The 127,238-nt window shown below is 40.3% G+C and overlaps 3 protein-coding genes and 2 long non-coding RNA genes across 12 annotated transcripts; 4 read left to right on the plus strand and 1 right to left on the minus strand.

Moving 5' to 3' along the window:
* Positions 1-27,475: 27,475 nt before the first annotated feature.
* On the plus strand, positions 27,476-28,127 carry LOC130087912 (uncharacterized). The gene is made up of 3 exons (XR_008807413.1): positions 27,476-27,582; positions 27,715-27,834; positions 27,925-28,127. It is a non-coding gene; the product is annotated as an uncharacterized LOC130087912 (long non-coding RNA).
* A 2,610-nt stretch (positions 28,128-30,737) lies between these two features.
* LOC130087911 (uncharacterized) lies at positions 30,738-31,279 on the plus strand. Its single transcript, XR_008807412.1, has 3 exons — positions 30,738-30,897; positions 30,991-31,096; positions 31,209-31,279. It is a non-coding gene; the product is annotated as an uncharacterized LOC130087911 (long non-coding RNA).
* Positions 31,280-49,072: 17,793 nt separating this feature from the next.
* Positions 49,073-84,874, minus strand: LOC130087909 (RNA cytosine-C(5)-methyltransferase NSUN2-like). The gene is made up of 19 exons (XM_056254451.1): positions 84,646-84,874; positions 84,245-84,402; positions 78,201-78,305; positions 77,995-78,100; positions 76,392-76,463; positions 76,176-76,260; positions 75,878-76,070; positions 74,466-74,540; positions 73,713-73,843; positions 70,632-70,705; positions 69,390-69,520; positions 69,061-69,157; positions 68,624-68,832; positions 61,345-61,437; positions 60,731-60,866; positions 59,795-59,875; positions 59,037-59,175; positions 53,708-53,747; positions 49,073-49,800 (listed from the first exon to the last, which is right to left on the minus strand). Exons 1-19 carry the CDS (start codon positions 84,727-84,729, stop codon positions 49,464-49,466), a joined length of 2,346 nt encoding a protein of 781 aa, XP_056110426.1. The 5' UTR covers positions 84,730-84,874; the 3' UTR covers positions 49,073-49,463.
* A 493-nt stretch (positions 84,875-85,367) lies between these two features.
* On the plus strand, positions 85,368-90,980 carry srd5a1 (steroid-5-alpha-reductase, alpha polypeptide 1 (3-oxo-5 alpha-steroid delta 4-dehydrogenase alpha 1)). The gene is made up of 5 exons (XM_056254241.1): positions 85,368-85,728; positions 85,824-85,990; positions 88,377-88,478; positions 89,542-89,692; positions 90,698-90,980. Exons 1-5 carry the CDS (start codon positions 85,418-85,420, stop codon positions 90,762-90,764), a joined length of 798 nt encoding a protein of 265 aa, XP_056110216.1. The 5' UTR covers positions 85,368-85,417; the 3' UTR covers positions 90,765-90,980.
* A 3,708-nt stretch (positions 90,981-94,688) lies between these two features.
* tent4a (terminal nucleotidyltransferase 4A) lies at positions 94,689-118,363 on the plus strand. Of its 8 annotated transcripts, none has more exons than XM_056254453.1 (14): positions 94,691-95,762; positions 100,606-100,729; positions 100,862-100,908; positions 101,726-101,846; positions 101,989-102,096; positions 107,074-107,202; positions 107,454-107,667; positions 110,152-110,278; positions 110,369-110,475; positions 112,994-113,175; positions 114,854-115,000; positions 115,096-115,251; positions 115,900-116,062; positions 116,103-118,363. In XM_056254453.1, the coding sequence occupies exons 1-13, from the start codon at positions 95,074-95,076 to the stop codon at positions 116,047-116,049; spliced, it is 2,301 nt and encodes a 766-aa protein (XP_056110428.1). In that variant the 5' UTR covers positions 94,691-95,073; the 3' UTR covers positions 116,050-116,062; positions 116,103-118,363. The 8 variants fall into 8 exon arrangements, with proteins under 8 accessions (XP_056110432.1, XP_056110433.1, XP_056110434.1 ...); XM_056254454.1 differs by having other exon boundaries at positions 115,903-116,062; XM_056254455.1 differs by having other exon boundaries at positions 115,096-115,149.
* Positions 118,364-127,238: the final 8,875 nt, after the last annotated feature.

Consider the following 127,238-nt stretch of genomic DNA (forward strand, 5'->3'; position numbering starts at 1 on the left):
ACCGTATAAGCAAGTTTAACATCGTTAGAATTAAAATCTGACAAAAATAGATTCTGTAATTTGTATGTTAAATAATCTGCTAAAGTTATTGTTTTTTAGCAATGATGCAACATTTATTATTTATAAATGATTAGCTCGATATAGAGCTAGGGTAGGTAGATATCAATTCATTTATATATCAATGGATGGGTCTATAATGTATTTTGACAGGTTTCTGTTCTATCTGGCTTAAACTTAGCTAACCACGTGTAGGTTTAGCTTCCCCTATCTTCTCTACTCAATTTAAAATTTTAATTTTAATTTTCTTTTGTTTCCTGTCTTTAGCTTGGCCTCTTCTGGTAAGACTCTGTTTACTCCTTGCATTAAAACATACTCCACATGGTTTATAGAGCAATATTACAGTAGATAATGGAAATATGTTAAAAAAAAATGTACAGTCTATGGTGTGAACACACAAAAGACACATTTATAATAGGTATGTAAATCTCTCTCTCTCTCTCTCTCTCTCTCTCTCTCTCTCTCTCTCTCTCTCTCTCTCTCTCTCTCTCTCTAAGTAAAGAGTTAAACTGCACACTCACTCAAATAGGTTAAAACACATTAAAAACTTTCCCCATATGGTTTGAATGTAGATTCTGGTTTGAGTTGTTTCTTATAAATGAGATGATCTAATTATCTCATTTATATCTTAATATACATTTTTTCTTAAAATAGCTTACTGATCTGGACTCAAATGTAGGGTATGTGCACTTAATGTGGGTTTTTATCATACTCTGTCTTTACCAAGGTCTCTTTAACTTGGATCTCATAAAGGTGTGTTTGCTTTAGCTACTTAAAGAAATACACACACACACACACACACACACACACGCACGCACGCACGCACGCACGCACGCACGCACGCACACACACACACAGGGACAAGGTCAAATTCACCATGGATGTCCTTTTTAACTTTTTTAATGTTTCATTTTTAAATGTTTCATCAGTGAGCAGGAGCAGTTAAAGAAAAAAAAAACAGTTAAAGAAGAGTGGCAAACCATAGGGGAGTCATCATAATTCATAAATAGTGTTAATAAATATTTTTTTGTGAACAACAATATTGTCTATATCTTCTAAATGGCCCATGGAATTTTAGAAAAGGGATAAATTGTGTTTGTCTTCATAAAATGCTGTGTAGGACACTGTTTTGTAGCTGTATGATGACCAATAGAATAGTACAGCAGATATTTCATCGAGGATCCATATGATTACACGGTACTGCATGTCTAATGGGCTAAATATAGTTAATATCTAAATGTGACTTTATATAAATTCACAAAAACATATTTCACTCAGTCTCCTGTATATAAAAACCTACGGTGAATTGGCCTATAACTGCAGTAGTAGGTCATAGCATCACCATAGTTGATCCAACTATGTGTATTTTTAATTTTTCAATTCACAAAAACAAATAGTCTTCTGTAGGTTGAGTGAAGAGAGTGAAGCCCAACTGAATATCTACAGAAAATTTAATCCGTGGAGATCTACACTGTAACGTTTATATTTAAATTAACAAAAAACACAAAATTGTCAAGTCTATGGACGGGTTATTAATGTGTAAGCGTCGATTTAATTATGTTATTTCGCAGTATATCCCTCTACTGGACGCATCAGGAACAACAGGGTCCTAAAACTGCCGGGGCGTAAAACTGCCAGGGGCGTATATTTGCCGGCTCCAGGTCTGCAGCCTCCCCATATAGTCCATCTCTGAACTGCTGAGGTTTTTGTCTGTTTCTATTTCTTCTGCCCATGTTGCAGACGCATACAACTCTGGATATAAACCTGCGTTGCGTGTTGATTGAGTGTCTTAATAATGTCTAAGTAACTGTACTCCTCAGCTCCTGCTGAACTCAACGCAGTCCAAACAAGCGCACATTCAACTGAAAGACCCCTTCTTTGGTGTCCGCAATATTGCCCGACTGAATGACTCCTTCTTTTGGCGAATTTAAATTTAAATACAATAGTATTTATTCTAAACCTTGGACATTCAATCCAAATAAACTTATTGCCAGATAAAAATAACACACAAATCTATGATGTCAAAATAAAAAATATATATAAATAAAAATATGCGTAATTAAAACGACTCGGTTACTAGCGTAACCTCGGTTCCCTGAGAGGAGGGAACGAGTATTGCGTAAGCTTACGCTATGGGAAAACGTCTCCGGTTACTTTCGTAACCTCGGTTCCCTGAAAGGCAGGGAACGAGACATTTACGTCGATGACGTAGTATGGGAACTCCTCCCCTTCTTCACTTCTGCTGAAATCTTATGGGCTAACGCCAGCTGGAGACAGCTGGCCAATTGACGCAAAATATGCAAATACTGACACGCCTGCTGGCAGTATAAAATGCATACGCACGTCAATTGCATCTTAATACGACTGAACGCTCGAATGAACAAGCGACACGGCGTTCGACGTAAATGTCTCGTTCCCTGCCTTTCAGGGAACCGAGGTTACGAAAGTAACCGGAGACGTTCCCTTTCAAGGCGGTCACTTCGACATTTACGTCGATGACGTAGTATGGGAACTGTGTCAAATCCCGCCGTGGAGCAGAGAACCCACCCACTCGAGAATGACAGAACCCTCATCCAATAGCTGCGCTACTAGAAATAAGAGCTCCTGATAGGGCGAAGCGAGCCAATAGCGCGCTGTCTAAACCTCATCAAAATTTGCATATCCCAAGCAAATGAATAGAGGGAAGTCTTGCACTGAATCATTCAGGGCAGAACAACACAGAGTAATAGCAAGTATAATACAAGTCAGCAGCAAAGCGGCGACAGTTGCATAAGCACAACACATAAATCAAGCATTCATGCACAACCTGAAGGCTCAGCTCACCGAAGGCACTTGAGACGCAACAGAAGGTACATCCAACTTATAAAATCTGGCGAACGTATTCTGAGAAGACCAGCCAGCAGCAAGACACAAGTCCCTTATAGACATACCTCTGGACCAGGCCCACGAAGAGGCGACCGCCCTCGTCGAATGAGCCTTAATGTTGAGGGGACAGACCACCCCCTGGCAATCATAAGCCAAGGCAATAGCATCCACAATCCAGTGAGCAAGCCTCTGTTTCGAAACTCCACGTCCCTTGTTGCAACCGCCAAAGCATACAAATAGCTGATCCGATTGACGAAAAGCGGCTGAGCGAGTCATATACATCCGTAAAGCCCTGACTGGGCAAACAGCGCTCTGAGCATCGATATCACGCGAGACTGATAACTCAGAAGACAATGCAGGCAGTAAAACAACCTGCGCTTTGAACGGAGTATTGAGTGACTTCGGAACGTACCCCTGTCTTGGCCGAAGAGTGACATTACAGTCTCCTGGTCCAAAACGAATGCAGTCCTCGTGAACCGAGAAAGCTTGCAGGTCCCCCACACGTTTCGCTGAAGCAAGAGCGAAAAGCAAAGCAGTTTTCAGGGAAAGCTCCTTGACCGCAATCGAAGCCAGTGGCTCAAATGGTGGAAGAGACAGAGCCCTCAACACTAGGGCTAAATCCCACGGCGGCACAGAAGGCGGCCGTGACGGACATAATCTCCTAGCTCCCCTGAGAAAACTGATCACCGATGCATGTTTACCGATCGACTGTCCTTCGATCGGGAGGCGAAATGCAGAAATAGCAGCCACATACACCTTCAGAGTGGACGGTAAACACCCATTATCCATCCTGTACTGAAGGAAGCGTAGAATATCCGACACGGCGCAATTACCCGGGTCAATACTGATATCCTGGCACCATTTAGAGAAAACTTCCCATTTCAATCTGTATAAACGCCTAGTGGATGGGGCGCGCGCCTCAGCGATAGTGCTCATCGCTCGAGAGTGCAGAGCGTCCCGCTCATTCAGAGTCCCCGCAGCGGCCATACATGAAGGTTCAACAGCCCGGGGTTGGGGTGCCATACCGTGCCATTCGCCTGCGATAACAGGTCTCTCCTGAGCGGAATTTCCCACGGGGAGTCCACCAGTAATTCCATCATGTCCGCGAACCAGGGCTGATTCGGCCAGTTCGGGGCTACGAGAATCACAGATGCTTTCTCCTCCCTGATTTTGCATAACACTGTGGGCAGAATCTTCACCGGAGGAAAGGCGTAAAGTCTGGCTCTCGGCCAGCGCGAAGTCAAGGCGTCGTTCGTCCGTCCCAAGGGGGAACGAGACAGCGAGAAGAACGCCTGGCAGTGCGCGTTCTCGCTCGAGGCGAACAGATCGACCTCCGCCCTCCCGAACCGATCCCAGATCATCTGCACCGATCCCGGGTGAAGCCTCCACTCTCCATGAGGAATCCCATTCCTCAGGAGCATATCCGCCCCGCGATTCAAAACACCGGGAATATGCGCCGCTCTCACGGATAGAAAGTGCCGGTCTGCCCACAGCAGGAGACTCGCCGCCTGCTCGAATAGGAGTCTGGAGCGCACGCCTCCCTGGCGATTTATGTATGAGACCACCGACGTGTTGTCGGTCCGAATCAGTACATGCTGACGCTCTAACTGTGACCGGAAGGCTTCGAGGGCTAAGGAAACCGCCATCAATTCCAAGCGGTTTATATGCCACGTTCGCTGCGACTCCGTCCATAAGCCTGAGGCAGTCGCGCCCATGCACACTGCTCCCCAGCCTGAGGTTGATGCATCCGTCAAGACTGCGGTGCGATGCGCCACGGTGCCCATCGGAACCCCTGAACTGAATAACGCTGGGTTTTTCCACGGTACCAAAGTGCGAATGCAGCTGCGGGTGACCGTGATGCGCCTGAGTCCGAACGACCACGCCCCCCGAGGGACTCGGAGCTTCAACCAGATTTGAAGAGGGCGCATATGCAACAGCCCCAGATGACACACTGGGGAGGCTGCCGCCAACAGACCTAACAGCCTCTGAAATTCCTTTAGTGGCACAGACCTGCCCGGTCTGAAACGGTCCAGAGACAAAGTCAGAGACCTTATGCGCTCTTGAGAGAGATGGGCTCGCATCGTTATAGAGTTCAAGCACACTCCCAGAAATGTTGTGGTCTGACTCGGTGTGAACACGCTTTTCTGTTCGTTTACACGCATCCCCAGCGAGTCCAGGTGACGAAGTAGTATTTCCACATGACCGATTAGCACCTCTCGCGAGTGGGCTAGAATCAACCAATCGTCCAGATAATTTAGGATGCGCATTCCGCTCGACCTGAGGGGAGAAAGCGCCGCGTCCACACACTTCGAAAAGGTGCGGGGAGCCAGAGCCAGTCCGAACGGGAGTACTGAGTACTGATAAGCTGTGCCCTCGAACGCGAACCTCAGAAAGCGCCTGTGACGCGCTGCTATCTGGATATGAAAGTACGCGTCCTTTAAATCCACTGAAGCGAACCAATCCCCGGGACGAACTTGCGCCAGAATCTGCTTCAAAGTTGTCATTTTGAACGCGCGCTTGTGAAGTGCTCGGTTTATGGGTCTCAGGTCCAGGATCGGACGGAGACCCCCCCCCTCTCTTGGGTACCACAAAGTAGCGGCTGTAGAAACCGCTCTCCCTCTCGATCGGGGGAACCGGTTCTATCGCTCCTTTCTCGAGCAGACTGAGAACTTCCTGTCTCAGAACGGGAACGTTTTGGGGCAAAGTTAATGACGGGATCACCCCGTTGAAACGGGGTGGTCTGCGTCTGAACTGAAGCGAATACCCGTGACGAATTAAGCCCAACACCCACGGTGAAATGCCTGGAATTGATTCCCACGCACCTAGAAAATGACTCAGAGTGCGAGCTCGAACTGCGGTCATAGCCGCCCCCAGTGCAGTGTTTAGACTGGAGCCGCACTCCCGCGAGGCTGATAGCCCTGGTGGGAGTGCGGCTCGCAGTGGGCTGAGTGTAGTGCTGGCGATCTCGTGCCCAAGAGATGCCATTATAGTCATAGAGTGTGACCCTGCGCTGTCTCGTGAAAGGGCGGGTGACACAATGTGAGGTGTAAGAGGAAGAAAAAGCTCTTTTTGTGAAGGGATACATGCTTTTATTAATTTTTTGTTTGAACAAACAACATTCACACATATGCCGTCGTCGCTCGACTGAACATGAGGGACACGATGCATAAGAACACGGCGCTTGGAGTCCGGTCCTCCTTCGCGCTCTCTCTTCCTCTTGGCCGCTCCGTCAGGAAGAAGGCTTTGACGCGGAGGGGGGCGCGCTGACCTTCCCTCGGCGCGGGCTCCTTCTCTGGCCCTGGCTCTTTCTCCCGGGTCCCTGCCACTGTCTGCCCCGGGAAGCGCGAGCATCCGGCTCGGTGCGCGGCGCAGCCGATTGTCTCACCGAGCTCTGGGGCTGGCCCCGGCTAGCCGATGACGAGCGCGAACGCTGACGAGCTGGGGGCGCTCGACGCGGGATCACGTGGCTCATAGCTTTAGCGCGTTTCTGGGTCTCCGAGAAACGCTCCGTGACAGCCTCCACCGCGTTCCCAAAGAGACCGGCTGGGGTGATGGGAGCATTAAGCAGGGTTTTCCGGTCGGAATCCTTGACATCAGAGAGTGTCAGCCACAGGTGCCTGTGGAGGACGACCAGAAACCCCATGGAGCGACCGATGGCTTGCGCTGAGCGTTTAGTGGCCATCAGTGCAAGGGCCGTAGCTGAGCGGAGATCCCGGATGACGTCAGCGTCAACAGAGGCAACGCCATCCAGGGACTTAAGCAACTTCGCCTGGAACACCTGTAGAATGGCCATGGCGTGGAGAGCTGATACTGCCTCTCCCGCCGCTCCGTACGCCTTATCCGCTTGGTGGGCCGTGAACCTGCAGGGCTTGGACGGCAGGCTGCGGTCCGCGCCCAGTGCAGACGTCGATGGGCACAGGTGAGTGGCGACGGTCTCCTCGACGGGGGCATGCGCACGTAACCGTGGGCTACCGCCTCGTCTACATGTGCGAACAAGGACTGAGTGGCAGAGTGGGTGCGCGCCGACTGGGGCGCAGCCCACGCCTTAACCACGTGTTCGTGGACGTCCGGGAAAAACGGGGTTCCCCTCTTCGACGCGGCCTGGCGGCGGCTCGACTGAAGGAACCACGTGTCCAACTTGCTCTTAGCTGGCTCATCCGGTGCGTCCCACGAAAGGTCCAACTCGGCGACGGCCTTAGTAAGGACCCTAAAGAGCTCCTCCTGGAGGTCAGGGCTCCCTTGCTCGGGAGGTGCGGCCTGCTGGGATCCCCAGTCCTTCTCCGACGCTGAGAGTGACATGGCGTCCTCTTCCTTGCTAGCTCCAAAGGAGATGAAATCCGCGACGTCGCGGGGTGGGCGGAAGCTAGCGTCCGAGAAGCTGACGGCGTCGAGCTCCCTTTCCCTGGGGGTGGGTGGGCCCACCAGCGGCTCGCTGGCGGCAGTGGGCCCAATCCCTGCAGCTGCTCGAGCCGTTTCTCTCCTGGCCTTAAGGGCGCGCACTGGCATGTCCGCGCAGTGGGCGCACACGAGGTCGTCCGACAGGGCCGTCTCGGCGTGGGCCAGGCCCATGCAGGCAACGCAGAACAAATGGGTGTCGGGCGCCACGATAGGCCCCGAGCACAAGTTACAGATGGATGCCATTGGATGCCAAAGACAGTGAGGTATCTTCAGATGCACCTTCAACGATGGCGAGATTTGTAGAATATCTTCCAATTCGAAGCACACGTCGATTTGAGCGTGAAGAAAAGGATTCTGATGCAATTGACGTGCGTATGCATTTTATACTGCCAGCAGGCGTGTCAGTATTTGCATATTTTGCGTCAATTGGCCAGCTGTCTCCAGCTGGCGTTAGCCCATAAGATTTCAGCAGAAGTGAAGAAGGGGAGGAGTTCCCATACTACGTCATCGACGTAAATGTCGAAGTGACCGCCTTGAAAGGGAACTCCTTTTCTCGAGAAATATTGAAGTCTTTATGTAAAACGCATTGCAGCTGCACAGCATACAGCAATGAGCGAGGCAGCTCGGTCATTGGCTGTGCTGCGGCAACTGCACGAACCAATGACGGGGCAACTCTGAACCCGCTTTCAATGAGCGTGCTTCGCGCCCACGCGCGTCAGAGCCCGCCAAGATGGGCGTGGCCAAGGGCTATATATTGGGCGCCCCGTCGTCTGAGTTCTTTAGGTTCAATCGACTGAAGCAAACTGACCAAGCACAAGCACGGCAGATTACGCAATACTCGTTCCCTCCTCTCAGGACCGAGTAACCGAGTCGTTCCCTTTCGAGAGGTTCCTCCTATTGCGTAAGCTTACGCTATGGGAACGCCATGTAAAACGCCGTGCGTGCTGACTTCGCTCTATTAAGCCGGAGGCAGGTGCCTGAGCCTTTGAGCGAAGTAATTATCCAACGAGCCAGCCGAAGGCGGGCTTTATAAAAGGACAACGTGGAACGGCCCGATGGGCGTCCAGAGACACACACAAGCACATTTTTATGTACTGTCATGTATAAAAAATCCTCCACATCAGTTTCAAAGATGTGATTCTATGAGGGAGGAGACAATGCTCAGCATGTACACACCCCAGCCTATGCATATGTGGCACAATAGATATATAGATAACAGACAGTTAGCAGACTACGCCACGATGGGACTTGCACCCAAAGAATTAGCCATTTTGTTTATTCTAACAAGGCACTCAAGTGATTGATTAGCCAGAGACTGTGGTCCAGTACAAAAATACTTTTATTGCTTTCTTTTTAAAAATCAACAGCACGCACAATTATGAGCTCCACAATAAAAACACTGGGATTCCCCAACACACACAAGGGAAGGTTTCACAGCAAACAAAAGGAAAAACACTACATCAAGCAATAAGACACACACCAACTTCACTCCTACACACACACACACACACACAAAGTCGTGCTGAAGCTCGCCAGTGGGAGACTAGTAACTCCAGCAATGAGCATCCATGGGAAACACCCCAATCAAACGTGTCGGGTTCACACCTACCTCAAGGAAATTAACCACACTGGTGAACACACAACCACTGCATACATCAAGGGACCCACCACCGCATGGGCACTGTTCCCACTGGCCGCTCTCAGCACCTAGACAAAAGGAAGACACGAGAGTTACACAATTGCATACACACAGATCACAATGAACGGGTCCAGTAGACCACCCAGAGGGATTACACAAACCTACAATATGAATAAATACTAACCCTCACATAAACAAACATATGACAATAAACCATACCAACTAATAAATGAAGGGAAACATGCCACACTGAGGATCAGCAACTTCCACGGTCTCCCGTCAGTGTGGACAACTCAAGAAAACAAAAACAGAATCAAATAAAAACAATCATAACAAATGGGCTGTCCAATCCCCTTGGACATCAGCAGAGGGGGAAAGGCCTCCAGACAACAGCGTAACTAAAATAAACACACAAACAACTTTAACCTATAAAAAGAACAAAACAAACAAAAAGAAGTGATGCCAATACATCAAACACGTTCTACAACATTACTCAGACATTCACAACAAAGGGAGAGTTGAGAAATCCAACTGAGGCAAGCAACGGTGGAACAGGTCAGCCCTTCCCTAAGTTGGACTAGCCCCGGGTCCCACTCATCGATCTCGTGGGACGGAGCAGCCGAAAACGACGAAGAAAGCCCGTAGGCAACACATCAGGAAATAGGTTTAAGCAAAGCAGCAGATGTTCATAGTCGATGTAGCCAACTTGCGGCCGCACCCCCGGTTAAATAGCACTCCCTAGAATGCACAGGATGTCAATTTACAAATAGTTCCCACATTAACCATTCAACTTTTACTCCGTATAGCAACATACCTATGATTTTCACAGGCCCTTAGCTCTGATTGCAGGGCACACACTCAGCTGGTGAAAGGGCTGCTGTCGCACCGGGGATTCTATAGCACAAAACATTCCCCATAAGCCCAAGCTATAAAGTTAACGAGAGAAAAGAGAAACGAAGCCAACCATACTTGCAGCGCTACGGTAGACCGATAACCAGGCAGACATCAGGTCGCTGGGCAGGTAAACAAGACAAGTTGCATACCGGTGACACCATTTGTCAAAATAAAAGTCCCGGTTTATAAAAGGGGTGTAGCCCTCACGATTGGCTCAAAGTTAACTGCCCAGGACCACTCACAGCTGCAGCAAATTAAGCATCACTTAGGGAGGTATGAGCCAGACAACTGCATCCTGCTACAATCTGCCCCGGTTTTTTTTTTTTCGGCGTCCCGACGATAACCCCAAGACACTCACCTTCACGGTAGAGCAAACACAGAGGGACCCTTGGTACAAGTCCTCTTGCCATGACAGCTACACAAGAAACACTAGAGACACTGGTTACAAGTGCTCTGCCATGACGGCTACACAATGAGAAACACGAGATACTTGGTACAAGTCCTCTGGCCATGACGGCTACACAAAAAAACACGAGAGACACCCGTTACAAGTGCTCTGCCATGACGGCTACACAATGAGAAACACGAGATACTTGGTACAAGTCCTCTGGCCATGACGGCTACACAAAAAAAACACGAGAGACACCTGTTACAAGTGCTCTGCCATGACGGCTACACAATGAGAAACACGAGATGCTTGGTACAAGTCCTCTGGCCATGACGGCTACACAAAAAAAACACGAGAGACACCTGTTACAAGTGCTCTGCCATGACGGCTACACAATGAGGAACACGAGATACTTGGTACAAGTCCTCTGGCCATGACGGCTACACAAAAAAACACGAGACACCTGTTACAAGTGCTCTGCCATGACGGCTATACAATGAGAAAACACAAAAAACACTAGAGACACTTGGTACAAGTGCTCTGCCATGACGGCTACACAAAAAAAACACGAGACACTTGGTACAAGTGCTCTAGCCATGACGGCTATACAACAAGAAACATGAAAGCAGGGCCAGGAGCCAGGGCAGGGACATGCCTGGGGTCTGACGTAGGCACTCATCATCAGCTACCAGCTGAGCTATCAAGTCCATCAACCCCTGTAACTCATTCCCTTGGCCACCCCCGGTTCCATATTTTGGCAATGCAATTGGTAAAAAAAAACAATCCCCACCTTACCTGCCCCGTTACTGGTCCACCAAAGAACAGCTGCTGCTTTGCTTATAATAAAAAAAAAAAAAAAAAAAAAAAAAAAAAAACAGAATTGGAACACGTCTCTGGCTTTACCAATCGACCCTGCCGACTATACGCCAAATGTGGCACAATGGATATATAGATAACAGACAGTTAGCAGACTACGCCACGATGGGCCTTGCACCCAAAGAATTAGCCATTTTGTTTATTCTAACAAGGCACTCAAGTTCGTGATTGATTAGCCAGAGACTGTGGTCCAGTACAAAAATACTTTTATTGCTTTCTTTTTAAAAATCAACAGCACGCACAATTATGAGCTCCACAATAAAAACACTGGGATTCCCCAACACACACAAGGGAAGGTTTCACAGCAAACAAAAGGAAAAACACTACATCAAGCAATAAGACACACACCAACTTCACTCCTACACACACACACACACACACACAAAAAGTCGTGCTGAAGCTCGCCAGTGAGAGACTAGTAACTCCAGCAATGAGCATCCATGGGAAACACCCCAATCAAACGTGTCGGGTTCACACCCACCTCAAGGAAATTAACCACACTGGTGAACACACAACCACTGCATACATCAAGGGACCCACCACCGCATGGGCACTGTTCCCACTGGCCGCTCTCAGCACCTAGACAAAAGGAAGACACGAGAGTTACACAATTGCATACACACAGATCACAATGAACGGGTCCAGTAGACCACCCAGAGGGATTACACAAACCTACAATATGAATAAATACTAACCCTCACATAAACAAACATACGACAATAAACCATACCAACTAATAAATGAAGGGAAACATGCCACACTGAGGATCAGCAACTTCCACGGTCTCCCGTCAGTGTGGACAACTCAAGAAAACAAAAACAGAATCAAACAAAAACAATCATAACAAATGGGCTGTCCAATCCCCTTGGACATCAGCAGAGGGGGAAAGGCCTCCAGACAACAGCGTAACTAAAATAAACACACAAACAACTTTAACCTATAAAAACAACAAAACAAACAAAAAGAAGTGATGCCAATACATCAAACACGTTCTACAACATTACTCAGACATTCACAACAAAGGGAGAGTTGAGAAATCCAACTGAGGCAAGCAACGGTGGAACAGGTCAGCCACTCGCTAAGTTGGACTAGCCCCGGGTCCCACTCATCGATCTCGTGGGACGGAGCAGCCGAAAACGACGAAGAAAGCCCGTAGGCAACACATCAGGAAATAGGTTTAAGCAAAGCAGCAGATGTTCATAGTCGATGTAGCCAACTTGCGGCCGCACCCCCGGTTAAATAGCACTCCCTAGAATGCACAGGATGTCAATTTACAAATAGTTCCCACATTAACCATTCAACTTTTACTCCGTATAGCAACATACCTATGATTTTCACAGGCCCTTAGCTCTGATTGCAGGGCACACACTCAGCTGGTGAAAGGGCTGCTGTCGCACCGGGGATTCTATAGCACAAAACATTCCCCATAAGCCCAAGCTATAAAGTTAACGAGAGAAAAGAGAAACGAAGCCAACCATACTTGCAGCGCTACGGTAGACGGATAACCAGGCAGACATCAGGTCGCTGGGCAGGTAAACAAGACAAGTCGCATACCGGTGACACCATTTGTCAAAATAAAAGTCCCGGTTTATAAAAGGGGTGTAGCCCTCACGATTGGCTCAAAGTTAACTGCCCAGGACCACTCACAGCTGCAGCAAATTAAGCATCACTTAGGGAGGTATGAGCCAGACAACTGCATCCTGCCACACATAGTTAGACCGACAGTATGTTAGAGTGCAATGAGGGGACCTGTAGGTTATAAAACCTGATAAATGTGGACGGTGAGGCCCAGCCTGCAGCCGCACAAATATCTTGAATGGGTATCCCACTCGACCACGCCCACGAGGAGGCCATGCCTCTCGTAGAGTGAACTCTGATGCCCAAGGGGCACTGAAGGCCCTTGGCTTCATAAGCCAGCGCTATAGCATCAACTATCCAGCGCGATATTCTTTGCTTTGAAACAGCCAGACCTTTAGTGCGGCCGCCAAAGAATACGAACAATTGCTCTGTCTGTCTGAACAGGGCAGAACGTTCCAAATATACTCTGAGCAGAGTAAATAAGCGTCGCTTTCGTCTGCTGGAGACGATAGCGCGGCCAAAGATATCACCTGTGCTCTGAAAGGAGTAGAGAGCACCTTAGGAATATACCCGTGTTTTGGCCTGAGGACAACCCTGCTGTCGTTAGGTCCAAACTCCAGGCAGGCAGCGCTTGATGACAGCGCGTGCAGGTCGCCCACTCTCTTGACCGAGGCGAGAGCCAGCAAGAGAGCAGTTTTGAGCGAGAGCTGTTTAAGGTGCACAGTTCGGAGGGGTTCGAACGGGGCACGCTTGAGTGCGTCCAGGACCGTGGCCAGGTCCCAAATCGGCACCGAGGGGGGGCGTGGGGGATTTATCCTCCTGGCGCCCCTCAGGAAACGAACAACTAGGTAGTTTTTCCCCAGTGTGCGTCCTTCTACAGGGTCGTGTGATGCCGCTATGGCAGCCACATATACTTTGAGCGTGGAGGGGGTGTGGCCTGCCTCCAACAGCTCTTGTAAGAAAACGAGCACACTCGGTACTTCGCATGTCTCAGGATTCAGGTTCCTGGATTTACACCAGTCACTGAACACCTTCCATTTCTGGGCATATAAGTGCCTCGTAGATGGTTCTCAACACTCCACTGGGGAGGTTCCCGGGAACCCGTTGAGGGGCCACGCATGGAGGGCCCACAGATCGGGGCGGGGATGGAGGATCATCCCGTTGGCCTGCCTGAGGAGGTCTAGCCTCAGTGAAATCGGCCATGGGGCAGATTGCATCATCTGCATCAGTTCTGGAAACCACGTCTGGTTCTTCCAGAGTGGGGCTACCAGGAGCACTGCACATTTCTCCTCCCTGATCCGACTGATGACCTGAGGTAGCATCGCGACCGGAGGGAAGGCATACAGCGGGCGGCTCGGCCAGATTTGGGCGAGCGCGTCTGTGCTCTTTGAAAAGAAGAGAGGGCAGTGCGCATTTTCCTTGGAGGCAAAGAGGTCGACCTTTGCTCTGCCAAAGGTTTGCCATAACCACTGAATCGTCAGGGGGTGGAGAGACCATTCTCCTGGGAGAACTTTGTCCCTGGACAGCATGTCCGCTCCCTGGTTCAGAACACCTGGCACATGCGCTGCTCTCAGCGAGCGCAGGTTGCGCTGGGACCATAGGAGGAGCTCCCTGGCCATCGAGTGCAGGGAGCTCGATCTGAGTCCACTATGACGATTTATATGCGAGACCACCGTCATGTTGTCTGTTCGGACTAGGACGTGCTCGTCCTTCAGGTACGGGAGCAGGGCTCTGAGAGCCAAAGCGACCGCTTTCAATTCCAGACAGTTTATATGTAGGCGCTTCTCCGGGTTTGACCACAAGCCGGAGACAGGCCTGCCCTCGTAAAGGGCCCCCCAGCCTATTTTGGAGGCATCTGTCGTGATCATTTTTCTCCTTGTGTTCACGCCCAAACTCACGCCGGACTGATACCAGTCGACAGCTTTCCAGGGCGTCAGGGCTTTTATGCAGCCGTGATTCGCTCTGATTAAAAAGTGGCCCGAGCGCCACGCGTGAGTGGGGACACGGCTTTTGAGCCAGCGTTGGAGAGGACGCATGTGCAACAATCCTAGCTGGAGTACAGCTGATGCCGAGGCCATGAGACCGAGCATCCTTTGAAATCGCTTGACGGGGGCGCGCCCCCCCCGCTCTGAACGATGTTGCAAGGCGCCGGATAGTGAGCGCGCGCTCTGACGAGAGGCGCGCCGTCATCTGCACTGAGTCTAGCACTATTCCCAGAAAAGAAATATTCTGGCTGGGGGATAGCATGCTCTTTGCAAAATTGATTCTTAGACCCAGGCAATCTAGATGACTGATAATCCAAGACCTGTGTGTCACTAACTGGCTCTCTGATTGTGCTAGGATTAGCCAATCGTCGAGATAATTCAGTATTCGCACTCCCCGCTGCCTCAGGGGGGAAAGTGCTGCATTCATACATTTCGTAAATGTACGGGGTGCCAGTGACAGGCCGAACGGTATTACTGTGTACTGGTATGACTGTCCCTCGAAAGCGAATCTCAGAAAAGGCCTGTGATGAGGCGCTATCGGAATGTGAAAGTAAGCGTCTTTCAGATCCACTGATAGAAACCAATCCACTGGGCGAACTTGCGCGAGGATATGCTTGGTTGTTAACATTCTGAACGAGCGAATCATTAAAGCTTTGATCAGATGTCTGAGATCTAGAATGGGGCGGAGACCGCCATCCTTTTTCGGGACGAGAAAATAGCGGCTGTAAAAACCTGCCTCGCTCATAGAGGGAGGGACTGTCTCTATAGCGCCTTTTTCTATCAGTTTGAGCATCTCGGTGCGTAGAACATGTGCAACATCTTTTCTCACTTTCGTTTCGACCACTGCTTTGAAGCGGGGTGGTCTGCGAGCGAATTAAAGCGAGTAACCGTGTTTTATTATGTTCAAAACCCATTTCGGCATGTCGGGGATATTTTCCCAAGCTTTTGCTCGCACAGATATGGGCTGAATGCTGGCTGGGGGCGTGTCGCAGTGACGTATGGCTCCCGCCAGCGAATCGCCCTGTGCTAATACCGAGCTTACAGCTCTCAGCGGCGCGGGCGCGCGCTGAGCAGCTTTGTTGAATGCCGAGTGCAGGGGTGCGTGTGAGATTACAGGCACGCTCGCCGTAATGCTCACAGAGTGAGATGGGGAAATGTTTAACACTGTATGGGCAGTGCTTATGGGTGGGGGTGCATAGACTGTGGTAGGCACGCGCGCCACTTTCATAAAACTTCCCGCTCGTGGCGGGAGGTTTTTGGTCATATAAACAGTGTTTGTGAGTTGGGGTGCGTGCATAACAGCGGGCACACGCGCTACTCTTATAAAACTTCCCGCTTTTACTGGGGAAGTGTTTATAACTGTGGGAACAGTGCTTATGTGTAGTGGTGCATACGTGACAGTTGGCACACAATCTACATTTATGGGACGTCCAGCTTGAGCTGGGAAAACATTTGGCACTGCGTTGACAGTTTTGATATGTGGGAATGCGCACTTTGGTGTGGACACGTGACCCTTTAATGACACAGGCAGAATTTCCTCCCTGTAGCTAGGAGGACTTACGAGGCTCTGGATTCAGCACAATCTTGGGCCGAGGTCCCCGTCGCTCGGGCGGTTGCTTCCTGTTGGCAGAGCGCGAGCGGCGTCGAAAATCCGTTTCAGGTCTGGGCTGAGAGACGGGAGGCGCCGTCTAAGCTCGCTGCTGCTGAGGCGGCCTTTGGCGGCTCTGCGATGAGCTAGATCGCTTGGGCAGGAAGTGACGCATAGCCTGCGAGTCCTTACGGGCTTCGGTGAAGCGCTCGGCGAACTCCTTCACCGCTGGTCCAAACAGGCCGCTTTGGGAGATAGGCGCGTCGAGAAATGACGCCTTATCTGCATCCTTCATCTCTGTTAGCGTCAGTCACAGATGGCGCTCAAGGACAGTCAGGTTAGCCATAGCACGGCCGATGGATTGGGCGGTGGCTTTTGTAGCTCACAGCGCTATGTCAGTGGCGCTGCGCAGGTCCTTGAATGCCTCAGGATCGGGTCCAGACTCGTCCATACTGCGGAGAAGTTTAGCTTGAAACACCTGGAGGACAGCCATAGAGTGAAGCGCTGATGCAGCTTGGCCGGCGGCGGCGTATGCGCGACCGGCGAGAGCTGAAGTAGACCGGCAAGGCTTCGAGGGATGAGAAGCTTTAGCTTTCCATCCAGCGTTGGAGGGTGGACACAGATGATTGGCCACAGCCTCCTCGAGGGACGGAGTCCCCTCATAGCCTCTTTCTTTCGCGCCGTCCACAGAGGAGAGCGACAAAGAAAAAGAAGGCTTCAGGCGAGCGGAGTGCGGGGCTTTCCACGACTTCGTGAGTTCGTCGTGAACTTCCGGGAAGAAGGGGGAGGGCCTTTGTCGAGGGGCCTGTCGGCACCCCTGCAGGAACCACTCGTCCAGTCGGCTGCGGGCGGGTTCTTCCGGGGAAGACCAATCGAGCCAGAGGTCTTCCACGGCCTTAGACAGGATGCGGACGATCTCCGAGTCCATGCTGGAGCCCGCGCTCGTGCCCGCTAATGTCGATGGCGCGGGGTCGAACGACGAACCCGGCCAGTCGTCGGATGCAGCATCACAGGAAAAACTGTCATCCTTGTCATCGTCATCCCCTGACGCGCCAAACGAGACGAGCCCCATCGCTGGAGGGGTGCTGGTCCGCCTGTGTGAACTGGACTGGCGGCGGGGAGTCTTCGGGTGGTGGTGAAGCACGCGGGGATTGGCCCGGCGTGACATCACTGCAAACCGCGTGCTCCGGCGGCCTCTGTGAGCGGCGCTTTTTCTTGCGCGGCTCGACCAGAGGAGATGGCAGCACGGAAGAGGTGGGCTCTTTCGCGGTGAAAACGGCGAAGCGAGCGCGCAGCTCGGTGAGGCCCAGGGCGTCACACTCGGGACATCCGCCTCGAGTAAGGGCAGCCTCTGCGTGGTCCGGTCCCAAGCAGCGGGCACAACTGATGTGACGATCCCCGTCCTGAAGAGGGGATTAACGCCTTGTTAATTTGCTCTTTTAGAAAAGTGTCGCGGGGGCGAACACTGATAGCTTTTGACAGAATATAGGATGATGCGCGCCAGATGGCTTAGCAGAAAGGTGATCGAAGTCGGCTGAAGGCGCCGGCGTCCTCGAAGCAGTCCTGCTGTAGGCTTGTCTGCGGCGGCGGCGAAAAGACTCCAACAAATCCGGAGGATCCAGCGAAGAAAAGGTTCTTTGCTGAAGGAGATTAAATCTAAAGAACTCAGACGACGGGGCGCCCAATATATAGCCCTTGGCCATGCCCATCTTGGCGGGCTCTGACGCGCGTGGGCGCGAAGCACGCTCATTGGAAGCGGGTTCAGAGTCGCCCCGTCATAGGTTCGTGCAGTTGCCGCAGCACAGCCAATGACCGAGCTGCCTCGCTCATTGCTGTATGCTGTGCAGCTGTAATGCATTTTACATAAAGAGTTCAATATTTCTCGAGAAAAGGAGTTTTCCCATAGCGTAAGCTATTACGCAATAGGAGGAACCTCTCGAAAGGGAACAGACACTCCTCTTTTTTTTTATCCTTCTGTGTTTATTATATTGAATAAACATAACTATATATAAAATTACATCTAAACGTATTAAAGTTTCGTTTCAAAGACGAGAGGACAGTACATTTTGAAGACTCTGCCATAATCCCGTTTTCCTCGGTTTTCCTCCGCTTTAAATCTCCCCAACCGGAAACGCACGAGCATCCTTGCGTCAAACGCGGAAGTTATGCGTGCATATAGCCCATTATATAGAGAGCCTAAGTCCCGCCCCTCCGCTTCCGGCTCATGGGACCTTGTTTCGGAAAAAATATGTATGGTAGTCAATGGCGAGAGACAACTTATCTATTTATTCCGTCTGAACTGTGCCCTGAATTACACATATGATGTTTGTCAATTTAAAAGATAATTATGAAAGTCAAGAAAGTCGCAGTTTGTCATAAAACAGAAGAGTAACATTTAGTTTTATGTGAAAATCGCTCAATGAACTACATCTCCCGGGAAGCGAAACAACGAGCGAGATCCATTGCTCGTGTGTGTGCAGTCTTGTTCAAAACACTCAGGCATGACGGCGTAACGTTACGATTATAACGTAAGAATATAGAAAAAATGACAGACGTTAGCTTCAGTAAAGTTAGCTTCATTCATTGAGAGAAAATGTGCGCCTTTTGGGTTTGTAGTCTTTGTAATTACGTATTTTCAAAGTCTTATACCTCAACAGTTTTACATCAAACTGCGACTTTCTTGACTTTAAAATGTATCTTTTAAATTGACAAACATCATATGTGTAATTCAGGGCACAATTCAAACGAGATCAAAATATTTGTTGTCTCTCGCCATTGACTACCATACAATATTTTTCCGAAATAAGGTCCCATGGCGGTCGACCGGAAGGGGAGGGACTTAGGCTCTCTATTATTTATCAAGGGGAGAAGGGTCTGGCGGAACTTCCGGCAAGATGGTGGACCGGACAGGCTGCACATTGTAAGCTCCTGTTCAATTGCCCCGAAATTTACCTGAAAACCGTTGTTTTAACCGTCGAACAAATTTAAAATAGTAAAGCGGACTAAAAAGTACATACACTGTTGTGTGATATATGCTGAGCCCTCAACTAACTTTTGACCGAACATGCTGAGCGGGAAAGCGGGTGCTAGCTTAACTGCTGCTTCGAACCTAACAAACATAAGTGACCACGACTACACGCCGATGGAAACCTCGATTAACAACGCTGGTAAGAGGAAAAATCCCCCTGTTTCCCCAACGAAAGTCGCGACACCTCCTGCAAAGTTAAAAATGCCCCAAGAGACGAAAGAAATACCACTTACAACCCTGACTCAAGCTATAGAAAAGCTAACCACCAAAATTGATAACTTCGGTGAGCAGCTAAGAGAGAACTCTATCATGGTGGCCAACATTTCCAAACTTGTGGAGATGAACGCCGCTGACATCAAAGATTGCAAAGAGAAAATACAAGCGGTGGAAAAAGAAATGCCCCGTATCATTAAAGAAAACGAGGAGCTAAAGGAAAGAGTGACAGAGTTAGAGAGATACAAGAGGCGTTGGAACCTCAAAATACATGGCCTAAAAGAAAAGGACGATGAGCGCTCCCGAGACGTTGTCATCAGTATTCTGTCCGAAATCGCTCCGCAGTGGGCCTCATCGATGGAAACAGTGGTCGATACTGTTCACCGCCTCGGAAGACGAGAAGGAGGTAGACCCCGACAGATCATCATCCAGTTCGCCATGAGACATCACCGTGATGCCATCTGGAAATTGTCCAAAAACTCCAAGGTCTGCAAAAATATCGGAATCCACTTCAAACAGGACTTTTGTAAAGCTGATAGAGAAGCACGCGCTGCTGCATGGCCGAAGATGGAGCAAGCCAGAGCGGCAGGGAAGAACTTCTACTACAGAGGACATGTGGGCTACATCAACGGTAACAGGGTTACTCTAGACTAGATAAAATTTAAATTTAAACATGTCGCCCTCTTCATGCTCTCAATTCATTGAGAGCCTCATTCCAGGAGGGGTCTATTAATGTTTACAACTCAGACATTTTGAAGATTGTTCAGTTTACTTAAAGGCGCACATATTGCTGTGCAGTTTAAAATAGAAGAAAACAAACTTAATTCACCTTCATATGTTCCTAAAGAGAAAGGGGAAAGTATTTTAAGTTGTGTTTACATTAGACAGTTGAAACCCTCCTCTCAAATGAAGGCATGCACTTTAAAGTAAACTTTTTTTATGACAGTTTATTGTAACTTGCTAATTTAATTTGAGGCGGTTAAAGTTAGGCTGTTATAGGTATATTTTGATACACTTTACAATTTAAGAATAAGAAGGTTTCAATGTGTCGACACTGGTTAAGTACAGGTATTTACAGGTGTTCATAGTATTTATTGTTTGTTGACAGGGGCTTCATATAACGTTCTGTTAAGAACTCTCATTCCTACGTACCTAATCTTTTATCTTTTATTTATTTTTGTCTTACATTTTTTACTCTATTTTCTCTATGTCTTTTCTAAAATCCACGTTATCCTTTGTATCTCTTAATGCTAGGGGGTTACGAGATTCTATAAAAAGAAAATCAATTTTCTTGTTTTGTAAAAACGAAAAAGCACAGTGCTATCTTCTTCAAGAAACTCACTCTAATAACACAGATGAGAAGTTCTGGTCAAATCAATGGGGAGACAAAATTGTCTTTAGCCATGGCACAAATAGGTCAGCAGGTGTCGCCATACTGTTAAATAATTTTCCTTGGAAGGTGGTAACTACCAAGAAGGATTCTTATGGTCACTGGTTAATTTGTGTCTTTGAAGTCGATAATCACTTCCTGATATTGGGAAATATATATGGATATAATAACAATAACCAAAACAACAATGTACTTTCTGAGATAACCGCTGCTGTTAAAGAACTAAGCCAAAGATATCAAACTGAAAATTTCATGTTTGGAGGAGATTTTAATATGGTGATGAGTGGCTTGACAGAAATCCTTCAAGATATCAAGGGCACCAATACAACCCTATTTTATTTGAGTTTTGTAATTTGTTTCAACTAAGAGATGTATGGCGCACACTTAACCCTGATAGTCAAACCTTTACTTGGTTCAAACCGGATGGTTCGATTAAATCTAGATTAGATTTCTGGCTTCTGTCAGATACTGGATCTAACTTAGAGACCAATTCCACTATTTCAACTGCACCTTTAACAGATCACTCCTTGATTAAACTTATTCTTACTCCTACAAATGCACGTCAAAGAAATAAAGGGTATTGGAAGTTCAATTCGAGCCTTCTTAAATGTGAACCTTTCTGTCAAGAAATTATTTCAGTAATCAGTAATATTAACGAAGACTGTAACTTAACAAATTATAGGGAGAAATGGGAATTCTTAAAATACAAGGCACGTCAAATCTCCATATCACACAGCAAAAAATTAACCAGAGCTAGTAAAAAAAGGGAAATGGAAATTGTAAAGGAGATCAACAAAATTTGTAACAAACCTTTATTAACTGTAGGTGACAAACAGAAGCTAATCCTTCTGCAGTCTTCACTGGACAGCATTTACATTAATAAGGCAAAAGGAGCATATATCAGGTCAAGAGCGAAGTGGATAGAGGAGGGTGAAAGGAGCTTAGCCTATTTCTGTAGATTGGAGAGAAAGAGGCAAGAATGGAATAGTATAAAAACTCTGGTAATTGATAACCAAGAATGTACAGAAAATGCCTTGAAATGTTTATCCTTAGACAAGTCTCCAGGTTCAGATGGTCTAACAAGTAACTTCTATAGACACTTCTGGGATCATCTTAAAGACCTTTGTTTCAACATGTTAAAAGAAATTTCCGAAACTTTAACTCTACCAACTACAATGAAGCAAGGAATCATCACTCTCATACCCAAACCTGGTAAAGACCCCAAGCTAATTGACAATCTTAGGCCCATAACCTTACTTAACAATGACTATAAAATCTTAACTCATATCTACGCAAATAGATTAAAAACTGGTATCACTCAAATCATTTCAGACACACAATCGGGATTCATAAAAGGACGATCAATTCATAATAACATAAGACTTGTGCTTGACTTACTTGATTATAGTAATTTAATTGAAGACAATGGTTTTATCCTTTTTCTTGACTTTTTCAAAGCCTTTGATACGATTGAACACCAATTTATGTTTCGTACCCTAGAACATTTTGGTTTTGGTGCAAACTTTCAAAATATAGTGAAATTACTGTACAAAGACACTAACAGCACTGTGTTGTTACCACAAGGTGTATCTCCAAGGTTTTCTATTGACAAAGGCATTAAACAAGGCTGCCCCATCTCCCCTTTGCTCTTCATCGCTGCAGCAGAAATGCTCTCCATTCTGATTAAGCACTCAGATTTCGAAAAATTAATCAACTAACCATCAGCCAACTGGCTGATGACACGACTATATTTATGAAAGACAGTAATCAAATTCCTAAGGTTCTTCACATAGTTGATTTCTTCTCAAAAGCATCTGGCTTAAAATTAAACCTTAATAAATGTGAGGTTTTGCCGATTCACGATTCCACCCTTACATCAGTTCATAATATCCCGGTTAAATCAGCTGTTAAATACCTAGGGATACACATTACTAAGGAGAAGAACTCGCTTGATAATCTTAATATTTGGAATAATCTGGATAAATGCAAATCATACTTAAATTCCTGGTCTCAAAGAGATATCTCTATAGGCAGAATTTTTCTCACAAAAATGGAATGCATTTCCCGATTCATCTACCCAGCCTACTCCTTATCGCTTCCTAAAAATGCAATAAAAGCCATAGACCAAGCTATATTCAATTATATCTGGAATAAGAAAACCCACTATATTAAGAAAGGTACTTTATAAAGAATATGAAGAAGGTGGACTTAAGACTTTTGACATTGAGTGCATTAACGGTACTATTAAAATAAACTGGTTAAGGTCTTTTTTATTTCACGGAAAACAATTTTGGTTTCATATTCCCAGTAAAATTTTTATGAAGGTAGGAGGAATTGATTTCCTTCTTCGATGTGACTTTGATCTAAAAAAGCTCCCTATCAAGTTATCCTCGTTTCATCAACAAGTTTTACTGTACTGGAGAATGATATACAAACACAACTTTACTCCTCACAACACCCCTATATGGAATTGCAGATAGGTGTTGCTTAAAAATAAATCCATATTCTTCCCTCTTTGGCTAGAAAAAGGAATATGGTCTGTGATGGACTTTTTGGACAGTACAGGCAACATTCTCTCTTTTGAGGACTTTGCTTCCAAATTTAATCTCTTCGACAGAGACCAGTATGCCAAGGTTGTCAAGGCGATTCCTCAAACTTTAATTGCATCTGTATATAATTTATGTCAAAATACCATGAAACCTAATCTCCCTTTGCTTTTGGTGAATGATCACAATTTCACAAACATAAAATTACCAAACCTCATTAAAAGGCAAACTTTCATTAAAGAATTATATCCGCCTTCTTTCCACAGAAATTCCTTTTTTTTAATCTTCTCTAAAAAAGAGGCTGAGACTCTCTGTTCTAAATTTATTAAATTTCCCATTGCACCAAAAGCGAAGGAGGTTCATTTTAAGGTTCTAAATGGTATATACCCATCAGCGGAATTTTTGAGACGTCGCTTTGGTTTGGATCACAATAATTGCACATTCTGTGATGATCATATTGAAACCACTGAGCATTTATTTTATGATTGTATTTTTGTTAATGCTTTCTGGGAAGATATGCATTATTGGTTGTTCCCTAAAGTTTTAAATTTCTCTAGTCTAACAAAGGAAAGTGTTATGTTTGGTACAATTTTGAAAGACCCCCTACATGACCTGGTTATAAATTCAATTATTATTCTTGGGAAGTTTTTTATACATAAAAACAAATTCTTGAAATCCAGGCCAAATTTCTACATTTTTCATAAGGAGCTGTGTCTTTACTTCTCTTCTCTTAGACATATTAAGAAGAAGAATGCTATTAAGTTCTCTAAGTTAGTTGATGACCTTAAAGGGGTCATATAATGGTACATGCACTTTTTCAAGTTGATTGTACTGAAATGTGTGTTGGCAGTGCCTGTACACAAACATCATATAATGATAAAAATCCATCCAGTGGTTTTGTTTTAATCTCCTTATATGTTTTCCCCTGCCTCAAATCGAGCCGTTCGTTTTTGTGACGTCAATAAAACGGACGCCCCTCCCACGATTGTTGATTGACGGGAGCGTTTCAACACAGACCCGCCCTCGCACATGAGGTAGCTGTCAATCATAGTCTGCGCGGCACGGACCGGACCGGCGCGGTCATTGTTGATGTGCCGGAGCACTGTCTATGAGCAGAATGGCGTCTAAGCGATTGTGGTGTTCTGTTCTTGGGTGTAATAACGAACACAGTCATTTTAAGGTTCCTGAATCCGAACCGCTGAAGACGCAGTGGCTGTGTTTGTTTTCGAAGGGAATATTCCACACGAGCAACGTCACTGCTTTCATGTTTGCGCGAATCATTTCACACACCAGACTGCTTTATAAACGAGGGTCAGTATAAAGCTGGATTTGCTAAGAAGCTTTGCTAAAAAGGATCGGTACCAGATATTCGTGTTCCTGCTGAACCTCCAGAAGAACGGAAGTGAGTGAAACGTTTTATTAAACTTTATATTAATATATTAATCTTTGCAAATCGCTAGCTGCACGCTTCACAATGAATGCGTCTAAGGTTTACACTCAGTCAGGGTACATTACGGCATGTTTTCTATGTATGACGTTCTCAATATAATTCATAATTCCACGTTTATACTGAACAACGCGTTATGGTTATTGTGTTATTGTGTTACAAACGGTGTATGCACAGAACAGAGGGGCGGAGTGAGCGCAGCTCATGATCATTTAAAGGCATATGCACTGAAACGGCGTGCTGAAAACAGAGCTGTTTTTGACCAGGTAAAATAAGTGTTTTCTTACAATACTAATGAGAATTTTTAATTAAAGTATATTACAAACTTTTAATTTAGACCCTAAAGAATCATATTAGCTTGTACAAAAATGGCATTATATGACCCCTTTAACAGAAAACCCCTAGCGATTGGAGCTCCACTCTCAAACAGGAAATACGTCACTTCGCGGGGGCGGGGCGGGGCGGAGTAAATTCGCGGGGTTTTTACATTCCATACTTCGCTGTGGGGATTGGGGAAACATCAGCGATTTTCTCCCCTTCTATTCAGGTATTAATTCTAATGATTGTTTTTAAATATAATGTTTGTAGAGTGTGCAGATGTGAGTATTATATTGATTGCTTGTTAATTTAAATGTTTGACATTTTTTTAGTTAAGAGATGCACGAACGCAAATCTCCATTTTGAGCATTATTTAATGGCCCGAGACCACATAGATAACATTTTAGTGTTGGTGTGTGTTTGTATTTATTGTTTAATTCTGTTTATTGGTAATTGTTTGATTGTATTGAGAAGTTTAAATGTGAAGAGAATTTAACGTTATGCATTTTCAGTTAAAACGTTTTTTTTTCTCCCACAGGTACTTCCCCAACTGTTTTCATTCTCGTTTTCTCACTCACTTTCAGAGCTAGGCGACTTTCATTAGCTTGAAGGATGCAGCAACCTTTACATTTTGAAGGTATGTTGCCACCCTAAAAGTCGAAGGCTTTTTACACGTTTCTATTTGTCCTATTTTTTTTTTTTTTTCATTATTTTGTTGTTTTACCTTTTTGTTTCACGCCGCCTTCACACTGGCAGTTGAAATCAGCTCCGTAATACGCAATACGCCCCCAACGGACGTCGTACTACACAGTGAAAAGCGTCGGAAGCGGGTAGAACAAAAATGGCGGAGAGATTAGAAAGTTTGATTCTGTCAGTTCTGCATGATCTCTCTGATGAGGGTTATATAGATATTAATAGGAAGGCTGCTGCGTGAGGAAAGTTGCTCAGGACGTTGACATGTCAGGTCGGCTAAAAAATGTGATATAGTGGTATAATTTATACCACTATGTCATATTTAGTTCGATGTCTGCCTACAATTTAATTGTATTAACTGCAATAACGTTAGCAAATCATGAAAATAAAAAATTACATGACAACTTAACTTTTAATAAAATAAATAATGATTTTATAATGATAAGAATTCAGGTTTGTTTATCAGTATCATAGCAACGCTAACTTCCGCTGGAATTGTCGGATAGGAACCGTCCGTAGCTTTTGTTGGGGAATTTCATTTGTCTCATACATGTCTCATACATGGGTCTGAATATAAAATGCTGTAATGCTAGAGAAAACCAGGTCTGAATGCTGTAATGCCAAGCAGAAAAACTAGGTCCTAGGGCACATGAGGACATGGACAAGAGAGTGGAAAAATACCCAAAAGACTTGTAGCACAGATGCAGGTGTTGGGAAGCACTGGAAGAGAAAGATATTGTATACAATGTAACAATGTGCCACCAATAAGAAAAAGGCATTGATGCGGTTAAACTTTCTGTCAAAATGATGGATGATGACCTTTGATCTGTTCCGCCCCTTGCGGTTAAACTTTCTGTCAAAATGATGGTGACGGTTAGTTTAATCGTTTGAAGTTGGGTTTTGATCAAGAAAAAGGGGAGTGTGAAGTTAGTTTGATAAGACAAAGGGGAGTTTTACAGTTAGTTCAATCGTTTGAAATTAATTTGATCAAGACAAAGGGGAGTATGACAGTTAGTTTGATCGTTTTTAGTTAGTTTGGCGACAGACCAAGGAGGAGTAAGTAGAATAAGATAACTGTATGAGCGCTATTCGGACACCTGATAAGAAAAGGGTATAAGACCTGAGCGCTGGCCCTTGTGGAGTCAGATGTCCAGCTGGCTTCTCACTTTGTTGAACTGCTCAATAAAGTTATTCTTCTGAGACCTGAAACTTCGACTCTGAAAGATTTCTTCTGAGACCTGAACCAGACTTTGAAGAATTGAACCAAAGATCGAGAATTTGCCACAACACTTTTCGCAAGAGTTCAATTTTTGTAACGCATCCGGATGACCAACGGACACGATTTTCTTCGCACCGCACTCGGTCGGACCCGTTTCGGACCCATTCGCATGCGGTCTGCGAATCTCCATAGGAAATGAATGACTTCCGGTCGTTTCGGAGCCGTATCGGAGATGATTTCAACTGCCAGTGTGAAGGCGGCGTCAGGGCAAATTTTAAATAGATGCAGATTACCATGCCGTACTGTGGGGCATTAGAGTAACTGTTTCATTTTTCTTGTAGATGTTGGCCCTTCGCACCATTGTGGGCAGCATTGTGCAAAACTTACTGCCATCAGTAACCTCAGGCCCTGTAGAACAATGTGGTCAGCTGGAGGAGATCATCCCCTCCAGGAACAGCTGGTACATAAATGCCTAGCTTATTTGACAGAATTTAATTTCTTCTTCTTTCATTGAAGTAATTAAAGGATTTTGTTGATATTATTATTATTATTATTATTATTTAATGCTACTTTTAATTTGTCTTTCTTGTAGGTCAGCTATGTTCTGGATGAGGGTAGGCCTGCCAATGAGATTATGATTAAGGATGGCCCTACATGTTTGACCAGAGAGAACCTGTTATCTTTAGGTCTAAACAGGGAAATGGACTCAATGGTGGGTGAAAGACTTTGTTGGAATGTTAAAGTACTCTATTTTTTAATTGTAAATACAGTTAAAAAAAAAAACATTAAATCATGTGAACAGGTGGGAAATACTTGTCTGAGGCTTGTTAAGGAGATGGTTGAGTTACAGGTATGTATACACATGTATTAACGTATATTTTAGAGGGACCTATGTGAGCTCTGTGCAGTACAACAAAGTCAGCTGTCTTTCTTTAGGGGAAAAAGGTCTTTATTATGGACCTCCACATCCCCCCAACATGGCTCCCACCCTTGAGTTGTGACCCTCTAGGCAGTCTTCATGTAAGTACCTACCCATTTGTACAGCCAACTCTCTACGCACACCTTGGCAATAGAATCGCCATTGGCTAGTATTTTTCATTTTTGAATAGTCGCCCAGAGTGATATTTACTTGCATATGCGAGTGATTTGCTCGCATTGTAGAGGGTTGACAGCAATAATTAAACTGATTTGAATTAACAGCATATCATGCTTTCTTTTAAGGTCGACTCCGCCGAGAAAGATGCACTTATATTCCCGCTGTGGACACAAGGCCATTTTTTGCTATGTGTAAGTAATGCATGCTTTCAAAATAAGTTTCTCAAGCTATACTGTTGATGTGGAAAAGAAGCATCTGAAGATTCATTTTTACAAAGCTTATTGGAATATTACACATGAAAGGTTAATTAATTGCCAAGACTATTCTCAGGTGATGATGCCAGGCAAAAGAGGAATACTGTTCCTTGATTCGCTGTTTGCACAGTGGGAACAAGGCTTTGGAAACAAGGCCTACAGAGATATATTGAGGTTACACAATAATATATTTCGGCAGTCACGTTCCCCTGACTTGCCCACATTAACACTAGAAGTGACAGAATTCCATAACTACTAAACCTGCCACAAGCGGTCATTTTTACCATTTCTTGTATTAGTATATCTTTTAAAAACAACACCAAACTGTACATTTAATAACTAAAAGTATCTTAATTATAAAACATTTTATTTTAATATAATAAAGAAAATAGGCTAATAGAAAATAATTTGCGGGAAATGTAACAAATGAATACCGCGAAATTCAGTGTGGTCAATATGACCGTCTATGGCCGAAATAGGTATATGTTCTTTCTTTTTTTTTGCCTTATGTGTAATTTATATGAAAAACATTTCCTAAAAGTGTCTGTATATTCATTTAAAAAGTCAGCAGATAGTTGACTTTCAAAGTTAGATCTTAGATCTTTGAAGATCAAAATTATTGCAGATATAAAATTCAAAACGGTCAAAATGACTGTCATGGCACTTCTAGTGTTATTGCAATTACTTTTGGCAGTCGTGTTCTTCTGACTTGCCCACGTTTATATACATCTACTCTCGGCAGTCGCGTTCCTTTGACTTGTCAAGGCTGCTTGGATAAACTTCATAGTTAAAGTACCTCACGTTCAGAGGATGTAAGCATTGTTGGCATTTCATGTTCAACCAATTTCTGAATTGTATTCTGCATTTTTGAAACGGTTTGTGTTCCCCAGCTGAATTGTAAGTATCCTTCGTAACACTGTCTTGATTTTTATCAGGGCTGTTGCACAAAAGCTCAAGCCTGGGCCATGGGAAGAACAGTCAGGCCTGGATGTTGAGGTAATAATCATTTGCAATGAAAATGCACAAGAACATTGTATAAGGTTGATAGTCATTGTAAATTCTTCATAATGGGTGTTCTTTCGGGGATAGAATGGGGATAGAAAAGACCCCCTTCTCAAATAACCATATAGTATCTTATTGTCCGAATTCCAAATTCCTCCAGGAGGCGGGACAAACATTTTGAGTTTAAAATCTTAGACTCGAACACAGAATCCTGCTCTTGTGATCCGCTCTCTTGTGATGCTCTTGCCCTCTGCTCTCTTGTGATGCTCTCTTTCGGCAGAACAAGCCAGGTGGAGCCGACGATGGTTATAGTAACCATGTAGACGCAGAGACAAATGACCCAAATCAAGATATGGGTTAAAACAGATTTAATTCAAGCCATCTCGTCACACTTTTCTTTCTTTTCTTAGTTTGTTTCTTTTCCGTTAAAAGTCTCGGTTCTAAGTTAAGTTTTGCTGCAAACTTTCGTTTAAAACGTTTCGACTGCAACACGCTTCCATCTTCAAAGACTTTCATCCATCCGCCAACACACCACGTGACTGGCTGCCCAAGATCTATCAAGCACGAGGAGACCGCCAGCCAAACCACGGACCCGGGAACCCCCTTCACCACAAAAGGGAACCCCAAAGCAAGGACAAGCAAGTACCTCCAGACTTTTAGCTGAAACTGCAGGTGCATTTTAATATCAAATTGAATGACCAGCCTAAGAAACGATACAAGGGTGAAATTAATTATTGATGGTTCGTTCAGGTCATGTCTTTTAAGTGCATATAGAAACTTGGGATCTCACCATCTAACTCCTAAAACTCATTCTTCCTCACTCTCTGTCTTTCTTCAACTTGTATGAATGCGTGTGCGTGTGTTTGTGTTATATTAGTTTTATGTGTGTTAGTCATAGGCTTATAATCAATAAAGTATTATTTGTATTTGAAAAGAGAAGCATTACTTGTGTTATGTGCTTACAGATTTATTGTCTTGAACTTCGATCTAAGTTACCTATGCTTTGACCCTTGATTTATTTCTTAATTTAGCTGTAAGCTGGGAATTAGTCTTTCTTGGCCAAGAAGATATTATATTTCCTAGAATTAATAATTGTTTATGCTTTCCGTTCATTGGATGAACTGATAAACTGGTCATACTATTGATTTTGCTACAGTAAATTCTGAAAATAATTCAATTATTAATTATTGATCATAATCCGTTATGAATAATAATTAATTATATTTATACGTGCGTATAATCGCTACATAACTGTGGAGGCAGCCTTTGATTTCACCACCGTAAGTGCAGTCTTGGTGTTGACAAAGATGTTTAATGTTAATTGTGGTGAATCACATTACAACTGTTCTTATCTTCAGTCTGACATGCCATATCTGAGGAGTTGGTGGTGCAAGGTTTTGCTCGAGAACCTTGAGATTGAGGGGTATGGTTTGTGAAATGAAAAGTAGTACATTAATAGATAGTACTGTCAAAGTGGGAAAGCATGATGAACATATTTGGTCAATGTCAATTACAGACATGGTCGAAGATTTGCGCATTTTACACAGGAAGGCAGGAAGATGGGGGATGGAAGTCTGCCGCCTGTTTTTCGTGTCCTTAGGAAAAGGAGATACAGCACTTTGGTAATATTTCAGTAAAAAGTATTGAAAGTAGCATGTATTATGTAATATGCATAATACATGCTTTTTCTTAAACTGTGTTTTTCTTTGTTTTCCTTTTTTTTTTTTTTTAAAGGTACCTATGATCCCAGCAAAGATGTTAAGGGTTTCACAGGATGGGGCTGTGTCCACTGACATTTTGCAGTTATGTGTTCATAATCACTTTAATGTTGATGAAATGGCTTGCAATGACTCTATATTAAATATTGTTTCATATCTACAGTTGCCCGATGACATTCTCCAGAGGATCCTTGTCTTTGTCGTTCTACAAGACGGCTGCTCTGCAATCCCGAGGCTGGCTCTGACATGCCAGAGATTAAACAACATTGTCAGCCAGGAGTATTTTCAGCAGGAGGCACACTTCAGCTGGCTTGATAGTGAGTTCAATAAGTGTGGTTGCCCCATCGTGTTTTTTTTGTGGGTTTAACAATTAGGCTAGATTAATATCACCCTCTTCCATTTCCCTAACATGAAACTTTTGGCAGTTAAAGATTTGTTCATTTATTGTCTGAATTGTGACTTTCATTGTGTTTTGAAATTGAACAGGTGTAGTGAATTGGAAAAGACTTTCAGAGAGACACCGTCAAATGTACAGAAAGCCGTACACCATCTCTATGTGCAGGGGCCTACAATGCAGCCAGCTTTACAAAGACTGTGGGGCTGGCTACCAGGGAAATGGACAACGGGGAGTGCTTTTGGGGTTTTACTCCTCAGATGACAACCCTGGCTACTGTAGCTGGGATTGCTTTTTGGATGATGGAGGTCTTGAACAGTGAAGTGTGTGTGCGCGCAGTGTGTCTTTGATGTAACAATTTTATGTAATTCAAGTGTGTTGTCAATATATATATTTTTTTTTAAACAATTCAATTAACTGGAAATTATTCTTCATTATTTTACTGTGGTTGATTTGCACGTTATTTTGCTTTAAATACAAAATTCTAAATAATTATTTTTTTCATATTTGTATTTTTTTTTTCACAGTATGGTCCCTTGCAGTTATTGTGTTGTAAAAATTTAAGATTATTTTTATTTTTATTTTTTTTACATAAAAACAATTAACCTAAATTGTGGAAATTATTCTTCATTATTTTACATTGGTTGATTTGTACATGTTATTTAGCTTTAAATAGAAAATTCTGAAATAAATTTTACTATAATATTATATTTAAAAGTCATAAACCGTAAAAGTTTAGTATACTGCTTTGATATTGTGTGTGAAGATTAGGTGAGGTCACGTATATATGCGCTCGGTTAAATAAATATATATATGCGCTCGGTCGCAGTCATAGACAGTATAAGGTCGCAGTAGAGGTGACGTATATGCGCTCGGTCGCAGTGGAGGTGACGTATATGTCACGGGAACTTGTACAGACCCCCCTGTTTATATACCACCTCAAGGAATTTACCCAGGGACACCACAGACGGACAACAAGGTAAGTAACAAAAGTTCAATTTTATTGAATTAAAATCCTATTTACTAAAACACTTAGTGGAGGAATTCCAACTAGATTCCCCTCTGTGAAGCAAGGGTGGGGAGGACTTGATGCCACAGTCGCGACCCAACGGGTAACGAAGCAGGGAAGTCGGTGCAATCGTTCGTCTTCCGTGAGGACTGGTAAGTAGCCTTTTAGGCGACGGTAAGGAGGGGAAGAGGTGTCCCACAATGGGTCTTCCTCGGAGCAGGCGATGGTACGGAGTGGGACGGTTAGTGCTACGAGGTCTCCGCAATTCCTTCCTAGAGGCGGTCGATGATGGGTATGGTGGTTCCTCTGCCGACCAGCCAGTGGTCAATACCTGCAGCGACGACAGCACGGGATTCTCACAGCGGCTCCTCCTCAGAACAGACAGCGACAGACTGTGGTAAGGACTTTCATACAGCAGCTTAACGTCAGAGCAGGCTGGGGAACAGACAGCAGACAATGGAACAGACTGTGGTAAGACACTTCCGTACAGCAGCTTAACTTCAGAGCAGGCGATGGAGCGGACAGTAGGTACGATAGAGGAACAGATAGTAGTAAAAGATCTTCACCCAGCGGCTCCTCCTCAGAACGGACAGCGACAGACTGTGGTAAGGACTTTCATACAGCAGCTTAACGTCAGAGCAGGCTGGAGAACAGACAGCAGATAATGGAACAGACTGTGGTAAGACACTTTTGTACAGCAGCTTAACTTCGGAGCAAGCGATGGAACGGACAGTAGATACGATCGAGGAACAGATAATGGTGAAAGATCTTCACCCAGAAACTTCTCTTCGGGACAAACAGCAACACACTGTGGTAAGGGCTTTCCTACAGCAGTTTAACGTCAGAGCAGGCTGGGGAACAGACAGCAGATAATGGAACAGACTGTGGTAAGACACTTTTGTACAGCAGCTTAACTTCGGAGCAGGCGATGGAACGGACAGTAGATACGATCGAGGAACAGATAATGGTAAAAGATCTTCACCCAGAAACTTCTCTTCGGGACAAACAGCAACACACTGTGGTAAGGGCTTTCCTACAGCAGTTTAACGTCAGAGCAGGCTGGGGAACAGACAGCAGATAACAGAACAGACGTTGGTCGGGGATCCTCACCCAGCCGCTTCTTCGGAGCAGACAGCGACAGACGCTGGAACAGACTGTGGTAAGACACTTTCATGCAGCAGCTTGACTTCAGAACAGGCAGTGGAGCAGACAGCAGACAGGATGGAGAAACAGATAATGGTAAACAAATCTTCACCCAGCAGCTTCTCTTCGGAACAGCCACAACTGTGGTGAGGTCTTTCATACAGCAGCTTGACTTCAGAACAGGCAGTGGAGCAGACAGCAGACAGGATGGAGAAACAGATAATGGTAAACAAATCTTCACCCAGCAGCTTCTCTTCGGAACAGCCACAACTGTGGTGAGGTCTTTCATACAGCAGTTTAACGTCAGAGCAGGCAGTGGAGCAGACAGCAGGAGAAACAGATAATGGTAAACAAATCTTCACCCAGCAGCTTCTCTTTGGAACAGCCACAACTGTGGTGAGGTCTTTCATACAGCAGTTTAACGTCAGAACAGGCTGGGGAACAGACAGCAGACAGGATGGAGAAACAGATACTGGTAAACAAATCTTCACCCAGCAGCTTCTCTTCGGAACAACAGCAACAAACTGTGGTGAGGTCTTTCATACAGCAGTTTAACGTCAGAACAGGCTGGGGAACAGACAGCAGATAACGGAACAGACGTTGGTCGGGGACCCTCACCCAGCCGCTTCTCTTCGGAGCAGACAACAACAGACGCCAGCGGCTTCTCTTCGGAACAAAAAGCAACAACTGGGATGGGGTCTTTCATACAGCAGCTTAACTTCAGAGCAGGCAGTGGAACAGACAGCAGATGAGATAGAGAATCAGATAATGGTAAACAAACCTTCACCCCGCAGCTTCTCTTCGGAACACACAGCAACAAACTGTAGTTCGGTCTTTCATACAGCAGCTTAACTTCAGAGCAGGCGATGGAGCAGACAGCAGATAGGATAGAGAAACAAATAATGGTGAACAAATCTTCATCCAGCAGCTTCTCTTCGGAACAGACAGCAACAGTCGATGGCAATAGATCCTTACAGTAGTTCCTACACAACACAAGCTGAATCAACAATGGTTAGATGGGTTCTCCAGCTACAACCTCGCAGACCTGCCCACTGGGGCTAACGGGTGAAAGCAGAATTATACACCCACACTTGTGCATGCAATAAGTCACTTCAAAGAGTCACACGTGTTCACTTCACACTAAGCACTGCAGTACACATCAACTCACAGTGAATAAGGCTCCCACTCGCGGTCCCGGCCGGCGTCCTCTCCCATTGATGGATCTAATATACGGCACGGTGAAGATTACGATGCTGCTTGGACGATGTGGATGCTCAGCCACTCTTTAATCCTTGTCACTCTTACGTTATGAATCCATTCTTCCTGTCTCCCGAAACGCCGAACATAAAGGGGTGCCTTCCCACGTTAATCCTTCCCGTTCTGTTCCTCCTCTCCTTCACGCCAGAATGGCCTTTTTATAATCCCTGTAAGGGATTCGTGTCCCAATCGCTGTTAGCTTTCCTCCTCTCGCACAGCTGACGCTCGTCAGTTCGGCTACCGAAGTCCGCGGCCTTCGAAGGATGCAGCCTTCACATTGGGACACAGCAGAACGCTTGAAGTGTGGACGTGACGTCATATCCGAGGTTCGAGTCGGTTCCTGGTGTGTCTGATTATTGTTGCTATGACTACTGAGGTCAGGCACACCTGAATTAATCAGTTGGTGCGTCCCAATTCGCATACTATCCGTCCTAAATAGTATTTGAAAATAGAATTAGTACGTCCCAAATCGTAGTATGTTGAAATGAGTGTTCCAGTGCAGATCGATGCGCACTCTAACGGCTGATATTGCCCACAACCCATCGCGCGTTAGACAAGGATTCGGTTAGAACTACAAACACGAGTGAAAAGTGTTAAAAAAAAAAAATTACAGACATGGAGGACGCGCGAGTCCGGCAGTTACAGTAGAGAGGTTTAGATAAAGGGGTTTGAGTGATTAATTATCAGTATCTAACCTGACGAAAATGTATTCAATATTGTCTACATTATATTGCATCTGCAGAAGCATTGTGAACTTTTGTAAAGATACGTTTAGCCATTAACTTTTAAATGCATCTTTATATTCAAATTGCAAACACATGAGGAGAGTCTCCGCATGAAAGACCCACGAGTGGCAGTTGAATGTGCTACAACATTTCTCTCCGAAACGGTAAGAAATTAAATTAGATTGAATGAAGGATTTTAACTGTGAAGAGATGATTGACAGGGCAGACGGTGACAGGATGCACGCGGCAGAGCTGTCCGTTAAAGATGACGAAGTAGTATGTCCCAAAGCTTGCCTACTCTTTTGCTACACACTCAAAAGTATGTAGTTTTTCTTTACAAAAAGAGTACATACTTTTAGGGCGTAGTATAAGTAGGCGAATTGGGTGTTGGGTGTGCTCACTCCACCATGGATAGAATTATGTTTGGGCCGTTTCTCTCCTCCCAGTCTGAAGGGGGAGCTGTTTGTTTTAGGTCCATCCGACAACAGCTGATTGGAGGGACTATTTAAAAACATCTCCTGTCGGTTGTTTGGTCTGCTCTGTGCTGCGCGGCTCGGCATTGCTCGGGTCTCCATGCTGGTGGCAGCAGCATCATCCCACTTCTTTTTGCTTTGTTTGCATTACACATAGTCTACACTTTACTGATCTGCAACACACTTTTGATTGGTTTTATTTCGTTTCTCTTTTACTGACTTGTTATATTTATTGATCTAAATTATGATTTCATCGTATAATTTAATGTTTAATAAATTATGTTTGATTTAAACTTAACAAACTGTGTGGTCTCCCTTATGTCATTGCTACTGTGAGCCAGGTAGTCGTGACAGGATGCAGCCAGTGTGTCCAATAATGTAAGACAGGAAATAAAGGAGCTGGCTTAAGTTCAGGAAGTAGTGCAGCTGTGCATAAAGTCAATTGGAGTCATGTGATGTTTGAACAAGTGTGACTGGGTGTCAGTGCCGATCCTGACCTCCCTGGGGCCCTAAGCTAAATTCTGCTAAGGGGCCCTCTACCTGACCCGTGAAGCCGTGAGCTATGTAAACCATTTGCCATTGCCACAGTCACACCTGACACTTCAGTTCTCCCAATACAATCCTCCCTCCTTTAAACCAAACAGTCAAAGAATAAGTACAATAATATAGAACAGAATGATATTTATTGAATAGAGTATTTTCTATAGAATATTAAGATAACAAGTGAATATTGTGTTGCAGATATCAATAATCCCTGTGAGTGATGACATCATTGAAATCAAGAATTAACTTTTGTACAAGTGAACATGTAATTCCTGATATCAGAAATAGACATTGGTAGATAAAAATGTAACTAAGGGGCCCTACTAGTAAAAAATAATCAAGAATTCACATTGCAAATAGTAAAAAAAAAAAATGAATTCTTGATATAAAAAATGCATAAACTGTGAATGAATAAAAGCTAAAATGGCTTGCCATATGTTAAAGGTTTGTTTTAGTATGCATGTTGAAGCAATTCTTGATTTATGGTTATTATTTACTGAGGGATGTGCATCCATATTGACCAGTATGTCCAGCTAATCAACATTTTAAATTCAATATAGCCTATAAATCAATAGTCAATCAATGTCAAATTGTCAATACATTGCTTTCCATCTTGCATAAGCAGTTGTTTAGAGTTTTTAACTACACATTGACTGAGACTAGATAATCAGTGTCTTGTTTTAAAAGTATGTATAATGTGTAATTTGATGAGGAGTGTCATCATTCAGGCCCAAATATTGTAGGCTACAGTATGTCTGGTCTCTCTCCACATATATTTCTGCTTGAAAAATGCGCGTTTCATTTCGTGCACGCGCATATGAACGTATGATAACACACGCGACGCGGTTATCTTTTCCGAGCCGTTGCACTTTAAAAAACACAATAGAAATGCACATAAACTTAACTTTACTTTGCTGACATCAAACTTGGAGAGGAGAGAACACAAGTTTACCTGATTGTTGTTTCCGCAATTCACTCATGTTTTTCCCCCCTCTTTTTGTGACCAGAAGGATAGTTTCGCTTCATTTTGTCATTGATGTTGTAAACATTAATTGACGCGCTATGACACGAGGGGGAGGCGGGGCCTTGAGTAATTTGCGGGGCCCTACGCAGCTTGCGTAGTGAGCGTATAGGGCGGATCGGCTCTGCTGGGTGTACCGGGCGGAATGGAGTGAATGTGAAATGGGAGTGAACGTGAGAAATATGCATGGATATAACTGCTAAACAACTGAAAACATGGAGGAAAAATGTGTCTAATCCTCACAAAAAAACACAAGCTCATCCGCCGGTGCTCTCCTTCTGTGGCTGGCAGCCATTGCATAACCCTTACATTACATAATTCCAAATGTACATTCATGACAGAGGTTTATCTTTAGCACTTTTTAGCATGAGGCATCCTGGAGTGTCCTATATGAGAGGAGGGGAAGGAGAGAGAAAAAAACGGGCCCACCAACACCCCCGAACGTCCTGTTTTAGCAGCAGAAGCATCATCAGGATAAGGGGGACGCTCGAGTGATGCTTCACCCTCTTCCCACATACCAGGTTTGCTTTGAATTTAAAATAAGAGTATGACAAAACCAAGCATGAACGTGGGGGCGTTCTGTTCAGGAAATAGAGACATTTAAAGCTGGAGAATATATCTTCCAAAAATCATTTTGTCTGGGGCTGGTGTTAAATTAGAGAAAACAATAGGGAAAAATTGACGTATTTTTATTTTTATTTTGGGTGAACTACCTCTTTAAATTCATATGAATGCCATATGAAAACTTTTGATACACAAGATACATGAATGAAAAATCTAGTTTTTAATGTTGTTTATATGTCTATGTGGTGTTTTTAATATGCTTTAAGACAAACCATGTGCAAATTCCTAAGTCAACCCCATTGAGTATTTTCTCTTTAAAACCGCAGTGAACCAAAGACGGTCTCAAAAGCGCGGTTTGAAATAGCTGGTGTTTCTGACGTCACAAACTACCTTGTAGCCAATCACTTCAACGTGTGGATCTCTGAGCTGGTGCGAGTGAGTGGAGGCGGGGCTTATTTGCATATTCATAGAACCGCATACGAAATGAGGCAAGAGTGTAAAGTTACATTCAAGCTATTTTAAGCTATTTTAAAGGAACAGCGCTACCCTGCGCTCTCGTGCTCGGCCGGCGGAAGACAAATAACGCTCGCTCTTACAGTTGCACTGGTCCTCGACTCGCGTTGTCCACAGGGACGACAGTCTCTCCTCTCTCTCAGTAACTCTCTTGCTTTCTCTTTTACCTCCCTCCAGAAAAAAAATGTGTCACTTCTAAATGTGTAAGATTCATTTTAATGCATTCAATATGTATCTTTAAGCTCACATTTGAAAGTAATAGGGAAGAGTGGGGTAAGCTGTGCCACTTGTATACTGTTCTTTTGTTCACTTATTGATATAGGCCTATATAAAGCTAAAGATGGCGGCGAGTGCGGCTGTGCGTGCTGGAGGAGCTGGATGCTCAAGAACTAAAACTGAGATTTGTGTGTATAAAACTACTGATGGCAAAGTAATCATTGAGGATGAACTTTTAAACTTTATTGTCGTTAAAATGAGAACACTGGCCCATGCCGAAATTGTTTTGCTGGTAGTAAACAATTTCTCTTCTGAATGGATTGAAGAGTCAAAGCCGCTGCTGTTTGAAATGTGTCCTTCTTCAATGCGCTGCGTAAAGCACAAAGGGTCCCAGAAAGACATCAATAACATAAAAGACTGCCTGAGAGTGCTTAATGAGTTTGTAGAGAATATTCCCAGATTTGTATCGCACAATCTGGATGAGCTCCCTCCTGTTGGATTCGAGCATGTGGACGCATCTGCGTTGCTCAGCAGAGTACAGCAGCTGAGTAGGGATGTAGTCGGTCTGAGAGCGACTCTGGAAACTCAGACAAGTGAGAATGAGAACGCGAGGGTGGCCGTGGCGGATGTGGAGCATCGATTGTCTGCCTTGGAAAGGCTGCGCGTACCACCAGGCCAAGCCTACGGAGACGCCGGCCAACAAGCCCACGAAGCGGCCCTTGTACCATTGACGGAGACGGGGGTTGAAACGGTTCCGGCGTGCTCATTGGTGAGAGAGATGGGCCGCGTGGGTGAGGACACGAACGTTATACCACGGCCCCCGGAGTGGAGTACGGTGGTAAAGAAAGGAAAACATAAGCAGCCAAGCATCGTGAAGCAGCCCAATGCAGCTGTGCAACCCCGTCCAAGAAGGGAGCAACGGAAAAAAATGGGAATAATCGGCACTGGAACCGAGAGTAATGTCCCCGTGGTCAAAACCAAATTGGTAAGTGTCTTTGCCACTAGGTTTTCCCCTGAGCTAGACGCTGACACTTTGTGCGCTTATTTGTCTGGGAAACTGGGCAAACCGGTGACTTGTAAGAAAATAGCGTCCACTAGCAACCGATTTGGTTCGTTTCAAGTGGTAGCGGAGTGTAAAGAAGTAGCCGAACTGTATGATACTCAACTCTGGCCAGCGGGGATCTATGTGCGCCGGTACTACGAGGCTCGTAAATCGAGAGAGCGTGGTAGCTTAGCCCAAATGGCCGGTGAGTCTGAACACAGCTCTGCACCTGATGTTACACCTGGGCCTGCGGCTATCGAAGCGATCCGCGAGGAAAGTGCTCGTGATTTTCCTTAATAGACAATGAATCTTACAATTCAACATGACATCATGACTTTGCGTAAACATACACGCCACTTTCAATTCAAGTGGCGTGTTATCTATACGCATTTTGAGCTATCCGCGTGTATGTCCACGCCGAAATCTTTTGCGTGTATGTCTACGCCATTAAACGTCCGAGTGATTCCGCGTGTATGTGTACGCCGTTAAATGTCCGAGCGAAACGAAGCAAAATCTATATTCTACATCTGTGGAGCGATATTTCTTTTCCTAGGATGGTAGGAGAAGACTCATAAATGGTATTAACCCCAGTGACGGGTAGGTTTAGGGACGGGGTTGGGGTAGGTCATATATTTATATGTACATAATACAGTAATATAACGTTAAGTCAAAGGCGTTGATAAACACGCTGAAAAGCGATTATGCGTGTTGATAGCACGCCAAAAATGGAAATACGAATTGGCGTGTCATACATACGCCATTTCATGAGATCAGTCTGTACAATTGGATCATATAATGTTCGAGGATTACGGGTTGGGCACGACGAAGCCGACAAAGCTCGCCGCCTTGTTGTAAACAAGCTTTTAGAAACCTACGATATATTGTGTGTGCAGGAGACTTTCTTATCAAAACAGGACTTAGAAAAGTTGAACTCCATACTTGAAGACTTCTATGGGGCAGGGGAATCTACCACAGACTGTAGTACCAGGATAATCCGTGGCAGAATTCCTGGAGGTGTTGCGGTGTTGTGGCGAAAAAAGTATGACCATCTGATTAAAGTGGTCAGGCTGAACGTGGACTGGGCTATAGGGCTTGAATTATGCTGTGAGAATAAAAAGTTAACAGTATTGAACATATATACACCATATGAATGCTCTGATAATGAATTTGAGTACCTCAATAGGCTGGCCTATATTATGGCTTATATACAAGACAATGCTTCTAGCAGCATATTCATTGTGGGGGATTTCAATGCGGATCTTTCAGATAATAGGTCCTTGCTTGCTAGTCATTTAAAGCATTTCTGCTCAGAAAATAGCTTTTCTCTCGCCAGTGAAGCACTTTTACCTAACGACAGCTACACTTACATTAGTGAGGTGTGGCACACCACCTCCTGGTTAGATCATTGCATATGTACCAGTGATGCTCTTGATTCTATTGTATCCATTCGGATCAACTATGAATTTGCTTTTTCGGATCATGTGCCCTTCTCTTTGTTGGTGGATGTGGGCAAAGTGCCATCTCTTAAATGTGTGAGCAATGAGACGCAAGTTGGAAAAATTAAGTGGTCAACCTTAACGCAAGAGGACTGTGATGGCTGAGGCCACACTTGAATAAGAATTTCATTTGAATGGTTCTAGTTTCTTTTCTTTTTGTATGTGGAAACTATACATTTCTATGTAATTAATTTGTTTGTTTAAATATAATTTACCCAGACCTTGGAACTGGAGAAGCTACGTTGTCCCTTTAATGTTTTAAATCTCAAAGAGCAACAAAGTGTATATAACCATTTATTTCTAGAGTGCACGCTAGAGTAAATGAAACCACAACCAAAATATGGGTTTAAAGTTTTATTTAAGTTTGTTATATGTATATCTTACCCATGGTTTCGCCGGGATCCATGAACGGTTTGGAATGAAAACGGTGCGGCCTTTTCCTGGTGTCCTTTATATATCTCATGGGGAATTATGGGAAATGTAGTTTTCAGGACAATATGGGTTGGGGTCGTGTGTTAATTCACATGTGTTTAAAGGAGGTGTTTTATGTATGAATGTTTAAGTGTATTTTCTTTATTGCTTTATGGTAAATGTTATTCTTATGTTCATTCGTGTCCGTGTGTTGCTATATATATTTTTCCCTTTTTCTGTTTGATGTAATGGAATGAGAAGTCTTGTGATACCCCTGTAATTATCAAAATGGTTTGGTCTGGATTGTTAAAAGAGCTTCAATGACTGTGGCTGGGTTAGTTCTGGTGAGGGATCCCTTTGGTTGAGAAACATCTGAGACCCAGAACTCAGTAATGTGCTGTTGTTGCTCCATTTATGAGTCAGTGTTTTTTTTTCTTTTCTTTAATTTTTGCACAATGTGTGGTCAGCACTTAATTGTTACAGTCAATAAAATGACGTTTTGTTGACTCCATGAATGTCTCCTGAAAAGTTTATGGCAAGAACCTGACAAGGACATTTGTACATATATTACCCAGTCTGAAACCAGGCTGAGTAATATTGAGCTGCCTAAAAGCGCTGTAACCTGTAATGATATTAACTGTCAGAATCTGCAGCACAGAGTTGAACTGTGTTCTTTGTATGATAAGATTGTAAATTCTCTCCTTGCCTCAAGTCAACCGCTGTATAAAATGAAGACATAAAGCTAAACCAGGCTGGAATGAATATGTGGAGCAGTCCCATGCTGAGGCTAGAAGGGCCTTTAAAGCTTGGGCTGAATCAGGCAGACCCAAGTGTGGTCATGTTTTTGAATATATGAAGAAAGCAAAGGCAAACTTTAAATATGCCCTACGGTTTATTAAAAGTAATGAGAACACTCTCAAGGCTGACTTACTGGCAAGGAAACTGCAAAGCAATAGTCACAGACTTCTGGAAAGAAATAAAAAGAATGAACAGCAATAAACTGCTCCCACTAACACATATTGATGGTGTAAATGGAGCAGAACAGATTGCACAGATGTGGCAGAAACATTATTTTGACATTTTCAATGCTGTTAAGAGTGATTATTTTACTGTTGGCAAAATTGAGAAGAATGAAGATGTGATTGTCACTCCACAAGAAGTCTTTGAGATAGTGATGAAGCTGGATTATAACAAGGCATGTGGTGCTGACAGGGTATCTGCTGAGCATTAAAAATATGCTAGCAGTAAACTGTATCCCTTGCTCGCCATTTGTTTTACAGGCTTTCTAATACACGGAGTCTTACCTGACCGATTATTGTCTGTCATTTTGGTTCCAATTGTAAAAGATAAAACTGGCAAAATAATTACAGACCAATAGCTCTGGCCAGCACTCTGTCTAAGGTACTGGAAAGGTCCATTCTAAATAAATTGGAAAAGTTTTTGCTGACCTCTGATAACTAGTTTGGCTTTAAACCCAAACATGGAACAGATATGTGCATTTTTGCTTTGAAAGAAATCTTGGATCTGTATAATAGACATGATACAACAATTTTTATGTTTTATTGATGCCTCAAAGGCCTTTGACTATGTAAACCATGAAAAATTATTTTCTAAGTTGTACAAGAAAGGTGCTCCAAAATGTCTTGTGAGAATTCTGGTTTTCTGGTATGGCCATCAGTTAATGTCTGTAAAATGGGGTAATTGTTTATCTGCTTCTTTTTGTGTGTCAAATGGAGTAAGACAGGGAAGCATTTTGTCTTTATATTTAATGTATATATGGACGATTTGTCAAGGCTTTTAAATGACTGTGGAACGGGCTGTAGGGTTGGTACTTGGTAACAGTACCATTAACCACCTAATGTACGCTGATGACCTTATTTTTTGTCCTTATAGCGCGGGGTTACAAGAGCTGTTGCATGTGTGCTCCCAGTATGGAAGAGACTTTGATATAACATACAACTCTAAAAAAAGCATTATGATAGCCCGGAGCAGAGAGGACTCCACACTGACATTTCCTGATTTTTTTTTGTCAGGCAATAGACTTAAGGTCACTAATGAATGTAAATATTTGGGGCACTATGTGACTGCAGACTTGTCTGATGACAGAGACATCTACAGACAGTGTGGTATGATTTATGGACAGGCTAACATGCTGATTCGCAGGTTTGGAATGTGCTCTATACCTGTTAAAATTAGACTCTTTAAGGCGTACTGCACTACCATGTATACTGCACACCTGTGGAGGCGCTACAGAAAGAGTAGTATGCAAAAGCTAATTGTAGCGTATAATGATGCCTTGCGGATGCTTCTGAGGGTCCCACGATGGAGTAGTGCAAGCCAAATGTTTGTAAATGTGGGTTTGCCAAACTGCCCTGCTGTACTGCGAAATCTTATGTACAGGTGCATGTGCAGGCTTTCGAGCTCGGCGAACAGTATCATCACTGCATTGACCAACCCTGGACTAAGCTCGGTGCGATATTCTTCTGGTATTTGGTCTCACTGGCTTATGAGCCTATACAGGAGATAAATGTATTGCTTTAATGTGTGTCTCTTCTTGTCTGTAATATGGACCATTATTTACGTGTCTGAAATAAAATAAAATAATAATAATTAAAGCATGAAGACATTTTTTTTTCAAGGAAAAAACATTTAAATATGTAATTTTAGTGATCAAAGATGAGCTTTAAAGGGATAAAATTATTGACTACAGGGGGACTTTAAATCAGTTTTCAATATTAAAGGCAGTAAAAAGTCTTTGATACTTCAAGGACCTTGTGCATAAATGGTACAGGATATACTGTATAATATAAACTTGTTGAAGCGTCATAGTGGTAGTTGCGTGGACTGTCAATGGAGGGACAGAAATCTGTGAGATTTCATTTAAAACATAATTAGTGTTTCGAAGATGAGCGAAATACATTTTTGGGCAATAATCAGGGATGTAGTGGAGGCTAAACGCACGTAAACGCCGTTTACGCACCTCCCAATATTCGGAAATAGCGTTTACCCACCTCCAAAGTGCGTTTATCCACCTCTAAATTGCGTTCATCCACCTCTAAATAGCTATAAATTAAGCTTATGTCGTTTTAGTTCCATATTGTTAATTATTAGTTTCATAGGTTGTTAAACCTAAGACGAACTCTTTCATATTGCGCTGCATTACTGTGTTGTTGTTGACTATTACTGACGGTTGCGCTGTTGACGCTCGCGCAGCCTCTCGAGGAGAAATCTACACAAATGAGCACACACACACTCAGTTAACAACTGCCGATAAAAAATCTAAATGTGGAGTTTTTATATTTTTAACATATGTTAAGCAACCTCAATTATTTTTCCTGAACACCATCACGATTGAAAATGTGACATTGATTTCCTACAAAAGTTCAATAAACAGTTAAAATTAAGTCACTTACATTTTAGATGCAATATTGGCTGTTTTTGTTCTGTTTCAGCAGCGAAAATAGTTCCAAACAAAAATCACAGCAGAACCACGGCGCATCTCACAGGAACACTCGACCTGTTTTCATTACTGAATGATTCAGCATTTTGAACGAATCGATTGAGTCAAAGATTCAATGACCCATTCATAAACATCTGTCTCGATCCATCTCGATCTTGAATGAATCAGCCGTTTGAATCGTTTGAATGAATGAATCAATGACTCACTCATTAAGACGGTCGCCTGCCGCCACCTACTGGCGGTTTAGTGTTATGTTTAAAAGTAGATCATTCTTTCGAACTTTTCTTATTTGTAAATTTAAATCAATTTCATAACATTATTTTATGCAATTGTAATTTTTCAGTGTAAATGATTTAATTTGATCAGCCATATAGTGTCTTATTATTCGGAATAATTGAATTTATTGATCACATTTAAGAATTTAAAATGAAAGATGAAGCATACATTTAATAATATTGGGGGAGGGGATGCCCTTTAAAGGTGCAGATATTACAATATGCCGATTTAAATATCAAAGCTAATTGAACACTGATGAGAATTTTGTTTCAGAATAAATTAACACACACAAAAAAAAAAAATCCGGACGAGAAACTTTTTCTCGGGGGGGGGGGGGTCAGGTTAAACACAAAAAGTTAATTTATATTATAATGGAAAGAAATATATTTAACTGAATTTTTTTTTATCGATTTTTATATTATCATATACACTCACCGGCCACTTTATTAGGTACACCTGTCCAACTGCTCGTTAACACTTAATTTCTAAGCAGCCAATCACATGGCGGCAACTCAGTGCATTTAGGCATGTAGACATGGTCAAGACAATCTCCTGCAGTTCAAACCGAGCATCAGTATGGGGAAGAAAGTTGATTTGAGTGACTTTGAACGTGGCATGATTGTTGGTGCCAGAAGGGCTGGTCTGAGTATTTCAGAAACTGCTAATCTACTGGGATTTTCACGCACAACCATCTCTAGGGTTTACAGAGAATGGTCCGAAAAAGAAAAAACATCCAGTGAGCGGCAGTTCTGTGGGCGGAAATGCCTTGTTGATGCCAGAGGTCAGAGGAGAATGGCCAGACTGGTTCGAGCTGATAGAAGGGCAACAGTGACTGAAATAACCACTCGTTACAACCGAGGTATGCAGCAAAGCATTTGTGAAGCCACAACACGCACAACCTTGAGGCGGATGGGCTACAACAGCAGATTTACTTGTCCGAAGGACAAGCGTATGAAAAGGCTTAATGTCGAGCCCTGCCACAGGATACACATACACCGGTAGGCAGTGGCCCACCTTACCGGGTGACCACGTCGTGGTCCACCAGAATTTATATACCCACCTCTTTTTTTACCACTACACCTCTGGCAATAATGAGGGCATCTTGACTAGCGAGAACCTCGTCGGTCAGGACTTGTGCACCGGTGTGACTCTGTTAAGGGGCATATTGGAAGGTGGATGCTTGGGAAGTAGATGGCTGGACCTCAGGTTCTTCATTCCCGTCTGCTGTGTGTGGATTTTCTGCAAGGGCTGGAGGAAGTTCTCAGCTGTGATGTGCAGTACTTAAAGGTGAACTAAGTAACTTTTTTACCTTAACCGAACAGCTTTGGAGTCATTGTAATGTTTATATTACTGATTTCGTGTTGAATGGTGGTCGTCTCAAACCCCCCTGGTGCCTGTGAGCCGCAAAACCACCCTTGCAACTTTGGGCCGGCGAGCCCAAAGTGTTAGGAAGTATCGTGTGATATCAGGTCTCGCGAGGTAACGAATTACTTTACAGCAACAAAAAAAAACAGTTCTGATAAAATTCTGATAAAATGAGCATCAAACAGAAATAACCCGGCGCCGTATAAATGTGGTGTTGGGCGCGCGCAGCTCTTAAAGGGGCCATACTATTTTTTCCCACTCGTTACAGCGTCCATCCTACTGAACAGGTACCGGTGTACAGGGGGAGGGGATCCAGCCATGAGTGCGAGCCATCTCTGCGTGAGTGCTATTCACGACAGTACAAGTGCTCCACAGCGACTCTAGGGGTCGCTGTTTGACAAAAACGGAATTCTTACTGAGTGCTGCTTTAAATGCATATCTTAAAGATTTATTTTGGATTAAAATTACCATGTTGTAATTGCTCATGTATTAGGTCACTTTCACCCTCAGTCCATTCTATAATGCCACTCAAGCTTGAATGTCCTATTATTGTAGTCATCATTTCATCAAAGGCAGATACATCCTTTGTTGAACTGAAATGCTTCCTTTTGCATCAAACTTTATATCAAACCAAGTTTTTCTGGAAAAGTTCTGCGTTGCAGAAAGCCCTTAAATGGAGCTGGTATGGGCGTGTTATGCAAATTACTAACCTCGATCACGTGGTCGCTCATTTAGAATACTCCGAATTCAACAACATCAGAACCTGGTTAGGAACAAATTGTTAGGTTTTAGTGAGGGTTATATTAGATCTCTTTAAAGGACAAGTTCGGTATTTTACACTTAAAGTCCGGTTTCAAGATCGTTTCTGATGAAATAGAACGGTTAAGATTAAAATTTGGACACATGCTGCTGTCCCGAGAAATTTTGGTTTCTGTGGTTTCCGGGTCCACTATCCAGCAGTTTAAATCCAATTCTAATTAACACACCTGAACCAGCTAATCAAGGTCTTCAGGATAACTGGAAACTTCCAGACAAGAATGTTGGAGCAGTTTGAAGCTAAACTCTGCAGGACATTGGCCTTCCAGAAGCAGGTTTGGACACCCCTGCTATTACCGTGAGCGTTAAAATTTGGCACTAACTAATCTTGAACCTTTTGTACTGTGAACATAAAAGACACCTCAAATCCTGTAGCTTAAAGAAAGACGTGAGATTAAAGTAAGCAACCAGACAACTTACAACATGCTACAACCTTGCAGAGTTTGGTTCTATTCCTGCACCAACACAAATACCCCTAGTTTTCAAATAAGCCTGAAGGACTGGATTAGCTGGATCAGGGTTGAAGCTACACTCTGCAGGGTTGTGTAAACTACCAGTACACAAATCCTGGTTCCAAACAAGCCCCCAAAACTTGCTGGTCTCAAACTAAGGAACCCATAACCTTAGTGTGCAGAGTTTCAACTGCTCTCAAGGGGAGGTAATTCTGAAGGCTTCGATTAGCCGCTTCAAGGAGATTAGTTAGGGTTGGAGCTGAACTCTGCAGGACTGTGGCCCTCCAAAGCTACATCCAAAATCAGTAGGTACTAGATTTGATGAGGAATGAACTTTGCAACTGTTAAAAAGTACATTCTATATGAATGTAATCCAGGGTGTACTACATTCATCATGATGCCATTGTCATGTGATCTACAAGTATGTGTTGCTTTCTCCTGTTGTAAAAGTGTCTATTGGATGTGCACTTCAGAATCTAGGGAAAAGGTGGTAATTCGGGTACTTTCATCTACTGTTATGAATACTATAAGTTAAGCCATACTATTTTCATGTACTGTTTTTCACCTTCTACATAGTATGTAGGTATGAATATTCAGATGCAGGGCAAGAGCTGAGTTTGATACACTGCTAGCACATCTGGCCAGCACACTGAAAAGTGGCATGTACACACACCACTTTAAAAAAGTGCCAAACTATTCTAAGATATTGACAAATGCCGTTTATTTCAAGTATTATAACAATGAATAAATTGGCATAATGTACAGTGTAAATCATGTACAAGTGTCTGAGAACGCAAAATGCACTGTAGGACTGAGCTGGTGTGCAACCCTTAAACACTATAAACGCAAAACGACAGTTTAACAAAGTTGACTGAAAAGTGACTTAAATTTGTCCCTTAAACAAAAACGATAATAAAAACATATGCGACAGCAAATTCTTTAATCAATATTAAAAAAGCTCTGATAAAATAATTGTTTCCAAATTAGTTCTTCAGAGGTTAGCCAACAAGGTACTCCTGTACACGTGTGTAGTCAGGAAAAACAGTGAAGGCTACAGTCCATTTTTCTCCAGACCCATATTAACCACTTAGATATCTAACTCATAGGCCCATCACAAGTGCTACCGACAGGTTCTGTGCTATTAGTGTTGGACTCTGAACCGTTTTGCTCCGTTTCTGCACCTTCCTGCTTCATTTCTGCACCTTCCTGTTTTACAAGATCAGACTCTTGGCTCAGGCCCTCAGCATCTTCTGTGCTTCCTTCCTGGGTTTCTGTTGAACCGTCGGTCCTCTTCCCTTGTTTGTCACGGAAGACTTCCACCCCCACCATGCGGAGGTAATGAAGACGCTCATTACGTGGGACGAAAGCCCTGATGGAAGTTTTCCCTCTCCATCCGCACAAATCTATAGGACACTGAGGAGCATCATGATCCCTGGAGAGATGAGAAGAAATTAAAAGTTTAAGTTGATACAAGGGGGAAAAGAGCCAAAGAATGAGTGACAAAGGGGATGATGAGAGAAGGCAAGACAGAAAAAGGGGGAAGGAAAACGAGCAAATTATTGATCAGCTGCAGCGCAGACAGCGCCAGGAAACGGTCTGGAGTGTGACGGCGGCGGTTGGGGCACTTTTAAGAGCGTCTGTGATCAGATGGATGGAAAAAGAGAGTGAAAGATGATCAGGCGTGCAGTCACGTTTTCATATGGGGAGCCAGCAGCACGCTGCCAACAAAGGAGGATGACACCAGAGCGCCACGCGCCGCTAATCAGTGACATCAGAGCTGCTCTCCGCACTTAAGTCACTCACTGTGAGGAAAGTGTGCACACGTCAATGAGAAAATATGTGCTTTATGGGGGCTTGTATTAATGCAAAAATAAACTGGCATATTCAGATTGCCTTGATGGTGTGGGACTAATTTAGACATGTTGTATTGTGCAAAAGGAATTCAAGCATTGATGCTGTGCAGCAAACATTTATTAACCATACAGTATACAGTTGTTTTCTGTCATTTTGTTGACATTTTGGTGTTTAACAACTAATCACGGACTAAGTGCATCAGTACAAGTTCATTCTGTAGTTACATTATGGCTTGGCTTATTGTAATCTATAATAACTTTTGCATGGAGACAACGTGCCACTGCCAGTGATTTTTTTCTTAAATATTTGCCCCCTTGAAATAATTTCAATGTTATTAACATTTATAAACGACACTTCGTCCAACATACAACACAGCATGTTGTACATTTTTTCAATTTAATAAAACGTATACAGTGTCTAGAATACATTAAATACATAAATATCAAATAATTAAGTAAATAAAATATAAAAAATTAAATAAAATTAAATAATAATTTCAAATAAACATCCAAGTAAATAAAAATAAATATCAAAATAAAACAAATACCTAAAACATAATTTTAATAATGATCAAAAACAAAAATTAAAAATAATAAATACATTTACAATATCAAATTAATAGTTAAATATATAAACACATCTAAATGAATGAATGAGTTTTTTGCGGCATGTATATATTTTAGAATAATTTCCTAATTTCCTAGAAACCACAATCGGTCAGGTACATTTTAAACAAAAAATTAGTTAGCTGCTGCGAGTACCGAGCATGTCTCATGTGCTGCGAGTTAGCAATGATTTGGTTTTTTTTGCAGATTAGATTTACCGATTAAAATGTTGGGTGTGTTTGTGTGTGTGATACAAGGACACACTTTCCAGCTGGATTGACTAGTTTTCCACACAGTAAGGGCCATCAACGTGAAACATGACTGTCTGGTGGGCCAAACAATGAGCTTTCTGCTGAGAGAGACAATCAAGAGCTATTTATCTGTGAAGAGGAAGCCGGGTGCATCAGTTCGAGCCCTTTAATTATCAGACAAGGGGTGTAATGGCTACAAAGCGCTCAATCTCCATTCATTTGTCTCCTGACTGGCTGATGAATGGCAGGAATGCCATCGCAGAGCCCTCTGTGTACATACAACACTGTGAAAGTTCCTGCCCACCTAGCGAGCCATCTACCTAGAACGCATTTTAAGACTACAACTGATGAAGAGGCCGCTCCAGAAATAAAGAAAACCTAGGAAACAAAGCCGCTCCCTAAAATCAAATTTTGGTCAAAATCTAAGGCAGCATATGAAGAGTTTGGTTCCAAAACGCCATTTCTAAAAAAAATTAGTAACTGCAAAAATCAGTATTGTATCTGGTTGGTATTGAAAAGTCAAGGTTTAATTTTAAGTAAAATGCTATATCCGCCGTGTTATTCTGTCATGTTTTCTCCCTTTCTTTCCAAACTGCGACAAACGCCAGTCTCCCTTCTCTGCAGAATGCGATATATCCGCTCTCAACCAATCACAACGCACCATTCCACGCAATGTAAACAGTAACGGCAGCGTCTTAAATACACCCGGCTTCCTAGTTTTTCTTATCTATTTTGTACTTTTCGATCAACAAACAAACAAAAAAATGAATAATTTTGACAGCATTGATGAACCTGTGGTTGTTTCTGCGGTGGGTAAGAAACGTAAGGCATCGAAATCGAATCATTTACGTGAGGAGATCAAGAAGATGAGGCACTCGGGAGATGGAAAAATGTTTTCAATCTTCTTTACAGTTCTTAATAAAAATATTATACTAATAAACTTACATTGTTGTGTATTTTCAACAGTTTCAATATGAAAAAAAAAAACTTTTATATTGATTCAATGGATTAATTGCATTTTGATTTAAAAAAAAAATTGATTTATTGCAATTTGGGTAAAAATAATCCGTTTTTATAATAAATCTTTGAAAATCAAAACCTGGATTTTTTGTTATTTGTTATTATGACCTACAAAATGCTATGTGAAAGTTTGAAACAGAAAAGAGTGGTTTTCATCTTTCCACTTTCTTGGTAAAGAAAACCCATTTTTACTCAAATTAATCTAAATGGATTTATTGCGTTTTGGAACCAAACTCTTCATATACACCTTTTTTTTGCAACGAGGAAGTAAGCTATTTTCTGTCAATGTGCAAGACTTCCGATTCATTATCTGCTATAGGTAAGTAACTAGAAATATAAAGTGCAGTAAACTATAAAAATATCTGCGCTATAAACCAGTGTGTTTATACTTACGACAATAAAATACGGTAAGAAATACCCGTTTGCAATACCAAGCAGCATAACGAGCTGTTTTGCACAGCTACAAATAACTGGAGATGACACTGGAACCCAGACACATTCAATTTACAAATGGCTGCGCCCACTCTTGCGTTAAAAAGGTGGAGGATAGCCATCACATATTAATCCCTTTCCATTCAGAATCTTTCACTGAGCTCCTCACAATACATTTAGGAAATTCTTATTTTTTCAATATCTGTGTGCCATGCTTTTAATTCTTTGTGATGTTAGCTTAGCAACACGCTAACATCAAACTCTATTGGAATCAATTAGAGTCATGTCTGTTGTGTGCTTCATTTAGAGCTGCGGCCTTTGTATTCCAAACCAGTCACTTGTAGGTTACATTTTGGTTACGATGTTGCCTTAGAAGGCAGTTCACAGAGCTATGGTATGTCATATGGAAGAATGAGGCATAAGCCGCGTTTCCACCGCAGGAACTTTCCCCAGGAACTAGGAACTTTGGGGTGGTACTCCGTGTGTTTACACTGCAGGAACCAGGGTCTAAATGAAGTTCCGGGTAAAAATTCCCCCCCCAGAAAGTCCCTGCTGGCGAGGTAGTACTTTTTTAGAGTTCAGGAACTTTCGGGGTGGGACTTGTGCGCTGAACATGCTGATTGGTTCTTACCTTGTTCTCTCTGCCGGATGGAGCGCGTTCGTCCCATCCATCTCATGGTCAATGTCCGCTATAGCTGATAACAAACGTTGTCTACTTTTATATCTAGCATTACGAGCTTTCTGAATACGCTTTGGTATTAGTGTTCGTCTCTTTTCTGCCGTTTTGTTAATGACCTCGTTAGTAAACCAATAGATCGCACACAAAAGCAGCACAGCTCGAATCTCCTCAATACTTAAAACTCAAAACAGTACGCGCAGACTGGGAGGAGCAGTCGCACGCAGTTCAACGTCACCAGACTAATCTTCCCGGTACTTTAGTCCACTGTGTAAACGCAGTGAGCAACCGGTCCGGGGCAAAAAAAGTTCCTATGAAAAAAGTTCCTGGGACAAATAGTTCCTGGTAATTGCGGTGGAAACGCGGCTATAGACTGCAGACTAGATCAGAACTCAAGTCTAAAAGGTTCTTTACTCTTGTTCCAACACCCCCCACCCCACCCCACCCACACACAAAAAAATAACCAGTATGGTATTATGGATTATAAACACGAGCACTTACTTTGGATCTGGTAAGTATCGTAAAACAATGCTGCCCATGTCTGGAGAAAGAGAGAACAACATGAATTTCAGAAATATATTTTAACATTAGTGACGTTTGCAACATGACAAACATCACAACTTTGTTGTCTGTAAGATGATGCTGAACTTTATGGAAGGGATTCAAAGCCAATGGTACTGGACACATTGGCAATACCAATTACTATGACAAAATTAGTACATGACATGATGTATTTGCATATTAATTTAGTTAAAACAATTTTTTTTAAAGTAATCTCTCTCTATATATATACACACACACATACAGTATCTCACAAAAGTGAGTAAACCCCTCACATTTCAACAAACATTTTAGTATATCTTCTCAAGGGGCAATACTATAGAAATGAAACTTGGATATATTTTAGAGTAGTCAATGTGCTGCTTGTGTAGCAGTATATATTTACTGTCCTCTGAAAATAACGCAACATACAGCCATTATCGTCAAAATAGCTGGCAACAAAAGTGAGTACAGCCTAAGTGATAATAGCTGTATGTCATTTAACCATGCAAAGCCACGTCGTATTCATCATGTTTTTGTCTGCTTGACAGGACCATACTAATTTGTGCATCTTGTATTAGAGCAGGTCAAATTTGTACTTTGAGTACAATTCTCTTATACTGGCCACTGGATGCAGGGCTCGCAAAATCTCAAAATCGCTGGTAGCCCTTCGGGCAGGCACTCTTCAAATTTTGGTAGCCCAAAATGAATTTTACTAGCCCAAATAAAAAGACAATTTTTAATGTAGAAAATTGGTTAGGAGTAAAAACAATCAAAATCTTTTTTTAAAACACAAATATCAACAATTGGATATAAAATAATCAAATTAGAATCATCAATACAAATATGCATCTGGTTCTAACTGAACTGAAATGTGTGTGACCAGTATGAAACACGAATCAGTCTGTCTGCGACTCAGCCCCCCGTTTAATCCCACCAGTCACAATTGTGACCGCATATCTTTTTTTATTTCTGGATGCTCTAAAAATGTTATTGACTGAGGCAAGAAATTCAACTTTTAAATGATAAAATAGATGGTCTTGATTAATATCTATTAATGTCAAGTGACTAGTGTGAAAAGTCACATGACCAGATCAGTTTACTTCCTACTTGCACATCTAGAAGAAGATGTCTTCCTCAGACTACTCCAAAAAGTAGTATGTAAAACATCTTAATTAACAGATAGAAACTATCATATTTTGTACATATCTTCTTTAAAGGGTCTACTACTGATATATTTTGAGAATTATACTCCTGCATAGATATTTTGTGTTAACGGTCACAAATGTGACCGGTAGTATAACAGCGCTTCAATTGAAAACACAGGTTTTGGCTGTTAATCCTACACCTGTGAGGTGGATGGATTATCTCGGCAAAGGAGAAGTGCTCACTAACACAGATTTAGACAAATTTGTGAACAATATTTGGGAGAAATAGGCCTTTTGTGTACATAGAAAAGTCTTAGATCTTTGAGTTCAGCTCATGAAAAATGGGGGCAACAACAAAAGTGTTGCGTTTATAATTTTGTTCAGTGTAGTTATCAGTATCCCAGAAACTTTCAATGTGTTGGACCTTCTAGACGTGCGTGACGCCCCCTCCACCCTCCCCCCAGTCATTGAAAGTGACTGTGATAGTGACGGCTCAGATAGGGAGTACCATAGGTGAAACGGCCCATTTGCCAGGTAGACTATTGAATGGCGATGCAGAGGTGAACTATCTGGAGGATTAGGCAGATGTTCATGAGAACCCAGTGGTGTGCTAACCTGGCCCTAGCCAGATGAATTTCGCTCCGCCTAGCTTCACTCACATCCATCTGGAACCTCTTCCATTGAGAGTGATTTCTCCAACCAACTTTATGGTTTAGCCAATCAGGACGCAGGGCGGGAGTTTCATAGATGTGACGTAGTGGAGAAGCGACCGTGAGACTGTTTTGATTCAGACAACAATGGCGGCTCGCATCGAGGAAACAAGCGTTAACATTGATGCTGTTAACATTGATTTCATCCGTGTTGTCCAATCTACCTAATATTGTTTCATTAAAAGAACATCAGAGAACGGCTCTTAAGGCTTTTGTTGGTGGAAACGATGTTATATAGATCAGTGCCTTCTCCCGACCGGATTCTTCAGCGTCACGGGTTGGCTTCGGTGTGAGTGGTTGAAATAGCACGTCGATAAAGATGACAGACAAGTGGCTTATCCAATCATATGCAAGGATTTTTGATTAGGCCCAGCCTTCTGAAACGCCATTTCAATGGATCGGTTCCAGATGGATGTGAGTGAAGCTAGGCGGAGCGAAATTCATCTGGCAAGGGCCAGGTTAGTGGTGTGCCCCACACGACCACAAACAACCCTTTCTACAACGTACGGCCCATCTTCAGTGCACTGAATGAGTGGATGTTTTAGAATGTATTGTGTAAATGGGTCTAACTGAAGAAATTTTATGAATTCTGACTATGGTGTTTCCCACTTTTGTGACCGAGTATAAAACCTAATATTTCACTAACTTAACCAACATAAAATCAAAAAGGGCATAATGTTTGAGTGTTAGGGAGGCCTAAGGAGTGAAATGCATGTACTCAAATTAAACGGGTAAAAAAAAAAAAAAGGTAACACTTTAGCTTAGGGTCTAATGCTCACTATTAACTAGTTTTATTAACATGCAGATGGCAGGGTTTTATAATCACTGAGGTCCCGGATGTGAGGTAGGCTAGTGGTGTTTGGGGGTTATCCCCTGATAAAAATTAATTTCTCTGATCTACATGCATTTTAAGATGTTTTGAATGCCAAAAAAAGGATAAGATATAGCTTTAAAACCAAGTCAGCGGGCAGTAGATTATTTGTCAATACCTGCTCTCACTTCTTATCCATTACTCTTTCTTTTCCTCTCAGTCTCCTCATCTTGCCCTGTCTCTTCCCTCCTGAAGCTTAACTTTTTTCAGCTACAAATTGTATTATATTAATTCTCAACATGTACACATTTATTATTAATCTTGTGCCTAACATGATGAAAACGGCTTTGTTAATGTGTCTTGTCCCCTCACAATGACAGTAAACTAATTATTACATTAGTCACGTTACATAGGCCTATTTTCAGTTCAAAATGGCGAAATTAGACAAAAGTATAGTTTGTCTGATTATTTTTGTCATTCGTTTAACATTTATGACCTAAAAAAACTGTCAAATATGAAATGTTTAGTTGACCGTAAACTGAAGCGTCAGTCACTCTGCTAAAATTCGCACGCAGCAGCTTCTGTGAACAAAGCCCGCCTACTTTGATTTGATTGGTCACCTCAAATATTCTGACATTGACAGACCAAATGAACACACCTGTCCTGTTTCTGACGTGCGCTCTGCTCGCACGCGCGCGCCGCTACGAATTGAAGATGAAGAACACGCTGAATCTGATTAACAAGACTGAAGCGAACAGGAATTTGTGTAGCTTACACTTAATCACACATTTTTATGGGGGCTAGGCAGAAGTTTAGGGGGGGATTTGATTACACTATTTCAGATAGCCCGTCGGGCAGACCGGTTATGCATTTTAGTAGCCCGACTATAAAACACAATAGGCCAGGGACGTCGGGCTAGTGATTTTGCGAGCCCTGTGATGTTCAACCTCAGTGGCACCTCATGGCAAAGAACTCTCTAAGGATTTGAGAATTAGAATTGTTGCTCTCCACAAAGATGGCCTAGGCTATAAGAAGATTGGTAACACCCTGAAACTGAGTACATGCCAGGGTCATACAGAGGTTTTCCAAGACGGGTTCCACTTTGATAGACTCTTGCGAGGCCTGTTCCAAGAAGTTGAGTCCTTATGCAGTGAGTCAGGTGCAGAAGCTAGCTTCAAAAAACAAACGCATGAGTGCTGCCAGCATTGCTTTAGCAGAAGCGGAAGGTCAGCTTGTCAGTGCTCAGACCATACACCGCACACTGCAACAGGTCAGTTTGCATGGCTGTCGTCCCAGAAGGAAGCCTCTTTTGAAGCTGGCTCAACAAGAAAGCCCGCAAACAGTTTGCTGAAAGCAACTGGTCCAAGAGCATAAATTACTGGAACCATGTCCTGTGGCCTGATGAGACTAAAGCCCTATTCGCATGGGATTAGTATTATCTGGGGAGCTCGTGTGAATTTGAAATTCGGCGAAATATGGTAGGTTATTTGCGGGGGAATTTTTACTTTACAAATTACAGACATGGCCGATTCGCACAGGATTAAGATCACAGACAACCTCTGCAATTATTACAAATGACTAGAGGTCACCAGGTAATACTTATCCCGTGCGAATAGGGCTTAAGATAAACTTGTTTGGCTCAGATTGAGTGCCAAGAAAACTGTCTTGCCTACTGTCAAGCATGGTCTGGGGCTGCATGAGTGCTGCTGGTACTGGGAAGCTGTGCTTCATTGAGGGAAACATGGATTCCAACATGTACTGTGACATTCTGAAGCAGAACATGATGCCCTTGCTTTAGAAACTGGGCCGAATGGCTTGATAAGGAGCCCAAACACACCGCCAAGATGACAACTGCCTTGCTGAGGAAGCTGAAAGTGAAGGTGATGGAGTGGCCAAGTATGTCGCCAGACCTGAACCCTACTGAGCACCTGTGGGGCGTCCTCAAGCGGAAGGTGGAGAAGCGCCATGTGACTAATATCCAGCAGCTCCGTGATGTCATTATGGGGGAGTGGAAGAGGATCTCAGCAACAACCTGTGCAGCTCTGGTGAACTCCATGACCAGGGGGATTAAGGCAGTGCTAGATTACAATAGTGCTCAAACAAATATTGACACCTTGGACACAGTTTTGACATGTTCACTTAGGGTGTACTCACTTTTGTTGCCAGCTATTTTGACAATAATGGCTGTATGTTGCATTATTTTCAGAGGACAGTAAATATATACTGCTACACAAGCAGCACATTGACTAATCTGAAAAATATCCAAGTTTCATTTCTATAGTATTGCCCCTTGAGAAGATATACTAAAATGTTTGCTGAAATGTGAGGGGTGTACTCACTTTTGTGAGATACTGTATATAATACCACACTCTTATTGTTTATTACAGATTTTCTTTTTAGAGCTTCTTTCTATACATCTATCCACCATCCTATAATGTGCATGTCATTTTTTAAATGCATACAATTAAATGTAGTAATGAATCAGGAATTAACATCTTACAATTCTAATTAGTTTGTGTGTCTGTTATGATAGCATAATGACATCTTTAGAGTTCACTCATCTTCTCAGCATTCAAAACTGTACATTTTAACAAGGCCAAGAATCCATAAATAGCACTGACCAAGTTTCTTGGCGTGACTGTGAGCGTCATCTCCAAGCTTTCTGAGGAAGGGGTTCTCCTCCGTGAGAAGAACCTTCACGTCCTCTACACTGATGTTAATGATTCGGGCTCTGATGTAGGGGCATAGTGTGTAAATGCCCTGGAGAAAGACATCAGCATAGAGTCAAGGATTGCGCACACACACACACGCTCTGAGAAAAGCATGTAACCTCAGGATGATTAAGTCTAGTTCAAAATGCATTTCCATTTCTCTTTCCCATTAATTCAGCCCTGGAAAGTAACAGACACATTTGAATCCATTTCTTCATCTATGGGAAGATGGAATAAATACACATACACATTCAGATAACAGATCTTACTCTAGTTAAAAATCAATACATTGTTGTGGAAAATGGAAATGGACGTTCCCTCTAGAGCAGACAGAAAGGCAAGCTGAGGTTATTAACGGCATGTTGAGATTAACTCGTTTCCCTATAGACCACTGAACCTAGTTTGAGCAAAAAAACATCTGAGACATTGAGTATTGCTTTAATTATAAACAGATTATTGCTGTACGACTTAAAGCCTTTTTGGTTAAAATTGCATGTGAAATTCAACCATTATACCTTCCAGAAATATCTTTGGGATTAGAATGCTTCTTCTCAACTTTTAAAAAATAATCGATTTTAAAATATATTTTTTTCAATATTTTGGTTGTATGCAATGCACAACAACTACATAAAGCATTATTTAAATCAAACTATTTTAAACACACCCACCTCCTGCGCCAGTCTGAAAGCACAACCAAACTCTTCTCCATCAGAATTTCTGGACCAGACCTTAACTCCTGTGTTTATAACCTGCAGAAAGACAGAAAATGTGAAAACTCTCCATTTACAACAGCATATTACTTCATTATTATTATTATTAATTATATACATTAAAAGAGTACATTATTACAAGTAATCGTAATAACATTATTTTATGCATAAAATAATAATACATAATAAAAAAATACATAAAATGTATATATTAATAAAAAATAGGATTTGAGTATTATCATATCAGCATCACCGACTATTACATGGCAGATACATATTAAACATTTAACAACATAATATCATAAGTACAACAAAATGAAAACAAACCTGAACAACAAAAATAATAATAATTATAATTATAATACAAAATGAGTACAATTATATAAACGATTCTTTAAAAAAATCTGGACCCATAAATAAGTCCATAAAAGTTTGTCCTGATAAAAAGCGCTGTCTCATAACATTAAAGAAAATGTTTTACAGACAAGTTGGTACTACAGTATTAACATTATGGTTCTTCTTCACCCTTCATATATTTATAAAAACAAATATAATTTTGATAAAATAAGCAGATAGATAGATAAACAGACAGACAGATAACTACCCAAATACCATATTAACATGTTAATTCCTCTGAGCACAAATAATGCACCAAAGGATATGTATAAGTGTTTACAGTGTGGTTCTTTGTTCTAATGTATCTCCAGTGATGTCTGTTTACATTAGCAGCAGATGGTTGTTTCATACTTGATGAATGTGAAGGCACTAGAGCACAGATAGAGATGAGATCATAGCGAGGCTGCTGTCCCCATCTGCCTATGCGCCATCCTCAATCACTACTAGCACTGATGAAGGACCTTCAGAGAGAGAGAGTGAGTGTGTGTGTGCTCTTGCCTTCATTCTCTCACTGTTGTTGAGCAGAACATTGCGGAGCTCTTTAGACACCATGTACAGGTTCCTCTTCTTCCCTTCGTGGGTTCGAGTCAACACGTTAAGCATGGGGAAATCTGGAGACAGGTCGTAAAAAGCTCTGGAACAGACAAAGAAATATCACAGGATAAAAAAAATCAGGGCTAAACAGAGGGGAAAAAAATGCACATATGCGCACAGCGCTGAACATGCTGCGACATATGGAGCAGAGGCATTGTCTCCCACAAGTCAAAATGGCGGGTTGTCAGTGCTGTGGCACTGTGCATCTGTGTGAGAAAATAAATAAAATTCATCACAAACAAAAGACAGTGTCACAATGACTGAATGATAATGATCACATCATCCATTCATGTGATTGGTCACATAGGATGAATAGCGCAATAGGTAACCACTCATATTTTTACACACATAAAGCTCCAGCCTACTCAGAGTGTATATATATATTCAGGCATCGGGAACACCGTGGCATCAGACGAATAAAACATAAAAAAACACACAAGCAAGATATGAGAGTATTTGTAAAAGCAGTGTGTGTGTTGAGCAGAGAGGTTTTGTCCATGGAGAGGAGAGGCACTCACTGGATGGGAGGAAAGATGGGGTCATCCTCTGTCAGAAACACAAAAGGATCCTCTTTGAAGCCAAAGAGTTTCATCTTCTTTGGAGGAGGGGGGCTGGAACAGACAGAGCACTTCGTGTCAATAGAAAGCACAGTAAGTGCAGAAGAATGTAACACCGTCCACCAGGGGGCACTGACATTGACACTACAAGTGAGGCCTGAATATGGCTGTTTGGAATGGTTGCTGCCTGCAAGCAGAGGTGGAAAGTAACAAATTACATTTACTCGCGTTACGTAATTGAGTCGTTTTTTTGTGTACTTCTACTTTAAGTAGTTTTTAAAATCTGTACTTTTACTTAAGTACGTTTTGTTTGAAGTTTTGTACTTCGCTACATTTTAAATCATATCCGTTACTGAGTAAAAAAAAAAAAAAAAAAAATACAAGGAAAAAAAAGAGAAAAAAAAGAATCACACTCCGGAAACTACTGCATTGGTTGAAGGGCGGAAGAACAAACGCGCAAGAAAGGTGACGCAGACACAGCTGAGGTAAAAGCGCCCTCGAATTATTATGAAGCGAATTATGACAAGTATGGAAATACTTTGTAGAAAAAAAGCGTGGTTGTCCTCGAGGATAGATATCCAATTTGGAAAAAATGTGGACGCAAAGTGGCTGCAAAAGGAGGATACATAGGTGTGGCGAGCAGGACGAGGCCGAGTGACGTGAGAGCGGCGCGAGGCCGGTGGCGTGAGTGGTAATGAGCGACACCTGTGAGACGCACCGGTCTCGCATCTCTCACGGAGGAGCGGAGGCATAAAGGAGGAGCGACGACGGTGAAGATCGAGAGAGGAACAGGCCTTATTTTATGTTGTGTTTTGTTTCTGTGGCCAGCAGTCGTCCGTGAGGGGCTGCTGGCTTTACTTTCATTTTGTATTTGTTTATTTTATTATTAAAGTGTTGAATGTTCACCGGTTCCCGCCTCTTTCTTCCCATAACATCTGAACCCCGTTACATTGGTGCCGAAACCCGGGAGGAAGGAGGGACACGCTGTCGGAGAGCCCTCGCTGCTGAGGGGGATCGCGGTGCTGAGGAGGTCGGGTAGCACGAGGGAGCCATGGCCGCCGATTGTTGCCCGAGGCGATGGTGCTGGAGCGATGTAACAGCAGGTGGGACAGGGACCTCGCTGCCGTGCTCCTGGGTCGAGGAGGGGTGCCTGCTGTCCGAGAGGGAGCGGAGGAGTCGCACCCGTTCGCCGTGGGCCGGAGCCTGTTGCCGTCGGCCTGATGGGGGCGGAGCAGGGAACGGAGGACTCGCTGCCGGCTGCCCTCGACCGGAGGAGCCATCGCCGTCCGCCAGGAGGCGGAGGAGTGTCGAACCTTTCCCCAACGGATGTCCAGTACCATCGCATGGCACCGCGAGTGAGTCTCTCAGCTGGCTGAGGACCGAGCGGCAGTGTGTCCGGGAACCGGACCATGATTTTTTATTTTTTTTTTCTCTCTCCCCTCTCTCGTATCTGTCGCTCCTCATGCTTCCGTCTCCTGTTCTCTCGCCTCGTCTATCCATACCCCCAGGTGCCGCGGCCACCGTGATCGGTTCCCCCGGAGGGGGGGGGAGTAGAGCGCAGTCTCGTGGGTACCCCCCGGCCTGCGAGGGGCGATGGGGGTATGTGGCGAGCAGGACGAGGCCGAGTGACATGAGAGCGGCGCGAGGCCGGTGGCGTGAGTGGTAATGAGCGACACCTGTGAGACGCACCGGTCTCGCATCTCTCACGGAGGAGCGGAGGCATAAAGGAGGAGCGACGACGGTGAAGATCGAGAGAGGAACAGGCCTTATTTTATGTTGTGTTTTGTTTCTGTGGCCAGCAGTCGTCCGTGAGGGGCTGCTGGCTTTACTTTCATTTTGTATTTGTTTATTTTATTATTAAAGTGTTGAATGTTCACCGGTTCCCGCCTCCTTCTTCCCATAACATCTGAACCCCGTTACAATAGGACACCATCCCTCCTGCAGATAAAGGTATGTCCCGATGATTATAACTTAAGGCCGAATGACTTACATGATGCAGAGGGAATCCCGGAATCCAGTCATGAAAATGGAATTTACATAACGCAGATGTCACGTAAAACACGCAAAATAATGGATGGATGAATGCATGGAAAGTAGAACTGTGCAATAAATCCAATCGCGACATGGTCTGTGAATGTTTAAGCACAAAAATACTGCATGTAAATATATAACCTATTTGTTCTGCTGAGCTGCGCCGCTTTGTCTACTACATACTCAAGTATGCGTGACGCTCGGTGTTCTCACAAACAATTTGAGGATATGAATACATGGACATTTCCAGAGCTGCTCTGAGAGAACGCCTAATGAGCATTTTTTCATAATTTTATTTGAGAAAAACCATTATCAAATACACTTTGAAACGGGTCTTCACTACAACCTGTCAAAATAAAAGTTCGGTTTTACTAAGGAGAAATTCTGGGCATACAATAGAACGTACTTCTCAAAATAATAACAACAACAATAATACATTTTATTTAAACATTATTTAAAGGAATATATTTTTTGTCCATGGTTTAATTTAGTAAATCTGTTTTTGCAGCACTTCCCCAAAAATAAAAGGACACAAAGTTTAAATTTACATTTGATTATTTACCACCGTTTTTGATAATATATTATTTGGATTAAATCATAAAAAGAAACATTAATTTTCTGAATAAAATACATTTCATAGGACTATATTATTCTTAAACATTTTAATAAATTATTAATGTTAAAAATAAGTTGTTAATCTAATTCATTATCAATTATTGAATTTAATTGATTAGACATGTTTTATTGAAATTTTAATAAACAAAACAAACAAGGTTTCAAGGTTGTTATAGTAAAAGCATTTGTTCAACCAAAAAAAACCCTGTTTTCATTAATGTAACTGTCATTTTAACTAATGATAATAATAATAACCAGTGGTGGAATGTAACGAAGTACAAATACTTCGTTACTTTACTTAAGTACATTTTTCACATATCTTTACTTAAGTAGAATCAATAGTGTATACTTATTACTTTTACTTCGTTACATTTTGCAGCAATTATTATACTTTCTACTCCACTACATTTCTACAACGTTCTGTTACATTTTCTGATCAGTTTTCCCCTCTGCCAAAACGTCATCCTGACCGTCCGTTCGTTGTACGTTTGTCTCACCAGTGAAGTTTGGTTGCCATATCAACCCGGTCACACTAAATGCATCCCTATAACACGCAGTGTGTTTATCGTGCAATTTATATGCGGAAATTTGTTTTTAAGTGCATAGGATACGCATGGGTAGATTTAGCAGTGGTGGAGGAAGTACTGAATCTCAGTACTTAAGTAAAAGTACAAATAACCAGAGACATATTTACTTTAGTAAAAGTAGAAGTACCACAATGACAACCCTACTTAAGTAAAAAGTACCTGATTTTAAATGTACTTTAAGTATTAAAAGTAAAAGTACTTGCATAACAATTTATTCTCTTAATGTCTATATTCTAATGATTAATAAAACAGTTAATTCTAACTCATTCAACCTAATACTCATATAATGATGTTCAATATGATGGAAAAGCAGTTATATTTTAAGTTTGTCACCATTTCTGATCAAGCTTACTATATAGCCTACCCTTACTATATACGGCATATATATATATATATATATATTAGTGCTGGGCAACGATTACATTTTTTAACCGCGATTAATCGCATGATTTTCTTGCGATTAATCGCGATTAATCGCATTGATACGCGCAAACTTTAATAATGAATTCTAAAGTAGTGTACTACTCACTTTTGATTTAAATGTACTGCTATATACACAAAAGTGTAATAACATGTGGTTTGCAAAAACTTTAAACAAATAAGGTGCTTTATACCAGCAGTATTCCCTTTACACAGCAATAAAATATTTATTGTAAATCTCAACCTAAACATTAATGTAATCAAATCAAATATTAAAACAAAGCTATTTGCCACTGCCAGGGCAGTTTACCTTTTATCTAGCTTGTTAAAACGAGTCCAGTTTTCTTGGTTTTTTTCTTAACACGTATCAACAGGTGTCTTTTAGCAGCAGAAACAGTCTGTGTAGTCAGATGTCATGAGATATAAGTCGACCAACGTTACTTCTCTGATAGTAGCGTTTGGTCATGCCATGGTTTCCCACGTACACTAAGATTGCATTAAACAGAGATAAAGCCCAATTTATACTTCTGCGTCGAACTTACGTCGTACCCTGACTTGCACCTCTCCAAAAATGTAACAACGCGTCAATTCTACGCGTGCCGCAAGCGCTGTGATTGCTAGAACCGCTCCACGGGTTTCACATGCTCCCTCTGCATGTGTAATTGCGCGTCAACGCGGACAACGACGCAGAAGTAAAATCAACCAACGTAGTGTATAGCGACACTACGAACAATACAATACACTACGAACGACACAGAAGTATAAATCAGCCTTTTAGAGTGAGGTGAATTGGTCGAGCGCAAGGTGCAGCGACAAGCAGGTGCGTTCTGTGAAACTGTTGCGGTCATGCTCGCCTCACGCGCTCGCCTCACGCACGCGCCCGCGCGTTGCCGAAGTTGAATTGTCTAAAAGGACTTTGATTGTCTATAACTTTTTGTACACGACGCGCAGTACAAATCATTGGAAGAGAGACTGATCATCGGCTCGCTGTTTGTGAGTTTCCAATATTTAAAAGTTATCAGGACATCAACAGAAGGGAATTCATATTGCAGAGCATCCCCGCTAAACTACACGCAGGCACATCAGGTAAAGTTATGTATAATTTTAATTTAAGTTAAAAAGACTACAGCTGCGTAGCGCACAGAAGCCGTTGCCGTGGTTACTATCCATAGAGCGCCTGTCATTCACTCGCGGAGCGCTGTCTCCCTTTCTGTTCACCTGACCTGAGAGAACCTGCCAAAGCCCCTCCACTGCTGGTTTGGGTGGGTTATTTGCTGGCTGACCAACATCCCACCCCTCCTGTGATCATGGTTTGACTGTAGGCCTATGTCTTATTCAGAGCCAGTGTGCAACGGACTTTTAAAATAAAAAAATAAAAAAAACTGCGTTAACGTGCGATAACAAAATTGTCGGCATTAATTAATAAATGCGTTAACGCAATAATAACGCGTTAACTTGCCCAGCCCTAATATATATATATATATAAACTAGGGCTGTCAAATGATTAATCACGATTAATCACACCCAAAATAAAAGTTTGTGTTTACATAATATATGTGGGTGCACTGTGTATAATTATTTTGTATATATATAAATACACATACATGCATGTATATTTAAGAAAAAAAAAATTTATTTATATATAAAATATTTATATTTATATATAATATAAATTATATATACATCTATATACAGTATATACATGAAAATATTTCTTAAATATATACAAGCATGTGTGTGTATTTATATATATATAAAATAATTATACACAGTGCACCCACATATATTATGTAAACAAAAACTTTTATTTTGGATGTGATTAATCACGATTAATCATTTGACAGCCCTAATATAAACACATATTATGTTAAAACGCCGTATATGACGGCGTTTGGCTGTAAACGCGATTCATTCATGGCGTAATTCTGAACCTCTTGGCTTGCCATACTAATCCTAACCAAACGTATAATACACACGCACCCCACATCACTACTAAACCTACCTTTCTTTTACTGTCTATGAAACCTACCAATGCGTTTCCTATGCATGTAAAAAATAATTTTCGCGTATAAATTGCACGATAAACACACTGCGTGCTATAGAGACACATTTAGTGTGACCGGGTTGATATATCTATGGCAACCAAACTTCACTGGTGAGACAGAAACGTGCGATGAACGGACGGTCAGGATGACGTTTTAGCAGGGGAAAAATTGATCAGAAAATGTAACGAAAATGTAACAGAACGTTGTAGAAATGTAGTGGAGTAGAAAGTATAATAATTGCTGCAAAATGTAACGAAGTAAAAGTAAAAAGTATGCACTATTGATTCTACTTAAGTAAAGTACAGATACATGAAAAAATTACTTAAGTAAAGTAACGAAGTATTTGTACTTCGTTACATTCCACCACTGAGATTTAGTAGTGGTGTGGGGTGCGTGTGTTGCCTATTATACGTTTGGTTAGGATTAGTATGGCAAGCCAAGAGGTTCAGAATTACGACATAAATTAATCGCGTTTACAGCCAAACCCCGTCAAATTAAGCTTGATGTGATGTATATTGCCTAATTGCAAGCTTGTTCAGAAATGGTGACAAAAACTTAAAAAATAACGGCTTTTCCATCATTATTGAACATCATAATAGGAGTATTAGGTTGAATGAGTTAGGATTAACTGTTTTATTAATCATTAGAATATAGACATTAAGAGAATAAAGTGTTATGCAAGTACTTTTACTTTTAATACTTAAAGTACATTTAAAATCAGGTACTTTTTACTTAAGTAGGGTTGTCATTGTGGTACTTCTACTTTCACTAAAGTAAATATGTCTCTTGTTATTTGTACTTTTACTTAAGTACTGAGATTCAGTACTTCCTCCACCACTGATAAAAACCATAATTTAATAATACCGTTTATTTATTTAATAATTGATTAATACTGTAAATCGTGATATTTTCTGAGACGTTATCATACTGTGAAAATCTCATACCATTACAACCCTACACGGGGGATTCCCCCACCCCACCCCGCTGTTAAAAAAGTAACTCAGTAACTTTTACTTCGAGTAAATTTTAAATGAGCTACTTTTTACTTTTACTTGAGTAGATTTTTAGACCGGTACTTTTACTTGTACTTAAGTAAAATTTAATTGAAGTAGTAGTACTTTTACTTGAGTAGAATATTTTATTACTCTTTCCACCTCTGCCTGCAAGTGTACTAGTATGCCTACCTAGTATGTGAAACAGATTATGCAAAGATGTAGGCATCTACATGTGATCACATAATCACACAAGTATTATTCACATGAAATTGTGCCAGTTGCAACTCAAAATAGTATGGCATCATGTTTTTCTTAAATACTGCTTTTATTTTCCCATTAAGGAGCCATTTAAAAGTCAGATGAAAAGGAAGTTGAGTTTGTTTTTTCTTCTCTATTGTGACGTATATCCAAGTGAAAAATTTCCTTGATGCATTATTAAATGCACAGCACAGAAAGAACAAAATTAATGAACAGCAGAGAGAACAATAGGGTGCCTGAACAAGGTGCCGCCGTACGCTCACATATACACCTGGCTAAGGACACTCACCCACAGACATTGTCTTTCTTGACCTCTGAAGGGTCAGGGGTATCTGGGACAGACGGCTTTCCCTCTGCAGGAGTCTCTCCCTCCACCGCTTCAACAGGGGTGTCAGGAGACAAGCCGTCTGATGGAGGGACCTCAGCTGGAGACGCCCCCATCTGTAGCTCTTCTGCGGGAGCCACATCACTGGAGGCGTTCACATCCTTATTACGAAGCTACAGAGAGACAGACAAAGAAAGGACAGAGACAAAGGTATCGATGAGCATACGCTAGCTTCCCATTTCAAATGCAATGACATATAAGGTGGATTCATCCAAGAAAATGGGCTTGTTAGTAATTGAATTGTAAATAAAAAAAGATAACATAAATGCACTCCCTTACAACTTCAATGCTCTGTTTGCATTTTATATAATATGATGTATAAAGTCTGCATTTTCTAATACCTTTGGGTAACGGCGGTTCCACGGCATGGGCTCCTTCTTAACTAACACAGCCACAAAAAAACCACCAGTGTTCTGGTGATGGGGCAGTATTCTCATACTGAAAACACAAAGCAAAGCACCATAACACTGTTACAACTTAAAATCAGTGTAAATTGGGTTCACACACCCCTGTGAGAGTTTACTCAACATTTGTATCGCTCCACTAGTACTGTGGTGGTATACTACCATCTGGTGGAGGGTTTTGGTAAGACACACTACAGCCCTAGAGGCTTGTGAAAAGCATTTTGTATCATATGTGTGTAACATATATATGATCAAAAGGAACTTGCCATCTCTCCAGTCTCATATCCGCCAGCTTCTCTGGGTCTGTTGGTGGAAACATGGTGGGTCTGATTTGGGTGTGTCGACTTTTTGGCACCTCTGACCAGTCAGAAAACCACTGACCCTCTTTCGTCATTACCTATATAAGAGCAGAGCAAGATTACACTATCGTTCAAAAGTTGTTGTTTTTTTAGTTATTTGGAAATAAAATTATATTTTCATTAAGCAAAGATGCATTAAACTGATTAAACATGACAGTAGAGGCATTTAGGCAAATAAATGCAGTTCTTTTGAACAATCTATTTGTCAAAGTATCCTGATTTTTTTCCACAAATATTTGTCAGCAAAACTGTTTACAACATTGATAATAAAAAATGTTTCTTGAGCACCAAATCAGCTTGTTAGAATGATTCCTGAAGGATCATGTGACACTGAAGACTGGAGTAATGATGCGGAAAATACAGCTTTGCCATCACAGAAATAAATTGCATTTTAATTTATATTCAAATAGAAATGGTTATTTAATTTTTTTTATATATTTTACTGTTTTTACTGTATTTTTGATCAAATAAATGCAGCCTTGGTGAGCCTTCTTTCAAACACAAAAAAGGTAAACTTATTTTTGTATAAACCACTTGTGAAGTTTACAATGTATACATTTCAACATCAATGGATATTTAACCTGCACTTCTACCTCAGGAAAATGTTCTAAGATGCAGAGTCACACATGGAATATTCTCATATAAGCCGTCAAAATGAAAATAAGGATAAAAATCACGATTGGTCTTAAAAGTTTTGCAGTTTTACAAAGATCAACATAAATAATAAACAAACAATAATGCAGTTTCATTAATATTTATGTCCAGTATGTGCGTCAAAGTTGATTTTGGACCAGCTTAATTTTGTAGCTACATTTCAGAAAAGCCACTACTTTGCCAATCAGGTCATATTTTATCTGGTTTTAGACCGTATATATATTCGATTTGGTTAAGGGGACTATCACAGGTGTAGACATGTTATTTTAATATAATTCTTATGCTACCAAGATATCTTGGACTATCAAAACAGCCTTACTGTGGCACTCGCTCCAGTGAGAGCCCCAGTTACCAACAGTCTAATGCCCCTGCTGCAATGAATGAAGAGAAATGACTGCGCTAGCGCAAAAGACAAACCAATGCAGACTCAACATTCATAAGCAGGAACAGCATGAACAGAAATTAATGTCAGAGAGTGGAGGATAACAGCATTACTTTCCAAGATGTTATTCCAGGCATATATTTGAGTCCTGGGAGATCTGCAGAGGCATCTGCTAACTCTAAAGCACCTGAGAAATAAACAGAAGAGTGAAGAAGAAACCACAGGAGGGAGAGGGGAGAGAAAGCAGAACAAAGTTGAGGTGACATGGCAAGGTAAATATGTCCTATCATTCATTTAATGCTTGACCCAAAATTGGGGCTGGGCGATAAAACGATAACGATATGTATCGCGATAGACACGTGATCGATATCAATAAAAAATGTGTTCGATAAAACGTTCGATAATTTTTTTTTTTTTCTTCGTCGGAAGAAACCACAGGTTGCGAAGCAAGTTTGCATTAACAAAGGCACTCGCTCTCTGGTAACCTAGCAACGTAGGGAGTGACAAGCTCAGGCAATCATGTAACGTGTCAGTTTGGTTGCGCCATCAAAAAAAAAAGAGAAAAGTTTGGTTGCGCCATCGTTGTCTCGCTGGGTTCCTCATCAGTAACCGGCGATTGATAAGCAGAAAATGAGTGCCCTTCATCTGCATGCCATGCAGGCTAGAATTGCGAAACATTATTGGATAATTCGCTCTATTCGCGTTTGATGTGAACACAGCATAATGAACAGGCTGCGATGTCAAGATTGCAATGCTGGAGTGTGTGTGCGTGCGTGCGTGCGTGTGTCCGACTCCGCGCGCGAGAGAGAGACACGCGGGCGCGATCGAACAGTGGAGACATAAAAACATACTCCGTCATTTTGTTAATACAGGACATCAGTCAGTCTGCAAAGTGTTTACAATATTTGTGTAGGCCTATACTCGCAATAAAACACAACATTGTCCTTTTGTCACACTGTATTTCTTGTCAAACTGTAGCCTACAACTGTACACACCGTTTTAAAAGCAAAACATATTTATCCAACCCCTTTGTAAAACAGTCTGTGTGTTCCATCTTTTGGACATTCACCATATCGCATTGGTTTTCATTTCTTGCCCTCAAAACAGAGCACTAATCTGTTTATTTTTAAGTTACACATTGATTAAAAAAGAAAATTAAATTTGTTGGTAGTATTATTTTATACGGAAATCAATTATTTATAATTCTGATGAGAATAAAGTTAGGGTTAATTAAAATTAAGGAAAACAAATATATTGATCTGAAATATAGCAAATTAATTTTAAATTCATTCAGGTACAATTACCAAACATATCTCATATCTATCTTTTTATTAGTTTAATTAATAAACCAATTATATAAAACTATTATCAGTGCACTATAAATAAACTGGTTCTATGCCTTTATTAATAAAACTTATTTAAAAAATACAAGGCTTAAGATATTTATAAAAATGCCTTCTATATTTCTGTTTTGCTTTTCACTCCATTGTACCGAAATCGTACCGAACCGTGATGTCTAAAAAAACCACCCACATCCCGCCGCACCACTGTCACCTTTTTTACTCTGAGGAGTTTGCAGGTCTGATTGTGAATTTAGACTTATGTTTACATTTTAATTATTTGAGTTTTCCATGGTTGTGTTGACATTTCTGTCTTGGGATTGTAATCAGAGGAAGGTTAAGTTTAAAATAAAAATGTTTAAATGTAATATATTTTTTCTCCTGGTCCTTATTTTAAATGGGTCATAAAAAAATCAATAATTATCGATATCGACCGATATGAAACACTGATATCGTGATACAGTTTTCAGCCATATCGCCCAGCCCTACCCAAAATTGCATTTCCCACATGTTTTGTATTTTATATCAATGAAGATACACAACACGTGTGAGGGTGAACCATAAAAAACAACTATTTCAGTTACTTGGAACCTAATATATAACTACGGTAAATACACTTTTAATTATACAAATTAAATAACTTAAGAAAAAAAAAAACATTTCAACATTTATCACAATTTAGTTTAAAGGTGCTCAAAGCGATGTCACACGTTTTTTAAGCCAAAACATTTGTCACATACAGCAAACATCTCCTCACTATCCGCTAGGTGCCTGTCCCCTGAACACACTGTAAAAAAACACGGTCTCTGTAGACACCCCAGGCTCCACAAACGGCAACAAAAACAAACTGGGGCAACCCACTCCACGAAACATGACAAACAGTGTTCCAGCCAATAACTGACAAGAAGGATTTGGGTGTGGGGTTAGTGTGCGTACACATGAAGGGGGGTGTGGAGGAGTGAGAAGCAAGAAAAGGGATTCCCTTTAAGTTTGATATGGCCGACACACGACCAAAGAGACGACGCTCCGATGAACAGATTGCAAAGAAGATGGAAAAGGAGAAGGAAAGCGCAAAGGACCGAATTTACATTGGAAAAGCCTTTGAAAGGTGGCGAGAACTCCGCCGGCAGAAGGGCTTCCAATCCGACATTCAGTTACCTCTGTTTTTGCTGGACAGGTGGGTAAATCCAGTTTGATTTTTCTAAATGGACGTTCATGTTCGCCTAACAAACACAAGCTTAATTAGCTAAATAATTAGCGAACGTTTGTGTGAATGATTGTTTTCACCCACTGTTTGTTATGAATTTGAATGTTCATTTATAGCCTATTGACAACTTTGACTAAATTTGTTTACGACGGAGCCGGGAAACGTGAAGCTAATGTTATCTTGCTATTATTGCGTCCTTGTATGGGAGCTAAAAGATATAACCTCAGGTGGCGAAACGTTTTATCGTGTGTTTCTGGTAATGTTTCTCTTTTTATGCATTCTGTTCTGCATTATATGAAAGCATTTATCTAACTTGGCGACATTAAACCTTGAATGAAGTATCAGTAAGACTACTACAGGGGGAGGGGACGGGATGAGGAGGAGGGAGGGTCTAGCTAGCCTCCGTTTCGTTTGAAAATACTTCGAACGTCAACAAGAAATGACGTCACTCAACATTGCTTAGAGCACCTTTAACATGAAGTACTGAAATAACACACAAAAAAAATACAAATTAATAAACTACATAGACATTTAAGAACTGAAAAAGACAAAAACACAACAAAATAAGTACAACTTTAAAATTAACTTAAAAAAAGAAAATATACAAAAAATCTAATTCATGGGGCAGAAATGGTTCCTTCACGTACCTTCACTCTTCTCCAGCAGGGCAGCGATGACTGCTTCATCCTCGATGGGGTTCAGAGAGCAGGTGGAGTACACCATCCTGCCCCCTACAGCCAGCTGCTCTACACCTCGCACCGCAATCCTTATCTGCAGCCTGACAGACAAGGAGACAAATTGAAAATACACACACACACTAGAGCATAACAAACAGCTGTTTTCGGCAACCTCAGAATGGAGAGAGAGCACGCGGGCACGCACACACACACACGCTGACAGTGCAACAAAGAAATTAGATGCAACATCCTGTTTCAGTAATCAGGTACAGAAAACACATCACTGCTAATTCACTGCCACTGCCAAATAGCTAAAGCTCCAGACACAATGATCATCATGCATCAAGACTTGGGTTTATCTCAGAGCATGAAGGCTCTAGGATGTGTTCAGAATGACTACCAGTGTACTGCTAACAGAACAGTATACTCTGTACTGTAGTAAAGAAGTAAGATGCATTGTCACAGGACTTCAATTCAGTTGTGTATACAACAAATACCCAAGAATCTAAAAATATCTTTATTTGTCTTGAAAAGAAGTTGTAAAAATAATAAAACAATTAACACAGATAGATATACACACACACACCAGTCACAGGTGAAAAAGAGAAAGAAAAAAAACTATATCATGATATATATCACTATTGTGAAATAAAATTTCTCATATCGTGAAATCGCCCACCCCAATATTCTGGACATAGCCCAAGTGAATTATACTGGTCTTACCCATGGAGCTGCAGGCTGTTGCTGGTTGTCCATTTTTTCCATACGTCAATGTTTTTCCTCATTGTTCCATCTCCACTGTATAGATAAAGGTGCTGATTTTATTGTTTGCAGTTTAACTGTAACTCCATATCAGATCATTTCATGTGTCTGTCAGGCATAAAGCAGACTTATAATTAGTGGTTCTTCACAATAAAGCAAAGATGAAAGATTGTCATCACCACATTTATTTACTTTAAGTAATTTTAAACTGGAATTGATAACTAAAGAGAGTTCCTGTGGTCATATGAGATCATATGGTATTTTTAAAATCAATTACATCAGTGTTTGGTTTACAAGGCAGCAAATTTCAAATCAAGGAAACTACAGTCCTATGGGCAAAAACACAAGCCATAATTACACCTTTAAAGTCAACTTCAAATCATTTCATAGACGGACAGAAAAAGTTAAGACAGCAAAACCAGGCTGACCACACTGTGTATGTGTAAGATGTTTGGCATGCTGGTACTGAGCAGACCTTATTGTGCTTGGCACCTGATTCTGCTGCAGGCCAAGTATAGACTCCACCAATTATAAACTTACTCTGCTATATGATGTTACATGCTGGGAAGAGACTCTCTGCTTAACCGAAAAACACAGAGCTTTGGCATTTATGTGTGCCTCTATTATTATGATCACTATATTTACATAATCACAACTTCATGTCTCTGTACAAGAAAACAGCATTCTTTTTTTGGTATGACACACAATGGCTCTTAGAAAATCGAAAGAAAATCTACAGTTTTTGTGGTTTTAAAGGGGTCCTATTATCCTTTTTTACATTTTCAACATTCTTTAGTGTGTAATGTTGCTGTTTGACCATCTGACGACAATATTTAAGCAACTGATAATTACATAGAAACCAGCCTATCAGGTTGAAGCTTCCCCAAAGTTTGCAGAAAGATAAACACAGCATTTTATGTTTTTCCTGAAACATCTGGCAGGTAGAAAGACGTTACAGATGTTAAAACTTTTTAGAAGCCAAACAAGCCCATTTCAAATGCACAACTCATTTCCTGTTTTTTTTTCCAGACACTTAAAAGTAACCAGACTTCTATTTTTCTGTCTGGCATTTATAGCTCAGATTAGCTCAAACCTTGCCAAAATATTAATTATTTTTAAGGTGGGTTGGATGGGTTTGTTCAGTGAATGTATTTTTATTTTTGTTTTAGTAATTTTAGTACTTAAAGTTTAACTTATTTAAAATAAACATTTCCTTTCAGTTACTGGCCAAGGCAACATTTCTAATTTTCACATAAGTTTTTTCCATCTAATATTTTTATTGAAAAACTAGATCATTTTCATGAGGGTCAATAAAAACAACTCAAGTAGCATCTCTGGGTCTAAGCCGAGACCCTCACCATAAAATTCCTCACCTGCAGGGTACGTCACACAGGATCCGGTCATAAAACAGGACCTCCTTCTTCCCGTCCTGATCAAAGTGCAGACGTGGAATGCTAGATGCATCATGGTTTACCACCATAATACATGGACTGTTTAATCTCTTGGCCTGGTGGACCAGCAGGTAACAGCGCTTATTATCCACATCATTGGCAATTACAAAACCCTCTAGAGACACAGAAGAGACGGAGGACAACTATAAGATATGAAGATCATCTTACATCTGTATTGAATTCATTATATATGAACACATACTAATGAGCAACAGTTTACCAGGGAAAGGCACATCCATATCAGAGTGAAGCATCTCTATTAGTTGAGCAGTTTTGGATCCTGGAGCAGCACACATGTCCAGAATCTGGTAATAAAATCCAGAAAGACGACATAAGACAAACTATAAAATAAATTTGCCAGTGAAGAAAACACACTATAGAGAAAACATTCAGTTGGTATTCAAGGAAACTCATGATGATGTTGTTGAAGATGTACCTTATGTTGAGAATCGATTTTCAGTAGAAGAGGAGGAATCATACTGACTGCTTCCTGTCTGCTGATATTACCCTGATGGAGTAAATAACATTAAGGGAAAAAAAACTACCACTTGTGGTTGATCAAAAAAAATATATTATATTTGCATTATTTTATTTTATTTTTTATAACCGCAAGGACACATTTCTCAATACTTGGGTCACTTTTTCAAAACTCTTCATATAGATCTCTCAACCAACTTTCAGCTCAGCACACCAGTTAACCTCGCATTCAAAATACACAAACTACCAAAACAATTCATACATGTCTCAAAAATCAACTCATTCTTCCATAACACTAGCAATGGTTGTCAACTAACAAACCCTGTCACTCATAAAACAATGACCTACAAACACGAACATCCGGTAGCTTTTCTTTTGTGAAATTTCTTTACAAAACAAGAATTCACTGCAGTATGTTACACGGTCCACGTTTACATTACAGTACAAAAGTTTTCCCCACAGCCACATCACCCTGTAGCCCACGACTGGTTGTCCACTGAAGCTAAGCAGGATTAAGCCTGGTCAGTACCTGGATGGGAGACCTCCTGGGAAAACCAGGTTGCTGTTGGAAGAGGTGTTAGCGCAGGGGAAGCTCTCCCTGTGGTCTGTGTGGGTCCTAACATCCCAGTATAGTGACGAGGACACTAATGTAATAGGCACCGTCCTTCGGATGAGACATTAAACCGGGGTCCTGACTCTCTGTGGTCATTAAAAATCCCGTGGTACTTCTCATAAAGAGTAGGGGTGTAACCCCGGTGTCCTGGTCAAATTCCCTCCACTGGCCTTTATCAATCATGGCCTTCTGATATTCCCCATCCACTGAATTAGCTCTATTCCCTCTCCACCTATAGCTGGTGTGTGGAGAGCGCACTGGCACCGTTGTTCTGTGGCTGCCGTCACATCAGTGGATGCTGCACACTGGTGGTGTTTGAGGGGAGACCCCCTGATATGAGTGTATAGCGCTTTGGATGCACAGTAGTACATAGTAAAGTAAAGTTCTATATAAATGCCTCATTCATTCAATCATTTATGCATTCATTCAAAAATTAAAAAGACCAACGCCTGTGTAGGTGTTCAGCTACATCTAATTGTTTTGATAGCATTTCATTTTTTAAATTCAGTATACAATTCAATATGGTATTACTGTAGAAATATAGCAAATTGCAGTCTTTATCAATTTTGTATTATTTTAGGTTTTTAACTTAAGTTTAAGAGTTTTCAAAAGAGTATGTAAACTTGTACAAATTGTTTTGTAGGTATATAGTTTTGGTGGAGTTTGTGTCTAAGAGAGAAATGTATTCGTGTAATTTGAATGCATTTTGTGCCAAGCAATGATAAATGATCCGCAGTTTAACCCACATAGACTGCTGTTGTGCTCACTGGGTGAAGAGTTTTGAAAAATTGACCCAATAATGGAGAAATGTGTCAGCGTCATCGCGCATCTGTAGTTAAAACCGAAACTCAGAATTGATCCAGAATCTTGATGCATCGATTTTTCTCTCCCACCCTTAGTATACACACTGTTGAATATCTGCAGACAGTGCACCAAAAATTGTATTTACCGATTCGGTTTCGCTGACCAAGAACTGGTGGAATTTCTCCAGGAGTGGAGACTTGCGTAAGATCTTTCTGCTCAGATTAGTGTGCCACGCCAGTTCATCAGGATACCTATAACAGCATGATGAGAGTAAAAATCAGATCTGAAGTACTATGTTCTACAGATTACCAACTCACAAGTAAAACACAAACAAATAGTTTTCCATCTTACCAACTTAGGGGCTGAGGAGCCTCAATCTTCTGCCCATCCACCTCAAGATCTTGTACCTCTTTGAAGTATTTCTCTTTAAGAGTATGAAGGATTTCTTTTGCATGACTGAATATTAAAGGAGTTGAGAAAGGGAAAAACATTATTGTATAATTGCATCGTCCTCTGAACTATCCAGGAAAGTTGTTAACCAATATGGCCTTGACAAATGTCAATGCTGATAACAAAGCAGGATGGATGGCCATTTTTTTTACCATCACCCCTATTTTTGAGGATATATCTGAACTTAAGTGGTTGGAATTCATGAATGTTTTGTTTCAAATACAGACCTAAGGTTGGTCTCTTTTTAACGAAAATACTTCGACATTTTTGTTGTTGTTTTATTTTTCAAAATTAAATGGGACTCTAAAATTGCTAGATAATCCAAGTCATATCATGTTTAACAAAGCTGTGTAACAAATTTGAAGCTGATATATCACAAAAATTGAGGTTCCTGCAAGAATTTGTTTAGGCACTATACCAAAAACAGCCAGAGGGTAACACCCGCATTTCATTGAATATTTTTTCTGTCACAAATTAATACATTTCTGTCACAATATCTCTCCTATAAAAAACAGTGGCCAATATGGAACCTTGAGTCTCAGACCTATCCAACAATGTGTTTTGTCAATATTCAATTTTAAAATGGAGCAGCAAATCTTGAAAAATATGAAACATAATACCACCCAATTGAAATTTGTTTTTTTAAATAAGTTTCCATGTCCAATTTCAAAAAGGTTTTCACATGATGAAATTTGAGTCTTTAGAGATGGCATGAAACAGAAGCTGCCATAGTCTTATCTTCTCGTTGTGACATATCTGAGTGAAATGGCATCTTGAACAAGACAAAAAAAAGATTTTGTCCATCTGGAATAGATTTGATCATTGTGGTTTGCTATTGCTGTGATCTCAAGTGAGTGACAGGTTGTACTGGCCTGGCACCATCAGGGCAAAGAATAGATGTTGCTGCTTATGATTAAAGATTATGAGTGCATATAATTGGATATAATCCGTGCAATGATGTGCACGGATAAATCTTTTATAATAAACACTGCAATATTCCACAAAAAAATTATAATTGTCAATTTTGATTTATTGGTGACTAGAGCTCGACCGATTTATCGGCAGGCCGATATTATCGGCCGATATTAGGCATTTTCCAAACTATCGGTATCGGCGTTTATAATAGCCGATAAATTAATATAAAAAAAAAAAAAAAAAAAAAAAACGGACGAAACATCCTTCAACCATGTCATGAGTGTTGGAGTTGTATAGTTTGTCCACCAGAGGGCACTCTACACCGTCCCTGTTGGCAACACTCGTGTATAACGCGCAACACATCCTGCAACCTGCTGATCCAGCCAGAGTCGGGCAGAGAGAATCAGTTATCCGCGAGTGAGATCATCTGTGAAGTGTGTTCATGCCATGGTGAGTTGGTCACATACATTGCTTGAATAACAATTAAAAGAACATTCCCATCAGTTCTCTTAACTCAAATAAATATCATGTCTAGTTTTGCTGCTGTTAAATAAGCCGAGAGTGAAGCGGAATTAGCTAGTAATAATTACGTTACGTTTACAGTGTAGTTGACTGACTGTCCTTTTAACTTTTGACGATGTGACTGAAGTATTTCTTTAATAGCGCGTGACAGTTATAGCAATGAGACATATCATCTCTCCTTGGCCTGTTATATTGAAAATGTATGATTTACAATTTGCAGTATGACGTTATCCATTGCTAAATTATGGCTCATCATAGACTAGCTAACCACAAAGCTAGCTAATGCCACTATCATCAGTGGAAGACCGCAAACGTAAACATTAATGAGCATGGAAACCACAAATAACTTTTTCTGCCTAAATAAAGTAATGATCACTGTATTTATAACTAGCATATCTCTAGTTACAGTCCCTGCATTGTAAAATGTAAGTTAGACTTGCGAGGAGTGAACATTTAGACAGAGAAAAAGTATCAAACGTATCTTGTGCATAAAAGACAAAGTTAGCTTTTCTTTTACATGTGTGTGAAATCCAACGACGCCAAGTGTGCGTTGCAGACTGCCGTTCAGACGCAGCATTAACGAGTCACATCGCTAAATAGTAGGTTTTAGAAGGCAGGCAGCAACTGATGATTGAAAATGGTTTGATGTTGCTTGATGGAAAGAATTTAAAAACTGCAGGTAAAGGGATAAGCAAGCTGACATTGTAATTATAAGGTAGCTTATAAGGAAATGTAGGGACTAATTATTACAATACACACGCACACAAACATTTAGGAATGACCTTTATCTTGTTTAATGATAATATAAATGATGATGATATAGTAATAATGTCATCATTATTTTTTATAATTATCACTGTCAATAATAATAATAATAATAATAATAATGCTGGTAGTAATAGTTGTGGCTGTAGCAGCAATCATTTTATTTGTATGTTTATGTTACGTTTTATGTTATGTTGTTTTTTGTGTATCTCATCTGGCTTGTTTACTTTATATTTTAACAGATGGCAAGTGGTGGACGAAGTCAAGTATGGGAGCATTTCACAAAAGGCCCATCAGGTACAGTCACATGCAACATCTGTACAGCCTCTGTGAGCCAGGGATCTGGCAGCCTCAAATTTAAAAATACATCCAACTTGTGGGCACACCTTAAATCAAAACACAAAGAGATGTACGACAAGAGGCAAAAAGAAGCACAGCCAACCACATCATCATTGATGAATATGACACAGCCAAACCTAAAACAAGTGCTAGAGAAAACCACAAAATGGACTCCAAATGATCCAAGAACTCAAGAAATGGACAAACTCCTGATGGAGATGATAGCCACTGACATCCTGCCTTTTACAGTTGTTGAGGGTGCAGGGTTTAAAAGGGTTATGGCCAAAGCAGAGCCCAGATACCCATTAAAGACAGATACATTTTTCCGTACAAAGAAGATGGATGAGATTTACACAGGAGTTGTAAACAAAATAAAGAAACTGCTGTCAGTTGAAAATGCAGGTAACAGCATTTCTTTTACCACCGACTGTTGGTCAGGGTCAAATGAGGCACTCATGAGCCTGACTGCTCATTTCATTGACAAGAATTGGAAAAAGGTCCAACTTGTCTTGAACGTGAAATCCTTGTCACAGTCCCACACAGGACAGTACATTGGAGAGACATTTCTGTCCATGCTTGAAGAATGGGAAATTGATGAGGAGCGGGTCATGCTTGTACTCAGAGACAGTGGGGCAAATATGGTGAAAGGCATGCGCCTTGTTGAGATGCCAGACCTGAGCTGCAGTGCTCACATACTGCACCTAGCTATCAATGATGGCCTCAGTTCCCAGAGAGTGGTGGTGGACATTCTGGCAAAGCTGAAGAAAATTGCAACTCACTTCAACCACTCTGTTACGGCACAGCAACGCCTATCTAAAATTCAGGAGGAGCTAGGTGTCCCACAGCATTCGATCATACAGGCAGTACAGACAAGGTGGAACTCGACACTGCACATGTTGGTGAGGATGATTGAACAGAAAAGAGCCATCACTGCATATGCTAGCGACCATGGACATTTCTCATGTCTGTCAGCAGAGGAATGGTCCATTGCGTCGAACCTGGCAGAGACCCTTGGACCACTGGAGGAGGTGACACTGGAATTCAGCATTATACCATGTTTAGCAGTGTTACAACGTTTACTGGAGTCAGAGGGACCAACCACCAGGGGTATTCAAACCACAAGAAAATTCATGCTGGACAATTTGCAAAAAAGATTTGCAAAAGTTAAAGACGCTAAAGAGGTGGTGCTTGCCTGTGCCCTGGACCCACGCTACAAAGAGCGGCCTTTGGTACCAGAAATTCTGGTAAAAGTGAAAACCTGGCTAAAAGAGGCTATGGAGACCAGTCCACCAGATTATGCCACGCAATAGGAGGAGAGGATCTGAGGAGACCGATCCCAAAAGGCCGAGAACAGAGGACCAAGTACCCAGTCTCTTAGACTCGCTGTATGACACTGTGCTCCTTCCATCCACCAGTGTGGCAGTGGAACCAGAGGGGATCATCGAAGAGCTAGAACGGTACTTCAGAGAGCCTGTCATTGACAGAAAGAGTGGGAATCCATATGATTGGTGGAAACACAACACCAACCGTTTCACCAGACTGTCAGTTTTGGCAAGGCAGTACCTCTCCTGTCCACCCTCCTCTGTGGCGAGCGAAAGAGTGTTCAGCACCATAGGTAATATTTATGAGGATAGGCGAAGCTCTTTGAAAGGAGAAAATGCAGAGAAACTTTGCTTTTTGTACTACAACCTGCCTCTGCTGGACTGGAGCTATTGAGGATTGACTGATTCAGTACACTACCTCATATATACTGTTAACAATTTATAAGTAGTATAGTTCAAAGTTATATTTATGAAGCTATACCAAGTCTTTTAATACTGGTAACTTTGATTTGGTTGTTGTTTTTGTTCAAAGGACTTTACGTTTCATATCTTAAGTTTGTATTTTTATACATTTTATTTATCAGAACTTTAATATATTTTGATGTTCCTCTGTTCTGTTGTGACAATAAAAGAAACAAGTTTCTTTTTAAAATGCATTATCATATTATTTTAGTTAAAACTCATAAATAACTACAAATAACTAATGTTAGGGAAATCTGTTAATGTTTTGTTGCGCGTTTCTGTAAAAAAAAATATCGGCCGATATATCGGTTTATCGGATTTTAAAACCAACAAATATTTGTATCGGTATCGGCCTTCATAATCCTTTATCGGTCGGGCTCTATTGGTGACTTTAAAGGGGTCATATAATGGTGCATGCACTTTTACAAGTTGATTGTACTGAAATGTGTGTTGGCAGTGTCTGTACACAACCATCATATAATGATAAAAATCCATCCAGTGGTTATGTTTTAATCTCCTTATATGTTTTCCCCTGCCTCAAATCGAGCCGTTCGACCGTGTGACGTCACACGCTCGGAAGCCCCTCCCACGATTGTTGATTGACAGGAGCGTCTCAACACAGACCCGCCCTCGCGGGTGAGATCAGCTCCATGAGAGAGCTGTCAATCATAGTCTGCGCGGACCGGCGCGGTCATTGTTGATATGCTGGAGCACTGTCTATGAGCAGAATGGTGTCTAAGCGATTGTGGTGTTCTGTTCTTGGGTGTAATAACGAACACAGCAGTCATTTTAATGTTCCTAAATCCGAACCGCTGAAGACGCAGTGGCTGTGTTTGTTTTCGAAGGGAATATTCCCCACGAGCAACGTCAATGCGTTTTTGCGCTAATCATTTCTCACCAGACTGCTTTATAGACGAGGAACAGTATAAAGCTGGATTTGCTAAGCTGCTGCTCATGAAAAATGGATCGGTAGCTGCTACCAGATATTCGTGTTCCTGCTGAATCTCCAGAAGAACGTTAGTGAGTGTAACGTTTTATTAAACTTTATATTAATATATTAATCTTTGCAAATCGCTAGCTGCACGCTTCACAATGAATGCGTCTAAGGTTTACACTCAGGGTACATTACGGCATGTTTTCTATGTATGACGTTCTCAATATAATTCATAATCCCACGTTTATACTGAACAACGCGTTATGGTTATTGAGTTACAAATGGTGTACGCCAGAGCTCTGGTGTACGCATAGAACAGAGGGGCGGAGTCAGCAAAGCTCATGATCATTTAAAGTCATATGCACTGAAACGGCGTGCTGAAAACAGAGCTGTTTTTGACCAGGTAAAATAAGTGTTTTCTTACAATACTAATGAGAATTTTTAATTAAAGTATATTACAAACTTTTAATTTAGACCCTAAAGAATCATATTAGCTTGTACAAAAATGGCATTATATGACCCCTTTAAACTTTCGAATGACACCTAATTTTTGATGATTACTAAAATATGTTATAGGGAAAAGAGGCAATAAAAAAGCGTGCCAAGTGTCTTGCTACTAGGAGACTGACAGTTAACAGGTCAAATTGTGTGGTAGTCAAAACACTGTTTGTCGTGTAATGTTGGACCTCTTGTATCCTGTGATTCGTATTGTAGCTGGCAGTGGCTCCCTCATGGCCTCCATGAACTCCTCAAACTCTCCATCAGGGACAATCTTCAGCTCTTTGTAGTAATGCTCAAAGAGTTTGTTTTCCTTGATGATCTCAGAGTATCCAGCTCCCCAACCCTGCAAAAAGAACCCGTGCGAGTGCACCAATTATTACTTTATGTATACAGTACTACTATCACTACCCACATCCCATTAACCACGATATTACATTGTTATATATATATATATACACAATAATTTTGATGTGACTATATGATGTGTGCATTTACAATGTAGCATATGTTACATTTATAAATGAATGTGCAGCATTGGCACTGAGCAGAAAAGTAAGAAGCTAGAGCAGTTAGCTAGCAAACTCACAGCATCATCTCTACTCCTTTTCGCCTCTGGTCTTCCATCTCTGAACTGCTGAGGTTTTTGTCTGTTTCTATTTCTTCTGCCCATGTTGCAGACGCATACAACTCTGGATATAAACCTGCGTTGCGTGTTGATTGATTGTCCTAATAATGTCTAAGTAACTGTACTCCTCAGCTCCTGCTGAACTCAACTCACGTGTATGTGACGCAGTCCAAACAAGCGCACATTCAACTGAAAGACCCCTTCTTTGGTGTCCGCAATATTGCCCGACTGAAAGACTCCTTCTTTGGCGCATTTAAATTTAAAATACAGTAGTATTTATTCTAAACCTTTGACATTCAATCTAAATAAACTTATTGCCAGATAAAAATAACACAAAAATCTATGATGTCAAAATAAAAAATATATATAAATAAAAATATGCGTAATTAAAATTTGAGGTTTCAAAAGTTTCACCGAAAGTTAGATTTGTTTTTCTGTATTTTCTCAGAAACACTACTAAATTGGTTTTACGTTTTAGTTATATATATTGCTTCTTGCTGTACTAACGTTTATTTATTGGTTAGAATTTATTTACTTGCATGAAGGCGTGTTTTGTCTATGGTTTTGACAGATACCCCGCCCATTGCCTCTCCTGATTGCCTAAATACAAGTAACGTTAGTAGATGGGCGGTCTCCCAGATGTCCATGGAGTCAGCTTCTTGCACGAGAACGAGTTACACACAAACATTAACTTACCTAAACCTGCTTATAAGTAGTATTTCCATTAGCAACTATGGACGCTATTCTGAAGATATTATTTTCTTCGGAGGAGGAAGAACGGTACGTTTTGGATTGTTTATCGTACTTGATGATGGTGATGGCATTCATAACTTTTGTGACTTTACTCTTTGAGCACGTGCCCTACGGCAGATATGCATCCAGCAGGTATGGATTCCTTGTAAATGTCAAGTTAGCCTGGTTCGTTCAAGAATTGCCTGCTTTTCTGGTGCCTTTGTGTTTGGTACTATGGAGTCCATGTGCAAAGATAATACACCTGCCCAACCAACTGCTTCTTCTCATGTTCTGTTGCCATTACGCGCAAAGGTATGGAGGTGGGGAAAAGTCCATACATGTGTCAGTAAATTATCTTATATCGTCTTGCAAGTGGCAACTTTATATTAAATATATATTTCTCCTAGGTCCCTCATCTACCCATTTTTAATTCGAGGAGGAAAATCAACACCATTCATCTCGTTTGCTCTGGCCTTTGTCTTCTGCATCTATAATGGGTACCTGCAGGCAAGATACCTGAGTCACTATGCAGATTACCCACCTGATTGGGTTACACATCCCTGTTTCATCACAGGTGGGTACTAGTGAGCAATTATTCACAGTGTATAAGTGTCATTTTCAATCATCATCTTATTCTCTTTCATATATGATAGAATCTAGTGTTGATTTCGTTCAACCTTTTAAAGTCGGCATGCAACGGACGTTGTGATAGTCTTTTCTTCCTTATTGTGACTTATATGTGAGTGAAACCGCTTCTAGAACAAGAAAAAATGCAGGGCGGGACTTGATTTTGTCTATTGGAATTTGGAAATTGATTGGATTGTTGTATCTCTGTTGTTCGCCTCTCTGTTGTGATGTCATGTGAGTGACCAAGGCCGTAACCAGGGTTTGAAAATTAGTGAGGTCCGGGGTGTTGTGTAAAGAATTTTGCTATAATAATGGTTTGGCCATTGGAACCACATTTCCCAATGGACATTAAGCTGTGACCCTTTTTTTTTATGGAATTTGGCATATATATATATATATATATATACAGGGGTTAAATTTGGATTTAATTATGTGTGGGGTAGTCTCTCACTAGGGGGGTCCGAGGGTTTGCCCCCCCGGGATTTTTTTTGTGAAAAATAAACCAAAATGGCACTTTCTGGACAGTTTTGTGCAAAGAAAAAGTAGGTCTAGCAAGTTCAACGCAATCTCACGACCAATTCGTCCGAATTTGACGAGTGATTAAAAGATGGCTAATTCGTACGAATTCGTACGACCTCATTCGTACGAATTTGTACGATTTGTCTAAACCCACGTGATGGGTAGGTTTAGGGGCGGGGTCAGGGTCATTCGTACGAATTCATACGAATTGGGCAACTCGTCAAATATGTACGTTTTAGCAAAAATCGTACTAATTCGTACGAGTGAGGTCGTACGAACTGTTACGAATTAGCCATCTTTTAATCACTCGTCAAATTCGGACGAAATTCACACAGATCAAACACAAATATGCTGACTGAATAGATTGCTAGTTGAGAAACACTGCTTTAATTAATGTTTTTATGATGGCTTTGTGAAAGGTTAACTAAACAGCATGAGCCGTCTTCCAGCTGGCCAGTAAGTTATTTGGCAAATTTCATTCTGTAGGCTAACATACAGATCTGTTTTATGCTATTGTTTTTGATAGTGTTATACATTTCTTACAGATAATCGATTGTCATTGCGTTTGTCTTACCGAATGTGGTAGCTTTATGCAATTACAGTTTGTCTATAAGCTTCTTTTTTTTTAAATGTATTAATGCCGACAGTTAAATGTTGCCAGATATTGCTACGAAAAACAAGCAAAACAAAATAATAATAATAATCCGAAATAAGTTCAAAGCTTGTGTTTTGGAAATAAGGTTAATATATCACTAAACCTTCCCACATTAATAACTTCCTAAAGTGTCACATTAAATCAGAAAAACAGGTGACTACTGCCACCTTTCTATTAGGTGGATCTGGCAACACGGAGGCTGCACCCGCGTTCACAACGCGCTCTCAAGCCCCGTTCAGTTCACTGCGCCAGCTTCTCGCAGCAACATGAATTGCAAACACTCATATGAGGTGGTTTAAACACTGCTAATTAATCATTCAGAGAGCTTGACATTTTATTTTTGAATGTAAAAAAAATGACCGAGGTCCGGACCTCGGTGACCTCATAGCTGGCTACGGCCATGTGAGTGACATGTTGTTCCGCCCTCGCACCAGTAAACGCGTCATGAGAAGAAAAGAGATGTTTTTGTAGAAGGGAGGGGAACTTATTTTGATTAAAGATTAGTAGAGCATATGATTTTTTTTAAATATATGATTTGCACGGATTATTCATTCATAATAAATACTGAAAATAAAAACAAGAATTGCTTTAAGAGCTGACACTGGAATTCATCCATCACCACCATGCCACCATCAGTATGGATATGAGAGAACACGGCACATTCAATGACTATTCGTCAAGGGAAGAGACATAAAAAATCACTTTAGGATTATTGTTACTCTCACGTTCTAGATCTTTTCCCTGAACCTTAGGTCACCTGACCTGGTTGCAGAGTATATTGGTTTTTCTTTCTGAACTCTAGCTGTCATGTTGACCGAACATTAGCTGTCATTCACTGTTACAAATTCTACAAATTCTATTAGTATTTAGATTTATCTAATATACACACACACAAACACAGTTACAGTTAAATACAGAAAAATAAACCAGGTTTTCATGTGAATATATTGTACATTTTAATTTATTCCTGTGATGGCAAAGCTGAATTTTCAGCATCATTACTCTAGTCTTCAGTGTCACATGATCCTTCTGAAGTCATTCTAATATGTGGATTTGCTGCTCAAGAAACATTTCTGATCAATCAGATTTCTATCAATGTTGAAAACAGTTGTGCAGAATGTTTCATATTCTGAATCTATTATGCATTGTTGTTTTTCAGGGTCTTGTATGTGGTTCCTGGGATGCATCATTAACATTCACTCTGACCATATCCTCAGGAACCTTCGCAAGCCTGGAGAGACGGGCTATAAGATACCTAGAGGTAAGACAATAATTATTAGACTGACAGCACCATTTATGAATTTGAAATATGTTAGAGAGAGAATTGTGGCCTAAATTGTTCAATTGAAATGGACTAAAATGTTTTGTGCTTCGCATCTTTACCATGTTCCACATAATTATAAAACAATCACAACATTTTGAGTGACAGCTTAGGAACATGACATTCAGCTTTAGATTTTAGGAATAGACTGTTTTGACTCAATCACACTATTTAAATACTCACAACAATTCATAAAATGTTCATATGCGCACAGTGCCAATATACATAAAATTCAAGAGTATTCAGAACAGCACAAATCATTTGAACCATACCACATGCATTCAGCCTTAATGGGCGGTCAACGCTAGGGCAGTGCTGGTTTTAGTGTTGACGTAATGCTAAAACATCTTTTGAATTTGACTTTGACTCGTAATGAAAACAAAAATAGATGCCCTTGCTGGTCATGACTCATTTCCTCATCAACTTGTCAGGACCAACCAGCTCTAGAGATCATAATCATTTGTGACATGGCATGAACTTCTATCTCTTTTCCTAAACACTCAGTCCATGCAAAATATAAATCATGTAAATCATCTCTTATTTCACTAACTTTTTCTTTTTTATTAAAAGTATTTTAAAGCGGTCTGACATAACAACTTCAGATGATATTATCAAAAAATATTATGCTTTTTTTTTTAGCAAGTCAGTCAGCCTTCAAAAAAAAAAAAAAAAGTGAATTGACTGATAGATGAAGTTGTTTAGCCAAAACAAAGGGATTTTAAATTATTGTGGTATGTTAAAGTTGTTTAAGATCCAAAAGCTTGTTCTTGTTTTATTTGATGCAGAAGTGATGTCTGATATGATGAATCAGACATGCTTTATTTCTGACAAATTAAACCAGACAGGATGCTGGTCAGATGGTTTCACACTTCATTAGACACATGTGATGCAGTTTCACTGCTTTAAAACTGACTTGAAATTGGTTTCTTATTGCTTTGCAAACAGACTGTTTGTGTGATGTCTTCCATTTGAGTGTCTCTTCATAACTATTTTCTGTTCATAGGGGGCATGTTTGAGTATGTATCTGGAGCGAACTTCTTAGGTGAGATTGTGGAATGGGCTGGATTTGCTCTGGCCGGTCACTCGGTCCATAGTGCAGCTTTCGCTCTCTTCACTCTTATTGTGCTGTCCTGCAGAGGAATGGCCCACCACAAGTAAGGCATTACAGTGTGAAACAATGGATTCTTTCTAAATTTGACTGCAATTATCAAAAAAAAAAAAAAAAAAAAACGCTTACTGTTCTCATTTATCAATTCTTATATGTCTGATTTAATTCCAGATTCATAAGAAATATAAATATATATTTAATAATATATTATAAATAACAATAATATTATAAATTGTTAAAAAGATGAAGCCTATTTAAGGACAGTCAAGATTTTCACCAGAGTTAAGCACATTTCCCCCCCCCATAAATTGTAGATGATTTTTGTGAGTAATTTTCATTTTCCCAATGATTATTCTCATCAGATTCAAATTCCTGTAATATTATATTATAAATAACTGATTTCAATAAGCATAAAGGAATTTCAACAGCTACTACAATGACATATAACTATTTAAACATTTAACTTGGTAACTGTCAGTATCCTGGTAGAAGGACACTTGCTGCACTTTTTCGTTGTCATTTTTCCCTTCACATATTTTAGTAATCATCATAAATTAGGTATAATCGAAAGCTTAAACGCTCAAAATTCATCCTTTGAAAACCTTTTGAAATTGCATATTGCCTTGCCATGGAAAGGGTATTTTAAAACCTTTAAGCGGGCTCATTTTTTGTGATATCAAATGTAGGTTAGACGCTTGACTTTGATTTTCTAGCAATCAAAATTTTAGAGTCCAAATTATTTTGGTATATATATATATATATATATATATATATATATATATATATATATATATATAAAAATTTGTATAAAACATTTTTTTTTTTTTATTAGATTGATTTTTACATTAAACTTAAACTTCTATAATGTTTTTACACTTTCATTTATTGAAGTGCTTTCACATCTGCAAAAATATATTAAATAATATTTTATTATTTTATTTTTCACTTATTTTTTTAGGGTGAAATATGACCTAGACATGTTCTATAATAATAAATATTTTGATATCAGTATGACAGATTGTTGTTTGAAATGTGCCATTTCATTTTACAGGTGGTATCTAACAAAATTTGAAGACTATCCAAAATCAAGGAAAGCTTTAATACCGTTTGTGCTCTGATCCCGTGGTAAGCCCAGCGCAGCGGCCACACTCCCACAGTGTTTCAAAGGAAGTGGTGTCGTAACATACAGAGACTGGGGAAAATGCAGTGAGCATTACATAAACTCAATTTTACAAGACACATTTTTCTTTCAGTTTTATAGCATGTACATTTATCAAGTGCAAAAACCGCATTACTGTGAGAGATCTCGCAGTGTCTCAATGGAGAGATCATATGAGATACACATGGCAGACAGCTGCTACCATAATGCAGAACTTGATTATTAATTCTGAAATGCATGAACAATTCTACAATAGCCAATTATAACATATTCGGGTTTTTAGCGACCCGGATCTACATCTAACACGAATGGATCTCTAACTGCCGCAATAGTATAAAACTCTCTTGATATTTTAATGACAATTACAAAAGAATAAAATAAGCATAGTTTGTTACCTTTTGGAACTTGGAAGGGTTCAATTTGACAAAACATCACATCATCATTATGTATCAGACAGTGCCACCTTAAGGAATAAAGGTGAATTGCACTTATTGACGACTCAGAGATTTAACTATTGCAGAAAAAAAAAAAACATGTATATACCTCGGGTATACCTATACACTTTTTACAAAAAAAAATATTTAGAAAACAGATTTTTTTCTTGTTATATTGTTTATAATTAGATTGAGGAATACTTGAAAGGTTGATGTCTAACTTTAATGAGGGGAAGCTAGTGAATGATGTCCTGGGTCGATAAAGTCACTCAGTGGTTTTTTTAAAAACTGTAACCATGTGTCGGCAAAACTTTTTGAACTGTGCTGCTGGTCATGCTGGATTCAAGGTTATCTGAGTAAGGCCTCAGAAAAGGTGACGGTACACATGATTCATCTGTTGGAAGAGTGAGTACTGCAGGTGTGACTATATATAATTTTACACAGATCTAGGCTGCATCCGAAATCGCTTACTCTCTGAGTAGGTACTTCTTTTTTTGAATGAGTAATTATTTTATGACCGTAAAAAAGTAAATTCTAGATAGGATGAATGTAATCCGTACATTATCATGTTGTCTTTGTCATGTGACCTACCATTTGCATCGCTTCACTGCTATTGACAACTCCTCTTCTGTGGCCTCATGGGATAGTAAAGTGTCCGTTGGATGCACACTCAGGATTTTGGCAGAAGTAGTAGGTCATATGGGTACTTTTTGCCTAATTATGAATACTGTGAATTTAGAAACACTACTCTTTTTATATTCTGATTTTCACTTATAGTAGGGAAGTATGTGATTTCAGGTTCAGCCCATATCCAAAATGTTCAGCCCTTCATGGTGAATTTGCATCTGTGTCAAAATGTTCCTGGTTACTGTAAAAAGTGTTAAAATAAAATCTGTTTAAGTGTTTTGAAAGGAGATTTCAAAAGTGTAATGGTGTTATTTTTTCTGATTACTTGGAAGATTTAAGAAATTGCATTTAATGAATTCCAACAGAGGCACATTGTGTAAATGATTGTCATAGCGATGAATGGATTTGACTGTCTAAGATCTTAACACAATTAAATGCATCTTCTGTCAAACCGGTTTTTCCTCAGTACATGAAGCTGTCAAAATGAAGTATTAAGATCAATAACCAAAAGTATCCCAAGTCCGAATGCTGCTCTCAAAGAAAAAGAACTGCATACATTGCCATAAAAGGAAAGCTATGGTTATTTGTTTTTCGAAATGCCTGTCGTTTTTTTTTACGTCATAAGATAATTATTGTAAGTTTATAGAGATCATGCAAGTCATGGTAAATTGACCATAATACTACTATCTTTACTACATCGAATGTACAACAATATTGTCACAAACTCATGGATTCTTCATTCCCATTATAGCTACAACTGCTTTTGTATAAGTTATGCTTGTAACATCATCATTTACCATCGCTGACATGTTTTGACATGCTGCAGGCTCTCATAATACCTTCTTCAGGCACAATGTATGAAATATGGCAAGAGTTGTGTGCTGTATGTCAGCAGGGAAAGTGTTCATTTACTATGGAATGTCATGTAAATTGCTTCTAAATATCATGTTGTCTGTTGTGTAATACTGTGTGAAATAAGTATTTTATACAATTGTATAATATACCTTATTATCCGTCTTTTTAATAGTTCAGCTCCTCTGTTTTCTTTTACTTCAGCATATGCCTCAGACATGCTTCAGGTTTAATTTGTTGACATTGAAGTTCAAAATATCCTAGTCTATTCCTCTCAGATGTTTGTGGTCAATCTGTTGGTAGAGTCAGGTGGGGCAGTAAGCAATCTGTCAGACGTTCTTTGGATAAATAACCCCAGCCCCAGGCAAAGCAATGATGAAATCCCCCTGCAAACCACATTGTACGCATACATGACCTTTTGCAACCCCCTCACTTGGGCTTAAGCCTTTGAGTAATGTAGGAGAATGCTAGAGCTTGTTATAACACTGAAGAGCAGCAGGATACACAATCCGCTGTATGTATTAACCATCTCTGCGTTTCTGCATGTGCTGTGACAACAATGAGCACACAAGATGTCTGTTCTGACCGTGAGGGGCTTCCCACACCGTACACACATGCTGCACGTGAGCTGAAAGCAAAAGCACTCCTTGCGTAATCACCGTGGGAGGAGCTTATCTGCTCTCTTCAGCATGTCAGATTATGATTTATTATTACCAACAGAGAAACCCTGTTCTTTCCTCGAAAGCAAGATGGCAATTTTAATGTCATTTGCAATAAAAGGAAAATCGATGTCAAATTAGAGCGTAAAATTGTTTTACTTCCTTGAAATTAATGCATTATTTTTCATTAGTTTTATCAGACTGGCATTGCTTCCTTTTGCATATTTCTGTGTACATCTTTTTAAAAAAATAATTCACGGGACAGTTCACCCAAAAATGAAAATTCTGTCATCATTTACTCACCCTTATGTTGTTCCAAACCTGTATGAGATTCTTCTGTTGAACACAAAAGAAGATATTTTGAGGAATGTTGGTAACCCGACAGTTGACGGTAGCCATTGACTTTCATAGTATTTTTTTTTTTCTTACTATGGAAGTCGGTGGCTGCCGTCAACTTTTTGATTACCAACATTATTCAAAATATCTTCTTTTTAGTTCAACAGAAGAAAGAAACTCATACAGGTTTAGAACAACATAAGGATGAGTAAATAATGACAGAATTTTCATTTTTGGGTAAACTGTCCCTTTAAGGATTTGCTTACCATAGTATTTAATATTGGTTTTCAGCTTTAACTTCACATCAGGAGCTGAAGGTTTTTTTCAGTGACACATTCTGCATCTGGAGAACTTCTGCTGCATCAAGAAAACACCATACACCATTGTTGCATGTATTTTTTTAAATAGAAGAATGTATTAAACAAATTAGATTAATCATAATTATTACTTATTTTGTATTTATTGTTTATACATCAAAACAATTAATCATGATTAATCTCTAGATTTTTTAAGGCCATAGTTTCTGTTGATAAAAGTTCTCTTTTTTTCAGAATTTCAGCAAAAGTAGGCCTACAGTTGACAAATTAAATCCGCCTTGGTAGGGAGGCCTTCGATTACTGACTTGAAGTTTGATTAATGACCTTGAAGTAAGATTAGCCACCAAAACAGATTTTATTCTTTAATCTCAAAATAGTCCATTTAAATACTTTTAGATAGTAGATGTCCACTTATTTTTGCCTTTTCCACAATATTTGACAATGCAACATTGTATAATATAAAATATCAATGCACATAATGCAACTTTGTGATATTAAAAGATTCTAGAAGCATCTCTTCATTAGCTATTATTGCGCACATCAACAAGAACGCGGCCATTTATAATCATGAAGCTGCCGTCGTCACTGCTCACTGAGCGCGCGCTGCGTTTGATCGCGTCGCGGAGTCGCGGTGTAGATTGATTTAGCCAGGGTTGTAAATTCAAATGTGTCCTCGCTTGGATGCCGGTTAGAAGGGTGGGGTTGCTGAATAGGCTCCGATTGCGCCTGCTCGGTGAGGAGTTGTGTGGGGGTGTGTGCTGCTCCGATGGTTTAAATCCTACACATGCGTACTGGATTTCGGGGTTCAAGGGAATATACGCCATATTGGAAACACTGTATAGTTTAGCTAACAGTTTAGCTAGCGGGGGGAAAAGAGCCACTAATTGATTCCCGTTGTGGCGTTTGGCACGTCGTTATTTTCCCTGTCGTCTCGCGTAACCCAGTTTACAGGCACATTCTCGCAGTCCGGACACAAACTTATCCGCTGAACGGGGGGAAAAGGCGTTCGTTTGTTTGACAGGGCTGTTAGAAAGACAAGTTGAATGGATCCGAGGGTCGCTTGGATTCAGCCGGAACAGAAAGGTCCTGCGAACGCTTTATGGATGCGTGTGTGGGAAACGTCTCAGGTAAACCGGACTAACACAGGTCAGCACCAGAACCACCATCACCACAACAACCACCTCTGTGTCAATTATCCTGCGTATGACGTTTATAAGACTGTAGCGTCCAATGCAAATAACAGCACTATCATTAAAAACAACAGCACTGCGATCCCGGGTAGCGGCTCTGTGGCTCACCCGTTAAATGGAAACACGGGAGACGGCGGTATGACCCAAAAGACCGGCTCGGTGGTGGATTTGGCGTCCAGTTGCTCTAAAATAAGGACTACAAGCCCTAATGTGATCGCTGGGAATATGAACAAGGCCCATCCATTTTTTACTTGCAGCGAGAACGTGTTGAATAATGTCAACCATCATCATCATCATCATCCTCATCTACGGCATTTCAATCAAGAGCAGCAGCAGCAGAGTTGCATGAAGCGCCACCCGTCCCATCCGGCAGCGATTCACAACCACCATCACCACCACCATCATCCGAGCCGGAGGAAAAGCGATAATAAGGCCAGCACCTATGGGATAAACTACTTGCTCTCCAGCTTGACTAGTAACAGCAATTATGAGAACTCTGGCACGCCGTGGAAGACGAGGAAATATAACCCAGGGGTTGACGGGTGAGATGAGCTTGATTTATAACAACAGCAGCGCTCGTTATAATGTTACGCTATTTTTTCTGTGACCTTTTGTGTGTAATAAAGTGTCACTGGGCCTTTTTTTTTTGACGTGCTGAACCGGGACTTTAGCTTTAGCACGATAGCCGGTTTTCCTATGTTTGGTGGGTTGGGTCACTTGTGGAATGTGTGTGACTGTGCGTGTGTTAGCAGTAGTAGGCTAGCGACGATGTCCTATTCGTCAACGAATCGTTCTTTTGAGTCGGATCTCTTCCGGTCTGTACGATTCATTCACGAATTGAGTTGAATCATTCGGAGTTACGTTGAGTGTAGGTACACACCTACAGTCTATGGTACACACCCACTGATTCGCTGAACTAAGAACCATAGATGTACATTTTATTTAAGCGAATATGTTTTAATGCACTGAATCATAGCAGACTTACAACTAATAGTATGTGTTTTGGAACGTTATAAAGTGCAATAGGCAGGTTCCGGGAGAAAAAAACCCTGTTCATTTTCTCCGTGAGCGGATTTGATTTTAGTATCTTATATAAACCTAAAGACCGATCTACTGTGAGCTACATAGGGCTGCACGATAATAGTTATACTGATAATCACGATTATTTTGTTCAAATTATAATCGCGATTATTCTCATTCGAGAAATTACAGAGAAAAAGTTGTGTGTGTGTGTAACGATACCCTCATGTCACGATTCGTATCATGATACTGAACTCACCCACGATACGATATTATTGCTATAGGCTACTCCGAGACATATGGTAAAAGGTTAACAAAAAAATTACTGTTGATTTTAAAATGCTAAATTTGATTTTACATTGGGGTGGAAATGAATAGACTTGGACTTAGTCCAGGTAACCCAATGCACAGGACAATGGTGACACCAGAATAAAATATTGATGATTCTGAAGCTGAAAATACAGAATTATTTTAGATGAATATACTTGCACTTTGTCACTGGCTAGATACATTTAATATAATGGCTTACTGGTAACATAAGATATTTTGCATTATCAGCAGGACATATTCCCCCATCATTATACATTATATTCAATATTATATATAGTAGTTTAAAGGTTCTCTAAGCGATCCTGGGTGACGTCACTTCTTGTTGACGTTCGAACTATTGTCAAACAAAACGGAGGCTAGCTAGACCCTCCCTCCTCCTCATCCGCACACTAACCCCCCAAACCACACCCCCAAACCCTTCTTGTCGGTCATTGGCTGGAACAGTTTGTTATGTTTTGGGGAGCCGGTCGCTGCAGTTTGTTTTTGGTGCTGTTTGTGAAGCATGGGCTGTCTACAGAGATCGCGTTTCTTTACAGTGTGTTCAGGGGACAGGCAGCCAGCGGATAGTGAGGAGATGTTTGCTGTATGTGACAAAAAATGTTTTGGCCTAAAAAACACATGACATCGCTTAGAGCACCTTTAATGTAATACTGACACTAAAACTCTGTAAACTTGAATTTTTTTCTCACACAGAAATGCATTTTTGTGTTGCGATATATTGTGGCAGGATATATTGTTACACCCCTAATATATAGGCCTATATGTATATGTGTGTAAATTTTATATATATATCGTTAATTTTTACAGATGATATTGTTTTTTTCAATGAACACGTTTACAGCTGCATCCCCAACTCCAGCTACTGTCAAATGTGCAGTTCTAAGAGACAAAACATGTAATATTTAATTGCGTTGTGTTTGTCATGTTCTGATGATAAAACCACAATCCATAGTTTTCAGTCACGTGACTGTCGCGGAGCCCTGGAGGATTAAAGGATTTAGTTCACTTCAGAATGAAAATTTCCTGATAAATTTACTCACTCCCACGTCATCCAAGATGTTCATGTCATTCATTCTTCAGTCAAAAAGAAATTAAGGTTTTTGAGGAAAACATTCCAGGATTTTTCTCCATATAGTGGACTTCAACGGGAACCAATGGTTTGAAGGTCCAAATTGCAGTTTCAAAGCAGCTTCAAAGGGCTCGACATGATCCCAGCCGAGGAATAAGGGTCTTATTTAGCGAAACGATTGGTCATTTTCTAAAAAAAAATTTAAAAAAAAATATATTAGTTTTTAACCACAAATGTTCGTCTTGCACTAGCTCTGCGATGCGCCACGCATTACGTAATCACGTTGAAAGAGCCTTTTGAAGCTGCTTTGAATCTGCAATTTGGACCTTCAAACCGTTCTACCCCATTGAAGTCCACTATATGGAGAGAAATCCTAGAATGTTTTTCTAAAAAAAACTTAATTTCTTTTCAACTAAAGAAAGATTATCAGGAAATTTCTATTCTGAAGTGAACTAATCCTTTAAAGTGCGGTACTGTACCAATACAGTGATATTAAAAGATCAAATTCAGTTTACACCTTTTTGATGATGCATACTATATACAGGCGAGCAAATGAGCCCAGAATATGAGCATTTTCTTTATAATGGTTTTCGATGGAAAAAACCTCTTAACGAGAAACCTTGTGTTGTATTTAATTCTGTGTTCATTTGCATATTTTGTACAAAGTATTAGGGGTATAACGATACCCTCATGTCACGATTTGATACATATCACGATACTGAACTCACGATACGATATTATAGTGATACTCCAAGACATAAGATAAAAGGTTAACAAAAAATGTACTGTTGATTAAAATGCTAACTTTGATATTATATTGTGGGTTTAAATGAATAGGTTTGGACTCTGTGCTTTTAACCCAAGGACAATGGTGACACCAGAATAAAAATATTCATGAATGATTCTGAAGCTGAAAATACAGAATAATTTTAGACGAATATTCTTGCACTTTTTCACTGACTAGATATATTTAAAATAATGTTGGACACTTTTTACTGGTCGGTAACATAAGACATTTGGTATTATCAGGACCCACAAATATTCCCCCATTCCATTATTATACATTATATTCAACATTATATATAGTAGTTTAACTTTCACTCTGGAGCAAAAATCGGCCTTTAAATTTGAAAGACAAAGATTTGACATTTATCGTGATAAGTACATTTCTTCATATTAGTTGATATCGATAATTACCGTATTTATTTTGCCATATTGTCCAGCCCTAATTCACATTATCACAGAATTACCTGGATAAAAGTTTAGGTTACACTTTATTTTACAGTACGTGTAGCTACGAAAGTACTGGTATTATAATGTAACTACATGAGTTAACGTTAGTTTTACAGATAGGTTTAAGGTTAGTACCTAGTTATAACCCAGTTATTATAATTGCTTTAAGTACATAGTATACGTGTATACAAGGAATAGGACCGTAAAATAAATTGCTACCAAAGTTTATAGTTCGACTTCGATATAAACACTGATGTCAACAGTAGCGATCAAAATAGGGGCAAATCACATTTTGAATAACTTGGCTTTAATAACGATTGTATTGATTACATGGTTACGCCACTAGGTGGCGACAAGTGACTTAAATATCATTTATTCAAGAGATTTGTTCAAAAACGCTGATTCATGGTAATGAAACGAGTGAAGTCTTTATGAGTCATTAAAACAAATTGAGTAATTCACTCAAATAAATTAACCATTTTAAATAGACTGCACCAGTTAATATTTTGTCAGACGTTCAGAACCTCTTAAGTTATGCTATTTTGTTCAGTTGTCTTTTCAGAATTGTGATTCTCAATTTATTCAGAATCGTGCTGCAGCTCTACTTTTAACTTTTTTGTTACATTTGTTGTCATCCGTCCATTGCTGTTGGCTGGCTGGATTCAGGATTTTAGTGTATGCTGATTTATGATTATTGCACTGGGTACTTAATACAATGTATGTTTAAGTCTTTAGTAGGCTTGCATAGGCAGGGATGAATCTGTTGCATGAACTTGTTATATTTGTGGTGGATGGTTGATGGAGACCTCTGGAATTTTTCCACAAAAGATTCTTGAACCAAATGAGGCCGGGACTGTGTCTCTCAACCTTGTGAGTGGCCTATAGTCCTAGACAGCATTATGTGTATAGGTGCAAAAGGCTGTTAAGGTATAGGCTGCGTTTTAAAATTCGTAGCAGTCTTTGTTTGATTTGAGTTTTTGTTTACTCCCAATTTTTTTGTTTCTAAGTGTAAGTTAGCCTGTAACGTAGCTTAGTTTAAATTCAGAGACATTGGTTCAGGACAGACTACAAGTGTTGACTATGACTGATTTTATTTTTTATTTTTTGAGAGAGAATGAAAAAAAAAATGTTTATAAAAAAAACCCAAACCTAATAGAAATCTAGTCAGCTCATCAAAGCTCACCAGATGTTCTACATTGAGGGGCACCAAATGTAAAGGTTCATGAATCAAGTAATTATATAACCCATTTTAATTAACCACTGCACTAAATGTTGCTTTTGCTCATTTTTTCTGTTTGGTTAAGGTTTTAATTGATTAGGGTTAACTACATAATGGGTTTTTACACATGAATTACTCTATTGTATTGTACTGGGGGATCTTTTCCATGTTGCAAACATTAAATACTTCTGGCTTTTGATTTTATCCATCGGGAATTGATTGGATTATGAAACATGGCTGTTTCCATACCAAAATGGAGCCAGATCTGAATGTGAGTTTGCTAAAAATGCTTAAACCCCTATTGGTACACATTTAACCAATCAAATTCTTAGTCCTGTGTGGCCCAAGTATACTTATTTTACAGGTTGTTAATTGATTTACATTTAATCTATAAAAACAAACCTCAAGATTCTTGCTTCATGAGTTGTTTATGTGATAGGCCTAGATCTGCATGAATGGCTTCTTAAATTGTACCAACTTCATTTCCATAATTTCCTTCCTTCATTTTTCCAAGGTTGCATGAAGAAATCATGGACTTTTACAATTTTATGTCTCCTCGTCCTGAGGAGGCCACCATGAGACAGGAGGTGGTGGACAGGATAGAGTCGGTCATCAAGGAGTTGTGGCCTACCGCTGATGTAAGCAAGCTTAGAGTTGATGTGTGTGTATATATATACATACACATATATGTATATATATATGCTATTGGCATTATACATTATTAGTCCAAATATATACAAATGTAATTGTTTTTACTTTTATGTACTTAGGTCCAGGTTTTTGGCAGCTTTAGCACTGGACTCTTTCTCCCAACCAGGTAAATGAACATGTGCAACAGTGTGTTTGATCTTGCACATTAACACAACAGTGATATTTTAAACAGAACCCTAAGCCGTTTTGTGATCTGTTGTTGCTGTACGGTCATAACACTATTCTCAGTAAGATGACTCTCACAGAAGGATGGGATGTGACCAAATACATCACAATCATAGCGTGCTTGCCTTTTTTTGGCTCTGAGCTTTCTTTCAGGAACTGAGCAAACATTTTATGATCAATTGCAATTTGCTAACTCTATGGCCTAGTTTCACAGACAGGGTTTAGATTAAGCCAGGATTAGGCCTTAGTTCAATTAGGACATTTTGTAGCTTTTTTTTTTCCTTCACGTTCCTTATAAAAATAACATTACTTGTGTACATCTTGAGACAAAACAATGGCAGTGACTTTTAAGATTTGTCAGTGCAAGTTGCTTTCAGTTAAAACAGCTCAAACATGCATTTTAGTCTGGGTCTAGGCTTAAGCATTGTCTGTGAAACCAGGGGTAAATGTGAACTTGTGTGTTTAGCTTTCTAAAAACTTCTTCAGTCCCAAAATTGGTTTTGGTTTGTATGTCTCTGAAACCTGAAAGATGTTCCTTGTGTTAAGTCATTAGGCCTCATGTTTTTGGTTGAACACTATTGAGAAAACAATGAATGAGTTTATTTGACAGCAAGAACACTTGGTTTTGTTTTCATGTGGAGATCTAGGCCTGGGCTTATTGAGACATTTTGATTTTAACACATTGCCTAAACAGAAAATTGCAAGGTATTCATATGTAGAGCTATATGAAAGATTCTGTCTGGTTCTTTATACTGTAGTGACATTGACCTGGTGGTGTTTGGGAAATGGGAGAAACCTCCCCTGCAGCAGTTGGAGCAGGCCCTCAGAAAACACAGTGTGGCCGAACCCTATTCCATCAAAGTTCTCGACAAAGCTACGGTATGTATTTTTCCCTCTACTGTCGATTAAACATTTGCGATTAAACATTTGTTTCATATGAAGAGGTTGTTGCTTTTTTGTAACATATTTGTGGGTTTCTTGGCAATTAATTATTTTATATGTATATCTTTGAATTTTGAAGGTACCAATCATCAAACTAACAGATCAGGAGACTGAGGTGAAAGTGGACATCAGTTTCAATGTGGAGACGGGCATCAAAGCTGCTAGCTTCATCAAAGAATATGTGAAGGTAATGTTTAGCTCATTTTGTAAATCTATGTATAGTCCCAGGAGTGAGTCAGATCAGTAATATTGTTGAATATTATGAAGTATTCCCAACTAAGCAAGCCAGAGGCGACAGTGGCAAGGAACCAAAACTCCATCAGGTGACAGAATGGAGAAAAAAAAAACTTGGGAGAAACCAGGCTCAGACGGCGGGCTAGTTCTCCTCTGGCCAACGAACGAACACGGTGTCATTATGATTCAGGCTGCATCACATGTCAGAATTTAGATCGGTAGCATTCAAATATTCATCCAGTTCCTTTTGCTTGAAGATCAGATTCATCATGCCGGTATGGAGCCGAAGCTGGCCATAGGGTCTGTGCGGAGGACCTGTCTGGTTCTTTGCTGAGGATCTGTGCCGATGGCTGTCGTGTCAACGAGGCCTTCACAGGGGATTGTCTAGTAGACACGGTCTCTGCTGACAATCAGGGCTGCGTTTTGGTCGTGTCTAGGTGCAGATCCACCATCTGATCTGGACCGGATCCGGCTGACTACGGTAACCTCGTGATAAGGATGAGACAGACAGACTAACATTAGCATAGATGCTATTCTTCTTACAATGTAACAAGTACATTGGGTGTTATAGGAAGTGTTCCTGGTTCCGGTTGACCAAATTTATGCAGCCTAACAAATCATTTAACTGATTTGAATAATAGAAATTGATAATGTCTTATGCGTATGCCAGGTTAAAGAGATGTGTTTTTAGTCTGCTTCCTAAACGAGGCTAGAAAGACTATTCCAGAGTTTGGGTGTTAAAGGTGCAGTGTCTATTTTTTAGCGACATCTAGCGGTTCGGTTGCGAGTTGCACTAAGGGCTCAGCCCACTTCTCACCCCTCCCTTTCGAAGAAGCTACGGTGGCTAAAACGGGACAAACATATCGTCGTCTGAGACAGCAGATAAAAGCCAGAGTAAGCCAAGTTTCTGTACCACAGTCCATTATAAACCACATCATGGATAAAGTTTACAAAGCCATAGTCAGGTGAGGATCAAGTATCTTAATATATAACCAGCACATTTATCCCCACATAGCAAAGCCATAACACAGCGAGGGAGAAGAACTAAGTTACATGAAACAATCCAACTACATATTTTACACCACTGACAAGGGAAAAGTCACTACTCACGGTGTTTATGGCTAGCTTCTAGCTTTCTGCTGCTTCTCTTTCAACGGCAGTGACGAAACGCGCTCTGTAGCGCTGTCGGCTACGGTAGAAACATGACGTCACAATATGTCGACCTTCATAGAAGGGGGTGCCCGCGGTTATGGGGATATAAATGTCTCAATAAACCGTAATGTTTTTATTACCTTAGAATAAGTAAGTTCTTTATACACCACTGAAAACATAGTTATGGATGTCATATTGCATTTCTGTTAATAGATACTCAACATTTTTACACATTGCACCTTTAAATAGGGAAAGGATCTACTGCCTGCAGTTGATTTTGATATTCTAGGTATTATCAAATGGCCAGAATTTTGAGATTGCAATAGAGACGTTAAGGACTATAATGCGTTATGTCTCTTACAACTTTTGTGGTAGTACAAAAATGCCAAAGTTTGGTTAGTCAAAATTAATTTGTTTTATTTTTGTGAATTGTGTTTAACTGGTAATAGAAAAGCATGAAAAAAATCACGGTGGTCTTGATGTTGTGAAAAGTGGTGTTTTCCAACTAACTACTGAGTGTGTGTGATGCTGGTTATGACGTGCTGTTTGTCTGAAATATTCAGGAGGAGGGGGGAAACAGATTTATGTGATCTGTAAAATACTTCATGGCCTGAAAGTTTTTCAGTTCATTTGCCACTAGAGCTGTCGCGATAGTCAATATATCGACTTATCGCACGATATATGGAAATGAGCGCGATCATTTTTGGTGCCGCGATATATTGCAACTGATAATTTGTTTTATTATTAAAAATAATAATTAGATTTATTTTTACATTACAATGAATGTCACCAACATTTTAGTTGATCGCGCTCCCTCTGTCATCTTGTCTGCACTCTGTGTCGGAGGCGGGGCTCAGGCAGCGTGTCCCCACACACACACACAGAGAGAGAGACACCGTCAGGTAAAGAGAAGGCGTGAACCAACTGCATTTTAAAGTGTTCTGCGACATCTACAGCGAGCCAGTTAGGAATAACGAGTCCAACATGGAATTGAGCCATGTGAGTGATTTTATTCAGAGTGAACACGGTGAATCTGACTGCAGTAACGTTAGATGTGAAAGATATGAATAAAAATGATGTTTATTCAGCCAGCTCACATACCTGTATTTACTTCCTTTTTTCGGTCGAAGTCCACAGTAGTCAATTGTCGAGTTCGCGGGCGCGATCATTAGTTATCTTAGTTACCAATGATCGCGCGCGCGAACTCGACAATCGACTACTGTGGACTTCGACCGAAAACAGGAAGTAAATACGGGTATGTGAGCTGGCTGAATAAACATCATTTTTATTCATATCTTTCACATCTTTATTCATATCTTTCACCGTGTTCACTATGAATAACATCACTCACATGGCTGTTCACTTAAAATGACACATCAAGGATGTTAACAGGTTTAAAACTAGCCCCGTTTAAGTCAACAGTGTGCACATTTTAAAAAGAGGATAACACGGTGTAGGAAACACCGATTTTTGTCGTTGTTCTCTGTACTGACAGCACTCCAAATTTACCAAAAAAATGAGCTCAATGTTAAAATTGACCGGAGTTCTCCTTTAAGCCCCACAAGGTAAACATGTTGGTGTTCCTTTCTCGGAATCTGCCTAACAATTAAAAAACGAATCTGACAGCAGAAATGTCCTGTTGATGCATCTGTGCCTTTGTGTGAGACACTTTAAAAGTTTAAATTGACATATTACTTTGTTTTGATCTAGTTCTTTATACCTTGCACTTTTTTGTTAACGAAAGTGTATTTATTTACTTGTTTTATTTATTTGGGATATATTTTTTCACATTTCACAATGTCTAAATATTGAATAGATTAAGAATAAAATGTTCTTTGAAACAGTGTATTTGCATTATTATGCTATTATATTGTCATTATGTAATCAGTGGCATAAAATGGTCTGAAAATTACAATAATATCGTTTATCGCAATTAATTTTGGTGCAATATATCGCACAACAAAAAGTAGATATCGTGACAGCTCTATTTGCCACACCTGCTAATGGCAAGACGTAACTTTTCTTTTTTTTTGGATCCTGCTTGTATTTACATGTTCTAGGTGTCCTAGATTTACTCCTTGTTTTCTGATCTCGTGTCAGTCTTATAATGTCATTGTTTGACTAAAGGAAGGAGGAGGAGGGGGGGGGGAGCATAACTTTAACATCTGTCAGCAAGCTTTCAAGGGAGAATTTTCAATAAGGAGATGACCTTCATAGCTCTCATCTGTGCAACCACAAGAGGAGATTTTGTTTTCTTACCATAGAATATATGATAGTATTGTACAGTTGCAATAAAATATATGGTGATTCAATTTTACGGCACCTTCATAAATTGAACAAAAACATAAGGTGAATATAGCTACAAGCAGCAATTCTGGGCCAAACACCAAAGGCACTGCAGGGACAACAAATACAGCAAGCACATCAAACAACACAAGCAGCTTTCAGAAGGACTGCTATGTGCATCATAGCATGTGTTTTGTATCTGTATTCCACGTAGGCCTGTTATAATTTCTAGGAGTGGTAAAAAACTGTTTTTCATATACTTCCTCATGGCAGGTGAGCAAAATGTTGGAAAATGACAAATAAGATGTTGAAATTGGCATAAATCAAGGAAGACATTGAGAGAATTCATTTTTTTTTCCAAGTTATAAGATTTGTTGTAAAAAGCCAAACTAGGTAGCGCTGTCTATGTTTTTTTAGACACTTTAAGGACATGCTGTCCATGAGGTGTTGCAAATTTTGGGCCAATATGCCAAAGCGTTAAAAAAAAAATATCATAAAAAAAAATTCAAAATGGCAGACAGGTGGTTCATCCGATCCTGGCTAAATATTTTGGAACAGCACCACCCACAAATTGTGGTGCTGATGAAGTGTACCAAGTTTCTCTTTGATAGATCTACAGAAAGTATTGATAGGATATAACATTTAATCAAAATTTGGGTTAACTTCCTATCATAACTTTTGAACTAAAAGGAATATTAATTTTCTTCAGTCATTTATGTGTGGCTCGGTCCAGTGATCATCTGAGCCAAAGGAGAAGTGAAAAAACAGAATGCAATACATTTTAAAATGACGATTACTGTAATGGGTCTTAATGTAAGATGTTGAATGTGATCAGCATGAGGAGATTAATCGGGTGTAATAAGAATTTAGTTTATAGGACAAAAGAAAAGTGAATATTTGAACTGGTGGTGTATATATAAATTTGGTCCGAGAGACCCCAAAGTTGGTCAGGGTTTTATTCAAAACCACCCCAATAAATATGCCAAATTTCATCATTTTCCTATCCATGGTTCATAAGGGTGCCATACACTCCCACTGGGGAGGAATAATACGAATACTCTCAGTTGTATGCATTGCATTATTAGGGAATGAGACCCCATAGTCTTTAAGACGATGTCGATCTTACATGGAGGAATGTGATATTTATTGGCCTGTCTCCAGTTATCATAACACATTACCTCATGTAAATATTTCTGCTGCTTCTGAACAGCTGGATGTTATCTCCGGTGAAAGACAGCTGCATATGCATTTCCCATGTTTTAGTCTATTGAAACCACATAAATGTGCAAGACTTCACAGAAACATGTCGATATTCCTGAGGTCAACATGTAATGACACTGTTTTCGTAAAAAGACCAGAATGGTGAAATCTTTGATGAAATCTCATCTCAAGTGGTCACGGAGTCGCCTTTGAGTTGCTTCTTAATGCCTGGTGTAAACGGTCTTTTTTTGTGTTTTAAAGTCTTAAACATCTTGTTTTCCCTCCCACACAGAAGTATACCGTGCTGCCTTATTTAATCTTCGTGCTGAAACAGTTCCTGCTACAGCGAGACCTCAATGAAGTCTTCACAGGAGGAATCAGCTCCTACAGTCTCATACTGATGGTCATCAGCTTCTTACAGGTGCAACATTAGCAGCCAGTTTAGTTCTCAAGCATGTAAACTGTTTCGACATTTAGGCGAAGAGAAGAACCATAGTGTTTCACATCAGAAATAACTTGTTCTTGTTCTCTTATTTGGAGATCCGTCATTGTCAAGCATATTTTCCTACCTTTGTTTGACTGCATCAGCCACGCTGATTTCATAAATGACTGTGCCAAGCAAATAAAGAGAACGTCTCGACTTGCCTGCTGATTTTTGGTTTACACTTGCAGTTACACCCAAGAATTGATGCCAGGAATCCCAACATGAACCTTGGCATTCTGCTCATTGAGTTTTTTGAGCTGTATGGAAGACACTTCAACTACCTGAAGACCGGCATCAGGATAAAGAACGGTGGTGCTTACATGGCTAAAGAGGACATCATGAAGGCCATGAGTAATGGCTACAGGCCCTCCATGCTGTGTATTGAGGACCCTCTTCTTCCAGGTACAATTTACAAGCTATTTATTCAAAAATTGCTCCATTTATGCAAAACTTAGTGAGCTTCTTACTGTCTTCTACCTTCTGAGGCAGCGTCCTTTCTGAATTGAAACCTTATAAGTGACCAGTTTAGCTAATTCCTCACATGAAGCACACCGAGACTGATCCCGCAATTTATTTCAATAGAGTTTGGTCTTAGCATGTTGCTAAGGTAACACTTTAAATGATTTCTGCTTGCCCGTAATATTTATGCTTAAGGGGTCTTAGCAGGGACGTGCACAGGAATTTTGAGGGGCAGTTGCTCTGCCCCCCCATAGATGAGATACATGAGAAAAAGAGTTCCTCATATTAGTTTATTTAATTATTTTTATTTATTAATTTTATTTGAAAAGAAATAATCTGGATTGAATGGAAAAACTTGCTTGTATAAAAAAAAAAAAAAAACGCTTAGATTTTGGGAAAAAATACAATCCTTTTTTAACCTTTTGGCTTCCCGTACATTCAGTTGTGCTTCTTGCTCGTATTCAGTTCGTGAGTTATGTAAACCATTTGCCATTGCCACACATTCACAACTGACACTTCGGTTCTCCCAATACAATCCTCCCTCCTTTAAACAAAACAGTCAAAGAATAAGTAGCTACAACAATATAGAACAGAATGAGGTTCAAACAAACAATATTTATTGAATAGAGTATTTTCTATAGAATGTTAACATAACAAGTGAATATTAACGTAAACATAAATAAGAAGAAAATAATAAATTATAACCCTGAGCTTTGGCTTTTTTCGGATTAATTATGGTTTTAATTATGGACATTAATAATTATGTCCAGCTAATCAACATTTTAAATTCAATATAGCCTATAAATCAATAGTCAATCAATGTCAAATTGTCAATACATTGCTTTCTATCTTGCATAATTAGTGCAGTTGTTTAGAGTTTTTAACTACACTGAGACTACATAATCAGTGTCTTGTTTTATAATGTGTACTTTGATTGGGAGTGCCATCATTCACGTGCATGTATTGTACAGTATGTCTGGTCTCCACATATTTCTGCTTGAAAAATGCGAGTTTCATTTCGTGCACGCGCATGAACGCACGATAACACACGTGACGCGGTTATGTTTTCTGAGCTGCAGTAAACAAACACCGTTGCACTTTGTCGTTTATCAAAAACAAACGTAAAAAAATTGTATTTTACTCTCACTTTTGTCAGGCACAAAGTGATGCAAGAGATGCACTGTCTGCCCAGCTAGGTTAGCAAGACCGAAAAACATCAAACTATGCTGACATCAAACTTAGAGAGGAGAGAACACAAGTTTACCTGATTGTTGTTCCCGCAATTCACTCTCATGGTTTTTTCTTCTTTCTCTTTTCGTGACCAAAAGGATAGTTTCGCTTCATTTTGTCATGGATGTTGTACACATTAATTGACGCGCTATGACACGAGATGGAGGCGGGGCCTTAAGTAATTTGCGGGGTCTTACGCAGCGGTCGCGTGCAGCGCTGCAGCCACGTAAACAGTTGAGCTGAGTGCCCGAATGGAAGTGAATGAGGCTTTGCGATTTTTTTTTTTTTTTTTTTTTTTTTTTTTTTTTTTTTTTAGGCCTACGTGAAATTCTGCATCCATTGTACGATTTTTTATTTTTTTTTCCCTCGGAAGGGCAACCTGAGTCGAGAAGGGCATATGGGCAGTTGCCCGGGCAACCTGAGCAACCCCCCTGTGCACGTCCCTGGGTCTTAGGATATAGGAGATTTATAGCAGACTAAAAGATCGATTCTTGGGATTTAAGAATCAGTATCGGTTCTTGAGAATCAAGAAATTCTAAGCATTAATACATTCCTATGAATACACTTCAATACAGAATCAATCGTTAATTGAAATTTAATTGAATCAAATGTCATTGTGAATCGAATATTCTGCATTTGGAAAATCATTCCTGAACTGAATCAAAAATCTATAAATTGTAAATCGAATCGATTCACTGTCTACTTAAATATTTACTCTCCCATAATAAAAATATTAGCACAAAGATATTTCAAACTAATTAAATTCTATCACTTAATATTTGTGTATATTTTGTTCTCTCAACTTTTATTGTTTTGGATTTTACTTAGTCACCATGCTTTCCACTATACATTTGTTGTATCGCCTTTTCCTGGAATCTAAATTTGGCCAAAACACAGTATCTCTTAAAAAGCAGCTGCCTATATTTTGGGACAGACTTTAAGGAATCATTAGCATGCTTCAGATGCAATGTTGTCATTGATGTGACACTTTAGGAATTGCTTGAGAAAATGTGATGTGACACTTTAGGAATTGCTTGAGAAAATGAGATGTTCTATCTCATTATTTGCATTTAGGCATTACTGATTTTCTTTTAAACGTGTGAAAAAGTAATTTACTTGCAAGTTGTTTGGTTAAGTATACATATAATACATACTAATATATGTACTTATTTTCCTTTTCTTTGTGTGACTGCTCAGGTAATGATGTGGGCAGAAGCTCTTATGGTGCCATGCAGGTAAAGGAGGCTTTTGACTATGCGTATATAATACTGGGTCACGCCGTCTCACCTCTTGCACGTTCTTACCCCAACAAAGACAGTGACAGGTACAGCTCTCATGGACATAAAAACATGCTCACCCTAATTATTTCAAACTTTCAGTTTTATTTAATTAGTCATTTATATTGTCCCCTCAGCACTTTGGGCCGCATTATTAAAGTCACCCAGGAAGTCATTGACTACAGGGAGTGGATCATAAAGAAGTGGGGTGGCAGACACAACTCCCGCTTGGAGAGGAATCCAGGTACGTCTCAATGTGAAGAATTTCTCAGATTACATCTATTGACTGCAGATACTAAGGTGAATTTGATCTGTTTGTTTTTGATTGTACTTCATAATGTCTCCCGGTGCAATAAGTTCTCATTGGTAAGGCATTTTAGATAGTCACTTATGTCCTGGGGTGGAGTGTGTTCCTAATGTTTTACAGCATTGTAATGATGCCTTTTAAGATATTGCAAGGCCCCAAACTCCATGCAGGGCCGCATAGCATTGATCCTTAAGAAAAGGCAGTCCCAGAATGTAAATACAAAAAGGTGTTCCACTTGTCCTTCTGCTGCGTTTAAAACATTTTTTTTTTAAATTATTTGTAGAAACTAGCAATGACCATAGATTAAAATAACTAAAGTAATTATAATTACAGTTTAAACTTTCAAAGTTTTAGAAGCCACACGTTTTAAGAGCTGAATGTTCTTCAGGGATCCCACTCTTTTTAATCAATTAATTTAGAATATTTCTTCAGATGTTTGTGATGTACTGGATAAGGTTTTTCGAAAATCGTTTTACTCAATTTCTACTTAAAATATTATGTAGCTTCGCATGACTAGAAAAACATTTAGTCCTTATGAAAGTGGCTAAGGCGTTTTAATCATTTACATGACATTTCCAGGTCTAGAAAGCAAGTTGCCCAGGTTTTTTAGACCGTGGGAATCCTGGTTCTTCAGAGCCAAGAAAAAAGGGTGTGAAATAAAACATGAAATATCTACTGTATTTTGGATTATTTTAACGCTTGTTTTGCTGTATTTTAAATCGAGTCGTTTTGAGGCCCCCTAGTGGAAGCCGCTGTCCTAGATGTTGGTCGAATCTATCAAAAGTAATTCAAATAAATGAAACCTGCTATTTTTACCAATAAAAGAATAACATTTCATTGGTCAATGAATGCCTATGTTTGAGTGCATTGCAGCACTTCTGATTGCAGTGAAGGAGTGTCACTTTGGCAAACCCTTTCATTTTGTCGTCTGTCCTTGCAATGCATTAATATAAATGGATTTGAAACATTTTCTGACGAACCGTAGCTTTGTAGGTGCCCTAGAAGTGAGAAAGTGTCCTCACTAGCATTGTATCCCTTTCACACATCTTATTCATGACTTTGACTGATTAAGTAAGGGATAATCCACGGCTAGCCATGCATTAAAGGATTTTAATGCACGACGTAGAGGCGAAGAACCACCCGACGCGAAGCGTATATAAGCGTGCGTGAGTTACCTATGAGCGTCTCTTCTTTAAAGTCTACAGTCCCCTCGTTGCTTAAGCATAGGGCTATAGCTAACTTAATGATTCATGTATTTATTAAAATTATTTATGAATGATAGGCAACACTGACAGTGACAAGGCAAGCTTTATTTGAACTAATCATGTCATTTATTTAAATGAATTAGCTGTATGTCAAACCAAACTTTTCTTACGCGGATGATGAACGCTGGTGTCTTTTCCATTTTTTCCTGTAGTGCTTTAAAACTGATTTAAAGACGGCATTGCTTGACTTGAAGTCTTTATCCCTTATGATGTTGTATTTTGTAATGTGACGGTTTATACCTGCTCTGAGACGCATCAAACTTGCAACACTGTATTCGCGTCCAGCGGTAGACTGAACAGAGGCATAAAACTCCCGCAATGTCTCATTTAAAAGAGAAGCAGAGTAACGTTAGGTCTCGAAATCACAATTGTTCTGTCTTTGGCGCAACAAGTCACTGAAAGTGTTAACTGCCCATTTAGTTGTCTTTTTCGTATTGACCTCATCTTTGTCGTCTTCGATCTTATCAAGCTCTGTCTTTTCCCTCAAAAAAAAAAAAAAAAAGCCTAAAACGTATCTAAGTACTATACAGTAGTAGGCTATTTCGTTGTCACCCTGCCTCTCCAAATGCATAACTGACATTAACAAAATGCAATAATGCAGTAACAGCTGAAAAAGTACTTGGGTGTGTGTTTTATTTTATATTTACCGGTCAATAATGCAATCGCTGCTGTCTGTCCCATAGAAGAACATGACAGCCCGCGTTTTGGAACTATTGGGGCTTACATGAACCACGTGACAGCCATCGCGAGCGATCAAAGAGCGTTGCAACTCTTTCTCTCTATGGCTCTGAGCCTACCTAACGTTTTCATATGTGTCTCTCTCTCTCACTCTTTTGCAAGTGTAACTCTGTTACTATGGTTACCAATGTTTATAGTAGCGGATTAATTTCGAACTGTAATCAAACTGACTGGAACTACCTGTGCATTAAACGGTTTTACTGCACACTTTCCAGCCAATCAGAATCGAGTATTTAAACAGCCCGTGGTATAATATGTTCTATTAAACTAAAGCTTGATAGATCAATTTGGTAATGGAGAATGTGACCTTTTGAAATGTGGCTGTCAAAGTCCTCAGTCTGGTTTGACAGACGCATAGTTGCTCTTCAGTGAATCTGCTTATTTCAATTCAGCCATGTTTCAAATGAAACCTGCTTTGATTTGGCTGATGTTTTGATGGCTTTTGCATGTAGGTCCATCTCATAAAGACTCAGTGGATCAGGTGGAGACGGTCACACTGCTGGGTGTAGGTGTGGAGGACCAGCAGCAGAGGGACTCTGTGTCCCCTCACAGCGCAGACTCTCCCATGTCCCTGTCCAGCCCTCAACAGCACTCCTCTGCCTCTTCTGCGTCCTCGCTGTCAGGCAGCGATATCGTAAGCATCATCCTTCATCTGTGTCTGTACTTTAACCCTATAAAGCCTGCTCTAGTGTATCGTATTTATGGCAAATTATCCTTTAAATGATTATAACTTAAACCTGTTATACATAATCGACTACATCCCTTCTGTCATCTGATTGATAGGTTAAACCTTTTAGCAACTAAAAGGACTTTAGTATAATTATAAAAATCAGTAATGCTTTCACAGAAGAAAAGACGTGTACAATAACCTTGAGGTGGATATTTTTACAAGTAAATATAAGAATAACATTTATATTATAGTTATATTCCAAGATGAACACTTACTGGACTGAAACCACTTAGTTTTACTTAATTTACTTTTTATGTTTTTTTTATTTTTATATAATAATACTGAAATGTGAGCGTTACATATAGGGCCGCACAATTCTTGTTAAATTGAGAATCATGTTTTTTTTTTTTTTTTTTTTTTTTTTTAGGATTCTGAATAGTTGACTAAACACAAACATGTAATTTACTAGAGGTTCTGACAAAATGTTAATTCCTGCATTTTATTTTTAAATATATTTTATTTGAATTATAAAAAAAAAAAAATTAGAATGAATGACTTGCTCGAAGACTTCACTTGTTTCATTACTGGATGAATCAGCCTTTTTGAACGAATCTCTTGAATGATTCAATGAAAAATTAAGATTAAGTCACTTGTCGCCACCTACTGGTGTAACAATATAATAGATACAATCTTTTTATGAAGCATTGTTACTTTTAAAAAGCGGTGTACTCTATTTTGATCGCAACCGTAGACGTTAGTGTCTATGATTTTTATCCTAGTACTTCTGTGATAATTTGAATTATTGTAACACAGAAGTAATGATGATGTGTGGTTGAACAGACTGTTTGTGAAGATGTTTCATACCTAGCCTACGTGACAACTGCTCTCTCTGGCTCAGCGGCAGTGCGAACGCAGATTTGAGTGTTCCGCTCTGATCTCAGGTTTAATAAACCTAGCTGATTCATTGTCATTTAGGAATTAGATTGCGTAGGTGTCGGAATCGAAAATGTGATCTTTTAACAATTAACCGTGCAGCTCTAGTCAAATATGATACATCAGGCTGTTGAGGAACATTTATTTGTAAATCTCTCAATTGTATTCAAATGGATTGGATATTTTGACTCCCCACAATAGAAACAACAGAGTTTTGATAGTAAGATGATATTTAAATGCTTAGATTTATTACGAGCTATTATTGGAAGATGCATAAAATGCATATAAATATCATTTTTAACTATAAGTAGTCTGCTATACTGTTATAAGGTCTCATGTAAGACCTCATTGATTTACATTACAAGCTATCATCATTAAAAGCTAGAAAAGATTTCATCTTACACTTTGGCCATATAAATATCAGCGACTGCACCAAATTGCATATTTTTGCTCCGTTTGGGCCTCTGAATAAAATTGAGGTGTGCTGAGTAAACTGAGCTTCATATTCTTATTATATTATGTTGTATGAACCATAAAAGCCTAATCCATCATATGATACTCAACAAAAATATAGACTTTTTTTGTCTAAAGGTTCAACAAATTGTTACATAAAAAAAAAAAATAAGATTATTTCATATGTCAGACTTTACAGGGCTAATATGCCTTAGATTGTCATTCCCTCTCACATAACTGACTTCTGCTCCTCCAGGACTCTGACTCCACACCGTATGTCACTCCACCTGTAGCCCCCTTCCCTCTCCAGATTCTGCCGCCGGGACCCCTGTCATCAGCGCTTCAGATGGGCACGGGCAAAGCCAGCATCACGGCAGCACTCACCATGCCTCCGGCCACCCAGGTGAGGGGCGATTTTGGTTTGGTAGCTAATTGTGATGATGATGACACTGGCATGTTCTTGAATCCAACTTCCCCCCTCTCTCTCGTTTTCTGTAGGCGAGAGTGCCAATCCCAGGCAATCTTTCTCTCCACGCTCTACCTGGCAGACAGGTGTGTATGGCAGATGGACCACCCCTATACCTCCACATGCCCCCCCCTGCAGTCCCCCCAGCTCCCCCCAGCCCTCTACCCAGTCCCCACCATCATCCAAAGGTAGGCTGTCCCATGTGCGCTCTCCTCTATATGCTGTATCTTGACAGTGAGCCCAACTTTCCCTCCATCTAGACTTCACAGACTAGTTTAATGACAGGATAGGGTAAAATTATGAAATTGAATGAAAAACATTGTTGTTCACCATCATGTTCACCAAGGCTGCATTTAATTGATCAGAAATACAGTAAAAAACAGTAACATTTTGAAATAATTTCAAATAATTGATTTATATTTGATTTATATATATATATATATATATATATATATATATATATATAATATATATATATATATATTGAAATGTCATTTAGTCTTCAGCAGCCATTACTCCAGTCTTCAGTGTCACATGATCCTTCAGAAATCATTTAATCTGCTGATTTGCTGCTCAAGAAACAATTCTATAAATGTTGAAAACCGTTGTGCTGCTTAATATTTAGATGCATTTTGTCTTTGATAAATAGAAAGTTCAAAAGAAAAGCATTTTGAAATGGACATTTCGTAACATTATCAATGTCTTGATAGAACTTTAGAATGGTAGTGCATTTGTATTTTAAATTATGTGTATTTAAATCCAGTTTTTATATATGCTGTGCCGTTTTTTCAGATGCTAGCATGATTCTAAGTTCCCCTATCTTGCCTTATCTCCAGCAGACAGGTCCCAAGTTCCCTCTGAAGGGCTTCCACAATCCCGCCGTGGTGCACAGTCCCGTCCTTTCCAACCGAAACCACATTCAGTACAACCGCAACACCTGGCGCCGCAGGAAGAGGGACAGTCTGCCGGCTAGCGTCAGCAGATAAAGACGACGGCGCTCCCCTATGGGCGCTCCCTCTCCACTTGCTTCCTCTTTCACCCCTCTGGTCCCATCTTAAAACGATGAGAACTCATTTAGCCCTCCTACTGATGGTGTGAGCACAGAGAGACCAGCGTTTGAAACCCAGCTCCTCGTTCAGTAGTTGTGGTGATGGTGGTGCTAAGTAGTTCAGTCTGCCACTGAATCTGTGCATGTATATGTTGAGACTTTTGTTTGTTTTTTGACCTGTGCAATCTTCCTGAGGAAGCTTCGAGAACAGGAACTGTTTTTTCGGTCGTCTACTCCACAACTTCCAGGTTGACAGGTGAAACGTTCCTTTTTTTTATGTGTTTCATGCTTCACATTTTTGGTCTAAACGTGACACCCTTCACTTGTGGGACGAACTAGATTCAGTGGATTTCAAATGTTTGTTGTATCGGGTGAGGATGTGTTTTTCAAAGGTTGTGTGTGTGTGTGTGTGTGTGTGTGTGTGTGTAACGCTGGCTTCAAATTCTGCACTCAAGATGCTTCCAGAGACCCCCACCGTATTGACTGTATACATCACGCAACCTTTACTTTTTTGTGCAATAACTTCTTAATTTCTGTATTTTCCTTCACTCTGGAAACATTTAATTTCTTTTTTGGTTGTTTTTGTGTCCAGCCTTTTGTTTGTTTTGTAAAAATGTTTTTATTTTTGTAATGTTTTTAATTTTGTTCATCGTTTACAGATCCTGTCAGACAGGCTCCTTAAGGGAAAAAAGTCTGTTTTAAAAGAGTTTTTTGAGAGTTTATATTCCCTCTTCCCCTTTTTCTCGGCATAAATTGCACCTGGACAAGAGCAAGTTAAAGCAGCCAGTTTAGATCTCGCAGAACGACTTTCCACTCTTTACCAACAGGTGTCGCCATTTCTCACTTTCTGTGTTCCCACATTGAGCTTCAGAATCTCAGCTGTTGCTTTTATTTGTCTCGTTCGTTTTGTCTTTAAGGTTGTAGTTGTGTGGCATTGAGGCTGTAGGACTTGGGTTTATCAGATTGAGAATCGGAAAAAAAGCTTGAGCTCCTGGTCCTAATGCGCTTTCATTTATATGTGTGTCTGTCCTTTTTAAGTCGCTATAGGTAAGTGTGAGACGTGAATTATTTTAGGGAAGCTCTAATGAACGTGCGAGAGGACTCCAGATCAGTGCAGCTTTATGCAAGGTGCCCTAATCGGACCTAGTTCGACTTTTGAATGGGCACCCGAATCAGACTAGCGGAGAAAGGGAATTTATTTTGATTCCTTTCTGGAATCTTGACGTGCATTTATTGCCAGGTACTTGCGCTAATATATGCCTTTTTGGTAATAACCTATTCCTGTACTGTATTGAATTGATTTTTTGTGTTCTGTTTGTATATGGCACACTAAAACTGTATTGCTGTTGCTCAGAACGTCACAGGCATACAGGTTATTGTTACTATGCAAGTGGAGTTTTGAAAATCTCTTCCTGTGTCCCTCATGATGGCCATTTGCTTGTAAATCTTGTCAAGAAACTAAATCGGAGTGACCGTCAACGGACTAAGGCCTGAGATCGACGCACATGTGAACAGTTCCTGTATGCAAGTTCAGACTGTTTTAATGGTGGAAAAACACCTGGACGTCTTGTCTGGAGTTTTTGCAATGCAAATATTTCCTCCTAGAGATCAACCGGACTACATTTACTGCTGTTACAACGCTACAACCATGTCCTGCAGTCTGTATTGAATGACTTTGACTTGTGTGATGTGTTTTACAAAGTCATATCTGATACAGAGACTGTGGATTGTCCTTGTAACTCTTGACTCACCCGCCTATCAATGCAATAGGGCAAATGTAACTCTAATAGCAGTTTCTGCTTTTAGATAGAACCAGCATCTTTTGCAAAATGAGTCAGACATTGAGGCAACTCTCCCCCTCCTTTCAAATAAGGACCTACTTTATTGGTGATTTGTCTAAATGAAAATGGCTCCGTTTTTCCTGAGTGAATCTGTAGATGTGTTGGAAAGGTGGAAGTATTTCACTCTGTAATGGTTTGACCTTTTGAGGTGATGTACTACTTGATACAGTGTGACACTCCTCATTGAATATCAATGATGGATTTTAAATGTAACCTTTTTTTTTTTTGCTGACGTCTGTTATGTCACAGTGGCCAAAAGCACTCCTGAACTTGTCAATCCTTATACTGAAAGCCCTCAATGTGGCCGCAAAGCATCTAAGAGGTCAGACGGAGGAATTGTTTTTGTTTTCCTTCAATATTTTTATGTAATTTTTTTTCTATTTTATTTTTTAAATAAACATCTTAAAACCATGCATGCAGTTGCTTGCGGTTTATTTTTGCTCCGTTCATTGTTTGAATAAATTCTACAATTTTAAATCATGCTTTACAGCTCAGCACTGAGAAATGTTAGATTTGTTAAACTGTTACTGGTGTTTTACCACTAGATGGTGAGCTTGCACTTCAGAGATCTTCTGCTAATAAACCCCAAAGAGAAAGTTGATAAATGGCTAATAAGGACTTACTACTAACACAAGGATATGAGTTTACGTGCATGAATTGTAAAAAAAAAAAACGGTTTAGGCTTTAAGTTATAGTTAAAAATTCATGTTTTAGGTATTACTGTGTATGTTGTAGAACAGTTATTTTAGTATTATTTTGCATTTTTATATTTTCCATTTTAATTGTAAAGATTTAGTGATTGTGTTTAAGTCTGTATAATATATATTTCTTTAGTTAAATTCAATGAATAATTTTGCTTTAGCAACTAACTGAAATAAAATAAGTTTATATAGTATAATTTCAGTTAATGGTAGTCAAGTAATGAATTTTGTGTTTAGTTTCAGTTAACTATAGTAACCCTGGTAGAACAAAATGTGAGTCAAGTATTAACTTTATTTTACCCATAAATTCCAAAATCCTTCTGATGAATTATCATTGTAAGCCTACAATGAACATTTTTGTCGTAGTTTTTATTATTTTTTTTTATTGCTTTAACATTACAAAACGTACCTCAATAAAAAAAAAGTGTTCAATCAAACATTACTGAATAAATAAATAATAACAGCATAAATGTGGATGAACGGCGAAAATGGTTCAGCTATTCAGACTCTTAGAATAGCACATTAAATGGTAATAAGTGATAAAAGTAAATCAGTGAATGGTTCACTAAATCGATTCAATCGGTTTAAAATGCCAAACTGTTGCTGGAGACGTGCCGTCACCGTGCAACGGTCCTGCTGTGGTGTCGTTTGGCAGTATTTTCGTCGATGGGACAAAAACCGACAAAGTAACTGGGAAATATTGGATCTAAAAAAGGTCATTTACAATTGGATTGAATCTGAAATGTGAGTAAACATTTTTTTTTTTTTTATGTCTTGAAATCGTGCGTTTTGTTTTTACTTAATATCCGCGCCCAAAGAGGGGGCGTCGTTGTGCTTAAAACCGTGTTGTTTATAAATTCACTGTAAGCCACGCTTTTATAAAGCGGCCATTCAACGTTAGCCAAAAAAATATGTATCAATGCAACTTTCATTTCATCACTTTTCATTCATTTTTTTTAAATCATCAAAAGCCTTCCTTCCGCTGAAAAAAAAAAAAATTCCCTGACCGTTAAGAGCAACAGAGGTTACATTATTACGCCGGTAGATGGCGGCAAAGACTGTCTTTATGAGTGAGTCCGTCAGTAGCGAAGACTTTTATATTGAAAGGACCGAAACTTGTGAACACCAAGCAAGACACAAGCAACTCTCAAATGCATAGACGACTAGTGCTGTCAAGCACAGGAAAACCCCTTAACTGTTAAAAGGACAAGATATCGCAGCTGACATAAAACGGATTTTTTATTATGAACATAGGACTGACCTGAAGGAAAATGCTATATCTAAATTCAGGTAGCTGCTAATACACTCGCTCACTCGATTTCTCACAATGCTGTACATAATAATACAGTAAGCTGTATTGAACAATATCATTGAGAACAAAACAATGTTTATGTTGTTTATGAACAATGAACAATGTTCATAAACAAAAGTTTATGTTGCTAAGAGTGGTTGCTAGGGTGTTGTGTAGTGATATACACACAGAACCATAGACATAATAAATAGTTTATGCACAGAACCGTTGGGTGAAGCGTTCATAGACGTGTTATCGGAAATAAAACACAGCTTGACCAATCAGAATCAAGGACTGGAACTTACCGTTTATGAATGATGTTTTGTAATGCTAGAATTTTTTTACGTGCTTGTTCAAAGGTGCGTTCATCCATGTCGTAACCATTGCTGCATCGGTCTGCTATAAGATCAGCCCAACTGCTAATCAAAAATCCCCCCAAAAATCCCAATTACAGGGGTGGGCAGTTATATGCTTTATCAATCTTTAGTTCACCCCAAAATTAATATTATCCCATAATTTACTCACCCTCAAGCCAAGGTGTATATGACTTTCTTCTTTCAGCCAAACAAACACAATCTGTTGTGAAAAAAAAAAAAGAAAAATCCTGATTCTTCCAAGCCTTATAATGGGAGTGAATGGGATCCTAGATTTTGAATACCAAGAAAGCGCATCCATCTATCATAAAAGTAATCCATATGGCTCCAGGAGGTTAATAAAGGCCTTTTGAAGCGAAGCGATGTGTTTTTGTAAGAAAAATATTAGGGATGCACCGATGGGATTTTTTTTGCCGATACTCATTTCAACAAACAACTACTGACCGATACCGATATTTATCACTTGCATAATGCACAATACTATACAGTACTAGCTAGTTTATTTTTGCATCAAATTATTTTCACTGAACATGTATTGGATCCATTTAACATTCATCTGACCAACATTATAAGAGAGGCACAAAGTAAGATAAAAAAATACGAGACAACATGACAACTTTCAGAGGTGATTTTTGCTATCCAATATTTCTTTAATTAACAACATGAACTCATATTTGACATCTAATAGAACATATTTCTTTTAATAAACTTAACAAATGCCAGTGCTGGTGGTTTATATATCAAGTATACATTTTGCTACTTCAGAAAAAGATTGACTGCTTTCCCCCCACTGAAGTGCAGTCTGTTTCTTTTATTGTCCAATACGTAGTTTTCTGTCGGCGCTTGAGCATGGTTCACACCAGAACATCAAATCATTTCAATTGAACATTCATAGATCAGATCTGTAAAACAAAGATAAAAAAATATGCAAATATGACATGACATACTTAAAAGAATTTACCTTTGCAATAAAACATTACTTCTTAACAACAATATAATCATATTTAAAACTATTATGATAAAATGGCTTAATAACTCATGAACAGTTCATACAGTCCTTGTGCATGGTGGACTAGAACATTGAATCATTTCAAATGAACATAGATCTGTTTAACATAAAAAATTAAAATATGACATGACAAACTTCAAAGAGTTTTTTTTTTGCAATAAAACAATCCTTCTTAACAACTGAATCATATTTAAAACAACTTAGCTTAAAAACTCATGAACAGTTCATTCAGTCGTTGTGCATGGTGCACACTAAACATTTAATCATTTCAAATGAACATAGATCTGTTTAACATAAAGATTAACATATGACATGACAAACTTCAAACTCATGAACAGTTCATTCAGTCCATTTGCTGTTATCAAGTTTTAAGGTTGCTGCTTTAGAAACAGGGGCAAGTTCTTCTTTATAAAAATAAGCTTTTCTGCTTTTTCACAGTGCAGTCTGTTTCACATTGGATGCAGCACTGAACAATCGTTCACTGCCGGTGCTTGTGCACGGTGCACACAAATAGACGGAAAGCGACCTTGATTGACACACCAGTATTGAAGAGGATTCTCATTTCTTTCAAATGGGATTTCTGCAAGGTAGGCATCCATTTGTGGCATGGTAGGGTTAATCCTAAATTTTCCTCCAGAACTTCGTCGAACATGTCACACAGACTGGGTGCATGTTCATTGTCCTTGCGTGACTTTTTGGCTTTTGGGTTGTCCTCTGGGTGGCGCACCGCTTATTTTCCACCACTTTGGTCGCTCAAATCCAGCTGTGCTAGCAGCATCATGCGTACTGCCTGCTTTTTGTTTGTATCGAAGTAGTTATCTTTGTATCTTGGGTCTAACACTGTTACGATACAATAAAGAGGTTCTGAGTCATTTTTAGCAAAACGCTTTGTCACCGCGTCTAGTAGTATTTTTTTGTGGTTTTTACTCCCTAGTCAGTTTCGAGGTCCTTGCTCAGTAGCCGCTTTAGCGCAACATTTGATGGAATCACATCCGCTGCAGATGCTCCAGATGCACTTATCTCCCTCGTTAGTTGCTCGAATGGGTAAAGAATAGACACTGTGTTCTCAATTAAACACCAATGATGGGCAGTTAATGTCACAATCTGCACTATATGCCGCGATTGCTTGCTTTTAATCCAAGAGGCTTCTTAGCATATAAAAAGTACTGTTCCACCTTGTTGAAACGTCTTGCTGAAGAATTTTTGGTTGCATTCCCTACTGAATTTGGATGTGTTGAAATTCTTAGCCGTGCTACCCCCTCTTGATATTTCTGCTGAACACTCATTGCAATTGGCGATTTTTTTGGTCTTTATCCGAGATTTTGAAAAAAAAGATTTTGACATTTTTCCGAGACACCTATTCAGCACGCATTTCTCACGTAAATGTTGAGTAATCACTCACGTGATTTACAACTTCCCCACCCTCGATCCACATCTGACAAACTATATTTTATTTTGTACAGATTTAATTTTGTTTTGGTAAGTATTTAATTGTTTTACCCAGAGAAAAACGTTGAATATGCAACAGACATGCAACTCATTGTCAGGGTTCTTGTTTTGTCTTGTCTGTGTGCCGTGTTTCATGTTTTGTATTGTGCTGTGTAGCACACAGCTTGTGTTTTACACTAGCTGTGTGCTTTCATGTTGTCATGTTTTGTGTGAACACGTGGCTTATGAGTGTTTTCATTAGCTGTGTGTTCATGTCTGTTTTGTGTGAGCACATGGCTGGTGATTGGTTTTACTGGCCATGTGCTTGTGTTCAAGTCATGTTTGGTGTGACCACATGGCTTGTCATTAGGGATGCACGATGATATCGGGACAACATCAGTATCGGCCGATAAAAGCTTTAAATGACCATCATCGGCATCGGCCGATATGAATATTTCTGCCGATGAGCCTTGCCGATAGGGTGGCATGTTTCCTATGCGCACCTGACGACCGTGAACGAAGCATGCGCCAGCAACTTAAACTTCCAACTAGGGGTGTGCGTCTCACGGTTTTTGATCGTGGACGATTAAAATGTCTCCACGATCTGCTTTTGAAGAAAAATCATAGTATCGTGCATTCTATCAGTTCAATTCTGGCGCCTTAATCTCAACATACTGTACAGCGCGACGTACATTCACATCACATGTAAACGCAGAGGTAGAGTTACACTCACAGGACACTGCAATTCACAACAGTTCATTATTTGCATGTGCGTCAAAGTCTTGCTAGTTAAACATGTCATTCACGTGCTGATGCGCTGTTCTAACATGCGCTTTTCTAAGCGCGTACAGCCGACGCTCACAGGAACTAAAAGCCTGTCACAGCGCCTGCATACTGGACTAATCTTTCGAGTCTTATTGCGCTAATACTGTCAAATACACACAAGGTTTACATAAACAAAGTTGGTTATGTCTAAAGTGAAAGCAAACAGAGAAAATCTGCTTGTCAAATGTGTGTATATTAGATGCGTCGCGTGCAGTTCTTAAAGAGACAGTAATAATATGCTGCCGCTTGTCCTTAAAGGTGACCTATAATTCAAAATTGAATTTACCTTGGTATAGTCAAATAACAAGAGTTCAGTGCATGGACATGACATAGAGTGAATCTCAAACTGGACTGTTTTCGCGTTCTCATTTAATTCACGTTTATGAAAAATACCCCTGAAAAACGGTCGGTTCTCCACACAATACCGACTGTGACGCAATAGTCGGGATCATTAATATGTACGCCTCCAAATATTTGCATAATGCCAGCCCTCAATGCCAGGCGGAACTGCGCAGCCGAAGCATGGCAGTTGCTCAGTGTGGATGTACACATGAACACAAAAGTATTTTTTAGTTCCTTCATCTGAGCCTCTGAAGAAACAATGGGTTAATTTTATTTTCTCTGGAAATTTCCAAACATTTCACCGAGTGTTTCCTCAACTTGGGCCAATACAGAGCTGGCCTCGGATCGAGCCACCAAGCAACACTTTCTGATGTTTAATTGTTCAAGTTCAGACAGGTAATCTTTCTCTCAAAATCGTTCAATACTGTTTATGCATCAGTAAGTCAAGCCAGTGACTAAAATATCAGCTTCACATCGTTTCTTTTAGTAGGATGAAAATAATCGTATTTAAATTGTGAACAAATTATTTACAGAAAGCGATCAAAGAACAATCTTTCCACACAGCGCGAGTTTATCTGGACACTTGCCAAACTCGTTATGAAATCAATGACGCACGTTACTGCACAACGAAGCTCTTACTGTATTTACATCATCGTGTTTGCATTGGTGAAAGCAGAGAGAGTGCAGAAACTGCTTTGCAATGATAAGATCTTCATTCTCGCGATCAACACTGTCATCTGCTCAATGCTCATCATCACGGCAACATTTTATGTGATGGGAATAGATCTAAATACTTTAAAAACATCTCACGATTCGTTAATCTCGATAGCTGTTATAGTAAAAACGTATAATAGCAGTAGTAAAAGTATTCGGGAGAGAGTTTCACATGTAATGCGTACTAGCTATTTCATATGCAAGCATGTCAGCCAATCACAGCAGTGGCCGCGGTTACACTGAATCCCACAGCAGACACGCCCCTTCAAACAGAGTGTTCAAATCAGAGGCTAAAAGCAGGCTAGGAAAAATGCCATTTATTTCTAAATTATGAATATTTTTTATCTAAAAAACATACTAACATTATAAGGGTAACCCAGGAAACATTATAAAATAATAATAAAAAACATTCTAGGGCACCTTTAAAGAGATACTGAAATAAAACTTCTGTCATTATTTACTCACTCTAATGTTGTTCCAAACCTGTATTCATTTCTTTCTTGTGCTTGAATATACTATGGAAGTCACTGGAGTACAGCAACTGTTTGGTTAGCCACATTCTTCCAAATAACTTTTATTTTCAACAGAAGAAAGAAATTTATTTGGGTTTAAAACAACTTGAGAGAGTAAATGATGACAATAAATTTTTTTGGGAGAACTATCCATTTAATGTTAATAAAACAAAACACAAAGAGGAAATCACTCACTGCTCTTGACTGAGAACTTTAATAGAAGCTTTAATAAGCTTTTTTTGCACTTAAAAAAAAATACAAATATATCGGTATCGGCATCGGGCAAAATTAGTTTGAAAATATCGGCATATCGAATATCGGCCAAAATCTAATATCGTGCATCCCTACTTGTCATGTATGTTTCCTTGTCCCATGTGCTCTCCTGTTGATTGTCTAGCCCCTCCCATCTTGTTACCTGATTATTGATTTGTTTGCCCCACCTGTCCTCCCTCGTTACCTGATTGATTAATTTGCCCCACCTGTCATCCCTCGTTACCTCCTTTGTTTGGTCTCCCTATTTATTCTGTGTTTGCAGTCCTGTGCTGTTTTGTCGTCGAATGTACCTCTTGTGTCCTGCCTAGATGCAAGTTGCCAAATCAAGTCTTTTGTTTTCCGAGTCAAGTCTGTCTTGTTTTCCCCCTCGGGGTAGTTTTTGTTTGTTTTTGTTTTATTTTTTATACTTATTAAAAACCCATTTTTCCTGCAATTGAGTCCTCGCTTCATCTCCTCAACCCCACACCTGACACTCATTGCCTTCAAGCAGTTAATTAAATGCCGATGGTTTTAAATTAATCAAATCGGCCGATAAATATCGGCGGCCAATACATCGGTGCATCCCTACAAAATATACATATTTATAACTTTATAAACTATAATCACTGGCTTCCGGTAACGGCCGTGCGCGAGTCTAGTTCCGACGGAAGAGTGACCTCTGACCCGACGTTTGACATAGGATGAAGGAGTAGCGTAAGCTTAGGTGAGAGAAGACTCTCACGCCTCATGGTTCAAGCAAATAGTACCTTAATATTTTTATCCGTTTTTCAAATACTACTTTGTAATGTTGTGATTCTCCTCTTAGCAGGTTGGTTTGGTTCATGGTTTAAAACGCTTCAACCCAGACTTTTTTGGAATCCCTATGGGAGAAATGAACGGAAAAAATATTTTCGGAACCAACAGCACTGAAAAAGTGGGTGGGCACTAATGCACTCTATTGGGAGATACGAGGGTCCATCCCTCTCCCATTAAAGACAGCGTAACGGCTAAATGGATCACCTGGGCCTTGATAATCAATCTCATTACAGCCTTGACGTCATTGAATCTCGTTCAGTTGTGTGACAGTCAATCACTGTTTGCAGATACCAGAAATGAATGACCTTTTTTGTGGTAAAAAAGGTACAAAGATGTCCTTGTCCCCTAAAGGTACAATTTTTACACCTTTTTTTCTGTGTGTTTTCTATCATATATGATACATCAGGCTTTTATGGCTCATATAGTATGATGTAGTGAGAGTATCAGCGAGAGTATTGAGCTCATACTCAAGGAGGAAAAAACACCTATTTTTTATTCAGAGGCCCAAAATGTATCTTGCAATGTAAATCAATTATCTTTATAACAGTATAACAAAGCATTTAGTAGATTGTGTAGAATGGGGTTTATTTGAGTAAAGTTTTGATCATGTTGATAATCATGTTGATATGTTAGAGGCCTTCATGTATCAAATATGATACAGTAGGCTTTGTGGGGTTAATGAGGGAATGATTATCGCTCACTTTTTTTAGTGTGGAAACCTTACAAAAATGTACCATGGTAACTGCAGCTTCAGAAGAACATACCTTACAGTTCATCTTAAGCACAAGTATGAAACTGTTATGGCATATACTAATCATACAGTACAATGGTGTGTTATCGTCACATCACTTTTTTTGTAGTAAAATATTATAATGTATGTTTTGTCAGAAACTAAGACTACCATGGATAACTTTTCGGGTAAACAACATTTTTAGTGTGTAACAGAGAAAAAAAAATACATCAGGGATTTGGATAGAGGGAAAGGGGAAGCGAGAGGTTAAGAGAAAAAAAAAAACTGAAGT

This window comes from Rhinichthys klamathensis, unplaced genomic scaffold (genome assembly GCF_029890125.1).
Source record: "Rhinichthys klamathensis goyatoka isolate OS25496 unplaced genomic scaffold, OSU_Roscu_1.1 h1tg000111l_1, whole genome shotgun sequence".
NCBI lineage: Eukaryota > Metazoa > Chordata > Actinopteri > Cypriniformes > Leuciscidae > Rhinichthys > Rhinichthys klamathensis.

What these genes read in the sequence shown, in the direction of transcription:
- tent4a (XM_056254453.1), top strand. Translation starts at nt 95,074, where the DNA reads ATGGATCCGAGGGTCGCTTGGATTCAGCCGGAACAGAAAGGTCCTGCG. An exon ending in TGGTCATCAGCTTCTTACAG is followed by an intron (nt 107,203 to 107,453) that starts GTGCAACATTAG and finishes TTACACTTGCAG; the next exon opens with TTACACCCAAGAATTGATGC. An exon ending in CCATGCCTCCGGCCACCCAG is followed by an intron (nt 115,001 to 115,095) that starts GTGAGGGGCGAT and finishes CGTTTTCTGTAG; the next exon opens with GCGAGAGTGCCAATCCCAGG.
- srd5a1 (XM_056254241.1), top strand. Translation starts at nt 85,418, where the DNA reads ATGGACGCTATTCTGAAGATATTATTTTCTTCGGAGGAGGAAGAACGG. An exon ending in GGGCTATAAGATACCTAGAG is followed by an intron (nt 88,479 to 89,541) that starts GTAAGACAATAA and finishes TTCTGTTCATAG; the next exon opens with GGGGCATGTTTGAGTATGTA. An exon ending in AGAGGAATGGCCCACCACAA is followed by an intron (nt 89,693 to 90,697) that starts GTAAGGCATTAC and finishes TTCATTTTACAG; the next exon opens with GTGGTATCTAACAAAATTTG.
- LOC130087909 (XM_056254451.1), bottom strand. Translation starts at nt 84,729, where the DNA reads ATGGGCAGAAGAAATAGAAACAGACAAAAACCTCAGCAGTTCAGAGAT. An exon ending in CGAATCACAGGATACAAGAG is followed by an intron (nt 78,306 to 84,244) that starts GTCCAACATTAC and finishes TTTAATATTCAG; the next exon opens with TCATGCAAAAGAAATCCTTC. An exon ending in AACAGCCTGCAGCTCCATGG is followed by an intron (nt 73,844 to 74,465) that starts GTAAGACCAGTA and finishes CTTGTCTGTCAG; the next exon opens with GCTGCAGATAAGGATTGCGG.